The following is a 144,179-nucleotide window of genomic DNA, read 5'->3' as shown; positions in this document are numbered from 1 at the left end:
TTCTCTTCCGTCATAAAGCTCGAAAAACAGCTCCCTTTAAGACACCTCAACACGTTTTGTTTGGTTTCACAAATATTTGAAATCGGAAACGTGTCAAACTTATTGCCTAATAATATAATAAGTTAGTGTTTTTAACCATGCAAGAATATTGAATTTATTCTGCTTGATTGCATAGAGCCATGCCTTCAAAGTTTGTACGGATAATTTTCGGACACCCTGTAAGCAGAAATGCAGTTTTTGGTCATAGCCAAATAAATGTGGAAGTGCTAATAAGAACACTACACTGAGTAGCCGGCTCTGTCCCGGTGGGGACGTTAATGCCAAGAAGAAGAAGGTCATAGCCAAGATTCTGAGAAAATTGAGAGTATTTCTCAGTTATCGTTCTCTGTAACAATCATGGTCCACCATAAATTATTGTCAGAACTTTCGAAACATTGCCGATCATGAACCGATACAGATCTTCTTCTTCTGTCTGGCGTTACGTCCCAACTGGGACAATGCCTGCTTCTCAGATAAGTGTTCTTATGAGCACTTCCACATACATTAACTGAGAGCTTTCTTTGCCGATTGACCATTTTTGCATGTGTATATCGTGTGGCAGGTATGAAGATACTCTATGCCCTGGGAATCGAGAAAATTTCCATTACGAAAAGATCCTCGACCAGCGGGATTCGAACCCACAACCCTAAGCATGGTCATGCTGAATAGCTGCGCGTTTACCGCTACGGCTATCTGGGCCCCTATACACCGATACAGATGCGATGTTTTTTTGTACTTGATTTAATTGTGCTTCGAAATCAATAGGGTAACGACTGTTTATTTCGTTCTTAAACGCTAACAGTTGGCGCCAACTTCAAAAAGTACAGGCAACAACCTTTCGAACATTCAGTTTCTTCCCTTGGCCGCCGTGCGACCACACTGTTGTTTGTATCCCTCTCACTGATCGTGCTACGCTGGATTCTCAAGTTTCTCAAACTTTCATCTTCCGTGGTGCTTTCTTTGCTTCAGGAATTCGTGTTTACTACCACTGAAAAAGAGCCATCTATTGCCTTTTCAGTTTTGAATATCGCCCTCTTGAGAACGAATTCTCCATTGCCTTAGTTATAGCACTAGCCACTGCCGACTGACATGGCAAATATTCAGCGTGCTGATTCATTTAAGTGAGATAGTTATAATGGAACTTGGAATCATCTGGAATGGCAAAAAATGCTGTTTCCATATTATTAAAAAAAACTCTTTCAAGTCAAACAATTTTTTTACTGGTTTTGAGTATTTGGCCCACCCCATGGTTTAAACTCGAGTTTTGGGTGTATTTTGTTTGTCGTGTCGCTTCTGAAGTCAGAGGGGCACAACCTCAATGTTAAAACGAAAATGTTGTCGACTAAGGGAACGTCAAACATGATCAAAGGTGTCAAAGTTCATCTTTAGATCCATTTTTTTTAATTATAGTTCAAATATGATATAGCCGTTATTTGAAGGGGAATAAATGCTTAATAACATGCTGTTTTGTGTTATCAAATAAAAACAAGCTTTCATTCAAAATTTTAGGACTCTTTTGAGGGGATTAGAAGCAATGCGGTGTAAGAGACAAACAATGTTGTTGTTTTTTCCAATTGTAGTATGAATTTAAGCATTTTTTTAAAGCTTGAAAACAGAAACTAAGTTATATACTTAACTCAAAACCGACTAATATTTCACTTTGTGTGAATGTAAAATTTTAACCCTTAAGAGCCCTATACGAACCTTGAAATTTTGAATGGCCACGATTTGGAGTCCAGTAGCTTAATTAATTTGAAATCAATTTTGAAGTAAATGAGTTTTTGGTCTTACAATCTTTGGATGAGGCAACCCCTTGACGTTTCCCCCTTTTTCTAGGTAACGGAAAATGCGTGGATACGAGGGGTCCAAAATTAACCTCAAACTGATCTTTGAACATCCAAATGAACTAGAAGGTTGTTGTTTTCGGTAAAGATATTCAGCAGATCAAGGGCTGTCCTGCGGTGAAAAAAATTGATTGATAATTCATCCGATAGGTGGCGCTAGTGACAAATTTTATTCAATGATCCGTATCTCAAAATCATTGTCACTTGGAAGATTAGTTTTTTCGACGAAGCTGTTCAGCAGATCGAAGCCTATCTTGCGGTAAAGAACCTGATTGAGAATTTTCCCACTAGGGGTCAGTGATATTTTTCAGCTAGAAGATTAGTATCTTCGGCAAAGCTGTTCAGCAGATTAAGGGCTATCTGGTGGTTAACAGATTGATTGGAGAATTCATATTCTTGATTGTGCTATTAGAAATAAATCTTCAATATTCTCAAGCTCAAGATCATTAGAAAAGGATCCCGGGAGTTTAGTGTCTTCGGCCAAGTCGATTAAAAGAAAAAGGGCAATCTTGTGATGGAAAATCTCATTAGAAATACATCCACTATATGGTGCTAGCAACAAATTTTCTTCAATCTATTGTAACTCAAGATCTTTATCAGCTAATCAAGGGCTATCTGACTATGAAAGTCTGATTGAAAATTCAACTGCTAGGTAACGATAGAAACAAGTTTTATTCAATCTCGATATACAGGAAAAAATAAGTTTCATGTCTAATGGTGGAATCTTTCTAAGGAATATTTAATCCGATAGATTGCGCTACAGTCAACTCTCCATAAATTCAAATTAATAATTATTATATTGATTTTTAAAACCATATTAAAAATTGGTCTAACCTTCTAGCTGATGAGGATATTGAGATAGAGAAGACAAGATTTATTTTTACTAATGTCACTTAATGAATGGAATGAATTAGTTGATAAGATAAGAATAATTGAAGAAAATTTATTACTAGCACAAACTACCGGATAAACTATCATTCAGACTCTTCATCGCCAGATAGCTATTATTCTGCTGAAGAAAACGTTAGTTTTCTAAAAAAAAGAATCTTAAGATACAGACAATTGAAAACCAAAATGCTACTATCGCCACCTTGCGGATAATTCCTCAATTAGAGTTTTTAGCTCCAGATAGCTCTCAGTCTGCTGAACATCTTTGCCGAAGACACTAACCTCCCAGGATTTTTGAGGTAGAGAAGATTGAAGATTTCTTTTTACTAGCGCCACATTGCAGATAAATTTTCAATCAATTCTTCACCACCTGATAGCTCTTGATCTGCTGAATAGCTTTGTCGAAAAAAAAACAACCTTCTGACTGATAAGGAGATACAGATGTTTGAATAAAATTTCTCACTAACGCCAGCCACCTATCGAATGAAATTATATTTTTAATTGCCAGACAGCCCTTACTCTGTTGAATAACTTTGCCAAAGACAACCATTACTAGCTCATTTGGATGTTGAAATATCCGCAATTTTTGATTGTATTATTGTTCACCTTTTAGTTATTTTTAAGTGTTAGCTGTTATTTGTAGCTTTATGTTAAGAACTTGTGGGGTTTTTATGCATATTTTTACACGGTAACTACTTATTTTATATCTGCTTTTCCCCACCACACATCATGGAGACATATTTGTCAGATGAAGATTGTCATATAAAATAAATAAATGAATAAATAAATAAATGATATTCCGTGCAATAGAAAGAAATATTTATGGTTATAACCACTTTTTTATTAATTACATATACAAACATATTATTAAATCTTCATATTCGGTGCAATAGACAGGAAAAAAGTATGTTTTGATGTAATAAAGCACTTTAAAGTCACAACAAGTCACTTTTTAATCACTTGCAATTAGTCAATAATTAATAATGGGTTTTATAAACTCAAGAGATTTTTCCTTTCATTCTCCTAAAATAAGAAATATATATTTCGCATGAGTCAAAATCTCAAGTTGATTAAAATGAACAGATGTGCATTCAATTTTATTATAAAATTGTTAAAAATAAACAAAATAAAATATATTCAAAATAAATATAACACAATATTATATATTTTAATTTCAATAAAATTATAACATAATAAGATATGCATATCAAATTCTGATTAAATTTTATTATATTTTTGTTATGTACTTCTAGTCGGGTACGCATAAAATTTGTATTTTTAGGAAACCCTAGAGAAACAATTTTAAAGTTCTTAGATTCAAGCGTTTTCAATTATGTACGAAAAATGAACTTCTATCTCCCATAATCCTATTTTGTATCAATATTTCCAATATTTGATAATATATTTCAGAATATGTTTTGGCTCAATGGCACCCCCTCGATCCAATGTCAAACAAGTTGTCCACGTGATTATTAATCTATTGGAAACAATATGTTCAAGATCTATAAAAACCATCAGTAGGAAAAATATCGAATAGAAAAAACAACTTTTTGGTTTACATTAAACATTAGAGATTTTGATGTAGCTTTTAATAATATATCGCAAAAATTTCAATAAAAGATTGAAAATTCAATTTAAAACTCATAAGATAAAACTTAATAATTTGAAAAATAGAACTTAAAAGCTGATACATCAAAATCCTAAACTCATACTCTGCATTGGATTTTTTTTTATATTTCATACCTTACGAAGACGTTGTTCGATTTTTTTTCTTCGTTTGCTTTCAAATTTTCCATTGTTTTAAATTTGAAATGCTCATCTTTGTTTTTGAGTTTTTAAAATTTGTCTAAGCTAGTTTTCTACTTTCCAGTGCCACTTTAGAATTCAACTTGATTTATTCAACATACTTGTTAAATTTTAAATTTCCAGTGGCTTTTTGCATCTTGTGATTGCTAATTTGTTTGAAACATTTGTTAATTTTCATATATTTAATGGCAAGTTTTATGAAGTGTTTCTAATTCAAATGCTTAATAATTGGGCTTCCTTTGTTATCGATTACGGCAATTTGCCTTCCAATATTTATACACCATGTTTTCCCAAGCTCTCAAGTAACTCTTCTACTTTTAGAATCTGGTTGGTCATTTTGGCTCCCCAAAGCTTAAACGATTTCCATTATGGCAAATAGCATTCTACAAAGTTTGAAGTGATTCGGAAGAAATTTGACTGTGCAGACGTCATTTGAAGTTTATTTGGAGATTACTATGGTAAACGCCAACATTTAGTGTTCAGTTCTCTATCTCTTCGATAAGATATTTTAGAAAAATTCTATACTATTTCTATTCTTAGTGCTTGCACAGCCAATAATGAAAAGCTACCGGAACATCTTCTGTTATTTTCTTGTCAGTGTTAATATTTGCTGCATGTCGATGATATGATACACTTATCAAAATGACCAGGCCCACTATGCAGACTTGGGTTTAAAGATAATTCGAAAAATCGCGGTGATCATATTATTCAGGGACGAATAACATATTGAACGAGAATTTTACTGCACTCTGTGTTTGTGTTCGTTTTCCGTTTTTGGGGATAGGACACGGGTATTTCTTCCTCATGTCCTGGCTGTAAGGCCTAGGCTTAAGTGCCATTGCTTGCTCTCTAAAACGAGAAGAAACCTCACTTTGACCTCAGACCTGGGATGGATAGTCAACAGGTTTTCAGTTCATATCGGTCATATTTTTTCATAGACGGGTTCGTATCAATTTCGTCTGACGAAAACATAATAACACATATGAGCTCGTGGAAACAAAAGATAAAACTTCGACCACATTTTCATTAGATGTGAGGATAAATTGTTATTCATCATCATAAAGCTAGTTTAGAAGAACTCCTCCCTCATCCTGGTTAGGAAATCACTTCATACTTCAGATAGCTTGGATTCGTGTTGCAGTTTGTTGCTCTGCTATGGTATTTCTTTGCCGTATGAGCCTTTAGTTATAAGATTTCATTTTGTTTTGTAACGTTATACGAAAAGATAAAGAGGTTTTGTGCCTCTTTGAAAAAGATTTCGAAAGGAAATCGCTCAAAGGGGTTTTTCCCTCCTCCAAAATTTTTGTTAAAATAAATAAATAAATAAATAAATAAATAAATAAATAAATAAATAAATAAATAAATCATAAAGCTACTTTGCATTCAGCATGTTTCATCAACTGCTCGGCAGGCAACAGTGGTGCTCTTGGCGGGAAGAATAGATCAAAGTAATCCAGCCTACTATGGTCTACAGCAGTGTTTCCCAAACTTTTTTGACTTTCGCTTTCTTGAGGTCATTATGTTTAAGAATAGGTGTTGACTTATTAGCTTAGCTTAGCTTAGCTTAGACTGACTACACATATCAATGGTTGCTATTCCGTGATTGACCGAAGTCAGTGAAAATGCACAAAGAATCAACTAGAAGTTCGGCTGGGATTGGCCATAATCTTCTTCAGTGTGCATAATTCAGTGCCTCTATTTATACAGGGTCAATAACGGTGCCGGCCACGTCCTTGCAGTCAGGTGGGATTGGGGGAAGGAATGTAAGTGTGTAACCTTTGCTATTTGGAGACCGTGTTTGCCTCTGCATCTCCACAAAGGTTACTGGGAAGGATGTTTGTCAATGGGGAGGATCTTTGGGTCAAAGGATTCACTTTGATAAGTGATTAGACCATGATAAATAGTTTTTGTCAAATATAAATATGCTTTTATGAAAATATAATATTTTCATTTGATATGAACAATTTCTATGTAAAGGAAAATTATGCCGACACTTGAGGTGACGAACCATTCAAAGTTTGTGGAACAAATATCTAAATGTAACATTCCTACAGCTGTCAGGACGAAAGCATGTGTTATTATATTTTACTTATTTGAAAAGAAACAAAAACTCGATTGGCTGGAACATCATAGAACACTCTTATTCTTATGCCGACACTTACAGTGGCGAACCATCCAAAGTTTGTTGAATAAAGTGAACCTTTCGCAAGTCTACACTTGTAGTGTCGAACCATTCAAAGTTTTTTTATAATTACAAAAAATAAAGATAAAAAGAAAGGGGTGTTTTGAAAACAAAAAAAAATGTTAAACATGAATAATTCATGAATTAGAGTTTATGTCGACACTCACAGTGACGAACCATTTATAGTTTGTTAAAAAATCATATTTACTTCCTACCGTTGTATCGATTAAATGTGCAGTCATACATATTTTATAGATTAGAAATAGTAGCATGAAACGAGCTCACCAATTGATCCGTCATCCTTGACTGAGCAGAAACAATCCACATTCAGCTTAACTCGTTTGCTCGGCTATATAAAAGCACTCAGAGAAAATAGGCGCACGACCCGAGAGGGAAAACAACTGACGACTGCTCGGGCTTTCTTGACGCACTGCCAAGGAGCAATCGTCAAGGTCGAAGATCAAACAGAACTAACCGATCGCGGAACTTTTTCACTTCACTCGACCGACGCGCGACATGTTTGATCCTGCCCTCGTCACTCGCTCCCGCAGGAGCAAGCGTCAAGGTCGAAAGATCAAAAAGAACTCTTTAAGAATAGGTGTTGACTTATTTAATATTTAATCTTCATCTATGTAATTAGATGACTTTTCAATTGATTAAATGAATCATATGCACAACTTACCAAGGTGAATCCAGATTGTGTAGCTTCTAAATCCATCCCACTAACAAAAACTCCTTGTCACCATGAAGGTGCAGAGGTATACTCGGTCTTTAGTAACAATGGATGTCACACTAACAATCCTCCCCTTCTCCGATGACCTAAGGACGTGGTCGGCGACGTTATTGACTTCGAAATGTTTGGAATTCTCGAAATTGTACACTGATGGCGGTAAACTACTTTCAAGCTCCGTCTGTTGGCTCTTTGTGTTGATTGTTCTGGTCAATCACGGAGTAGCAACTACGACTTGTATGGTCGTCTATGCACATGCACATATTGAGAAATAAAAAGGCTATAGCGATTTGAATATTTTTTACGGTAAAAAATTGAAAGCTACTGGTAAAGGAGTTAATGGTGGATTAGGGCGGTTAAAATTATAACAATAGTTTGTATATGCTATTTCCCCTATCTACTTTGAAATCGTAATGATAAAAGTAGAGTTCTATGAAGATTTTAACATTTTCTATTAAGATTCACATGTCTAAAGACCGCAAGAGAATTTATATTTGAATGGGAACTATTATGAAGAAATTTTGAAAAATGTTACAATTTCAATAGACGTTCACACTCATTTTACGAAAGATTATGAACTAATAAAGTTATGAATTTAGAAAAGAGTAATTCAATCCGGCAGATGGTTGACTCAATTTGTTTTATTTCCATGCGCGACTATACTTTTGTATATATTCGCAAAAACAAAACAAATAAAGTAAGAACAAAAGGATTTGTTCCAAATCCATAATTGTCCTAATGATCAGATAAAAAAGAAAATGTAGATGATTTTTTTAATTTCAACGACCCTAATACAGTCACTTCACCCTTATTCGCTAATCCGTATCTCGATATAGAGTTAGAGATTCGTAGTAAAAGTTGGTTTTCATGGCATTCACAAAATGCTTCATGTTCCGCAGTTTTGATTACAGCTTAAAATTTGCTTTAAAGTTATTTTTGCTACTACAGGGACTATTTTTGTCTGCAGTAAGTGCTGTTAGCTGGGGCCCAGATAGCCGTAGCGATAAACGCGTAGCTATTCAGCAAGACCAAGCTGAGGGTCGTGGGTTCGAATCCCACCGGTCGAGGATCTTTTCGGGTTGGAAATTTGCTCGACTTCCCAGGGCATAGAGTATCTTCGTACCTGCCACACGATATACACATGCAAAAATGGTCATTGGCATAGTAAGCTCTCAGTTAATAACTGTGGAAGTGCTCATTAGAGCACTAAGCTGAGAAGCAGGCTCTGTTCCAGTGGGGACGTAACGCCAGAAAGAAGAGAAGATGAAGCGCTGTTAGCTAATTTATTTATTTTATTCAAAGAACCTCTCTCAGACACATGATGCTGGTTTCCCTTAACAGTCGAATGATCACCTTATTATGCTTCGATATCTATTCGAGAGAAACCTGTTTTACTACGTCATCAGCTACATCAACAGACATGCCTCCACAATTTATATCACGTGCTATCGTCTTCCCATCTCCTCAGCAACATCTTTTTCCTCTTCAGTTTTGGCACGTGCCATAAGCCAAACCCACTTTTTACCTATAGGGGGAGAGTACCAATTTCCATCCTGTCTTGTCGTTTGTTAATTGTCATGCAATATGAAAAAAAGCTGTGTGAATGCATCAAACTAGTTAAAAGGGCGAAATTTGTTTTCTTACCCTATAATCGCGATATTTATGGAAATCGCAATTCTTACGTCAGTTTTTAAATCAATGGAAGTGACGCATCTTAATCATAGTATCTATATCAAGTGGAAATAGTTAACCAATTCTTTTATTATTATTATCACTGAGATGAGTCAGCATATGGCTGAGAATCTCTTAAATAAGGATAATAATAAAAATAATGATTATATAATTAACTAAGCTTTGCTAGACGAGCTGCGTGCATCAATTCTCCTCTCCTATACCACGTACGCAACCATTAGTCAAATGAGGAACATTTACGTGATACAACATACCGAGAGTGTACACGTCTTGGCTATTCTTGTCCTGCTACCAGTGGGACTGGAAATCCCCTCAGCGGGAAGAAGGAGAGTTCGATGACTGGACTTGAATGCCTACAGTGAGGAATAACCGCACTTTGCAGGCTGGGTCTTTACTCCCAGCAAGACAATCGGCAAAAGGGCTTTGCCATGTCCATCGGTAGTTGCTTTAAAATCGATAGTGTGATAAAATTGACTGCCATGTCCTGCTCTGCGATTGCTACCAGAACGATGAACTCCTACCGTAAAAAACTACGAGTAAATCGGAGAAGCATCTGAAAATTGAAAATTTTTCAGTTCCGGTTTTCGTACATTGAACGCCGTTGCTGGAAAGGAAAAGTTTTCTGGTTGGATAACCATTATGGTGACAGTGTTGTGTAATAGCACTAGCGAAGTTCCCTTTATTTCTGAATCAGGAATAACTTCTTCTAATTTTACCTCGACGGTAAAAGTTCCACCATACTGTTAATTCTGTACTCTAATGCACCGACCCGACCTAGTTTTAGGGTTTAATGCACATAATTCACAGGGCTGGTAGCAGGTTTCTTGTGAGGTCCATCAAGTCCCTTCTACAACCAAAATATTAGAACATTTGTGGAAAATTTGGTTAACGGAATATAACATTTCATTTGTCATTGCAGTTCATTTTGTTTACAGACGAATTGAATTCACGTGCTTATGTAAAAACAAAGCGTGTTTCAATGAACTCAACCCAACTTAACCTAAATATATGATGCATTTATCGTGGCATTGAAAATTGGAACGATTTTTGTCAAAAAATATGTATCATTTTATTCGAAATTTGTTTCAATTTTTCAACATTAGATATTCTATGTAAAAACTCGATTCTACCCCATTACCCCGATTCCCATTACCCCGAATGCCATTAACCCGAACGCCATTACCCCGAATTCCAAAACCCCGAACGACCCATCACCCCGAATGACATTACCCCGAATTTCAAAATTATGTGGAAATGTCATCAATATCATCATGTCAAGATAATTGTGAATTCGGGGAAATAGCATTCGGGGTGATGGAATTCGGGGTTATGGTACATTCGGGGTAATGGAATTCGGGGTGATGGGATTCAGGGAAATGGCATTCGGGGTAATGGGGTAGAATCAAAAACTCTTATAAATATCATTAAAATGTCTGTTTGGATTCTTTGGGACATCCTTACCAAAATTTCATATTTGTAATATGATTTATTTTTTTCTCTTTTGGTTCCTGTATGTTTTCATTTTAACCTCTTTCCGATTCCCATTTGGTCTCTTTTTTTCAGGCATAGAGACCTCATGCCAAGTTCCTATTTTCATGACACTCAGTCGCTACCAGCCCTGATTTTTCAACATCTAATCACACCGGTTTCACCACCACGCTGGTGACAGGTGAAGATTAGTGGCTCAACTCCAGCTATCTGGCAAAGATGGTGGTGACAACTTAATTGGATGGCTGCTCATCGTTTGGCACGAATCCTACCACAGTCCTGCCTATTCAGCGTTGACCGTTCACACCATCGCCGGTGAGGTGAGCTAAGTTCAACGTGTCTAAAACGGTCGACAAGAAGATTACAACCATGTTCTTTGGAAAAAACCAACACCCCAACGACGACGACGATCTCATCAGCAGCTTAGGTTAAGGGTTTCTGCTTTCCAACGACCCACAATGATGGTGGAGATTATCTGTAATATGATAAGGAATGTTGTCTTTCACTCGCTCGAGTTCACGATCTGAGAGGAGTTCTGTGTTAAAGGGATACCATTTTCATTTTACATCGAGTGGTGCTTGTTAGCGCTGGTAACACGAATGTAAAATGGGATGGTTGCCTGTGGCTTCGAGTACCTACAATAAAGTCGACACAGTTGAACATTTCTTGAGTTAGGAGTTTGTTTCAAAATATGTTCCGCGTAGTACCTGCAACATCCAACTGCTCTTAAATGGACTGCGTCGTTTCACATTCCGATTGGACAGAATTACGATATAATAAGTAACATTCAACGAATAATAAAAATTCTAAGTATAGCTTTCCATTTTAATCGTTATATAACGATAACGTTATAATATGAAATTATATAATTTAGCCATATGAAAACTAGAGAAACCGCTAGCATAAGGCCATCACGCTATGTCTAAATCAGGTGATTATAAAAATCGAATGTACATCGGATACTAGAGATTAGTATTAGGTGTGCGTTTTTATAATCAGAAGGTTTTAAAATATTCTATCGATGAAATATTGATTTTTTCCACTAAGCTATTTTTTATACCAAAATCTATAGAAATCTAGTTTTGTGACCGAAATCTGCTCATACCTACTAAATGTATGGAAAAAAATCACAGATAGAATATGTTAAAACCTTCTGAACATGAAAACGAACACCTAATACTAATCTCTAGCGAGAAAAAATCCGATGTACATTCGATTTTTATAATCTCCTGGTTCAGACAAAGCGTGTCATATGGAAACTATATAAAAAAAACTCACTCGAATGTGAACACACATTATTTCTGCTATCGGATGTTTTTAAAATTACCTAACAATAAATCAGTACTTCTCAGTGTTAAAATGAAAATAGAACTTTTCAGAGGTACAAAAACAGTATCTATCAGTACTATTTTTTCTACTTATGTTCCCTTTTTGTTCCTTGCAAAACATCGCTCATGAAATAATTCGCAAAGAAATTCCAAAGGCAGTAGTTTATTTGATGAGTGCTCTTGTGGCGATCCCGCCTGATAACCCGGTTTATCCGAGCATCATCACCATCAGCATCACCGTTCGGGTAACTCACTCTCAATCCACACGCCCGATCCCGAAACCACACACAGTAACTACAATCGATCTCCGAATGTGTATCCACAGCATCTTCTCACACCTAACACCACAATTGGGAAACCAGATAATGTAGCTTCCCAAGATAGTTTGATAATTATAACATTAATTATAACATTTATCAAAGAAGGTATTATAGCAGTGGCGTAGCTAGGGTTTTTGGGGCCCAGTGCGGAGTTCGATTAAGGGGCCCTCAAAATTTTAGTGACCGCCGTCTAGAGAAAAGCTTTTGAAGAATTATGACTGAAGTTATGGAACTTATGTTGATATGTTGTTGTACTACCGTTCTACCCATGTTTGTAAAAAAATGCATAAGGTTTACTAAGAACATTGGACAAGTAGGCGTAGAAGGGCAGTGTAGTACTTTAATGTCCAAAATATCAAGTAATATAGGGTGTCCCAGAAAGGATGGGCACGACTTTACCTTACTGCCATTCCGAAACTAGTGCAGATAAAAATCTAATTTTCACACATATTATTCTCGTTATAAAAAATTGTGCTAGGCCATAATGTACGTACAATAAAAATTTGGAAAAAAATATATATTAATTATTGCTGATACGATAAATGATCAGCCTATAGCCTATATTATTGGAAACCATAAACTTAAGTATATCAAATTTGGATAGAAACTAAAAATCCGATTCCAGCTGTGGTCGATTTATAAAAGGATCAAACCAAGTCCATGTGTATTCACGTAAAAATCTAAAATGTGTGTTACTTATCCAAAAGTATAGATATTTAGTATAAGTAAATATAAAATGAATTGTTTTTATTTATATTGAAAATACCTGAAAATACATGATTTCGTGAATTTGTCTTATGTGGAGAGCAATATTAGCAATTTTTCAGAATTCAATCATTTTTCCAAGTGTTTTCTAGCAAAGTCGAATGAAATTTTAAACAACTTCGATACAATATAATTGAACTCACCACATCGAAAGATTTCGATAAAAATATTTATTAATGGTTAAGTTCCAACAAAACTCAAAAGTAGGGTCTGTGTTGGCTAGATAAGAATAGATTTTCCAATGTAAAAAAAATAATCTTAAAGGTTATTTCATCAAACCAAATTTTCACAAACATCATTTGAAATACCCCAAAGGGAAAACACAAAAATATAAAAAAACATTTGTTTGGAAAAATATTGAGATATTCGTTATCAAAGTCCTGCCCATACTTTCTGGGACACCCTATAAGCCTACAGTTCTTCTTTTCTTAATTCTTGTTCAGAAATACAATAGTTTACTAAAAATTATTGTGATGACTTCCAGTGAATTGCCATGGAAGTAGAAATATTAGCTGGCGAAGTAACTCTAGAAAGCAATTATACATAGGGTAGATGTACCAATAGTGGAGGTACTAAGCACGATTGAACTTCATTTAAACGCCCAAATTCAAGATGCGCAATTAATGTACATGTTAATGTTTTAACGCGAAGTAAAGACCATTGGCATAATGAGAAAAATGATTTCATCGCAGTAATCCACGGCATGTCAGTAAAAAATAATACCTCCACTATTGATACACTGTTCCTTTAGTTGAGGTAAATTTTTAATTTGTGTTCCTATAGTTGCGGTATCCGTTGTTTTCTTATGGAATCCTCCACTATAGGAACACTTTACCGCAACTATTGGTACAAGTGAGAAAAGTTTCTGAAGTTTTAGTGGTATTTCATCATTTTTAAAGCAATTTGAATGATGTTTTCAACTATTCCGTGTGTCAACAAGCCAATACGTCGATTGGCAGTGTTGGTTCTGTGGTTAATGGAATAAAATCAGTGAAAACGGCACTACCGCAACTATAGGAACACCCACAACTAAGGGAACACTTACCCTATTCTGCTTTATTTGGGTATTCGAGGAAAATTTGGACATTTTATAGGTTTTGTGTTTTTCAGTCGGGATTGGTTTTGAATTTTTTGATGAAAGAAATGTATTAAAAATTAATGAATTTTCCCAAAGTTTGTTTCAAATAAGTTACAAAATGCACTCCCAAGATTTCTTTCAGGAGTTCATTTTATAGTTTCAAAGAACCTAAAATCTTGCTAAAGATTCCGTTTTATATACCTTCAAAAAATTAATGTAGATTTTTTTTAAATAACCATAAAAGTTTCCTCAGAGATGTCATCATGAATTCATCAGAAATGTATCCAATAATACTACCAACATTTTCTTAACACTTCCACCAAGATTCCCGTACAAAACTTTTTTTTTAAGATTTCAACTAGTATTTTCTCCAGGGATTTTATAGAACTTCCTTCAAAATTATCGTTCAGATTTCATCCAGGGAATTCCTTCAGGAATATCTCTTTAGAGATTGTTCATAAGATTCCTTGAGGAATTTCCCAAAGATGTTTTCGAATAGTTTTGCCAGTCATTTATCCATGAGTATCTCCAGAAAAAATACCAAGGATTTTTTTCAGAAGTAATTGGTGAAATTTTTCTAAAATCCGGGAGATATTTCAGAAGGAAATCCCAAAACATCTGATGAAACTTGATTAACTTTGAAAGTTGCTGAGCTCCCACAAAGTTCTCGGAAAGAACTCCTGGGCTCTGATGAAGTCTTGAAGGATTTCGTAAATTAATTGTGTAGATTATTAGAATTACTAGAAATTTAGCTGTTGTTTTAGCAGGTGTGGAATCTCAGTTGAACTTTTGAAGAAACCATGAAGATTTTACTTTCAGCAAGACCAAGCTGAGGGTCGTGGGTTCGAATCCCACCGGTCGAGGATCTTTTCAGGTTGGAAATTTTCTCGACTTCCCTGGGCATAGAGTATCTTCGTATCTGCCACACGATATACACATGCAAAAATGGTCATTGGCATTGTAAGCTCTCAGTTAATAACTGTGGAAGTGCTCATAAGAACACTAAGCTGAGAAGCAGGCTCTGTCCCAGCAGGGACGTAACGCCAGAAAGAAGAAGATGAAGATTTTACTTGAAAAAATACACGAGCAATTGTTTGGAAGAGCTGCAGGAGTAATTATGCATGAAATGTTGGAGAAATCTTTAGAGCAGGCCTGCCCAACTTTTTTGACCCTTTTTTGACTTAAATGGTTGACGCGTTTGCAATAATAGTCCGATCGGGAATATTTGTATCTCAAATGAAAGCTTGGTATTATATCTGATCGATCCATGTATAAAAATTTAAAGTTGTATTAAAATCTTTGCTAGCGATGCGGACAAGGGAAAAAATCAATCCGGCCGTACCAATTTTTTGACCTAACTGTAACGAAGAGTTTAATACAAATTTGAATTTTTATACATGGATCGAACAGATATAATACTAAGCTTTTTATTTGAGATACAAATATTTCCGATCGGACTATTATTGCGAACACGTCAACCATTCATGTCAAAAAAGAGCCAAAAAGGTTGGGCAGGCCTGCTTTAAAGAGATTTCTGAAGGAGCATCATGAGGAATCCCAGGTCAAATTTGAAGAGAAATTCCTGGAAGAGTGTTAACCATATTTTTCTCGGACAATCCCTTGAGTAGTTTTAAAAGCAATTGCTAGGGTAAATGTGGATGAATCCTTGAATCTATGTAAAAATCATGAAAGGATAACTAGAGCAACTGGCATGGAATTTCTTGCAGCTCTTCCTGATTAAATCCCCAAATGAATTTCGTTAAGAACAGTACAATGATTTTGTTTTCCTAAAAGAAGTAGGAAACTTTGGAAGATCTTCTAAAGTCACAACTGGGGAAATCAAAATACAGTCGACTCTCCACATCTCGATGTTCTACATCTCGATTTCTCTCACTATGTCGTTGATTTCTTCGGTGCCTTCATTCTCCATACCATTTGCCTCTCCAGTCTCCATATCTCGATATAAGCATAAGCATAAGCATAGATGTCCGTACAATTCTTAGATGCTACTCGTTGCACAAAGAACAAACAGATGCAGCTTGGGAAAAGCTTTCCATCTTCAATGTACACTTTTGAGAACCCCAAAAAATATAAAGTCAATTATGGCACCGGCCACGTCCCGAGAAAAGGAAGGATTATGAGTTTGACATCCATTGTTACTACGCGCGGTTTACTACGATCTCCTCATTTGCCTCTCCATATCTCAATATGTTCGTGTTCATTATTCGTTCCCAATATTTTTGTCTGTATGTCGATTAGAGCAATATTGATTAACAACGGATATCCCAACAATCTAGTATTCATTAAAAATATGTTCTTTGTCTCGATCTCGATTCCTCCCTATCTCGATGATCCCATCGATATCGAGATGTGGAGAGTCGAATGCTGTCAAAAAACGTTACTCATTAAAGAACTCAAAAAAAAAAAAACAAAATTCGAACTCATGGATTTCCTGGACAAAATTACGAAGAAATTCCTCTAACAATTTTTTGAAACAACGTTGGAAGATTTTTTAGGAGGCTTGGTGGAATCAATAGATAAATTTCTTAAGAAGATCCCAAAAAAATACCTGAAGAGATCTTTGTAGAAATCACTGAAAGTTTTTCAGAAGATTTACAAAATTGCACCGAGTTATCGAGAATTAATCTAATCACTATTACCATTGATGATTGCCAATCAAGGTCACCCTCAAACTGATTTTTTATCTGCTTGTTAACGTGTTAGTTTTCTAGAAATCAAATTCATAATATTTAATGAAATTGTTACCACGATTTGGGGGCCCCTATGAACTTGGGGCCCGGTGCGGACCGCACCCACCGCACCCCCCTAGCTACGCTACTGTATTATAGTGAGGAAAAATGTCATTGTTTTTCATTGAAATTTTGTGGTTTTCATCAAATTCTACGTACATATCAGGAATCCCGGGTTTCCCGGGATGTCAAAACAAATATCCCGGGAAACGAAAAATCCCGGAATTGGTCAAATCCCGGGATGGACACTCTAATCCGTGACTATAGGCCGGGGAAGTGGTTCACCTAGAGTGAATTTATAGCAGAGAAAAAGTAGATTTTGTATGAAAATTTATAGGAAAATTAATGACAAGTTCATCAACTTCTCCTGGCCTATAAATTCTTGACCCGTCTCATAAAAAACGTGTGGAAATAGCAATTGCGACTATGCGTTATATTTCTAGGTTAATTTGGTTGATTAATTTGGTTTAACCACTATTAATGCGTTTGATTTCAAAGTCAATTTGGTTAATTTAATTGAAAGCGTTTTTCTTCTCTAATACACAGGTGAAATCAACTCACCCCAATTATTTTAGAATACGAAATAATTCGACTGAGTTTACTTTCATACGCATCCATTAACAGTTTTGCGTACATCGGCATTCAAAGAGTGTTGACTGATTGCACAAACAATCTTCTTCAATTCTCATTCTCTTTTCAAGTCAACATCGTTCACATTCCTATCAAATTCTTACAAATGACGCAAATTGGAGATACCCAAAAATGATTCCTTCGAGCTGCGAGTATTCCGATCATGTGACTCATCCACAAACGATCGCTGCTTTGCAACGCCTTTTACCCGCCAGGCTCAGCCACTCGCAGAGATTCCTCTTGATCCACAAGCCAAAACCTGCTCCATGGCATTGGTCAATGTTGCACATGTTAATTGTCACTAGGGCGATCAAAAAACAAAAAAAAATATAATCTCCAATATCTTGCTTACCATTCTTCATTGGCGTAAATACGGGGGGGCTAGAGGGGTCTAAGCCCTCTCTACAAAAGTTCAAGCCCCCCTAGAAAATTATAACTCTCATGCTCAGTTCGCATCTTGCTTAAGGGATTTTTTTGCTCGAATAGGTCAAGCCCCCCGTAGGTTTGAGTTCATGTTACGCTAATGCCATTCTTCAGATAGAAATAGTATTATGTGAAATTTTCAGCATGTTCGTTGGTGATTTGAAGGTGGTCCAAAGCCGATGTAAGTTTAAATGGAATCTTGAAACAAATTAATTATCTCATTACGAACACTCATTCTTTAAACCTTAATAAAGGAAGTTGCTGAAGAGTGCAGTTTAATCTGAGGGATAGGAAACGAGATGTTTATGAATTTGTTTGCTATTTCATAGCTCCATAGCTCCATATGCATAGCGTTCCAAACTTTTGCAAACATCTCAAACAAAATTAGCTTAACAGGATTTGTTTTTTCAGCAACTTACTTGACTACGGTTTAAAGAATGAGTTTTCACTAGGATCATGGCCGGATTTACAAATGTGGGGGCCCCGGGACCAGAGTTTTGTGGAGGCCTGTTTTATATAGTATGTATTCATGGTAATTTCTCTTATAGCTTCTTTGTTTCATATTTAGGATAAGGTTCTAAAATAGATGAAATGAAGATATAGTAATCAGACTACGTCGAGCACTTAAGTACCACATTCAGTCCCTTGGTACTACAGCCAAGTTTTACAGATCGTAGTACAATTTTCGCAGCATTCTAGGTTTTTCTCTATTGCCTCATGTACCCTAAAGTTTAGGGCAACTGCAAGGGACCTGAAGGTCATTATTTTGGCTTTGGGATATAATTACCAGAAGTTACATTTGAACTGCTTTAAGCGCAAGTTGAGATCAATGTGTGACGAAGCCTACTTTTGAGAAAAACGTTTTTGGTGTATTCCAGCAATATTTTCCTCCATACAAATTGTATGATACCAAAAAAAACAAGCAATCTTCTACAAATTAAGGTATTTTTGTTAGACGGAACACCGTAAAAACGGTTGGAAAGCTTCAACGCAGTACAATTGAATTAATTACTTTTTATTGAAGGGATTTTCTGTCGTAGGCAGGTTCGTCCCAGTCAGGTTAAATACAGTACAATATTCCTGTGTACTTAACTCAAAATCGACCAAAATGTCACTTTCACTTACTTTGGGCCCCTCAATTGTAAATTCATGTAACTTATTGAAAATGTATCGAAGTAACATCATCCTAACACTACACTGAAATCTTAAATTTTTAAATTTTAAATTTTAAAAAATCTTGCGATGTGTTTCAAAAAGTTGGCACCGTTTCATCGGTTTCGAATAGTTCTTAAATGGTCAATAATTATTATTTTAGTCATATTTTGTGGAGGCCCGAGGGCCGACTCTATTTGTGTAGTAAGGAAAATAAAAGAGATATGATAGATTGGACTTTCGAACATTTTTGAACTTTGAATCACCCTAGTGGTCACTTTCTGTTGAATGGTGTGCAGTTCAGAGACAAGAATCATTTATAATATTCGAAGAAGCGTTCCAAACATTACTTTTATTTCTTACATCTAGGTGTTCTGTGTCAGAAAATTCTATAATCCTTATTTGATAAAACTAAATTAAGCTTTTATAACAACATATTACAATCCATTTGCCGAAGTAGTTTATAATTTTTACAAATGAGTTGATTTCACCTGTTTATAAGAGAAAAAAACGCTTTCAATTAACTTAACATAACTTCCAATTAACCTAACGTAACTTACTCAAATATTGAACACATTTAACGCGGCAATATAATGTTGATTTTTTTTTTACAATTTTCTACGACACAGCAATGTTCACAATGCTTTTATACAATTAATTGTAACAACCATGATATGACTTATAAACCGCTACACGATAAAAAAAATTGTCTTTACAATATTTCGAAATTATATGCTTATCCTGTGATTCATTAGAAGTCATATCCCGGTGAGCAAGCCGTTTTAAATTAAACATTGTATAAATGAAGAATCATTTTAAATATTGCTTTGCCATGGAAGAATTTCAAACCATCATCTCTCGCCGTTTTCGTCTTGCAATTAGATTGTGGAATTATTGAGAAGAACCGAAGTAGATTAATATGGTAGGATTACCACTTCTACCTGGAATATTTTTTACTGTGAAATCCGTAAAATGATTGTATAGCCCTTATAGACAATGTTTTTCTTATATTATTGTAGGGCACACGAAACGATGGAAAACCACCTGGTAAATAAATCTTTTAGACAGTATGTCTACTCAACAGGATGCAAAAATTGAATCTTATTTGATATCAATAATAAATTTAGCTTGTATCGCTTTCACGTTTCCACTCCGTATAATTAAATATTATCACCGATTTTGTGTGTACGATTTTTCAACCCAAAATAGATAGTGACTGTCTGAACAGCTAACGAAGGGGTTAGTTGGTTAGTCAAACAACGTCAAAAAAAGCGCGATGTGAGGATGGGATAGAAGTTTGATGATTCAATTTGCATGTCATAAAAAGTTAATGAAACGGAGGTGCTGGATGACACGAGCCATAGTAGAGTGTACATAACTAGATTATGCGAGATTTCGATGGTAGAGATAAGTTTCCGTTCGTGTTAGTGTGAAATAATCTACTGTTAGGTGGCGTTTCTGAAAGTATGGGCAAAAAAACTGATATTTTTTTTTTTTGAAGTTTTTGTTTCCATTTGTTTAAACAGCACCAATTACGGTGAAAATCAGCGATACCGTAATCCGGGGTAACATTGATAATTTTTCTGAATGTTTCTTCAATATTTCGTTTCAAAATGCAAATGTTGCAGGTTTTATATTTTTAAAACAAGTACTGCCACCCATAGCTCGAGACTATATACTGTATTTTGTTTATTGAAAGATTTAAGCATGTTAAAAAAATGTTTTGGGCGATTTTTTGATTTAGTTGATATGGGGTAACATTGATCACCTATATAAACAACGTTCGGTAATACTGAAAATGTCGTTACTTACTTAAATCATGGCCCCTGAAGCCGAATATGAAAACCAAACGCCTACAAGTCATTTACTTTTTGAGTTATTTTAAAATTAAAAACACCTCGAACCACGGAATACGCCTAAAGGTAGGCAATTTCCTAAGGTAATTTTACATTCCTAACAGTAATTCAGTAATGTTGCCTAATTGAGCATACTTATAAGAGTTTTGACAACGGAATCGTTTTCGGCGATATCATTTTTAGTAAAAACCACATTTTGCTTGCATATATCGTTTGTAGAACTTATGTGAGACATGAATCTTCGGTAGTGTCATCCTTAACAATTAAAATCATTATTTCGAAAAGTTGACAAATTCACGCATAAGGTAAACGCAATTTTCACAAAAATATTAACTTTTATTAGCTTATGAATATAAGAAAGAGAAGCACCATTCATGATTTGAAAATGTTTCATCAATAAATGATAATACGAACTTTTCATGAGGTGAGTCATTCCGATCAATGTTACCCCGCTGATCAATGATACCCCGGATTACGGTAGGTAGAAAACAAATACCGTTAATCCGGGTAACTTTGATGGTTTTTGGAAAAAAAAAAGTCAAAATATATCTGCATCCCGTCAAGAAAGTTTTTAATTTGTATTTTTAAAACAAGAACTGGTATTTCAGCTATCGATTGCACTTGAAAGATTGCTTAACGATTCATATTAATTCATGTAATTGTTCTTCATATAATCGAAAGTCTATTTTCGGTTTTGGGGTAACTTAGATAATGGGTTTGTAAACACATGGAAATCGACAGCCAAATTACTGTATTGCAGTTGAAACTTGGTTGGAGAATGTTAATAGGGAACGTGGATTAGATTTTGTTAATAAAATAACAGAATTTATAGAAAAAATCTCCTACAAAAGTGTTACAAATTCAACATGCATGACAAACACCATTATAAGTCTGTATGAATTGGTATAGAATAATGTTTGTTAAAAGATGTCGGTTGATATTCACGTTTAGTCATTGAATTCAACATATTTCAAACGTTTTTGGAATATAAACAAGCATATTTCGAACAAAAGCGAATTAGTTACTTAGAACAAAAAGGGCATTGCATACCTCTAGGCGTTCAACGTTATATAAAAATTTAAGACCACGATGACAAAATGGCTGCAGTTTGTACAAATACATCGCTAAGAGTTTTGAGACCGTATACATGTTCTACTATAACTAGGCTATCAGGGATAAGTGACGAATCAAAAATGCATAAATCTCATCAATTTTTAATATTCGAATATAAAGCTTCATATGTTATAGCTTCCTACACAAATAGTCCTGAGTTGAAGTATTATACTCATACTCTTTACGTCTGCTTTCGTTTTGCTTAATTTATTAACAGATATTATGTTATTTCGTTTAGTGCGTTTTGAGTCGCCTACTGTCAAAGTTACCCGCATTAACAAAGTTACCCCGTTTTACGGTAGCAAAATTGTTATAGTAAAGGACCGAATTTGTTGAAATTTTCATGATGATCTAGACTTAAGTTTGAACTTTGTAAACGATCCTCACTAGCCCTTACCTCACGCTTCCACGGGTCAAACGATGACAAAGACCTCAGTTAAGGCCGCACGGGACGTCATCATAATCACCCTATCCATTTCAAGAAGCAAATCCCAAGAACCACTCCATATATCGATGCGAAAATGTATCACTATGATTCTATATATGTAGTGCACAACCCGATAAATTTTCAGCTTCATCGGATCACTAAAACTCGAGATTTGCTTCCACAAAGTTTTGATGATTATTGTTAGAGTGAGACGAAAGATAGGGAAAATAACACGGTCTCCCGTGTCCCCTTAAGGGTTGCTTACTTAGCTGGTAGTACAGCATGGGCACTGTTGTTCTTATGACATCAGCTAGAGTGAGCCTGTTCACCAGGAGGTGCGGCTCAATCAGCATCTGTTCTGGTATCCAGAAGCTGAGTATACAATTTTGAATCACGTCAATTAAACCTGACAACGAAATAATGACTATGAATGGAAACTCGGTACCTAGAATGTCAGGACGTTAAATGAACCCGGACGAGCGAGTCTTTTGGCTCGTGAACTGCAGAAGGGTAGAGTGGCATGGCCGCCTTTAAAAAGGTGCGGTGGCCTAGATCTGGAGAACATTCCGGGCTGTTGATCCCATCGCCAAAACTACCTTCAAATATAACATCTACCAGAGAGGCAGCGATAAGGCAGAAAGTGGAGTCACCGACGAACGACAAACCCGATGACGTGAAGGACGCGTTCTATGAAGGCATTGCCTATGGAGTGTGCCCAAAACACGACGTGAAAATCGTCAGATTATAGGTGCAAACGTGCAGGTCAGAATGGAGTAAGGGTAAGGGAAGCCTTCACTCCGTTACCAATGACAACGGCCTACGACTAGTGACTTTCGCTCCTGCCAGGGGGATGGCTATCTGGTGGATGGCCGACATTTCTAAGATGTAATCGATGTTAGGTGTCAAGTCCAAACCTCAAAGATCCAGCCGTGAAGGGTTCCAGTTTCGTCCAGATGAATTCCCCCCATCCGGACCACTAGGAGGGTCGTTCCAGAAACCGTTTCGCCAACATGCTCAGCTGTATTCTAACGTGGTGTCCCACCGTGACTATCAAACCGTCCACCCCAGTTCCGCCAACATCATAATCCCCGGTATAACAGTAATCAGTCCACAAAAAACGATCTTTTTTCCCCAGAAGAAATCGTCGACGTCGTGTCTGATGTTTTCTCAAGGTTAAGTACTTGTACGACCAATCAACTACAGATCAAAGTGATTTTTGAAATCCCAGTAATTTAATAATTCGATTGACGTTGTTCTCATCTGCGAATTTTTTCTAAAATCAGCTATCAAACTTGTTCATTCTTATTACAAAATTTACCGTTTAGACAGATCTGGCCGTCGTAAAGATTTCTGTAAGATATTCAAAAGCACACCAAAATTCGAAACAGCTTCTAACGAGGAGATCTAAACGCCCGACACCGTCTGTGAAACTGAATTCGTGCTAACACTGGAGGCAATTTGCTTTTCAATGAGCTGCAATCTGGTACTTTTATTGTACAACATCCTCCATTATATACGTAGATAATTCCCACTGATCCAAACCATCGATGCTCTACTTTTGATTTAGTGCATACAAATGGTATGCATTCAATATTAAACATACGAACTGTTCAAGATCTAACATCTGACCATTTACCAGTGCTATTTGAAATTGATTCCGCTACGGCAAACTTAGCCCATCCTGGATCCATTCCAGACTATTCCCGTGCCAACTGGATAGGATTTAAATCCTTCCTCAATGATAATATTGATCTGCAACAACTTAATTTGAGTACAATTCACGAAATCTATCAAATTGACAATCATTTTGAATATTTTACCACTATTATGCACCAAGCTCATGAAAGATTTATTCCGCTAATTGTTCTAGACAGATACAAGCCTATTTTACCTGATGATATTCTTCGTTTGATAAGATTAAGAAATAGTCGCCGGAGACAATGGCAATGAAATCGGAGAGATCCATACCTTGAATCCGAATCTATGACAAAAGGTCGAAAGACAAAAGGTCGAAAGGACAAAAGGTCGAAGAACAAAAAAGAAGGGACAAAAGGTCGAAAATATTTTTTCAAAGAAGGAAAAATTTTCCACCATGCAAATCGTTTCCGACCTTTTGTCCTTTCGACCTTTTGTCTTTCGACCTTTTGTCCATAAACCGTTAATTTGCTGAGCTTGAATTACGATCGATATAATCACAACAAAATGTGGAAATTTGGTAAACTTTTCGAAAACAAACATAATTTCATACCAGCACTTACAAAAGACGGTAAATTATTGATTACTACTAGAAAAATGTGAAGAAATTGAAAATAACTTTGCCATAGTACATCTCACTACCTTTCATGATCGAAGTCCCATCGAATTCGAAGTTAATTCATCAGATGATAATTTTCTTGCAAATCACGAACAAGTTGATCTGGATACTCGGAGGCTAGTCAGACCGAAGCAAGTATTAAACTTTCTAAAAAAGATGAAAAACAACAAATCTCCTGGCTTTGATTAAATAAATAATCGATAACTACCGAAAATCTAAACATTAGGGGAACCTGGTCCAATTTGGACCCTGTTCTAATTCGGACCATCAAGCATTTCTCAATACTGGCGCTACTGTAAAGATCGTGGGTACCGTTTTTCTGCTCACCGTTTGGCTTAGACACAATAAATTTGACACCTTTCAGTTATTACGTTTGCTTTATATATTAGTTTATTGTTTTGAAGTGCTCAGGTGTACTGTCGGTTGGCGTTATTTCCAAGTTTCTATAAGCGACAATAATTCTCCAATCTCTCTGTGTTATTTTATAATCGAATCACCCTAGCCTAAGCTTTCATCTGGCCATATGGTTTTGATATGTCTATGCACCGTTTGTGCTCAACGAGTTTGAAAATCTCAAAATGTGTGTTGGTCCAATCCGGACCTTTTGATATGGTTCAATACGGACCTCTTGATTTTCAACGTGTACTCAGTCTATTCTAAGAGCTCCACCCCGTGAAAATCTTCCTGACTCGATCGAAAATCACAGAAGTTGTAATATTGATTAATAGTGCCTTTGTTTCTGTTGCGGTCAAGAAAATGACTTCGCAAAAAATCTAAGAAATGAGGTAGATTAGCAAAAACTAAAGGAATCAATAAATCAGCTACTTGAACAGCATGTCCATCAATACCACAGCCAAGCTTTATCCAAAATATATTGGCAATACGCTATAAAAAATTTTTACGAGTACTATATAAGAACAATACAGTCAACTATCCCTTGTCCGAATTACTGTGTTTATGTTCACAAGCTCGAAGGAAAGCGCAGTCCCTTCAATATAGTGTACTTTAATCCATAAATATAAGAAGGTACTTCTCAAACTTGAATTTCCGAGACTTCGAGTCTGTTTGTTGTCTGTTTCAGTTTCCCATACAAGTTCACCTTTTCAACCCGATATTTCATAGCAAAGTTATAATGTGTGGAAAATTTTACAATATTCAACTTCAAAATTACTTTTTTGAATGTATTTTGTCAAAATAAATATAAAAAGCTCTAAAATTTGAAAATATTTGTACTTCATCTCGATAGCTCCCATACACGATAGTCTGTTCAAAATTGAGTAAGGAAGAGTTGACTGTACCCAATTTTGAACAAGTTTCTGATGTATTGTTTAATGATATTCATATTTCACTTGAGCGTGTTCTCACTCGATTTAGTTTGAAATTTCTCACACATTGAGTTTATTTTTTATGCTTGCGCTTGCAGAAAAAGTTCAATAAGCTTTAATACCAAACAAATCTGAGTTATATTGTGTTACTAACATTGCAAATAAAGATGAAATATAGGGTGGGCCGAATTAGAACATGGGGGGTCCAAATTGGAACAGGGTTGGTCCAATTCGGACCTTTTGAAGAAGTTGGTTCAAACATGTCTAGCCATGTCCTGGTAGGAGCTATCACAAAACTCTCTGAGAGAAAAATGTGCGCGCTGAATTGCGCTTTCACGAAAACATAAAACTTTTCATGCTTTTAATCGTGCTGAAAAGATATGGCCTAAAAACTGTTACTAGGTCCGAATTGGACCATGTTCCCCTACATATAATGCCTAGCCCCAGAGCACATTGTTTTTTAGGTATAGGAATAGCACACTACACTAGTCAGCAACTGCGCTGGCTGAGGTTTCTATTGTGTGGGCTTCCAATGGGTCGCGACGTTCTCAAACGATCGGTTACGGAACATGAGTCCGTTGCTCGATAAATACTTGTTTTTAATTATGAATCGTGGTTTACGGCCAACCAGCCGAGTGGAAGTATAACAACTACCGAAAAGCTAAACATTACATATACAAGTTGTTAAACTTCCACTCAGCTGGTTGGCCGTAAACCACGATTCATAATTAAAAACAAGTAAATAATCGATGTTTGAAAAGATTACCGAGAAAAGCTATCTTTTTATTAATAGAAAATCAAAACTAAATATTTGAAATAAGATTTTGCTGTACAAAACTGTATTTAGATCAACTCTAGCCTACGCTTCGCTAGTATGGTCTGAGTGTGCCATGTCTCATAGGAAAAAGCTACAAGTTTTTCAAAACAAATGTTTAGAAATGGTTCATAATTTACCTCCTTGGTTTAGCATTAGCGAATTACATGAAATTAGTCATATAGAAACCCTAGATCAGTACTGCAATAGAATTAGATCAAACAACTATCTGGAATGTGAAGGTTTTTTCGCCAAAAATTGCCATTTTTAACACCTACCCACCCCCTCGTACTTTTTTTGTATGGAAATTCTACATATTGTGAATGGGCTGTTACATTTTGAGGACAACCACCCACAAACTTTTTTGCTCCCTTCAGCGTTACGAAATTTTTGAATGGGCTTTAATAAAATAAGCCTTGTATTGACTGAAAGGAATTCGAATCCATAACCCTCAATATGGTGTTGCTTAGCAGATGCGTCATCACCGGTATTTGGACTTGTTGGTGGTGTTCATATTTCAATTTTGTTTTTGAACAAATATGTTTCTTTCTTATGAATATAGGTTGTGTCATAGCATCACGTTGTTACAGTGATCATTCGCGTCATAGCTGCAAACATTTCACCAGAAATTTTCCCTTCTTTTTTTAATAGGCTGTTCTTTCACGATTTTGTTGGATGAGCTAGTCACTAATATTTCCATATAAAACAGCTTTTTATAAAGGAATATATCTTGAAGACATTCACTGAAGTGATTCCTGCTATAATTCTAATTGGAAATTTTCCCTTTCTTTTATCTCCTTGTATTAAAGCAGACAGGTCTCTTATGGATGTACTCACCACTTTTCTGTGATCATCATTTCTTCAGTGGTTATCTCACAGAAATTCAAATTAATGATCCCACAAATCAACAAAAGTTCTTACTGTAGCGTCAATCAGAGGCCGCCGATTTTTCTAACATGTACAAGTGTACAAGTGCGATAGCGGAAGGGTCGTCTATTAGGTTGGTTTTTAGGCGGGTTCCATAGAACAACACTTGCAGCGACTATCTCTCTCAGGGTGAACTTCCATTACCATCGTTTACGAAACAAAATCTTTAAGAAGATCTTAATCTCAATGCCCGACACCTATAAAAATGAGTAAAGAAAGTGGCTACCATCCTAATTTTGTGCATATTATAGCTATCCTTCTCATGATAAATTCACCTTTTTTTCGAAATAGGTCGTTCTTCAGAGCATTGCAATGTGGCTGTGTTAATCTTGCCAAAATTAGAGGACACTTAGTGTGTAAAAATTATTTGCTGAACAACTAGCTGCTTTTTTATCTTCTAATATTTGAAAAATACTTTTTTGACCCAAACTCGTGAAATACTTAAAAGGAATCGTACAATTATCTCCCCACTCTCTAACTAGAATATGTCTCAAAATGTTATCCATTCGGGGTAATGGCGTTCGGGGTAGTGACCCATTCGGGGTAGTGGCGTTCGGGGTAATGACCCATTCAGGGTAAGGGCTTTCGGGGTAATGGCGTTTGGGGTAATGGCATTCGGGGTAGTGGCGTTCGGGGTAGTGTCATAGAATCGAAAAATCAATATGATATAACATCATCACTATTTTGTAAAGATACTTAAAAAAACGATCTAGAAAGTTGCTAACGAACTCATTATTTGTAGAATAAGGAATTTATTGTATACAGTGAAACCTCCATGAGTCGATATTCAAGGGACCATCGACTCATGGAAATATCGAGTCATGGAACAGCAATCCTTTGGAAAGCTTCTAGGGACCATCATAGTAACCATGAAATTTTGTTTTTAGTATGGTTCCATGAGTCGATATCGACTCATGGAGGTATCACTGTAATACTCTTTTATGGTGAATAAACTGATTGATTAATTGATATACACTAAACTAACAGAATAAACACAAGACAAACTGCATGTTTGTTCGAAAAAGTTGGTATTTGTACTTATATCAATGCGTTTTCTGCTAATAAATTAAATATGTTTGAACCAGAGTTGCACAATATCGGTCATATCAGCTGATGGCTGATGGACTAAAACTATCAATATCAGTTGCGAACTATCAATATCACTTGGATCTGACAACCAACAGCTGTGATGCGACATCGCACTCTAGATCACAATCACAGCAGAATGAGTGATCACGTGGTAATTTCCCACGCTATTAATGTTTTTCAGTGACCAACACACAGTTTCAATCCGTCTGCAGCACTATCAAGAATATCGTACTGATAAATTGTTAATTTATATGCTTAATTTTAGGCTGAACTTGGGCCATCAGTGATATCCATAGTCTATCGGCATCAATGCACTGGTGATGGAGTAGAGAGCATGACGTTGATGTGATATGGAATGATCCGAATTGTATCGCAGTCGGCCTGTACAAATCAGCAAATTTCGCGCGTTGATAGTGACAGCAAGCAACTCTGGTTTGAACAAAAAAATGCTTAAGGTACACTGGGGCAAGTTGACACGGGTAGGGCAAGATGAAATGCGAAGTTTTGAATTTGATGCATATCGCATTTATCAGGTTTTTCTTCCCTTAAAGATTTTCCTATCTCTTAATTTGTTGATACTGCAGCCAAATTTCAACAGTATAAAATTTCGATATGATACCCCGCCATATCATCTTATTCCAGCCGTTTCAACTTGCCCCGGTGTACCTTATCGCATATCCAGCGAGTGTATTATTGAATAAATAATACATATAAATGAGAAAAGAACATTTAAGTCAGCATTATACAGTTGACTCTCCATAACTCGATTTTCTATAACTCGATACGTGAGAAGTTAATTTCTCTCCATAACTTGATATCTATTTTAAAATTATTCTTATTTGGGGAAACTTGGTCTAATTCTTGTTTGGAGGAGAATAAATACTAGCAAGTTGTAAACAAGTTTAAATACAAAAAAAAATGTTTTCAGCTTAAATAACGTGATATTTCGACCATTTCAAAATAAGTTTCATATAATACCGTAAAATCGGGTGTGATTGATCAGACGGGTGAAATTGATCATCGTAACACACGATTTTATTTATTGGTAAATTAGCACAAATATCAATGTAAGCTGCAGTAAATGAACGTTGTATGTCGTAACTATTGTCGAATTGTGTGTTGTGAAGTTTTTTGCGTTAAAGAATGTTTATTACTATAAAAATAATGTAAAATTTCAAAATCATTCACGGTGAAGTATTGACAAACACCTATGAACTTCTATTTCTAAGCAAGGATTTAAACATGGTATAAACCTGAAGTTTGTGAGGATGCTTGAGATATATCACTAAACCAGATTTCATCACCAAAACTCGTACCAAATAGCTCATATGGTTGAAATAATTGAATTTCTTTTAAATGTCATTGAATTCCTTAAGAAATTGCATACATTTAGGCGTTTTCCGCGTAATTCTTAAAATTTAACTATTCGTTATTTATTTAAACATTGCATTGTTAAGAATTTGACAAGCATATTCGGATTCAGGGAGCTCAAATCTATCATGTAGAGTTGTTTTGAAATCTAACAATAATGTCATTGACAATTTCACCCCGAAATGAGATCCCCTGAATTTTTTATTTTAGAGATATTTGTTAACACTAAAATAATATTTGTTAGAAAATTTCGGTCCATGAGTCGATGAGTCTCAACTTTGTACTTGTTTTCCTGCATTTAGTTGTTTGGCTTTGTTAATATTATAGAAAACAGACTAGAAAAAACGTAAAAAATGATCAATTTCTCCCGAAATTACGGTAGTTTGTTAGATACTATCAACAAAATAATATTCCTTTCTTACAGAAGTGATGTATTAGAATACAGTTGATCCCTTGAATATCGAGTTATGGAAGTCGACTGTAGTTCAATATGTGTAGTGCCTTCCTTAGCCTAGTGGTAAAATCTACGGCTACCAAGCAAAGACATGCTGAAGGTGTTTGGGTTCGATTCCCGGTCGGTGTACAAATTTTTCGTAATGGAAATTTTCTTGACTTCCCTGGGCCATATCCAAGAAACATTGGTGGCTGAATAACAGCTTATTCAGTTAAAATGTTGCTTATATAGCCTCTTTTCAGCTTCAACTAAACTGATATTCAGATACCAATGTTACCAGGGTGGAGTATCATCGTACCTGCCACACGATACACGAAAGGGAAAAATTTCAAATTTGGCAAAGAATGCTCTCAGTTAATAACTGTGGAAATACTCATTAGAAGCTGAGAAGAAGGCTTTGTTCCAGTGGGGACAATATGTCCAAAAGAAGAATAGAAGAAGAAAATGGATAGTGCCGCAGTGATCGATTATTTATACACTTGATTATTGATTTCTGTTTTATAATTTATATCTTTCTTTCCCCAAATCAATGTCTAAATGTCTGAATTTAGCATTTTCATATTATGCTGTGTTTATTGAATACACTGTGATAGTTACTCTGCATTTTATTTTAACTGAAGAATGAACCAAAATATATGAAATTTCATCAAATTAATTTTTAAACACAAGCATGTCGGTATATCATTGGGTATCCAAAAAATCCACGCTTTACAGCTTGATTCCAAACTTGGCTGCCTCATCGCGATACTTCTCGGCGAAGGTGTTGTTGGGATCGTACTTTGTACGCAGAGCCTTCCACTCTTCGGGACGTTGTTCAATCAAAAACTTGGCCACCTTTGCTGTAATCTGGCGCTGTTTGTCGGTACATTTGGCACAAGCGGTTTGGATGGCATCTGGCAGATACTTCTTCAGCTCGTTTCCTTCCGGAGTGCAAGGTCCGGCATCCATCAGGCAGTTGAAGTAATTCTTGAAGTGACGATCCGAGTTGAGGATTTCATCCACGTCGATGTTGTCGTACTTGGTGGGATAACCGTCCTGGGCGACGACCATCACAACCAGAGCGAACAGGATGACGATCTTCATGATTAGGCTTAGGTATGGTTCTGCAGGATGTACCGAACTGAACTGTGCTGACTATTGGGATGCATCCCGTATTTATATGCGATTGCTTCTCGATAAAAAGTGCAATTCCAAAAACTAATCATCGATAGTTTATCTAATATGCGATGAGATGACGCATATGCAGTTCGATCGAATGATACGATTCGTTCTTAGCGTAGCAGAAATCGGAATGATGCATTGCATTTTTGGTACAAAAAGTGTGTTGCACGTGTGCAGATCATTATGGCTCTAATAATTTGTTTCAGTGAAACCTCTTTTGTCGTATATGTTTGACGTTAGATCACTCATTAGGTCAAAATATTGAGAGGTTTCCTTTATAATTTCTTATCTGTCACGTTTATTGTGGGAAAATTAAAGATTGATCTGGTAGCAAAATGTTGTAATTTTAACAGTGCGTGGAAAACAAAGGTGCTTAAGAAAAGGTATGAACTATGTAAATTCTTGTAAGGAATTATTGACTGCAGAGATACAATAAAGGAGTACCAAACACGTCAGCCGCAAAAATCGGACCTCTGAATTTTTGTTCTGAATGCATTTGTTACTGTAAAAAAGCAGTTCTTTTCTTAGGAGGGGCGTATTATACATGTTTACCTATAGGACATTTACATTGAGGACCTCCCTCAGCCCTCAGTAGTTAGAGTTCACGGCTACAGAGCAAAGTCATGCTGAAGGTGTCTGGGTTCGATTCCCGGTCGGTCCAGGATGTTTTCGTAATTTCCTGGGCATAGAGTATCATCGTACCTTTGCCACAGGATATACGAATGCGAAAATGGCAAGCTTGGCAAATAAAGCTCTCAGTTAAAGTTAACTGTGGAAGTGCTCATAAGAACACTGAACTGAGAAGCAGGCTCTGTCCCAGTTGGGACGTTATGTCAAGAAGAAGAAGAAGAATATAGTAATTATTATAAGAACGATGGGCTCCAGTTGCTCCATGACGTTGCATAGGTTATCGGCAGACAGTCAATTCAATCAATATTTTATTTTTCCAAGTTAAATTGTCTCGTTTAAGAAGAACAGTGTTCATATATGCATTTGCTACTTCATTTAAACTAATTCGATTCGCAAAACGAAATCATTTGAAACCAGCAAACATCACATAGCACATTCAATTGAAAAGACAGACCATGCATCATCCAGAATGTAGAATCACCGAAAAGAATAGAATTGCAAGTGCAAGTAATTTTCGCCAAAAATAAAATGCACATTAATTGCAATTACCAATCATTTTCGGATAGACTGCTGTATCTCATGATGCCGGCATACTCTGAAAGATGCACGGTCTAATCATTCTTAGTTGAATGACTTTAAAAATCTCTTGAAATCTGCACCATATGATTGAATATAAATTTGGATCGTTTCGGCATGATCGGTACAGTCCAGCTTACTTCACTCAGTAGATTGCCAACACCCTCATCTTGCCAACCATGAAGATCATTATCCTGTTTGCTCTGTTTGTGATGGCCATCGCTCAGGATGGCTATCCCACCAAGTACGACAACATCGATGTGGATGAAATCCTCAACTCGGACCGTCTCTTCAAGAACTACTTCAACTGCCTGATGGAAGCCGGACCATGCACTCCGGAAGGAAACGAGTTGAAGAAGTATCTGCCGGATGCCATTTCGACCGGATGCAACAAATGTAACGAGAAGCAACGTGAAGTCACGGCCAAGGTGGCCAAGTTCCTGATCGAGCAGCGTCCTAATGAGTGGACTGCACTGCGAGGCAAGTACGATCCTGATAACACTTTCGCTGAGAAGTATCGCGATGAGGCTGCCAAGTTCGGAATCAAATTGTAAATAGAACATGATGGCAGTGACAGTATATTATGATGATGAACAAAGGATGCGTTAGTTATATAATAAAGGATCAGTACAGCACAACTTATTTATTTTCGTTTAAATATCCGAAAGTTCATTATTTTTTTAAATTTTCATTGGACAAGGACTAGAGACTATGCCTTATGTAGCTAAGCACAATCGAATAACAAGGAATTTTATTTAATTGCATTTAACCTTCAACCCTTTGTCTGTGTTTGGGGTCAATTTGACCCCAGAGCATTTTGACAGGGTTGAAACTTTTTCGTTAGTGAACCGATTTGGGAATTTTTTTATACGTTGGTAAGTTTCCGAGAGTTTTTTAGTTGCGCAAAGATTTTTTTTTTTCAATTATCTTGAAAAATAGTTTCTAGAATAATTTTCATGAAAAAAGTAAGTTGCCTGTACCTTGAGGTCATATTGACCCCAAATTCAAACCGCTGTAATTTTAAGAAATACAAATGGACTTTCGATTTTCGGTAGTTTTAGAAAGCGAATTTAAATAAGTTTTACTAAAAAATATAAGAAACTTTAGAAAGGGGCTGGTTCATCGCGGGGAGGGGGTTTTGTGAAAAAAGCTCCAAAAACAACGAATTATTGGAACTTTGAAGGCTTATATCTCAGAAGGAGTTCTATATAAAACTATACTTTCTTTGGCGAAAATTTGCATCAAGGAAAAACCACATATAACAAAACGGTTACTCTTCAATTTCACCGGATGATGGCGCTAGCTTAGAAAATGTTACTATATGGAGCTCATATATTTGTAATGACGTTTTATATCTCAAGATACTGAGCATTTGGAAGAATGCATTTTCCAACAAAGTTGCTCTTTGAATCAAGGGCTATAAGCTGCATGTCTACCTAACTGTTAAAACTGCCAGCTGGTAAGCATATATTTCAATCTTTTAAATCTCAAATATGAATTATGTTAGAAGACTAGTTTCTCTGGCGATGTTGTTCATTTGTTCGATTGCTACAAAACGCCTTTTCAGTTGATTTCATATTTTGCCAGTGAGCATTGAAATAAAATCAAGAAGTCGTATATTTCAAGACGAAGATCAAATAGCTGGTTGTGTTTTCAGTAAAGTTTCTAGCCAAGAGCAATGAGTAGCATACCTGATTAGAATGGAATAGCGTCACTAGTTGGCATTTATGAGCATTAAATATATAAAATCCATATGCCTCAAGAATTACTCGAGCATGAAGATTGGTGCTTTTTTTCATTTGTACGTTCGTTCGCCATTATCGAATTAAATCGAGTTCATCTGTGGTTTCTCCATAACCTGGCAAATACCAAAGGTTTCTAAAACTGTAAACACAAAATTCAATAGTTCCCAACTGATAAGCAATGAACATTTTTGTCGACAATGCCTACAACTAAGGTATTAGCATCATACCAGTTGCCAAAAATCGAACTAATCAGACATGTATCGCAAAGGCTTCCTATCAAATAACTTTACCGAAAACATCAACCTTCTCACAGATCCGTATCGGTTGATATGAAGGCTTAACTGTCCCATATTAAAAAAGTAGGCATTGATAAAAAAGCGCTCAGAGATTGAAAATTATTTTCTCATACAAATATTCACAATTTGCTAGTACATTTCTGCAAGCCATATTTATTTAGCATCACTGCACAGATAATTCATTTTGCTTCTAGTTATCAGCAATAAAATAAACTTGAACATAATTCACGTTACCCAGTTACTGTTTGGATTGTATGTTCATATAGGGACTGTTATGCCATTATTTTTTTCAATTTGAGACTGCACCAACTTCATATTAGGAGGAGACGGGGTAAGACCGCCCCGGAAGTGATCGGCAGTGGTCAACGACGAAGACGAAACGACTGGTTCGATGAAGAGTGCCAGAGAGTGACAGACATGAAGAATGTCGCCAGAAGCCGTATGCTTATGGCCGGTACCCGACAGAACAGAGAGCGGTACAGGGCAGCGTGAGCCGAAGAAAAGCTAAACCACCGCAGAAATAAAAGGCAGCACGAAGCTGAAGCTCAAGAAAGCATGAACCGGAATGATATGTGGAGATTCTATGCAACGGTCAATGGTGCGCGGCACAATACCGTACCAGTGTCCGCCATGTGCAATGATCGAGAAGGGAATTTGCTGACCGATAAAACGGCGGTGGCTGCCGGGTGGAAGGAGCACTTTTAGCAATTGTTGAACGGTGAAAATGGAAATGTAGCGAGGAACAGGATGAACATAAATGATGACGATCAAGCTGTGGACCTACCGACTATAAGGGAGGTTAAAAAGGCTATCAGCGAGATAAAAAACTGTAAGGGTGCTGGTAAGGATGAAATCCCGGTCGAGCTTTTCAAGTACGGAAGTGAGCAGCTTTACCAGTCGAACCACCGAGTACTTCTAAAGGTATGGGAGGACGAAGAATTGCCCATCGGCTGGTTGGATGGCCACATCCGCCCTATCTACAAGAAAGGGCACAGACTGGAGTGTGCCAATTCACGAGGACCAGATGTTTGGCTTGCGAATGATCCTAGACAAATTCCGGGAGTATAACTTGCAGACTCACTATCTGTTTATTGATTTCAAGGCGGAGTATGACTTGAAATGACCTTTGGCAGATAATGTCTGAACATGGTTTTCCGGTGAAACTAATTAGGCTGATACGTGCTACGCTGGATGGCTCGAAATCAAATGTTCGGATCGCAGACGAGGTGTCACCCTCGTTCGTGACGTTAGACGGATTGAAGCAGGGAGACGCACTTTCGAATTTACTGTTCAACATTGCACTCGAGGGTGCTATTAGGAGATCTGGCGTGCAGAGAAATGGCACTATTATCTTAAGGTCGTACATGCTCCTTGGCTTTGCGGACGATATAGACCTAATTGGAATCGAGCGCAGGTCAGTGGAAGAGGCCTTCGTGCCTCTGTAAAGGGAGACAGCGAGGATAGGCCTGACCATTAATTCTACCAAAACGAAGTACATGATTGCAGGCAGAGATAGTGTCAGGCATGGTGGTGTAGGTGCTAAGGTAGTGTTTAATGGGGATGTGTTTGAAGTTGTTGAAGAATTTGTTTGCCTTGGAACACTTTGCGGCTGCAAATAGGGCCGGACTACGTAACCAGCTTAGGTCCCGCAGCTTGCAAACGGAAACAAAATTCACCCTGGATAAAACATCGATTCTTCCGGTGGCTCTCTACGGACACTTAGTGCGAATGACGGAGGAAAGAATGGAGAAAATAGAGAGTGAGAGAGAGAGAGAGAGAGAAATAGAGAGAGAGGGAGAGAGAGAGAGTAAAATTTTGTATACACCACCGCAATAACGTTGCGCGCTGTGATGCACCAACCCTACCCCCAATGGTAAATAAGCGAGGAAAACGAGTTTTATCTTCGCTCTCACTCTTCGGGACTCTCGCTTGCTGGTGTTATTTATCAAGCTTGTTACAATTTTCGAAACAGCTTAAGGTTAAAAGTCTCATCAATAAAGATCGAAAAAAAAAACCTGAATCAGCCTTTAAACTCTTTGCAGGAGATATTTTTATAACAAGTTTCGCTTTTTAAGTGATCTTAACAATTTATTCTTCTTAAAAATATTACTGGACTTTAAAAACTAAATATAAACTTGAATTTGAAACATTTTATCAACGTTTCGGACAAAATAAAATAGTGGTGTTCAATTTTGCTAAGACTAAAATGAATATCTCAAAATCGATGTATTCAGAAAATTCAAAATTGATTTTTTTTTAATTTGTCTAGAAGAAGTAAGGGACTATGTGAATTATACTTCACAATTGATGACAATTGTACATAGTAATTTGGTTTGGTTGCTATCCTATTGATTTTATTTATGTCAAGTGAAAATTCAAGTTTATATTTGAAAAACTGTCAAATGCACTGTTGTGATTGTGAGGAGTTTGTGTTGCGTTTTACGAAAGAAATGGCCTATATTCAGTAAAGGATGCTTGATCTCGAGTTAAATTCTATCGGTGTAACAATTTGGTACATCTCTTCAATCCTCACAGCTTGATTCCAAACTTGGCAGCTTCATCTTTGTATTTCTCAGCGAAGGTGTTATCAGGATCGTACTTGCCTCGCAGGGCATTCCACTCATTTGGACGCTGTTCGATCAGGAACTTGGCCACCTTGGCCGTGACTTCACGTTGCTTCTCGTTACATTTGGTGCATCCGGTAGAAATGGCATCCGGCAGGTATTTCTTCAGCTCGTTTCCTTCCGGAGTGCATGGCCCGGCTTCCATCAGGCAGTTGAAGTAATTCTTGAAGAGACGATCCGAGTTGAGGATTTCATCCACATCGATATTGTCGTACTTGGTCGGATAGCTGTCCTGGGCGATGGCCATCGCAACCAGAGCGCATAGGATGACGATCTTCATGGTTGTTGATTTGGATGTCGATCTGCTGGGAGCACCAAATTGAATTGTGATTCTTGCTGGGAGGCATCCCATTTTTATACGTTATTTGATCTCAAATGCATGAATGCGTTCAAATCAGATGAGTAAGCATATATGCAGTTCTCCCAATTGTTCTCCGACTAACATTATAGGGGTGCTGATATGATGATACTAATAAATTTCTATTGAGTCATTAGTCTAATTGACAAACAACTTTGCTAAAGTTATCATAAATAAACTATTTTTAATCAATATAAACCTTCATATGTAACATTTTAAGATATCAGAATATTAATGTTATGAATATACCCAATATTTTTTATAACTCACCTAAAACATCTAACTCAATTTATACATCGGGTAACTTCGCCTCTGAAAAAAAAAGAAAATTTAACACGTTAAAATCATATTTGAATCCATAATTTTTTGTTGCTACTTTGTGTTATTATTTACATATTTTTTATTACCGACGATCTCAGCCCGTGGCTGATTCATTCCGAATTATACCATATGAATTATTAACGTTTTTGTGTTTATTTTTCGAAATGTTTGAAAAACATTTGAAACTCTTTCGTTTGCGTTCAAGAAATTAACAAATGCTATAATGTGGGTTTTTCCGAATCTAACCCAAAATTGCACGCAAAGAAAATTAGTTCTCGAAATCTAAATATGAATAAGTTTGTTTTTACAAATTAAATGCTTAAAATGATCTTGCTTCCATAGCCGAGTGGTTAGAGTCCGCGGCTACAAATCAAAGCCATGCTGAAGGTGTCTGGGTTCGATTCCTAGTCGGTCCAGGATCTTTTCGTAACGGGAAATTGCTTGACTTCCCGGGGCATAGAGCATAATTGCCACACTGTCACACGATATACGAATGCGAAAATGGTAACTTTGGCATAGAAAGCTCTCAGTTAATAACTGCGGAAGTGCTCATAAGAACGCTAAGCTGAGAAGCAGGCTCTGTCCCAGTGAGGACGTTAAGCCAAGAAAAAGAAGATCTTGCAAAAAATGATACTTTTTTTTCCAAATATCGTTTTAGTAAACAGGTTTTGAAAATATTCCACAATGTTTCTCAATAAAAATAAAACATTCTTGAAGGAATTTAGTAATTTACTTCAAACAAATTCGATATTAAACAAGGGCAAAAAGGTTCCATCGCAGCATAACAAAATAAAACTTCAATTGACAAATTGATTTTGCTTGCAGGTCATAACAGAACTTGGATCGCTGCATTTGATAATGCGGTAAATTTGATTAGCATGAATCAACTATTTTTGGAGCAATGATTTGCATGGTTACAGCATTGCATGTATATGTATATTCCACATCGATCTACGGCATGATATAAATATTGAATGCATTCGAAAAATCTGCACATTCCAACTTGCGTCGTCCACAAGAGTTACTAAATTTTCAAATCATACAAAATGAAGATCGTGATCCTTTTTGCTCTTGTTGCCTTGGCCGTCGCCCAGGACAGCTATCCCACCAAGTACGACAACATCGATGTGGATGAAATCCTCAACTCGGACCGTCTCTTCAAGAATTACTTCAACTGCCTGATGGAAGCCGGGCCATGCACTCCGGAAGGAAACGAGCTGAAGAAGTATCTGCCGGATGCCATTTCGACCGGATGCAACAAATGTAACGAGAAGCAACGTGAGGTGACGGCCAAGGTGGCCAAGTTCTTGATCGAGCAGCGCCCCAATGAGTGGAATGCCTTGCGTGGCAAGTACGATCCGGATAACACCTTTGCCGAGAAGTATCGCGATGAGGCGGCCAAGTTTGGGATCAAGCTGTGAGGATTGAATTATCATGTCGTCTGGGGAAACTAAATAATGTTGAGCTAGTATAAAGCACATATTTCAACAAATTGTTCAGTTCCACTTAATAAATGTTTCCTTTCCCTTAAACAATGTTGTCGAGCTATTAATTTTTTGTTGACATATACTGATTTGATGCCCCATTATGCTACAAGTACAGTCGAAATCGCCGTTGAGATTTGTTCACATTTCGGGTTTTTGTAGTTTCATAAATAAAAAAAGCATTGGACGTAAGCCACGAGGAAAGGCTAATTTGTTAAACGGGATAGAGGAGAAATTTATAATTATTGTATTTCATAACCTTTACATAATGGAGTAGCTGTTTGATTCCCGCTCTAGTCCGTTTTTTCTGAACAACTTTTTGAGTGCCTCATTTTGTTGAGTTCGTTGCATACTCTCCGTTTTCTAGGGTGGTGTTTCAATAATAAAAATGCCCACTAATGCTTAAAGTGTTGCAGAACCCGAGCAGAAGAAAATAACTACTGGATACCAAATTGAGGTATTCCATACCAGACAATTTCCAATACTTACAACCTGAATGAGGTATGAATGAGCCCTGCATAAGAGGTAAAATACCTCAAATAATACCTTATGCATATTCTACAAATACCAAGCTGATAACTAGATCAGGTATTGTAATACCTAAATAATACTTGATGGATTTTCATATAAAAGTGAAAGTTTTCAATACCTCCAGCAGTCCTCAATAGCTATCGAATACCAAAATGGAGTATTTTAACATGTTTTTCAAATACCATTATAATACCAAAATGAGGTATTAACAACTGAATAATACCTAATTATGGTATGATACCAAAATTTGGTATGCATAAGTTATTGGGGAGTTATTTGTTCCTCCTCGGGAAGACACGACAAATGTTCAAAATCTTAGTAAAAAGTTATGACCAAAAATGATTTCAAACAAGTTTTTTACATACATTTAAAAAATCATATTTCTCTAACAAATTTCTCAAGTTTCTTCATGTTTTCAACAAAGTTATAATATATGTCAAAATGCGTGTTTTTGTTGAACATCGCAACTTTGTATCTCTTTCAGGCTTATTTGGTTGAAAGTAAAAACGCATGCAAAGACTCTTAAAGACAAAAGTTTTTGTCGCCTGCCGAATAGGTAAATATTGAACTTTCATGGTTTTTGAGGGGTTGTTTGCGTCATTTTGCGCAGAAGGTGGGTATTGGGGCCTAAACTGCCCCTTGAGAAAAGAGAAATTTATGAATAACTGTGCTGTTTTAAGAGATAGCGAGATGATATGAAACACAGATTTATTCATGATAAAAAACTTTGTAGTATTTTTTAGCTTAATGTTAAAAATCTTAGAAAAAAGTTATGATTAAAATATAATTTTTATGGGTCATTCAAGTACAACGGCATATATCTTAAAAAGTGTAAGAGATAGAAAAATCGTGTCGTCGACAAAGTTGTTTCTAATTGCCATTTCTACAACTTTGCCGAAGACACCATGTGTCTATCTAAATGTAATGAAAAAGTAGTTTTTCTATCTCACTGCTAGGTAGATTGATCACAAAACGTTTTATATCAAAAGATATGCTTTAATATATCTAGCAACTTCTTCGAACAAACTGTATGGCTAAAATCAACGGCTTTGGCGCTATTGTTTGAAATTGACAAAGTAATACTCAGTGCAGTGACTTTTGGTGAAGTATGTATTTTGAATGTATGTTTTAAATCTTACTATATCATGTGAAACATTTTTAAACCATAACATTCACTTGAATTACCTGATAGAAATCGGAATTTGCAGTATGCGATTCTGGAAAATTAACCCAAATCATAAGTAGATTTCTATACTGTGACATGAAAACACATTTAATCGACAAAAGATGGCTATCGGAAGAAAATTTGGTCTTTTCCAATACAGGTGACCATTTTGGGTCCAGTTTCAGAACCTCTTGTTCGGTCCTAATGTTTAGTAAAGGTAAAGCAGCTGACCATTTTCCGGAATTACGGCTAAGTTTCAAAGTTCCTTGTTTTAATTTCAAAGCAAATTGAAACTTATTACCGTGATGCATCAATACCCGGACGCTTAAGTAGACACAAATCTTCAAATTCGAATATGAGTCTGTTGTTTTAGAAAAGCTCTAATGTAATACTGTTTGAAACATTATTTCAAATAAGATCTTCACGAAAGTCACGATTTTAACATGAAAATCATTCAAATATTGGAGCATGTCTTGTCTTAAAAAATTGGGGTGGGTAATGTCTATTACATTACCGCGGGGTTGACGTAGAACTACGATGATTAATAATTTGATTTGTCATGTGTATGAATTTGTAAGTGTACTAGTTTTGTGTTGTTGTTGTTGTTGATCGGATGAAGTTTTCAGAAGATAACTCTTTTTGGACTCATTTTGGTAGTCCTGAAAAGAACCATTTGTCGTTCTGTGGTTTCGAGAACCAGTGTATGGTGTTCCAGGAATAATGCCAGATGATTGAATTTGTTTGTTTGGTCGTGGCTTCGTTGTGTTGCTTGGTTGGGTGATCGGTTTCTGGCTCCAGCTGTAGTTCGCCAAACTCCTCCAGTAGATTAGATGTTTGATGGCTCGGGTGCTTCGATCGTGATAATCGATTGAAACGGTCCAGTGCTTTGGTCTGTAGCAATATCCATTGCATCAGCATTTAGGCTCTGTACATTGATACTCATCAATATGCAGGTTGGGCCACTATGATCCAGTATTTCACGTCTCAAAGCGTCACTAATCGATGATTGCCTAAGCGCTGCAGCTCATTCCTCAAGTCAACCCTTGGAATTGCTGCGTGATGGAACTGGGAAGAATTGGTAGAGTTTGTCAAAAATAGTCCTTGCAGTGAAGTAACCCGCGACAAACCAACATATACCAATTGCTGATCCAGACTTTTGTCATAGTCATCCAGACTTTTGTTGCTTTCAATTCTCCGCTTCGATCGCATCTCAGCAGGCAACAGATCGTCTTGCTCTGACCGGGCGTGCTTCTCAGGCACAGACATCGATAGCGAGGGACCTCCCCGTTTGTCTTGCTTCGCTCAAATCAAACTGTCGAGCGAGCGAGAGAAGATGCCGTCCGAAGCCAAAGTCATCACCGCTGCCGCCGCCAAGAAGAAGAAGAGGAAGCAGTCCACAGGAGATTTTGCGGTCGAACTGTGAACATGGTCGGGCAAGTCATTCTCGCTTTGTGGTTCACCGCTTGTTTGCGTTCACCCAGCCATCGTCATCGCCGCCATCATCAGATTTTGACTTAAGCCCGGTGATCCACTACCTGTTACTGTTGTGCGCCATCCACGTCACGAAACTTTCGGTTCGTCGTTTAAGCAAATAACTTGCTCAAATTTATACATTTGAGTTGAGGATTCCCCGTTTGACCATGGCAATCAACTGATAACATCCCGCAGTGTTATTTATCTGTAAGAGCATCAAAGCTAACAAAGCCATCGGCCCTTTTCAAGGCCATCAAATTAGTGGAAAAGAGTTAAAAGAGAAATATATCCGACTTTATACATGACTGCTTATATTCCTAAATCAATTTCACAGCTTCATACAAAATTTCATTTGTCATAAATAATTTATGACTCAACAATTTGTGACTGTATTCGCGGGCGCTGCTGCAGTGCCGTCGGGGTGAGTGCTCAACATTTCACAACAATTGTAAAATAGAGTGGCATTTCCAACAGCGTCTTTGATGTTCCATATTTTGTGGGAACACTTTGATTAGCAAAATTATCACATGTAACAAAATTGCGACATATTAAGAATGCTTTTGAAAAGACATTCTCATTGAACAATTATAATAATTCTGGCACCCATGGATCAGAAATTTACCGTCATAATAAAGAAAACTATTGATTATCATTATCTCGTATTGAATATTTAGTTAATGTCAACCCTTCCAGCAATTCATGTTCGACCAATTTCTCACGCATTAGCATTCTCCGCAATTTTCAAGTAATTCTAAGCCCAACACATTATTGGCACATACCCATTTCCCAGATTGGTTGATCAGCGAAGAGCACAAAAGGGAGGAGCATCATCTGCTATTCTGAGGTTATAAAACATGCTTCCTTCGTCGGATTCAGTTTCATTCTAATTCCGCTTTCGAGCTGGTAAGAGCTCCTCTGAACTTGCTCAGCGAGAAGTACCTCGCTGCTAGTTTATTGGATGATATTCACTGATTTATCTATAATGATCTAAATATCGCGGTATACTACAATTTGGTTCACATAATTTACCCCACATAATTACATGAATTTGAGAATTTACCACTGCAGCGCCGTCGGACCGTAATAACATCATGCTACTCAGCATTGTATGGTATTTCTAACAGCATCGTTGATTTATCATATAATGGGGGAACACTTCCTAAATTCTCGAGTATTAAATTGGAAAATGTATTAAAATTGCGACAGATTTTAAATACTGTTCAATAAACTGTTTCCTGACCAATTGTAATAAGCAACTATTGATCTGAAATTTTTCTACATGTTAGTCTATTGCGTTAATCTGAAAAATAGGCTATATGAAATTGATGTCTTGGCAAGGGATGTACAAGATGAGCATTATGTATTAATTTTCCAATTTCCGTACTCGAGAATTTTGGAAGCGGGGGCCGTGATGCTCGGGATGGATTGTCCTCCATGACTGGTCCTGGCTGGAAATATACGTGGGGAGAAACTCGACCCTTTGCTGCAGGAATTTCATTAATAACTCTTTGGTAAAGCAGAAATTTCTGATAAAAGTGAACTTTTTCAAAACAACTCTTATTGATTGGAATATTTACCAACAACTCTTTGTTAAGTAAAATCATCCTTAATAACTCTTTGCTCCATCGCCAAACCTAACCATTTCATTGAATTCATCAAGTACAAGAATATGAATGGTAAGGAGAGGCAGATGGTGTATATTTTGCTGGCGTTACTTTCCAACAGGTCGCCGGTTGGCGCTGACTACTAATCCGTCCACTGAATGATTTTCAGTTGTTGCTTTCGCTCTCTGGTTCCGTTCGCTACTCGCACACTGCTGTGGCTTTCACGCACTCTTCTTTGCTGCTCCGCTGCTTGATCCGTTCGTTATGCCGATCGATTTGTGAATGAGCTGGGAGCAGAACAACCAGTGGTTTTATTTGCTCGAGCTCCGTTCACCGATGGCGAGTGGTGGGGTTCTCGCTTGGTTGTTTCGTCACTCCGTTCGCTACTCGCACGCGATTGGTTATTGCTTTCGCGCTATTTTCGTTGATGGTGTGATTCTTCGCTGAGAAATAAAAACTGAAACTCTTTTGATTTTTCATGCAAAATGACCAACTTTGATAAACTATATCTCAGTTATTTATGGACAGATTTGAATGAAATTAGACAGAATATCAGACATAACTTAAATTTTAACATATGTTTTTGAGTGATTTTTCCAATCACACGTTGAAAAGCAGTAACGGTTTGACTTAAGTGATTTTTTGACGATTTTTTATGATTGACATAACTAAACAGCTTCATGGTATCTTCAGAAAAGTTGTAGATTTTGACGAGATGAATAAGTTTGCTGAAGACAGTTTTTGTGTAAGGCTATCAGATTTTAAGATAAAAAGTTTTGAATTTTTCGTCGAAAATTACAGTTTAGTCAAACCGTTATTACTTATAAACTTGTGATTGGAAAAATTTTCAAAAATATATGTTAAAATTCGAGTTACATCTGATGTTCTGTGAATGTTTCATTCGAAAATATTTCCATAAATAACTGAGATCTAACTTACCAAAGTTGGTCATTTTGTATGGAAAATCGAAAAAGTTGCAAATGCATGCGAATAAGTTGGGGCCTTCCTTAGCCGAGTGGTTAGAGTCCGCGGCTACAAAGCAAAGCCATGCTGAAGGTGTCTGGGTTCGATTCCCGGTCGGTCCAGGATCTTTTCGTAATGGAAATTTTCTTGACTTCCCTGGGCATAGAGTATAATCGTACCTGCCACACGATATACGAATGCAAAAATGGAAACTTTGGCAACAAAAGCTCTCAGTTAATAACTGTGGAAGTGTCATAAGAACACTAAGCTGAGAAGCAGGCTCTGTCCCAGTGAGGACGTTAATGCCAAGAAGAAGAAGAATAAGAAGATGTGAATAAGTTCTCTGTTTATTCGACAAACAAGCTTAATATTGGGTACACAACAGCAACAGAGTAGCGTACACAGGGATTTAGTTGAAATCTGGAAACGTAGCTCAATCTTGAAATCTTGAGCGATTTCACAAACCAGATTCTGGATTAACAGCTCAGCAGGCTCCTAGCAGCGAGGTACTTCTCGCTAAGCAAGTTCGGAGGAGCTCTTACCAGCTCGAAAGCGGAAATGGAATGAAACTGAATCCAACGAAGGCAGCATGTTTTATAACATTGGAATAGCAGATGATGCTCCTCCCTTTTGTGCTCTTCGCTTTCTGATCGACCAATCTGGGAAATGGGTATGTGCCAATAATGTGTTTTGCTTGGAATTACTTGAAAATTGCGGAGAATACTAATACGTGAGAAATTGGTCGAACATGAATTGTTGGAATTATTGGCATTCCCTAAATATTCAATACGAGCTATTGATAATTAATAGTTTTCTTTATTATGAAAATTCCTGATCCATGGGTGCCAAAATTATTACAATTGTTCAATGAGAATGTCTTTTCAAAAGCATTCTAAATATGTCGCAATTTTGTCACATGGGATAATTTTCCTAATCAAAGTGTTCCCATAAAATATGGAACATAAAAGGCGCTGTTGGAAAAGCCACTCTATTTTGCAATCGTTTTGAAATGTTGAGCACTCACCCGACGGCACTGCAGCAGCGTCCGCGAGTACAATCCCAAATGGTTGATTTATGATTCACGACAAATGAAATTTTGTATGAGGCCGTGAAATTGATTTAGGAATACTAGAAGTTATAAATAAAGTCGGAAATATTTCTCTTTTAACTCTTTTCCACAAATTTGATGGCTCTGAAAAGAACCGATGGCTTTGTTAGCTTCGATGTTGTTACGGATAAATAACACTGCTCGGACCAGCAAAACTCAGGGGGCTTCTGGTATTTGCTCCTAACGGGATTGCTTCTTGACCACCAATGATGATTTCATCACGAGTCGAAATTTTGAAGCGCGGGTCAACAGCTCCTCGGCCGATGAAATTTGCGGCGGCGATGACGATGGCTGGGTGAAAGCAAACAAGCGGTGAACCACAAAGCGAGAAAGACTCGCCCGACCGTGTTCACAGTTCGACCGCAATTTCTCCTGTGGACTGCTTCTCTTCTTCTTCTAGGCGGCGGCAGCGGTGATGGCTTTAGCTTCGGACGGCATCTTCTCTCGCTCGCTCGACAGTTTGATTTGAGCGAAGCAAGACAAACGGGGGCGTCCTTCACTATCGATGTCTGTGCCTGAGAAGCACGCCCGGTCAGAACAAGCCGATCTGTCGCCTGCTGAGATGCGAGCCAATCGGAGAGTGAAAAGCAAATGACGTCAAATTTTCTCTAGTCACCCCTATTTATAGATTTGCTTGAAATCAACGTTCTCTTTTAAAACAGTTATTAAACTATTTGGACAGGTATGTGGGATTCAGTAAGTAAACGACATGAAGCTTTGATGTCTTGGCTTTCGATTGAGATGCTAATAAAGAAATTTCGTTAAGCCAGCGAAAAGTTATAAACGTTTAAAATATTTCATGCCAACGTAACGCTCTTGGTTTTGAAATTCCAATTTCACTCCTGTATAGAGAAGAGAGACGTACTTCTACGTCAAAACCCGGACACCTGATGCAAACGATGTCTTTAAATCCGGACACTTTTGAATCGAAATCCGGACATCTGTTTGTAGCATGTAAAATTCGTTTAATTTAAATGAAAATCATATCAACACACAATAAGATATAAATATTATATAAGCTTGATGTTCGCTTTTGCCCTATAATGTCAAAAAGAATAGCTGCAGAACTGCAGTCAACGCGGCTCGAGCTGTTATTATTAAAGTTATACACTATTTGTTTCACAATCAATTGGATTTTGATTACTTGCTACGCTTTCTATAATCATTTCTAAAGTTTTCTCTTATTTTTTCTTGCTTGAAAGTCACTTAGGTACACCGATTAAACGTGGCTCTTTTTAGACGATATCCGGATCTTGAAACACTGGCTCGTAATCCTGGACAGTTTCTTCACACACCAATAAATGTTTATTTTCAGATTATTCAACAACAGTGCTCTCACCAAACTTTTAAAATAATTTTCTCAAACACTTATGATTGAAACTTGCTTTAAAAATACACTTCACGAACTTTTACTCCAATCAAACGATGTTCGCGCGTTCATCTATAGTCAAACTTGAGTTTGAGTTGGGCCGCGACAAAAAAAAAACGTCCGACTCGAACACATTATTTGTATTTATTATTATTAATTATTTGACGATGGTTAGTAGACTAAAATTAAATGTAAAATGATTAGCATGGGTAATATTTAAAGGAGGGAATAAAACCAAACATATTGTCACTTAATTCTAACATTAATTTACTAATATAATCAGAGTGTCCGGATATTGGTATCGTCCGGGTTTTGATGCAGTACGGTATATGTACCACACCAAATCAAATATTGTACTCCGTTTGGCATAATGATTGATTCAGAATGAATATCGGAATTTTTTGAAGCTTCCAACGAGATCAACACCAACGATCCCAAAGCAAAAAAAATGGTAAGTACTCAAGCGTGGTGTACTTTCAGAGATTTGCCAAGCCATGGATGTCAAAAATAGTTGTGACATTAGAAAGCATAACTAATGTCGTTTTCGTTTTTAGGAACTGGGTCGGTGATCAACACATAAACAAACAAACGTCAAGCAAATTGTAGTCCGGTCGAACCTGAATCGGGTTGGGGTTGAAACTGTTATTCAGAACGGGTTGCGCCAGTTCCAACCTAGGTTCAAAAACGAATTCGACATAAATAAAACTCGTGACGGGTCTGGTGGAAGATCGTTTCGGAATAATAATTTTCTCTACATCCCAGAACACAGATTATCTTTGAGCTTATTGTGATATACATATTTGAAAATAGTAAATTGACAAAGAAAGTTCGCAGTTTATAAGGTACCGTGGGGGAAGTGTAGCAGTGGGGTAAGTGGATCATTCGTCCGTAATAAGAATAAATACTTTAATATTCCGAATGTTTTCACACCTTTGCTTCATTTTAGGTTATATTCTCACGTACACACTGATACTACTACAAAACTGATACTACACGTGCACTAACACAAACAAACTTTTTGACTGCAAAAATCAATTCGTTTTAAAGTTGTTTTCTGTCGATAAAAAATCCATTGTATCTCTACCTAAAATCGAATTCTATTAGTTTTTTCAAAACATGGTGAACATTTCAGTTCTAATTGTAAGAATTACAATGAAAAAAATGTATTTTTTGTAAATAAATACAGATATATTGGTCATGGTACACTTACCCGCACTTTTTAATGGGATGGGGTAAGTGGATCAACTATTGTTATCAAATATTGACAGACTACTTACGCGGATTTGAATAAGCTTTAGTGTCATCAAGTGTTGTTTTCCTTTTACATTTTTCATTCCTAGCTTGAATTTGTCAAATTGACAGTCTTTCTAGCACAAAAAAATGAAAATTGAAAAATTCAAACAAAATTTTTCTTGGTTTTTCTAAACTGAAATGCAAAAGAGCAAAATATACAAATTCTCCACCTGCAAGCATATTATCGTACGTTTTTTTGACCATATCGATTGTTCTAGACAAACATTTCCATAAATAGAATAAAAAGATTTCAGTATGTTAAACAAAAGTAAATGTAATTAATATTTTTAAACTAAGAGTGTCTTTCGAAAACATCGTTAGGAATAATCCTCAATTCTTTTGTATAACTCAGGTGTATAAAATGGATGAATTTTCTCCAAAATATTCTAGTTACAATTTTTGTTTTTGTTCGAATAAGTGTAAACTAATGTACAAATATTTTTCATAATATTTTGATAAAATAAAGATTTTTTTATTTTAAAGCTAACAAAATATATAACATAGCACGTATAATAAGAATGACAGTAATATCATTCCTACTATACATGATAACATCACATTTGTTTTGAGAATAGAGTTTTTTGTTATAGGTGATCCACTTACCCCACCATGGTGGGGCAAGTGGATCATTTGGCGTAAAATTTCAAGTCCTTCATGCTCAATAGATAACAATCAGAAAAATTAAAATAATTAACGATTTGAAGTATAATAGTCCCTCATTTGTCATGCACAGAAAAAAGTTTGAATTACATTATTAACGTTAGCTGTACATAACAATGAAGTTGACTATTGATTTTCTGTATCCACTTACCCCACGGTACCTTAATGAAGGGAACGCTCATAAAACAATAAGCGGATCAAGCTCCGTCTCAGTTTGGACGTAACACTTGATGAAAATTACTTGGTGAAAGAAATGTTTACTTCTATTTGTAAGCTTTAATCCAAAGATCTATTGTTGCAGCATAATGCAAAATCAATCTTTATACGAGAGCAGATAATTTTTCGTTTAAAATGTTTAGGGCTTTAACACCAAAAATATCTACTCACAGCATAACTCGAATGAACAACACATTTGGTCGGCGTTAAGTCAGAGTGGACCAAGTGATATTTTGAATGTTTTGAGAAAAATGGGTTTAAAGTCTAACAGTTTTAACATTTTACCTGGTAAAAATTTTGGTTCAATATTCCTACACAACTTTATGTTACTTTCAAACAATATTATGTGAAGTGACAATCATGAAAACATAAGCCAACACTCGAAGAATCGAAGAATCGATTTTTTGATAGACCATGTACACTTGGTCCACTCTGACTGAACAAAAGATCACCGTTCATTAATTTGGTTCGCTCTGACTGAACAATTTCTAAGAAAATAGCAATCATTTAATGCTTTCATGGTCAAACTGGATGCATATCTCTAATATAAACAGATTATCAACATCCTTCGAAATCAGTATCGTAAATTCTTCAATAATCCATACATTCAATTCCAAGAAAATGAAGACCAGAAATATTCAGATATGCGTTCAGTCAGAGTGGACCAAGTGAAATTCTTGAGTACAGGGCAAAATATACTGGTCTAATAAGCGGGTTCTAGGACTTTGATATAGACACCATAGAACTATCAAAAAATTCTATCGGACCCTGAAATCGATTCGAAAAAATGCAATAATCAATCAGTTTATCGCTTTTCGACACTTGGTTCACTCTGTCTGCACAGAAACTGTTGGAATTTTTGACCATCCATCCATATATGGTAAATGGTCAAAAATCAAAATCAAATGAATCGAATTAAGTAATATAAATGAATTTCTATTGATGGATGAGAAGATGAATCATTTGTTATGAAAAAAATCTAGAAACTCATTTGAAGTGTCTTTCATTTCCTCGTATTCATTAGCGTGTTGATCATTTTCGCTGTTATGATAATAAGCACTTGGTTCACTCTGACTGAATACTTTTATGGATTTTTATTGTTTATCTAAAGTAAATTTATTACATATCTCTCGCTCTTTGCAACATTCATCAAATTTGATCAAAGTGATACGAAGGTAAGGTGGTTTTCCATCTAAAGAAAGAATAATCCAATTATCCCAAGTTTTGAACTTGCTCCACTCTGACTTAAAGCCGACCATTTAAAAAAAATATATTCGTGACAAAATTTTTAAACGGTTCAATAACAGTTTTAATTTTTGAAGTGTAAATCAAATCACCGTCGATTATCGAAAAAAGGGAAATTTGCGATTGAAATAATATTTATTCAAGCATGTCTCGAAAGGAGATCATGTGTTTGTAAAACAAAATAATTTATGTTGAAATATTAGCAGGTTCTAAAGTAATGATCAATCTAACAGCACAGCTCGCAAAATTGAAAAAAAAACAATAAAATATAAAAATGTTCAGCATTTAGCATAAGTGAATATCATCTTAAAACTGTATAAATATAAAGAACATGATATGATTAAAACAATAGAAGATTGGACACCAAAAATAATTGCGGCAACGAAATGACATCAAAGATTGCGTTCAGAATAATCGGAGTAACTGAAGTAATCGATTTCTCTTTTCGCAGATAACTTGAGCAATTAATGTTATCGATTGCCGCCCTTATACCAGTTGAAAACAAAAATATATCTTGAAAAATACAACTCCAAAGAGCAGCCTACGTATAAGAGAAGGTAAAATTTATTTAAATTTTAAACCAACATTTTTATACCTATAATTATGTTTTATTATTATGTTTACATCATATTTAGAAAAACATTCAATGTTTGAAAAAAATATTCCAATAGCGCAATTCAAAAGAAGAATCAATATTTGAAAGAAAGGTGATTTCTGGCTATAGCTTTCCCAATATGCATTAGTTTGTTCAAGAGCGTATAATAATGTGTCATGGTTTTTATATATTTACTCCAAAATAAGCCTGATGTCATGAGAGTGATTTAAAAGAAATGTAAAAAAGAATGCATCTAAAGAAATCCTTGATTTCAGACTTATTATGCGAATATTATGCCAAACGACTTTATGCCAAACGTGTTTCTGCCAAATTACCTACCACCTAAAACAATATTGCCTCGGCAAAATGAAACATAGGGAAAGTGTACCAGTTATGGCCATAGTGGTTCCCTATTTGACCATATGCGAAATTTGGATAACTTTTACATTTTCAATCTTTTTGAATGTTTAACATCAAGATTTATCATTTATTTTACTGCTTAAGGTGGAGGTAAATCGAAGCTAAACCCCAAAAATTCAAGAGCACAAATCTGGAGAACCAAACATACGTTTATGCTTAACTTAATCGATTGGTCACTTGCTGGTGGTGACCAATCGATTAAGTTTTCAGCTCAAACGGATGTTCGTTTCTCCAGATTTGTGCTCCTGAAAATTTGATGTTTGGCTTCGATTCATATTCACCTTGAACAAAAAAGATTTTTCAAAATGTTAATTAATTCAAGATATCTCATATGGAGAAATAGGGAACCACTATGGTCATAACTGGTACACCTACCCTAGCTATTGTATCAGAGTTCTCATTTGATTCCACTCACAATTCTCACAAAAATTCTTTCATAATTTTTATAATATTTTTTTCATCTTTTTTACAAGAATTCTTTCATAATTCTCATCTGACTACTCTCAGGAGCCTAATCAATATCGTATTGGTATTCTCACCAGAATGCTCCACAAATTTTCCTCAGGATTAGTCGGTCATGATACTTAACAGCCCTGCACAGGATTCTCATCAGACTCCTCCCAGAATTATCATGAGACACCTCTTAGAATTTTCAATACAATCCGCTCAGCATTCTCATCAGCATGTCTCGAATTCCGTCAGCATTCTCATCAGACTCCTCTAATAATTCTTGTCAGTCTCCTCTTTGTATTCTCATCAGGATTCCGTTAACATTTTTACAATATATTTCCAGAAACATCATTCGAATATTCCAGGAATCTTATCAGAATTCTTTCAGTATTCTCATCAGATCCGTCTATGGCTATCCTGAGAGGATTCTGATAAGAAAACTTAGAGAATTTCAATCAAAATCTTTAGAGGATCACATGACTTTCTAGAATTGAAGAATCGCGTGCGTAAGCATGAATCAAGCTTGCTTTTCAGATTATATTATATTATATATGTCATAATATTCACAAAAAAATAGAAATTTTAATGGTATTGGAAAATGTTACCATCAAGAGCAACATTTAAATAGAGTGCATCGAGAAAGTCCGAGAAGTCGTCAGTGTTTTCCCTCTCGGGTGACGCGTTCTTTTCTGCCGGGCAGTACGTCGAGAAAGCCCGAGAAATCGTCATTATTTTTCCCTCTCGGGTGACGCATTCTTTTCTGCCGGGCAGTGCGTCGAGAAAGTCCGAACAGTGCATCGAGAACGTCCGAGAAGTCGTCAGTTTTTTTCCCTCTCGGGTGACGCGTTCTTTTCTGCCGGGCAGTGCGTCGATAAAGTCCGAACAGTGCATCGAGAACGCCCGAGAAGTCGTCAGATTTTTCCCTCTCGGGTGACGCGTTCTTTTCTGCCGGGCAGTGCATCGAGAAAGTCCGAGAAGTCGTCAGTGTTTTCCCTCTCGGGTGACGCGTTCTTTTCTGCCGGGCAGTGCGTCGAGAAAGCCCGAGAAATCGTCAGATTTTTCCCTCTCGGGTGACGCGTTCTTTTCTGCCGGGCAGTGCGTCGAGAAAGTCCGAACAGTGCATCGAGAACGTTCGAGAAGTCGTCAGTTTTTTTTCCCTCTCGGGTGACGCGTTCTTTTCTGCCGGGCAGTGCGTCGAGAAAGTCCGAACAGTGCATCGAGAACGCCCGAGAAGTCGTCAGATTTTTCCCTCTCGGGTGACGCGTTCTTTTCTGCCGGGCAGTGCATCGAGAAAGTCCGAGAAGTCGTCAGTGTTTTCCCTCTCGGGTGACGCGTTCTTTTCTGCCGGGCAGTGCGTCGAGAAAGCCCGAGAAATCGTCATTATTTTTCCCTCTCGGGTGACGCGTTCTTTTCTGCCGGGCAGTGCGTCGAGAAAGTCCGAACAGTGCATCGAGAAAGTCCGAGAAGTCGTCAGTTTTTTTTCCTCTCCGGTGACGCGTTCTTTTCTGAGTGCTTTTATATGGCCGAGCACACGAGTGAAGATGAAAGTGGATTGTGGCTGCTCAATCAAGGATGAAGGATCAATCGGTGAGCTCGTTTCATGCTTTTTTTTCAAGTCTATAAAATATGTATGACCGCACATTTAATCGTTACATAAATATGATTTTTCTACAAACTATGAATGGTTCGTCACTGTAAGTGTCGGCATAAACTCTAATTCATAACTTTATTGTTTTATATTTTTTATATAAAATCACTTACCTTTATTTTTATACATAAAAAAATGCTTTGAATGGTTTGGTCTGTGCTAGAAGTGTAGACTTGCAAAACGTTCATTTTATTCAAAAAACTTTGAATGGTTCGCCCCTGTAAGTGTCGGCATAAGAATATTATGTGATGGTCTAGCCAATCGATATTTTTTTTTTTCAAATTGGGTAAAATATCCTGTAGGAATGTTGCTTTTAGCTATTTGTTCAACAAACTTTGAATGGTTCGTCACTTCAAGTAACGGCATTATTTTCTCATACTTGAAAATTTTTCATGTCAATCGAAAATTTTATATTTCTAAGTATGTTTATATCTCACAAATAATCGTTTATCATGGTCTAATCGCTTATCAAAGTGAATCCTGTGACCCAACGATCCTCCCCATTAACAAACATCCCTCCCAGTAACCTTTGCGGAGATGCAGAGGCAAACACGGTCTCCAAATAGCAAAGGTTACACACTAACATTCCTTCCCCCAATCCCACCTGACTGCAAGGACGTGGCCGGCGCCGTTATTGACCCTGTATAAATAGAGGCACTGAATTATGCACACTGAAGAAGATTATGGCCAATCCCAGCCGAACTTCTAGTTGATTCTTTGTGCATTTTCACTGACTTCGGTCAATCACGGAATAGCAACCATTGATATGTGTAGTCAGTCTAAGCTAAGCTAAGCTAAGCTAAGCCATCAAGAGCAACATTTAAATATTTAGTAAAAATAAAGCTATTTGATGCTATTTGAATCCACTTAGAACTGTTCAAAGAATTCTTCTATAATTCTCATATAATTTTTTCCAAAATTTTATAAGAATTCTTCCAATTTTCTAATCAAACTACTCTCCTAAACCTTATCAAAATTCAATTCGCATTCTAAACAAAATATCCTCATGATTCTCACCAGAATTTTCCACGAATTCTCTTCAGGATTTTCGTCGGGAGCCTCTCAGGGTTTTTATCAAATTTTCTCAGGATTCTTCTCCCAGATACTTCTCCCAGAGGTCTTAAGAAACACGTCTTTGAATTTTCAAAAGAATCCGTTCAGCATGCTCTCAGGATACTCATCAGATTCCTCTGAGGATTCTTGTCCTCCTAGGATTCTTATCAGTCTTCCGTTAGCATTTTTATAAGATACTAGTGGGCCCGGCAAACTTCGTCTTGCCATCAAGTAGGCTGTTGAAAACCGCTATAGACCGTCCCATATAAAATGACAGCTCCGTTCACGCTCTTTTTTTCAACTTTCCCGGTGTATATTCAGGGATTTTTATACACACAAACACGTCGGAACACTTGACGAATAAAACGGAAAAATAATCATTCAAATCGGGTGACCCGTTCGGAAGCCATTTCGTGACAAACAAACATCCCTCCATTTTTATTTATATAGATTTCCAGAATTATTATCCGAATATTCCAGGAATCTCATCAGAATTTTTTCAGTATTCTCATCAGATCCCTCTATGGCTATCCTGAGAGGATTCTGATAAGAAAACTTAAAGAATTACAATCAAAATCTTTAGAGGATTCCGATGAGAATTATGAGTATCCTGAAAAACTCTGATGGAAAGCCTAAGAGGGTTATAAGGGAAATTATGGTGAGAGGATTCAAAACAGGATCCTGTGAAGATTGTGATATGAATGCTGAGATAATTCTGATGAGTATTTCGATAAGACTAATGACTGTTTCGAGAGAATTTTGATGAGAAACCTGTGAGGATTCTTATGAGAATCTTCTTCTTTTTAGAATTGCGCCCTCATAGCGACAGAGCCTGCTCTGATTCTAACTTTAACCAGAATCCTCTCAAGATTCTGGATTTTGGCTAGAATTCTGATGAGAATCCTGTATGAATTTTGTTAAGAATCATAGAAAGAGTTTCGTGAAAATCATTGAAGGATTTTGATGAAAATTCTGAAAAGTTTTTCATGAGAGCCCTGGACAAAACCATTTCTATTTTATGAATGGATTGATTGGGTTAATAGATATGTGGAAAAAGTGCAACAAAGTCGTCCAAAGTCTTGGATCGCTTAAAAAAACACTTTCCATGTTTGTTGGGTCACTTTTGTGAGATTTCTTTCATAACATTCCCAAGCTTCGGAAATTTTATAAGTCATCCATTATTGAAAGAAGTCGATACACCCATAAACTTCATTTAATTATTATCCTGTTCAAGATCGTCAAGGATGCACGAAATCTGCCATAGGGTAAAAGCAATAACTTTCGGCCTCATACTAGTTTTGAACCCATGCATATAAGGGACGATTCAAATATGACGTCCATCGTTTTTCGGGATTTCTAGACCCCCCTTCCCCCTCTGTCACGCTTTTTCTAATACCTAATACATGCACTGTCACACTTTCATAGACCCCCCCCCCCTCTCCCCCAAATGATGGACGTCATTTTTGGATGATCCCTAACTCTTTCGGCTCGAAAATTAGTGCTTACCTAAACTCTTAATCCTACTAATCACAACAACGTCGTCACTCATTCCCACAATTTCGAGTTGAGCCAGCCTCGGGCTGCAAATATTGTTAATAAAGATAATAATAATAAAAGTAATAATCCCACAAGTTCGGAATGATCGAAAATACACGACAGCTTGCAAGCTCCTCCTGTTGGCAACCAAAATGAACTTTTCGATCAAACTGTGTCAGTCAGCTGATTTGCAATTGAAATTTCTCGAATGCTATCGACCTCGTGACTGTCAGTAAACCTGGCAAACGACATCGACCACGCGCTTAAATTGTTGACCAACAGACGCCCAGATTGTGAATGAATTTTGCTACAACACATAGAGCGGTCAAAATTGCGTAGAATGTTTTGTGCCCTACTATTCCGCAAAGTAAATACAAGGGCCTTCTTCAGCCTAGCGATAAAGTCTGAGTAACAATGTTCAAAGTATCTTGATTCAATTTCCGGTCGGTCCAGATTCTTTATGTGATGGAAAATATTTTGACTTTCCTGGGCATAGCGTATCATCGTTCCTGCCAGACGATATTCGAATGCGTAAATAGTAAATTTGGTTATAGATCTCCCAAATAATAACTGTGGGAGTGTTCTTAGCACACTTAGCTGAAAAGCAGTCTCTGTTACAATAGGGACGTAATACCAAGAACAAGAAATACACAAAATATACGCGAATTGGAACCCGAACCATATCTCCCCGCGCATAGACGTCGTATTGTCTGGCCTGTAAACTAATGCTTGTGATATTGACCAGCTTCGTGCACACCTGCTGAACCACTCGATCGCCGCTTTATGGCTCGCGCGTTCATCCGGTTCAGCTTCAAAGCTCATTAGCATTCTTGCTGCCACCAAACGAACGCTAACTTGGTTTGAAATCGAGTTTTTGGAAGATTTGATTTAGTGCTCATTTGACGGTGTTGGAGGCAAAGGTTTCTAAGTCAAAAAACCTACGCTTGTGGAAAATGTCTTTAAATTTTTAAGAAAAGAGACAAGCGAATTTCCAATGAAATATGTGTTTCCTGTTGTACAAAAAATCACCTTAAAATACTGTTGGAAAACCTAAAAACAGTGAAAATTTTCAGTACATTAGTATCAAAATCGATTGAAATGCCACATACACCCCTTTGCATTTGCGTCTCTCATTTATTAACTGAGCAGCTGACGGTGAACTTAACAACTCATTGTTACACAGAACGATTTGTTTGGGCAATTTCGAGTTGGATTAGTATCGTCTTAATCGCTTTGATTTTGTCGGATCTCGAGAAGAGGGAAGGAAGAGTTTCGATTCATTCCATCATTTGCATTAATATCGGGGTGAAAATGTTGCTCTTTCGCAAAAAGTCATAATTCGTGATAGTTTATGGGGAGTCGCTTTTTCGGGGGCAGTTAGACATCTATGGAAACCATTTCAGTGGGTGGTCTTCGTGGATGTGGGATTACTATGGATATGGTAATATCTTCATCTTCTGACGTTACGTCCCAACAGGAACGGATTCTGCTTCGCAGCTCAATTTGTCTTAGAACACTTTCACTGTTATTATCTGAGAGTTTCCTTTGCATTTGTTTTCAAAAGTTGATCTAGATTTCGCATTCACATGCGTCGGAAAGTGAATCAGTTTTCTATTATACACAAACTTCTTTTTGCGTAGCTTTTTCATGTAAATTCCATTTACTTAATACCGTTTTCGTGATAGGGTAGCTGAGCCAGTGGTAATGTATGTCCAATAATAGTGGTGGTAGTATAGTTTTAAGTGTATCATAGGCAAATTTTTATGTTGGCGTGTATTTTCCTAGTATGGCCTTTATCAAAATAAAATGGTTATTTAGAAAAATCTAAGTATTTGGTAAGAAAACATCAGATCTAAGGTTCTAAGTTGTCTTCTTCAACTCACAAACTCTTCGGGGTTCATGTATTCAGGTTTATAGAGGTAGCCAGTGCTCATCTGGAGCTTTATCATTGCAATTTATATTCACGTAAGATCAAATAACTACAGTTGTGTTCAGAATAATAGTAGTGAAAGCCGATTTTCATACAAAATGCTCAACTTTGGCATGCTGTAACTTTGTTTCCATATGAGCAATCGGCATGAAATTTTGGCAATGAACTACAAATATGCTCAATTTCATTATCACAAAATTTGAAAATTTTCACACTACCGGCTAAAAAGTTAAGCACCAGGTGAAATCGCTCAAAATAATAGTAGTTTTAATAATTTAAACATCTGCTGTATTTTGAGTTTTTGAATTTTTCTTTACTCATCGTTTCAACCATTTCCACCCAAGCTTTAAATGTATAAACAATACATTTTTTTACAAAATTGTTGCTGAACAAAAAATTACAAAAGAAAAAACTACTATTATTTTGAGCGATTTCACCTGGTGCTTAACTTTTTAGCCGGTAGTGTGAAAATTTTCAAATTTTGTGATAATGAAATTGAGCATATTTGTAGTTCACTGCCAAAATTTCATGCCGATTGTTCATATGGAAACAAAGTTACAGCATGCCAAAGTTGAGCATTTTGTATGAAAAACGGCTTTCACTACTATTATTCTGAACACAACTGTATGATCTATTGTGTTTTTATCTTATTTAAATTTTTATCTTTACGCATAACCACTGACGCGTATGAATGAGGTTTACCCCAAAATAGGATCAATTTATTTTTACTAATTAATTGTTTTGCAGTATGCGACCACCTGATTTCCGTGAAGAAATGTCTCCAGAATTACTAGAAAAAGCCCAAAGATTCTTCAAATGCACCCATTTCCGGATGATTCATCCAAGGAAACCATCAGTATTCCACTATCAAATTCCCATTGAATCTTTGTATTTATATTCATTCATAAATTCTTCTACTTGTCTTTGTCCTTCCTATCGAGATTTATTAAGATTTTCCTTATAGGACAAGGAACATTCCTAGGGATTCCGTCACAAACAGGTATTTTCAACAAAACGAAAAAAAAAACTAATGCAAGCACTCATCAAATAAATCACCTTCATGAATATCTCAAGATGTTCTACAAAAATATAATTGAAGTTGTTTACTGATTATTAAATTTTGGGAGAATATCCCGGAACAACTTTCATGACAAATTATTAATTTTTATATTTATTTTTGAATATGTGACTTGCTTGGCTGAACGTAGTAAATTCCTTGAGAATGTAGATGGTACGGGTAGTTTTGAGATGAAATGTGGGGTGATCGATTCTGGTTTGCTCTTGTAATGCTTTAAAAAAATGTGAATGGGACTAACAGAGTTTCGCATTTCTACAGGGGTTCCTCCAGGTATTCCATAACGAGACCCTCTACGTATTCCTCCAAGAATTTGTTTAGGGATTCCTACAGAAGTAACCTTAGGGATTCCTCCTGAGGTTTCTCGTGGGATTCAAGGAATTCCTCCAGGGAATCAGGAAGTAATTTTTGCAGGGATTTGTAATGGAATTCTTCCAGGGATTCCTTCATGCATTCCTTCAGATTTCCTCCAGCAATTCATCCGGAAATTTCCTCAAGAATTCGTCCAAAAGTCCCTTCGAGAATTCCTCCAGGAGTAAGTTCATTCAGTATTTCTTCTAGGAGGACCTTCACAAATTCCTCCAGTAGTTCCTTCAGGAGTTTCATCAGAAATTAGACCTGGAATTCCTTCAAGAATTGCTCCAGGAGTTCCTTGAGAAATTCATCCAGGATTTCTTTCAGGAATTCTTCCAAAATTTCTTTCAGAAATTCCTCAAGGAGTTCCTTCAGAAATTCCTACATGAAATCTTCGCAATTTTTCCAGGAGCTCCTTTAGGAATTGTTCTAGGAGTTCCTCTAGAAAATCCTGCAGGAGTTCCTCGAGAAAATCATTCCGGATTTGATCCAGGATATCCTTTGAGAGTTGCTTCTGGAATTCCTTCAAGAATTGTTCCAGAAGTTCCTTTCAGAATTTTTCCAGATATTCCATCAGGAATTCCTTGATAAAAATATTCATAAATTTTACAAGTTCCCTCAAAAATCCTTCCGGAATTCCTCTAGAAGTTACTTCAGGAATTCCTACAATAGTTCCTTCAGGAATTCCTTCAGAAATTCCTTCAGGTATTCATCCAGAAGTTCGTTCAAAAATTCCACTATGAGTTTCTTCAGGAAATCCTCAATGAATTCTTACAGGAATTTCTCCAGGAGTTCTTTAAGGAGTTGTTTCAGGAATTGCTCCAGATAATCCTTCAGGAACTTCTGTAAAACTTTCTTCAGAAATTCCTTCAGGAGATCTTTCAGGAATTCCTCCAGGAGTTACATCGGGATTTCATCCAACAATTCTTTCAGGAGTTTCCTCAGGAGTTCAGTAGAATTCCTCTAGAAGTTTCTTCAGGGATTACACCAGCAATTTCTCCAGGTATTACTCCAAATATTTCTCCAGGTGTTCCTTCAGGAATTTATCAATGAGTGGCTTCAAAAATTCTTTCAGGAGTCCCTTCACCAATTCTTCCAGGCGTTGCAACAGGAGTTTTTCAGGAATTCCTCAAGAAGTTTCTTCAGAAATTCCTCTAGGAGTTTCTTCAGAAATTGTTCCAGAAAATCCTTCAGGAATTCCTTCATCAGTATATAAGGAATTCCTCAAAGAAAGCCTTCAGGAATTCCTTCACGAAATCTTTCAGAATCTCCTCCAGGAGTTCCTTCAGATATGGCTCCAGGAGTTCCATAAAGAAATGCTTCAGGAGTTCCTTCGGAAATTCCTCCAAGAGTTTCTTCTGGAATTCCTTCAGGAGTATCTTCAGGAATTCATCCACGAGTTCCGTCATGAATTCCTTTAAGGGTTACTTCAGAAATTGATCCATGAGATCCTTCAAGAATTCCTCCAGGAGTATCTTCAGGAATTCCTCCAGGAATTTCTCCAGGAGTTCCTTCAGCAATTTCACCCGAAATTCCTTCAGAAATTCTCTAATGAGTATATTCAGGAATTCCTCCAAGAGTTCGTTCAGAAATTCCTACAGGAGAATCTTCAAGAATTCCTCCAGAGCTTCCTTTGAAAATTTCTCTAGGAATTCCACCAGTAGTTCTTTCAATAATTCTTCCGTCAGGAATTCCTCCAGAAATTCTTTCAGGATTTTCTGTAGGAGTACCTACAGCGGAGCTATCGTGGTCAGTGGCATTCAATTGACATTTTTATTTTCGACATTCGTTTGATCGCTCGTGTTGTGGATGTTTAAGGGAAGCGCTCCCGAATATCAGTGAAAACGTGTCGACTACCGTGATTGCTTACAACACTGTTTAAAGGTATACATACTTGACGGTTCATCAGATCTACGACTGACCTTTCAGAACATTGGCGTCTCAATTTTCATCCTTTGGCTTTTGTGCAGTCTCAATTTTCATCCGGAATGTGCCCAAATTTTGGGAGAACACTCAGAATTTGATCTTGAATCAAATGAGCGATTTGGAGGAAAAACGATTTTTCGAATCACTCTAATGGATACAGACATTTTTTATAAACCTACGAGAGATCACTGGTTACGTTTATAGATCTGAAGACTTGTACTTAAAGAAAGATGTGAGTAATCTTTAATAGTCGTTGATTCCAAAACATGGTGCAGTCAAACTTTATTAGCCTGTATGGATCTTATCCTAGATTAAAATATTCTGAAGGGTTATTCGTTATGCTCGTAGATCTGATGACCTATACTCTAAGTAGTTCTTGGGTAGCCCTAAATAGTCGTTAAACTCAAATTCTGGTGATCTTGTTCCTAATCCTCCGAAAGTTCACTAATTTACGCGATTGTACGACATTTCCCAGAACGCCATTCCTTAGAATAGGACATTCCCCCAGAAAACCATTTCCCAGAATGGAACATTCCCCAGAGAAAAAAATAAGAGATTTTTGGGCTGTTAAAATTCAGGTAAATTGTAAATGGTATATTTTGAAAACAGTATAAAATTCGGGGAGAACCAAATACTAGTTTTCATAGACGGGGCCTTCCTTAGTCGAGTGGTTAGAGTCCACGGATACAAAGCAAAGCCATGCTGAAAGCGTTTGGGTTCGATCCCCGGTCGGTCCAGGATCTTTTAGAAATGGAGATTTCTTTGACTTTCCTGGGCATAGAGTATAATCGTACCTGCCACACGATTTACGAACGCAAAAATGGCAAGATTGGCAAAGAAAGCTCTCAGTCAATAACTGTGGAAAGTGCTCATAAGAACACTAAGCTGAGAAGCAGGCTCTCTCCCAGTGAAGGACGTTAATGCAAAAAAAAGGTGAAAATAATATTATTTTTTTTTAACGGCAACCGGAAGTCCGGTTTGTTTCAGTTTTTTTTATTTATTGATTGGAGAATCTCTAAATCAATAATTCAAGATATTCATCAAATACTGCGCCATCTATAGGCGAGCAATTAGAGCCGTTTGGACGATTTTCTTCTTACAAAATTCAAGCTTCTTTAGCCTCTTCTTAGAGTTGATGGATTCTGCTAAAATTTCCCAAGTAGTTTTTTGTAGTCTGAATAATATGGGGTGGCCACACATACTAAGATCTTCTGTAGCTATTAAGTCTTGCTATGAAAGACAATTATCAAAGACAAGGGAAATTTTGTATTGGAATTATGCTTCATTATTCTACATAATTACGAAAAAAATAAACCTAGGAAGAACAGCCAATGTTCAAAAGAAGGGAGAATATGCTATGAAAGTAATAAACATATTTGTGGATATAAAGCATATTGCACTAATACACATCACTCTTTGAAAATGCAATTAGGCGGCATCCACAAATTACGTAACGCTCTAGGGGGAGGGGGGGAGTAGGCTCAAGCGTTACGGCTCATACAAAAATTTAAAACTTTTCATACAAAAAACGTTACGGAGGGGTGGAGGGGGTCAAAAATTCCCAATTTTAGCGTTACGTAATAAATGGACGCCGCCTTAGAAGGAACAGCCAATTTCAAAAGAAGGAAGAATAACTATGAAAACAAACAAAAAACTTACACAACAGCTAATGATGAACAGTTGTGCTACTTTTCCCCAAATGCCGCTTCTCCGATCGCTAGTTCCTCGAATACCCCGTTTCTCCAAAAAAGCTCAGTCCCCGAAATGATTTTAGCTCTCAGAATTGTCTTAACTTTTTGCGTTTCAAGCTGGTGAACGAAGTTTCACCGTCCTAGGAATTTTTGGCAAGATGAGTTAAGTCGATGACTCGAGACTCAAAAGCAGGAGTTCGATTGCTTATCATTCTTTCTTCACCCTATTCCTAAAGACTATTCTTACACCTGTATGAACTGCATCACTTTTCGAAAGAAACGGCCAGAACCACGTAGTCATTTATTTTGTATATTTAAGATCACTTCCTTTTCCGTTCGTGATCTTCTGTCCATACAAACGGTTTGAAATTTATATGGGTCGAAGTCTTTGGCCAAACCTTTCCCCACATAGATGACCAAGTGGTTTATAGACGGCCCCTAAGATGGCTTGCCTGACACAAAAGGAAGCAAACACTCGCCTTTCAAAAAGTTTTTGGACTGAATTCCGATTTGTTTTCGCTTGAGATCCACAATAATAATTTTGACGAAATAATATTTGGGGGAGTTGACGTCGGTGTCCGGGATGCTAAGCTTCTGGTTATTCGAATTAATTCGGTGGATACTTTTTTACCGACAAAAAAAAATAAGACCAAACTTTTTGTTTCCACTCTTTAAATATCTAAAAAAAATCCTGGGGAATGTTCTATTCTGGGAAATGGTTTATGGATGGTCCCTTAGCCTTTCCAGGGGTTTTAAGAGCTTATGAAGAGACGAATTCCGCTCAGAATGAGTCAAAAAATAAAATAAAAATCTTTGATTTGGATTCTCTCTAAAAGTAGCTATTTTCAAATTATCTAAAGTTTAATCCCAGTCAACATTTTGGTTGGTATATTTTTTGCTATACATCATTATATATGAATCAAATCACTCGTATAAAATGCATGAAAACGCTATATACACACCAAAGTGGAGGCCATATACGCACTTCCCACGGCTTTTTCAGACTTTCCATGGTCAGCAATACGATGACACAAAATTTCGATAAAAATAAAAAAAAAAGTTTCCAGCGAGACTCGAACACCAGACCTTTGGAACCCTAACCCAGTACCATACCACTACACCACAGAACGCTTCATGAATGAGGAGTGATTATTTGCCAATATGAAAGGAAGTTTGCTCTACAACACACACGCTTTGTTGTTCTTTGAAGCCCACCGCCAGAAGATACCAACCTCGGGTGGCAAATTTCGCTAAGATATTGCGATTTCATTTGATGCTAGTCTGCATTGATATATGATCTGTAAGTTTATGCAACTTGATGCAATTCTAGATTATACTATTTACGACATGGTTTGTTGTCAACAAAGTTTGTCGACAATGAATCGTAGTGGAGAATTATATATAATTTGTGTTAGCATTTATTCGTTTTGATTTGACATATTGTGCGATTCTGATTTTTGACGTATGAATATGAGATTTTTGGCGCACATTCTTATACGATACGTGGTTCACTGGGTATTAATTAAATAATCAAGTTTGCGATTTTCGTTAGTTTTTTGCGATTCTCTCATCAAAAATATAAGTCAGTGGAAAGAAATATGGCATTTACTCCCGAAAACGTATTGTACTTGATGAAAAATCGCGTATAACTAATAAAAAAGGCCCATTTTATTATTTAAATAATACTTTTTGTTCATGAACTTGATATAATTTGAAAATGGCTACTTCTAGAGAGGTTATCCATATAATCATTATGGTTTAGAATAATTTCAAGATTCTTAAAGTATCATCAAAACGTATTTATTTTGACAAAAAAAAAAAACAAAATTTAGGAAATCAATCATGAGTTCTTCTTTGAAAAAGTGTTTTATTAAAAATTTCTCCAACATGAAATTTTGGCCCAAACATCTGGTTACTGTAAAGCTTATATGGTGATTTAAAATAGGGTTTTTGAGTAATTTTGTGTTTAAGTTTTCCATGAAAAACATAAAAAATTCAGTATATATGTTTTTTATAGTAGTCCAAACGGTTCACTACAACTTCTTCATAGAACATTTTTCTCTAAAACCAACAATTTCATTGGATTTTAAATTAAGTGCTAGAATTTTAAAATTTACATTGCATGCAAAAAATTATAGGCCATTTTCAAAAGCTAATCAACTTTTCTATAGAATTCATTTTTTTCAAGAAAAATATTAATTTTACCATAGCAAAAAAATGTCCAAAATGAACTGCAAATCGAAGATGGTCGAGTTATGTGACCAAGGGGCTGGACAGCTTTGCACAGAGCAACTCTTGGACATTGGGCAAGTTTAAGTTACTCGCATTTTGCTCAAGATTATGTACGGTTACTTGGATCTCAAAGCCAATCGACATCAATTGTACGCGGTAGTCAACATTTATGTCAAATAGTTTCTTCGACAAAAAGCAAAGTTCGGTGAAGGTATGAATTCCCAGCCTCATCTTTCAACACGTTAATAGATCTGGTTCTTAAGGGCGTCGCACACTGGGGCAGAATCGAAAAAACGCGGAAACAACCTGTAGTTATTCGGAATGAAGAGATAGACGTTTGATGTCTTCTGCGAAAATGATCCTTTCAATGAGGCCGATGTTTTGAGATTAAGTCATATTTTTTAGTGTTATTCGCATAAATGACTCAAATGCCATTTCGGTAAAATGGCAGTTTAGGTGTATGGTTTCTTCGGCAAAGTTGATCGTTATTTCACGCTGAAAATAATTGCTGAAGACGTCCAATTTCCAAGGCCTACTATTTTTGAAATAAAGGCTTTTTTTCAAAAAAATGTGCTCAAAACCGAAATTTTTGAGTTTTGTTTGTAATTTTTCAATTAAAATACCATATAGCAGTTATGATTATCACATCTGATTATCACGTCTGGTGAAAATTTTATGGTAAAAATAGTATTTTGTTTGATTTGTTTAGTAAAATATTAAAAAACAGGGATATTGCGTATAGGCCATTCTTGCGATCGGGCAAGTTCGGGCAGGTGTTTTTATCGCCATCCACTTACGAAAGGTCAGAGCATTCATGTCTAATTTTTTCAAGGATATGATATTTAATATATTTTTTCTATGCGATCTGGAAGTATACTAAGTTTATAAAAGGTTAAAAATTATTTTATATGACAATGTAAAAGTTTTCCAATAAAAACAAGAGTTCAACATAATCATGAGAGTTCTTGTGGTTTACTGGCAGCCAAATGAATTAGCTATTCGCTTTTCACATTGCTTATATATTTGATATTCGCAAAAAGGCCCTAAGCGTCAAACTTATTATATCACACCATTTCGGTCGATATAAAATTTAAATATATGAGTCATATTAGAGTCAATTGTTATTTCAAGCTGAAAATAATTGATGAAGATGTCAAATTGCCAAAACCTACTGTTTTTATTGATAAATTTTGCTAAAAACTGTTATATACATACGTTTTGTATTTTTTTTTCAGTTCAAATACCATTTATCGCCTCTGATTATGTCATTCATTGGCATAAGGTAGAGCTGGTAAGAATTTGATGGTAAAACAAAAATTTTGTTTGAATGCTGCGAGAATAGCCTTTAGGCAATATCCCTGTTATTTTTTATTAGGTATTTTTTATATTTTTTTGGTTTTAACAATGAAATTTTTACCAGCTCTGCCTTATACCAATAAATGACACAATCAGAGGCGATAAATGGTATTTAAACTGAAAAAAAAATACAAAACTTATGTAAATAACAGTTTTAAGCACAATTTATTAATAAGAATAGTAGGCTTAGACAATTTGACATCTTCAGCAATTGATTTCAGCTTGAAATAACGAAGAAATCATATATCTAAATTTCAAATCGACCGAAATGGTGTGATATAATGAGTCTGGCGCTTAGGACCTTTTTGCGAATAGCAAATATACAAGCAATGTGAAAAGCAAATAGCTAAGTCATTTAGCTACCAGTGAACCGCAAGAATGCGCATTATTATGTTGAACTTTTGTTTTTATTGGAAAACTTTTACATTGTCATATAAAATAATTTTTAACCTTTTATAAACTTAGTATACTTCCGCATGGCATAGAAAAAATATATTAAATATCATATCCTTGAAAAAATTAGACATGAATGCTCTGACCTTTCGTAAGTGGATGGCGATAAAAACACCTGCCCGAACTTGCCCGATCGCAAGAATGTCCTATACGCAATATCCCTGTTTTTGGAATATTTTACTAAAAAAATCAAACAAAATATTATTTTTACCATCAAATTTTCAGCAGACCTTCTTTATGTTAATTATTGAGATAATCATAGCTGCTATATGGTATTTTAATTGAAAAACTTACAAGCAAAACTCAAAAATTCGGTTTTGAGCACATATTTTAAAAAAATGTCTTTATTTCAAAAATAGTAGGCCTTGGAAATTTGACGTCTTCAGCAATTATTTTCAGCATAAAATAACGATCAACTTTGCCGAAGAAACCAAACACCTAAACTGCCATTTGACCGAAATGGCATTTGAGTCATTTATGCGAATGACACTAAAAAATATCACTTCATCTCAAAACGTCGGCCTCATTGGAAGGATCATTTTCGCAGAAGACATCAAACGTCTATCTCTTCATTCCGAAGAACTACAGGTTGTTTCCCCGTTTTTTCGATTCTGCCCCAGTGTGCGTCGTTCATGTCCCGTACGAGAAACGAGGCATGAAATTGTTCAAGGTGTTTAGGATAAGCGTTTTCCAAAATTCCTGGTCGATATGTGGAAGGTCGTTCATAATTAAACAAGGGCTACAGTTTTTGAATGCAAAAACTTACCGTTCTCTCCGTTTGGAAATAATGTATTACCGTTAAGTTACCAGTCACCGTGCGGCCTCCATTCACCGTGCACATATACAAATTCTTACAGAATATTCATACAAATTTTACAAATTATTCTTTTGTCAGCGAAATATGATAAAACTGAAGAAATAAGGTAGTTCTTGTCACAAAACATTTTAAAAACCAGGTTTATGTAGTCAAAATCATGTGAATTCTGTTTAATAATGGGATATTTTAATTCTCTTAGTAGAAACGCCAAAAATTCACATTTTTCATTTTAACGTTCGAGTATCAAATTTTTCATAATTTCAACAAGTTTTCGCTGTAGATACTTTTAATAAGATATATTTCATCGTATGAACCATGAGATTTTATGCTAATAAGATTTTGCAATGCAAGAAATGCACGGTGAATGGACCCTTTTCAATATTTATGGTTCCTATTACCGTGCATTAGTATAAAAGGCTTGAAAAAAATGGGTAATATTGGATTTGTTGTTATGTCGTGATTTAACTACTTAATATTAAGTTTTTGAGAAAATATGAAATGTTTTGTCCAGTCAAACCTCCTATAACGATTTTGATGAAAAAATAATGATTCAGCCATTTTTTCAACTTTCTATGGCTTTTACTGTAAAATAAGATTTGAATACCCTTAAAATGAGTGCCCGCACTACTAGCAACATATTTGCCCACCAACAACGTTTTTTTTTTCGAGATACAAAATTAAATCATGACCAAATCTATACGCACGGTAAATGGTGCACCAGTGTGCACGGTGAATGATGACATAGAACGGTACGAGGCGACCTTAATATGATATTTGTGAACATAATTTTTGAGTAATTTTTTGTTATGCATCTCCGATTTTAGATTTTTCCCTGAATTATGGTATAATTGCACGCTTCGTAGTGGTATTCTAGTTGACTTCTAATGATTTGGAAAAAATATCTGATTTTTTGAAGTGCAGATTTTTTTTAAATGCACGGTGAATGGTAGCTTGACGGTACCTACTTCACACAAAAACCTTCTATGACGAAAAAAAATACCCCTAATAAATAAATTATATATTCAAAGAATGTTAATAAATACCCTTAATAAAATGATAAATTGTGGACAAATTGTATTTAAAAGTCAAATGGGAGTTTACCTCTCGAGGAGATCACATTATGCAGCGGAATGTAATTTTCAGTTCTTTTCATACACTCCCGTGCAAAAGTTTGGGTTCACCCCCTCAAAAACATACAATAGTGTTCTGTCCAAATCTCTGTGATTACACGTCCATTTGAACCTCTTTAAGCCGCATTCGAAAGGCAAAAAGTTAGTCTTACTTCGTATGTATTTTTCCAAAAACATTTTTTAAATTTAGTATACTAAATTTTTACTTAAAGTTGTTACATTTTCCAAAAAACACACTGAAAAATCATATCTAATTCACTCAGCATTGGATCGACCAAAATTTTAAATCAAAGTGTCATTAGAATCGTAATCTTATATTATTTGAAGAGACCCCACGAAATTTTTGCGGAAAAATCAGAAAAGTATTCAAAATCAATGAAACAGTCAGTCAAGTCATCGTGCAAAAGTTTGGGTTCACCCCTCAGTATGATGCAAATCGTGCAATAGTTTGGGTTCACCTGAGTCGCACGCACATCATTTTTGTCAATATCTCTGCCATTTTTCAACCAATTTTAACAGTTTAAAGCTTTTTTGAGCGCAAACAGTGACGCGTACATGATTGGTTTGAGATTTCACAGATTTAAGTAGGTTTGTTTCCTTTGTTCATGAGCACTTCTCAGAGATGAAATTGTTTTTAACACACTAATGACAGGTTATTACACGGGTTGATATGCGTGGTTGAAATCAAGCAACGAGAGTTGCTCAGAGTTAGGGGAACATGGTCCAAGACGCACTGATGGGGTAAAATGGCTCACCTCATTGAATCATTCCTAGAGCGTTTCCATTTGTATTTTTGCCAAACGATGTAAACATATGTTTACCCAAGAGTTGCCGCTACAGCCCATGAACATAAACTCATAAATTTTTCCCTGAAATCCCGGTGAAATTCAACATTTTTTACTTTTTTGCCTAAATATTAAGGTTTTTCGATGATTTTATTAACATACCACAGAGCAAACTCATGGAGTAACATGGTTGCTTTTTCCTAGTTCTCCATACTAAATGGCATTTTACCCCACCCATTCGGTCGTTTTGAACCACCCCCATTTTTCAACCAACTTTTCTACACGATTTTAGACTATTAAAAACCTCAAATTTGGAAAAAAAAATCAATGTGGAAGCTAGCAAATATTGTAAAGTTACTGTTATGACTTAGAATGGTGTTGAAATGTAGATCTAATTAAAAGAAAACGACACAAATCCTTAAAGTGGCATTTTGGACCATTTTGCCCTACTCTGTATCTCGCTCAAGAGCTTGCTCAAATACAAAAGCTCTCCCGCCCCTAGTCTGTGACTGATCGATTTGACTTGGAATTCGTCAAGAGTAATGAACTTTCAGATCTACAAGCTTACTCGAACATTATTTGAAGCATTGTGAGCTTTGCTCATACTCATATAGGATCGGGGACACTAAATCTATTTTCGATTTAAACAGATTCTATAAATAATCAAAAAATTTCATACCCGTTACCCTTTTGAAAACCTCTGATAATCGCAGTCAAAAATTTCTTGGCAGCATTTGGGAACAGCTAGCAACCTTTTGAATTACCATGGGAACATTTAGAATACTGATCTTTAAAAAAAAAGACACCGACACGTTAATACTTCCAGTGGACGATTTGCCCTTTGAAGGAAGCACCACACTAGACAACGGACTAGCATGCAACGCCCAGTGGCACAATCGAAATACATTTTTGGTGAAAAGTTTTCCGGACTGAAGTGGGAATCGAACCCACACCTCGATGACTCGATGCGACTAAATGCTTGGTAACACTAACCGCACGAAGCCCACAATCTTACACAGAACGATTTGATGAGTGTGGACTTCCTTTGATTTCTAACCAAATGAATGCATTTAGAAACATGGAAAACAAAATTAGAAGTGCACAGCACTGCATTGGTTTTTTACACATATTAAAATCCATTAATTTAATATGCAATTGCTTTATTCATAATCATTCAAACATGGACTTTGTAGATTAAGATCGATGATATTTCAAATGAGTTTACAATTTGATTCCGAACTTGGCCGCCTCATCGCGATACTTCTCGGCAAAAGTGTTGTCCGGATCGTATTTGCTTCGCAAGGCATTCCACTCATTTGGACGCTGCTCGATCAGGAACTTGGCCACCTTAGCCGTGACCTCACGTTGCTTCTCGTTACATTTGGTGCATCCGGTTGAAATGGCATCTGGTAGATATTTCTTCAGCTCGTTTCCTTCTGGGGTGCATGGTCTAGCTTCCATCAGACAGTTGAAATAGTTTTTGAAGAGACGATCCGAGTTGAGGATTTCGTCCACATCGATGTTGTCGTACTTGGTTGGGTAGCTGTCCTGGGCGATGGCCATCGCAACCAGAGCGAACATGATTACAAACTTCATGATCAGGCTTCCGAATTCTCACTCACTCTCACGATAATGGATTTATCCCTCACAGCAATTTTCAGCGATTAGCTGCCTTGCGATTTTATCCATCCACAAAACAAAGCGAAAATAGATAATTGCACATATCCGCAGCTGTGAAAAGATTGTTTTCTCTTTCTCCGATCCATGGAGAACTTTTCCTGTATGCATCGCCACAAGCAGCAGTTGCTTTTATGCACCAAATTAACCACTCCTTTCGTCAAGTTGGTGTGGTAGTATGGTTAGCGTGCACGCATCGCGGTTGTTTTTAGCAATGTTCTAGGTTCGAATCCCGTCGCCGGCACTAGTTTTTGTTTATCCACATAGTGATAATTCTCGGGAGCAGTTGGTGAGCGAAAATCCGATGGAGTGAAAAATATATTATCCCCGGAGTGGAGTGATTTTCGGTTATCCACCATCGTAGCTCCAGGGAAAATTAGCGTGAGCGATAAAAGATGTTCACGTGAGAAAGCGAAAAAAGCATTCTCCTTACGTGCGAAAAATCGTAGATTTAGCATCATTGATACGAAAATTCAGAACCCTGTTCATGATTGATGAACTAGTAGTGAATATCTCTCCTACAAATACCAAATTTGACTGTGCCGAATAATTGAAACAGCACAGTATTTATATGCGATCCAGAAACCATTTTTTCAAGAGTATAAATTATCCTAATCATCTCCTCTTTAGAGCCCTGGTAGACTCAATGACTGGAATTATTTCTTTGGATAACCCAATTTGTGATTAGTGCACCTCAGTACTGTTGCATTTGATTTATTGATTTGAGTGTTTGTTCATAACATATTTATTGCTATTTCATACAAAATTGTATCTTTAACTTTGACTTTGAGGCAATAAATTAACATTCTTTCATCGAGTTTATGAAAGATTCATTTAACTATTATCACTTCATATTTATGGAGACTCCTTACCAATTGTTTTTTAAAGATCATTCTTATTGCAATTAAAATGCATTACAAGGATTGATCGATGCATCGAAACAGAAGAAGCATATGTTTACTCCCAATTCGTTGGAATGATGCACTTCGTATGACTCGGTTTAAATTCGGGTTGCTTCTTCTCATTTGGTGCACTGAATTCGTTACCTTCGGAAGAACAGCAGCTTCCAACGCACCAACCATGAAGATCATCATCCTGTTTGCTCTGTTCGCGATGGCCGTTGCTCAGGATAGCTATCCCACCAAGTACGACAACATCGATGTGGACGAAATCCTCAACTCGGATCGTCTCTTCAAAAACTATTTCAACTGCCTGATGGAAGCTGGACCATGCACCCCAGAAGGAAACGAGCTGAAGAAATATCTGCCGGATGCCATTTCTACCGGATGTACCAAATGTAACGAGAAGCAGCGTGAGGTGACGGCCAAGGTGGCCAAGTTTCTGATCGAACAGCGTCCCACTGAGTGGAATGCTTTGCGTGGCAAGTACGATCCAGATAATACTTTTGCTGAGAAATACAAAGATGAAGCTGCCAAGTTTGGAATCAAATTGTAAACTCGATTGCGTGATCATGACTATTTGAACCAACAAACTTTTTTTTGAGTGTTTATGAATAAAGGAACTGCATTTCAAATGATTGGTTTTTAGTTTCCATAAGCTGTCCTTTTTTGCCCCACAACAAAAAAGCGAAATTTTAAGAGTCAAACTATAATTACTGTTGGAAAACTTACCTTTGCAAAGAAAAATCACCGGTGATTACCGATATACCTTTCCAAACAAATTGGTCGCATGTGTTTGCATGCAAAGTTAAGAGCGAAAACATAGTGTAGCGAACCAACACCTGTTTTAAAAGTCAATGATCGAAAACCTTTTGGCTAGGCAATGACATTTAACACATTAAGTAAGGCCAATAGCAACAACATTGCGCATTCTCCCAGATAATGAGGGCTTCATAACATTTTAACAAGTATCCGATTGCTTTTTGGTCTTTACGATTAAACATAACTTCAGAGCTTTGAAATCTTGAACAGCGTTTTTCCTTTCAAAACGTTAACATCTCAAAACTTTAACCATGTTTTCTTAATTTTCTCATAGACTGGACATTCTAAAACCCTTGTAAATATATATAATAATAGAGTGTCCATCCCTGGACATCCCTTGATAAAAAATCTCGGGTTTTGTCAAATTACATGATATTATAATTTATTTTTTCCTGTGTATAGGTTGGATTTGGTGAGTTTGTTCTAAAAAATGTACTTATTTTCAATAACCCTTTTTAACATTTTTTTTTTCAAAAGTGAGGTTAATTTGTTTTCTGGTTTCAGAGAGCAAGCAACGGCGCTCAAACCAAAGCTCTTTAGCTAGGACATATGGTGGAATTACCTGTGTTCCCAACAATTCAATTCCGGCCATATCATACGCTTATAGTGAATCCAAGACCATTCCCTTCCTTATTACACTGCGGAACAGGTTTTTGTCTCAAGCACCAAAATACCGTTATTTACTTAATAGAGGGTTAGTGAATCCGTTTCCGTTTTCAAAACTACATTGGCAATAGATATTGGCTGTTGAAAATGCAAAATTCGACTGTTTCAGCCAACTTGCATGCAAGTTTGCCGGCTTGTATGGCAATTTATTTGCTTAATTTGCCAAAAAATGTAAACTTCGTGTGTATAACAATATTGATTAGCAAAGTTCATGATACTTTCAATACTCATAATTAAGTTTTTGATGGTTAAGAAAAGTATTGTATTTCGACATATAGGAGAAACTATATAATTTTACATGGAGAATGCAAGAATATTCAGAAAAAAAAACAATTTAATCTAAATTGTATAGTGCAATTTCAACCAACCCCCCTCATATCATCATTAGCCTTTCCTTTCCTCTTAACGGAGAAAATGGACGTGGCCAATTGTCATGTCTTTTCAACTCTAACTTCCGATTGAACAGGTATTTCAACCAAAATGATTGTATTCCACCCATGAATTGTTGCACAGTACCATTGTCTATCGTATCTGCCATTTTTTCAAGAATATTTCCAGATCAGACAAAGTTTCCATTATTTTGGTTTATTTATTAGGTTTACGATTGATAACTGCCCAAAATTTGTAGATCGGATGAAAATAAAAACAATTTAGTGATCTGATACTTTTCTTTCTTTCTGACTAAAATCGACATAATTATGCTACCTTACCATGTTATATCATTGTATGACATTACGACTGTAATGGTAGCAGGCTAACTTCACGGAACCTTTGTTCGATTGAATAAGGGGGACATTCTTTTCTAAAGGCACTTTTCATTGCAAACTTGTAGATTTTGTTGCTCCTAACTAACTTGCCAAATCATCAACATGTGAGTGATTTTTCCTGCAAAAACCTATTTGAACTTTTCAGGAAAATCCACTCTACGTTTCACATGGCAAATTCATGAACTCGGAATTTAAAAATGTAGTAGATTTTGCTATCATTTCTCCCGACAATGTTGTTTTTTTCAACGCAAGTGTGCAAAATTCTCTTGCGTTCTATAACTTTTGCAAATATGTATGAATCTTCATAAAATTTTTATCACTGAATGTAGAATTCTCCCCAGACAACCAAAATGTACGTATGATGAAATCCCTTTTTGCATAATACGATGCTTATATGTACAATGTTTCCATATAAGATGTCTTCAAAAGGCCTTATGGGTACAAAAATGGAGATGATATACGAATATATTTTATATGATGAAAGTTTTCATGTAAAGATTTTATTGCGAACTATTCTGTAATCCTATGCGACTTAGTTTATGATAACAAAGTTGATTGGACAGCTGCTACGGATTGTTTCTCGCAATGACTACTAGAGGTATTTAAAAAAAGCGGCCAAATCATATGTGGAACAGACTTTGGGTGATTGAATAGGAGTAGAAACTAAGTCAACTCTCCATTATTCAATATTGGAAGGACCATCGTGTTTGGGAGGTAACGAATTACAGAACACAAAACCAGTGTAACTGCGTTCCAATGGACCATCGAGTTAGCCATGAAAACCAACTTTTGACGGATTTCACGCCAACTCGACACGCAATTGGCAGCACCCCTTCAGAATTCAATGAAACTTTCTGGATGTCAAAAGTATGTAAAACTAAGATACTTTGCATATTTTGTTTTTTTTTTCAAAATCGATCTAGACTAACATTTGGAAAGGGTCAAAGTTTTTTTTATTTCTTTTTATAAACCCGTATAACTCGAAAACGGTAAGACCTACAAAAAAGTGTTGTATGGGGGACTGTCGTGAAATTCCCTGAAGTTTTAATTGATAATTGATGTAAAGCCAAATAAGTAAGTAAGTAGTGGTGGTGACCAATCGATCAAGTTTTCAGCTTGAGCCGCTGTACTGTCTAGATTTGTGCTCTTGACGGTTTGAGTTTTGGCTTCATTTCATCTTCACCAGAAAAAACGTTTTTGTTTTTGCGTCGTTTTTGCACGCGTGCTGAGTACAATCGAGTTCAGGTTTTTATGTTGCCGGGGTGTTATTTTTTGCTTTAGTGAAATGAGCATGCTGATTAAAGTAGCTTTCAGCTGCTCAATCAAAGATGAATGATCCATTTGGTGAGCTTGTTTCATGCTTTATTTTATATGTACAATATAATTTTAACCCTATTTTTAACATGACATCAGTGGACATGATATTCAAATGAATTGATTTAACAAAATATGAACTGTTCGTCACTGTAAGTGTCGACATGGACTCTTGCTCATAAACATTCAGAACCCTATACCCTATACCTTTGAATGGTTTGATGCTAAGAGTGTCGACTTATTGTATGTCCACGTTGTCTTTAGAGTACTGATAGTTGGGTGATTTTTTAAACTGATAAATCGCATCACTTACCGAGGGTAATCCTGATCATGCCGCCATAACCCTCGCCACTAATAAATCTCCTTCCCATGACAACCATGAAGATGCCGAGGTGATCTCGGTCCCCACTAACATTGGATGTCATTCTAACATTCCATCCCTTCCCCGATGACCGTAAGGACGTGGACAGCGCCGTTATTGACTTTCTAATGTTTGGAGTTCTTGGAAGCGTACTTTGAAGATGGAAAGCTATTCCCAAGCTACATCTCTTGATTCTTTGTGCAACTTTGGTTATTCTGGCCAATCACGGAGTAGCAACTACGAATCATACGATCATCAGTGGTTATGCTTATGCTTAATAAAAAAATATCTCATTCTTTTCTTTATCGTTCTTTCTAGATCACCACCCTTTCCTGCCTCCTGTTCAATATTGCGCTAGAAGGTGTTATGAAACGGGCGGGCTTCAACATGCGGGGCACGATCTTCAATGAATCCAGCCAGTTCATCTGCTTTGCTGACAACGTAGACATTGTCGGAAGAACGTTCCAGGTGGTTTCTGAACAGTATACCAGGCTGAAACGTGAAGCAGATCGGGTTGGATTGAAGGTAAATTCGTCGAAGATGAAATATCTGCTGGCTGGAGGCGCGATAAAGCTCGCATTTGCAGACGCGTGGTGATCGATGGAGATGAGTTCGAGGTGGTGGACGAATTTGTTTACTTTGGATCGGATTGGTAAAGTCGGCAACTGTAGCATAGAAATTTGAAGACGTATCATTGCCGGAAGTCGTGCTTTACGGTCTTCACAAAAAATTGCGGTCTGGTAAACTTCACCTCTGTACTAAGTGTACCATGAACAAGACGCTGATAGGACCGGTAATCCTCTACGGGTATGAGACGTGACCAATGCTCGAAGAGGACCTGCAAGCGCTAGGAGTTTTGTCCTAAGCACAGGACGATCTTCGGCGAAGTATGCGAGAACGCCGTATGGAAGAGAAGAATGAACCACAAGCTTGCTCAACTCTTCGGTGAATCCAGTATCCAGAAAGCCGCCAAAGCTGGAAGGGTACGATTGGCGAGACACGTTGTGAGAATGCCGGACAACAATCCTACAAAAATGGTGTTCACCTCGAATCCGGCCGGCACAAGACGAAGAGGAGCGCAACGAGCTAGGTGGTTTAACCAAGTGGAGCAGGACGTTGGAAGTGTGGGACGATCGAGAAAGTGGAGGCTAGTGGCCATAGAACGAGTTTGTTGGCGTAACATTGTGGCGAAGGTCATGTTTTGTCAGTGAATCTCCTCCTGTTTATGGTTGTTCATATTTTCTTCTAGACTCACCTAGTAATGTTTTGAGCCGGATTGAGAGGCGTCTTTGTGTGGGATTCAACAACATTTTTGAAAATTTTAATTATCTACACTTTATTCCTGCTTGGATGATCATTTTAAAATATTTTAAATAGTTTACTGGATATCATTATCATCATTCACAACCGTTCAATCATAACGCAACCGTTCAATCCTCGCTTCTTTGCTCAAATATTGAGAAGTCAGTATAAATCTCCTTGGGTTATCTGAAGTCGATAACGCTTTCAAAAAGTTCCTGAAATATAAAATTTGCACAGGATAACAAAATCTTCCAACGGTGATACTGAGAAGTCTTACCACATGCTCTTCCGAACGAAAGCCAAAGTTATCGGTAAAACCGGCATCTCCGCCAAGTCACTTGTGCTAGCACCTTGATTTTCAAACACCATGCAATCCATTTCGTTCACCTCCGGTAAAGCTAGATTGTCTATCAGACACTCGTTGCTGGATGCGTACACACTGGATCTACACACCGTTCCACAGTCTTTTGGACTCTTCCAGATGATGGGTTCGAATCTTGAGCTCTCATCGCCGAAGTCATGGTTCAGATAGTAAGACACTCTTTCAATTTGTGACGGAAACTCCGGATGCCAGAATACACGTTTGCCGTTGATGGTGCTGATTGCCGTCACAGCTGCCGCACAATGAAATGGGCCCGATTCGGCAACTATCGTGAAATTTCCGCGATCTGGGAAGAAGTCTTGTAATGATCGGTTGACCTGTGCAGCATATTGTGAGATGTCATGGTCCTTGTGAATGGAAAGGCCGTTGCCTATATTGATGAAATTAAAATTAAATCCCACGATCATTGCAAAATCTGTGATTTCCCGTCCTTTCCGAATGGCATCATGTAAAGTGGTGTGGTCCAAATGGACAGAGGAAGGCTCGTAACTCCAACCGATGACGTCCATTTCTAGCTCCTTTGCAAGATTCAAGAGGTCATGCGTTTCAATTTGAGATTGATGTTCAGCGTCGGGGTCAAGTTCATATCCAAAGCAAATCAACAGTCTTCAAATAAAATTATACAGATAATTGGGTTATACAAACATAATTAAAATTTCAATCTTACTCTGCTTCCGAATAAACATGATGGATGTTCCTAAGTTCTCGTTCAGTGCTAAACGAAAGTAGTAAACGTTTTCGTTGAGCAAACTTCAATAGGTCATCACTGTCGGCTGCACTCTTCAGCAAGATCCACTCGGGGTCAACGCCCAGTTCCAGAACCTGCATCACCTCGATCTTCGATGAACAAACATAGCCACAATCCAGAAGAACTGTTGTTCCCAAAATTCGGAGATCGTTGTTGGTTCGGACAGTATAGAAGGGATGAACCGCCGAGAGATGACGTACCCATTGGTAGTGACGTTTAACCACGTTGTCTAGCTCAGTCAAATGAACTGGCGCTTCCAGAGGACCGAATGAAACCAACTCGTCTATGAGCTGTTTGGTGGTAATTGAGTCATCGATAATCTCCAAGCGGCACTTTAGAACGGTGAGCAGGTCCATTGGGTACCAGTTCGCTGCTAGCACTGCGTGGACACTAATCAGGCGTTCAGCACTTGGTTATTATTGTTGTCTGTGAATATTTTTAAAGGGTTGATACGTTTCGATAAGATAAAGGTCTTCCCAGCGGCTCTGGTTGTGAGAAGTTCCGTGATTAATGACTGCAACAATGATGGGTACTGGGGCACTCGAGAATGAAACGTTAGTTTGTATTGATATCACGAGATAAACCAGTGTAATCAGTGAAATGTGTGAAATGTGTTTAAAAACATTGAGTTTATAAGATGCGAAATGGAAACTTTCACTGAGCCATGATTGAATGATGAATGGGGGCATTCAAGCGACAAGATGAATGGATGTACACAATCTAACAAAAGATAGATAATACTATCAATCAATCATTTAGCATCTTATGGGTGTATCTACAGGGATCGATTTTTCTTCATGGACTTTATCTTCAAACCTGAGTTACGTCCATTTGATGCTGAACACGACAGTTTATATAATGTTTTGTCTGATGGTTGGGAATTCCAGGAATTGTCTGGAGAAAAAAATACATCAACAGAAGCTTTCGTCAGCATACTGCCAAATTTGAAAGCGATGCTTTGGACACGTGCTCTTGGGTCTTGCTGGTGTTACCGCCGAACTGAGACAGAGCTTACTAATTAGTTTAATGTTCTGTGAGCAATCATTCATCACGTTACGCAGTAATTGTCATTTTTGACTTGTTCTCCGTGTCACTTTACATATGAAAAAAAAATCTTGCATGAGTCGTAGCGCTAGAGCCTACCTCCTCCCTATGGTCCTGAAGCATTACGTTATTTGAGGACGGTGCTTAAGTACTACCAAAGCTGATGATCAAGACCACTCTTGCACAATATTTAATTTTTGCATTTGACAATTTTGTGCAAGCACGAAGAAACTCATTGTAATGCCATATCCTTTTCCAGCCATAGGGTGAACGGTGATCCATAGTGGAGGTAGTGTGTTTTGGCATGTTTCACATTAATAACTGAATATGTGATATTTGTCTATGATATACGATGCTGAAATGATACACACAATCGAATAATATATTATAAGTGCGAGGATTTTTGCAGGGAAATTTAAAATTCATCGTGATTTCCATACATTTGAATGATGGGAGGATTTGAAATCGACCGATTAGTTGAAATCACATATTAATTTATTACATATTTATTTATTTATTATTAGTCAACAGGTTAAATGGTCACCCCAATAACAAAATTCCTAAAACTAAAACATAAAGTGACAAAGTCAAATTTTTACTCACATACTTAAGACACGTCTAAAGTTACATTTATTTCTTTCAAGCGATACGGATTTCTTCTAGGAATTTTTCGGGGAATTTCTGAGAATTCCTTCGGAAATTTCGTCCAGAAATGCATTTGAAAAAAAAAGCCTCCGCGGAGTTTCCCAATAAATACCTTCGGAGTTTTTTTTTCAGAGAATTTATCCGAAGGTTTTGATGGGATTGGAGGTCTGATGGCTACCGCTTCTGCTTCATAAGCAGAAGGTCATGGGTTCAATCCCAGGCTCGTCCCTTTCCTCGTACTTTGTAGTTGTATATCTCTCACTTACTTCTATCTTCCGATTCTAAATCTATCACACTCAAACTATTCGTTCATAGCAAACGCTAGAACCAGACACGGACAAGAAACCGTTTCCCCAACGCTTCCATTCTTCCACGCGCATGCCTTTCCTTACGACTGATACATAGGCAGTCTGCTAACCACAAAAGCAAACCTCTCTGCCATGCCTTTCCCCCATTCCATACACTCCCGCATGAACTGGCTTAGATGCAGTGGTATATACGGTCTACGTGGGAGCCAGTCTAATGCATTATCAATTCCTCCTCCTTCCCAGCATTGGTCTGCATTCTGACGTGGCAGGCACCATTGTCGCTAAAAATAGAAGATCATCAGCACTTATACACTGAGGATGCCTGTTAGTCCCCAAGAACTCCTACGGGGATTTTCTCAAGAAATTATTCCGGGGCTTTCCTCCAGGAATTCCTCCAAAAATCGCTCCGTAGATTACTTTCAAAAATTCTAACGGGGATTTGCTCCATATGAGAATTTCCCCCAAGAATTCCTGCAAGAATTTCGTCCAGAAATTCCTCTGTGGATTTCATCCAGAAATTCATCCGTGGATTTTCGTCCAGAAATTCATTAAATAATTCTTCCGGGGATTTTCTCCAGAAATTGTTTCGGGGACTTTTTCCAGAGATTTTTTCCGGAGATTTACTTCAGGAAGTTCTTTGGGGATTTGCTCCAGGAATTCCTCCGGGGATTTCAAAGATTCCACCGGAAGCATACCCCAACATGTACTCCGCGGATTTTCTCCAGAAATTCCTCTGGGGATTCCCAATAGCAACACCTCAAAGGTTTCTTTCAGGAGTACCTCCAGAAATTTTTCCGGAGATTTCCTTTAGAAATTCTTCCGGAGATTTGTTACAGAAATTCCTCCGGGGATTTTCTCCAGAAATTCATCCGGAGATTTTTTTCAGGGGTCTCCCAAGAACTCCTCTTAAGGTATTTCATAATTCGTACTGGATTTTTGGTTCGAAATATCTCTGGAGATTCTCTACAGTTCCTAAAGTACAGTCAATGCTCCATGAATCGATATCTGAAAGGACCATCGACTCATACATTGATGCAGAACCAACTAAAAAATAATTATTTAAGGAATAACTATAATTTGGCAACAATTATAGTTCAAATTTTTATGATATACTTATGATTTCGGTGAAGAATTTCATTACTCTTTCATAAGTCAATCAATGAAAAATTGATTAATTAACAACTGCCGAATACATCACATATTCTTTGCAATTGGATTAAACGGACAAATTAATGTGAAATTTACACGGTGAGAACCGAACTCACGACTCCCGGTTCTCTAGATAGGACGCGTAGGGGTACGCCACGAAAGGACTCATGGACGTAGAAGTTAACCTGAATTCGATTTCAATAATCACGTGGTCCTCTTTCGCAATGCGCACCTCCTTCGGAAGAATTAGATGCCCATCCAAATACAACGCTTTCTATTTATATCCGATACCTAGCCTGAGATATTGAAATACCACACACTACTCATCAATGACGTGCTGGCTGAGATTTGTATAGTACGGGCTTCCAATGGATCTCGACGTTCTCAAACGACCGGTTACGGAAAATGAGTCTCGTCTGGAGCAAATTTCCGGAAAAAATTCTCGAAATTTCTGAAGCAATTCCTCGGAGGATTTTTTTGAAATGGATGAAATCCCCTAAAAAATCCTGACCGAAATCTCCGGAGGAATTGCTGTTGGAAATCCCATGAGAAATTCCTGAAGAAAATTCCAGAGGAGTTCTTGGGGGAAATCTCCGGGGTAGTTCTTGGAAAAAATCTCCCAAGAAATTTCTGCACGGCTCTCTGTCTCCAAGAATTTCTCACAAGTTTCTTTTAGAATTTCTTCAGAGTTCCCTGGAATTATCTAGAAATTCCTTCCAAAAATTCTTCCGGAGTTCTTCCATAACTTCCTCCGAAGTTCCTTCGAATTTCCTTTATGAAGTTACTCATGAATTATTTTTGATATCTTCCAGACATTCCTTCATTGTTCCTCTGGGATATCCTTCGAAGCTCCACCGGTAATTCCCTCATATTTTCTTCATGGTACCTCCAGCAATTCTTCGAGAGTTCCTCCAGTAATTTCTGCGTAGTTTCTCCAGAAAAATCTCCTGGGGTTTCTCCAGGAATTCCTCTGGAGTTTCTCTGGACAAAAAAAACTTTTTACACTTCCTCCGTGTAATACTCCCCGACTTCCTCCGGGAATCCTCCACAGTTTTTATGGAGTCCCTTCAGCAATTCCTACGAAGTTCATCTGGAGCTCCATCAGAAATTTCTTAGCAGTTCTTCCGTAAAAGTCTCCGGAGCACCACCGAGAATACCTTCGGAACTCTGCCAGTAATTCTTTCGGAGCTCTGCCGGAAATTCTTTCGAGGCTCCATCGCGAACTCTATCTAGATTCATCCGAGACTCCATGTACTCCTTCAGAGTTCTTTCGGAATTCTTCAGGGTTAATCAATTCTGCTGTTCAATGCATGTGCGGTTTGGTCTATTTTTACTGGTCTTTTTAATTTTGACAGGTTCATTTTTGGTATAAATTTGGACCAATAAAATGGACCACCGGTGAAGTTGCGATTAACCTAGTCAAAATATAAAACAGTAATCTTAGATAAAATTTGTCTCTTGACTTCTTCAAAGTTTTGTGAGTCCTATGTTACAATAAAAAATCTGCTCCAATATAGTTTTAATCATAACGCTTCCTAGAAAGAACTTGCCATCGGATGAATGTCTCCCTACAAAAAGATAATAATAACGAATATGCTCAACGTTGAAATTATCGCATAGGATTTCAGAAACGTAGTTGTATTAGAAACATTTTTAACTAATAGATACAGTGGATTCCATATCAATTCTTGACAGTCATTCGTTAGCCTAAAAAATTTGCATTGAAATTGTATTTGGAAACTTTTATTTTCTTAGGATTGTGTTGCCTCTAACGATGAAATGTGTTACAGCATTATTACTTTGCTTGGCCACAGTGGATATAGTAGGAAACAAGTCTCTCCAAATAAAAAGTATGCTGAGCTTGTGGAGAAATCTCGTCAAATCATGGCTTCCATGCAGGGTTAGAGTTGCATTAAGAAAAGGGGATTATTTCTCCCCAGTCTCTCCTGTTGTTGTTCCCACAATTGCAATGTTTGGTACTATAACTATAATTGGTTCATTTACCCTATCGATAACGAGTGCTTTCATTCTGAAAACTTTGTTACGTAACTACAAAAAGATATCACCTTCAGTACAAGCAACCAAAGTTGAATAAAATGTAAATAATAAAATTTAACCCTCCAATACTCAAATTGTTATTTTCGATTTAAGTATTATTTTTCGTTATCTTAAATCGTTCTAAACACGTTTTGGGCAATTATTTATTTTTATTCGCAAATTTTTAAATTTTGGTTTTTGATTTTTATATTTTTTATTTTTGAACATCCCTAGCTTTTTTCATTTTTTCTTGAAGCCTTTTCTAGTTGTTGATTTTTGGCAACAATAAAAATTTAAATTTTTACGGCACGTTCAAAAACATTAAATTTTTTATTTTTTTCGGAGCGTATTTTATTTTTCGTGTAACTAACGGAAAAACAGGTTTGAAATTATATGAATACCACCAGGCTCTTCTTTTGTGATAGGTTGATCGTATAAAAATATAAAAAGTACGATTTTTTATATTACACGTTCAATGAACCCCAGGCATTTGTAGGTTATATAAGAATGCAATTTTTCAAACAATTTCTAAAAATACAAAAAAGTTTCAAAACTCATAAAAAACTTTTCTAATAAGCCTGTTATGAGTCAAAGTATAAGCCAAAAATAAAAACATTTTGATTTCCGAGCTACGAAAAAATATTCAAAATTCCAAAGTGTACCCCGTCTAAAGGCAGGGTTGGGTATTAGAGGGTTAAGTCAAATACAAAATAACACTGATTGAATAAACGCGACATGCTTCGGACTGGTTCGTGAAGGCTATAATTAGTACGAGTGACAGAAAGGTTGAAAAACGAGTGCGTTCGGAGATTGCAGCGCCGTGTATTGATGTCTTTTTGAACAACTGCCGGCGAACATCCCTGCGGAAAAGTGCTGTATTTCTCACTGCACCAGAGATCAACGCTGGTAAGATGACTCTCGTACGTTTAGTACAGTAAGAAATCTTCTTTGAGGAAATCAAATCCTTGAAGAAGACCTACCTAGTTTCACCTAAATCATTGTTGAAACTACTACGCTCATTCATCAACAAGGATGGAATCAAGCAGGTAGGTGGCCGTCTACGCTTCAAGGATTACGGCACCAGACATTCAGCAGTCCTTTCGCAGTCACATGCCTTCACCCGTATGCTTATTGAGTACTACCATCTTCAATTCCACCACGAAGGACATCAAGCGACTCTCGCTGTAATGAGACAGGAGTTCTGGCCAATTCTCGGCGAAAGAGCTATCAGATCCATCTTTCGAAAATGCCATCGCTGGTTTCGCTTCAACCTCATACCAATTGAGCAGCCGATGGAACAACTACCCTCTGCTCGAGTACGCCCAGCTTGAGCCCTCATAGAATTGGCGTCGATTTCTGTGGACCCTGTTACCTTAAACCTCCTCATCAACGTGCAGTCCCGCCAAGGGTTTACATCGCAGTGTGCATCTGTTTCATCACCAAAACAATCCACCTTGAGCTCGTCATGGACCTCTTCTCAACTGGATTCATCACTACGTTGCGCAGACTTATAGGTACTCTCGGAACCTCAAGGGAGATTCATTCCGACAATGCGACCTTAGTTCAACAATAGTTCGACCTTAGTGGTATAATCAAAGTTTCCAGGAAAACAATAACAGTTGAAACAAACAAATGCCATACAGTGAACCTTCAACATATTGGCTATAATTTTACTGAACTAACTTGTGTCAAAAAATTTACCCATTTTTAGTTATAACAGTTTCAAAATTGATCGTTTTAAACGAATTTTTGCCCCACCGGTGGGGCAAGAGATCGAATCCAGTGTGGTGCAAAAGTTCGCTGGCTAAAACACAAAATATCGATACTTTTACGATAGTTTACACCAGCCGTAAACTTAAGTTTGCCGAAAAACACACACTAAATTTTCATTAAAAAATTGTCCAAAACAGTGTTAATTGTAAAACAGTAAGGACCCGATTTTGTAAGCCCCTTGATGAATTTTGGGCTGGCAAAATGGGGCACCTGACAAAATCGGGTAATTTTACTTTTGGTAATGTTAATCTATTTTTGACGTTAAAATATTGGTTAATATACCACTTTGCAAATAATATACAGTCAACTCTTCATAACTCGATATTGAATGGATCATCGAGTTATTTATTTATTTATTCAATTATACTTGAAGAGTAAGGGATCACCCTTATAAAAATACTACAATCGGCACGACATGTTTAATCCTACCCTCATCGCTAGCCCCCGCAAGGGCAGGCGTCAAGGTCGAAGGATCAAACACAACTCGATTGAAAACTTGTTTCTTTGTTGTACAAAAATAATGTTTGCACACTCGCCATATACGTCAAAATCATGGAACATGATTTAGAAAATCGTTCATTTTATAGGGTAAATACCATTGCTCACCTTGTTTTTGTAGCCTATCTTACGCAATTTTTCCTCAGCTTTCTTTTGGTGATCTCAGAATTCGAAACGAGCGGTGCGCTAATGGCGAAAAATCGATTTTTCTAACAAAATTCAAAATAACGGCCAAATTCAAAATGGCCGCCAAATTTTTTTCAACTTCAAATGAAAGCTACATCCTTTCTCTCTGCGATGCCACTAAGTTTGCTTTGTGTTCCATGGGAAATATGAGACATATCAAGTGAAGAAATACCCAAGATTTATCAAAAAACGGGCTTTTTCGCAAACGGTGCTTTTAAAATTTCATGTTCATGAAATTGATCATATTTGCAGTTCTCCGTCAAAATTCCATGCCGATTGCTCACAGTGAAACGAAGTTACAATATGTCAAAGTAATCATTTGTATGAAAATCGGCTTTCGCGACTATTATTCTGAACACAACTGTTTGAATTGATTGCTCTACAGGAACTCTTGTTGAAACCCTGAAATAAATTTTGAAATAACGTTTGGACGAATTGATATTTCGAATGGAGTTTCAGAAGTCCAGTGATTCCTTCGAGTATCTTCAAGTACCTTCTAAGGATTTTTTTTATTAATTCTTGTGGAGTTTATTCCAGGGATTATAAGATTTACAAATAAAAGAGTTCTTTTAGGGATGCTCCAAAATTTCAGAAGACATGTAAAGAGGAATCCTCGAGAAAACATTTTTGTATGTGGCCATTCCAGAACTTACTCTAGAAATAATGTATTGTGGAAATTTCGGAAGGAGCTCCTAAAGAAAATTCTGGAATTACTCATAGATGATTTCCTAAAAGCAACGCCGTAATAATAACTTGGCTGATCGGGTTGAAATTTTAAATGCATTCTCAGGGAAATTTCTTAAGTTTCGTAATGTATTTTAAGATACATAAGGTTTCGATGATTTTTTATGAGGATTATGATTAAACTCATGAATTTTAAGGGTTGCCAAAGAAATTCATAGTCTCCCGAGAATCTGTAATTTCAACGGATTTTCGTTATTCCTAAGATTTTTTTTGTAATCTCGGATAAATTTTTGAAATCCCGAGGTGATTATCAGTATAAGTATTCTGAAGATGTGAAAGGGATGCAAAGGATGCCTCCGATATTCTAAAGATGTCCACAGAACTCCTTATGGATTGCCAGAGGAATCTAAAGGAATTAACAAAACAAAACTCAAATTTTAAAGAAATTATCATAAAAATCATAGGCTCGGAATTCTTGAGATTTTTTGGAATTTCAGTAATAATTATTTAAATTTCGAACAGGTTTTTGATATTCTCAAGTTTTGAATTGATTTTAAAGTGATCCTTAACCAACAAACAAGAGATTTTTTTATTTCAAAAATATAATGCGTTGCAAGAAAAACTTTGATCCCTAGAAAACCCAGGTCCATTTATTGGAAAATTTTCTACCAAAATCATCGTAGTCACCTCTGACCTTGTGCTGTTTGAATTTATATTTTATCTTTGGTCTCTGAGCGGTTCCTGTCAATCGTATCAAATGCCTCGACAATACCAACAATACAATGCTGCATGTTACTCAACGAACAAATTGAACAAATAGTACTTGGTCATACACTCTTCCCAATCCTTCTCCAGGTTATTCCAACGCTTTCAAAAATTTGATAACATTCAAATACGGGTTGGAATCCGCATGACGAAAGGAACTCTTCTGATCGGTTTTCAGTGGCATTTGATATTCTGGATTCATAAGTCTTGTCTAAATAACAGACATTGCCAAATTTTATTATTGCAAATGAAACAATGCTCGATGCTAGAAAAAGGAGTTGAATTTGCATTTATCATTTCACGAGACGAAACTTCAGCCATCTATACGTTTTTTTTTGTTTAGAAACAGTTCGCAATTTCAATGCAATGCATGCTTACTGTGGTTTATTTGTTCTATGCGGGGATTGCTCACTGCGCGTTATTTGCGCAATGGAATCCAAATTTTTAAATTTCCCCGCAATACTCTCAAAAAGTGATAAAGACATTCTGGCGATTCCCAAGGGCTGATCAGAGTTTTCAAGGGTTTTTGGGATCATGAATTATTTTCTCTTCAAAATTTGTTAAGTGTTTCTGGGATCTCTAAAAGATTTTCAAGGAATTACCGAAAAAAAAAATCTCGGATTTCCAAAACATTGTTTGATTGCCAAATGATTCGCGGAATTCGTAAAAGATCTTTTTAATTACCAAAAGATTCCAAGTAGATTATCCATATCCATAGAAATTCAAAGTCTTTTATTCTTGCGATTCATATGTTATACACTCGAATTGTAAGAAATCCTGGATATTCCTAAGATATATTTTTTTATTCTCAAAGGGTTCTCAGTATACTTAAGAGATTCTTGGGATACTCAGATAATTCATCACATTCCAAAAGTATCTCGAGTTTTACAAAAGATTCTTGGAATTTCCAAAGAATTTGCGGGAAAATGGGAAAATTTCTAAGGATTATCGGGATTTTTAATCGATTCTAATACTTATCTGCACCCTAATAAACTCCCCTGTTCAATCTATTATGTCTTTTCTATCTATAGTTGAAAATATTGAACAGATCTCAACAGCTCCCCACAATATGGTTGCGCTTCCCACGTCCAATTAAAATGCGTAGTTTCCCTTCAATTTGAACTCGTTAAGCAAATGAAGAGTGCAACGCCATTTCATCGAAGCTCTCTAGGGAGGGCTGTAAAAGCTTCATATTCGCACCACAAACCAATAACCCCGCCTTCCAATCAGACATCCCGACCGAAGTTCACACGATGATGATGGAGCCTCAGCCATATGCCATGCTGGGCGCCTCCACATCACTATACCTACGTACTTTGGCACGTATCCACCCATACCGGCAAGGCAAACATCCTGTTGCAATCGATTTGTTCCACAAACATACAATTTGTCACAATTACAAACCACCAGCACTTCCGCCACAGCCTCTTCCCGGAGGGAAGATGATAGCAAGCGAGATCGATAATCGACAAACTTCCTGCCGCTCCCCGGCTGTTCCCGATCAGAAATGCATAACAAAATTATATCACTTTTTTTTTTTTTTAATTTATTCATTAATATTATTTCAAACATTACACTCTCATATCTAGGTGTTTTGTTTTAGGCAACACTATCATTTTAGTTTGGTAAAACTAAATTAATCTTTAATTTACATTTTGTGATAAACATAGGTGAGTTGATAGCTTATATGGAACAAAAAAACACTTTCAATTTACTTAACCTAACCTAACCTTAATGTATATCGCATTTATGGTGGATTAACAAACGTTTTTTATCAAAGTTATAAATAATTTCATTCGACATTTGTTCCACTAAGGTCTTTTTACACGGTCCCCCGTGTCGTGCCAAAAAAAAAATCCGCGCAAAAAAACCGTGCTAATTCTGGAATCTGTGTAAAAATAAACCGTGTTAATTCTGGAATTCGCGTAAAAGTACCGTGTTAATTCTGAAATCCGTGTAAATAAGAAAAAAAAGTCGTGTTAATTCCGAAATCCGTGTAAATAAGGAAAAAAAACCGTGTTAAATCCGAATCCCGTGCAAAAAAAGTACAGTGCAAATTCCAAAAGGAGTGTAAACAAAGCCATGTAAAAATAAAACGTGCAAAAAACCGTGTAATAAAGAACTTTAGTGTAATATTTAAATTGTTATTTTGAATCATCTGCAAGAGCTTTCATTCTGGTATTACAACAGTAAGTCTATAGATAGTCTACAGCATCAAACAAGGCTGGCCAGAAAATTTGTTTGCAGATCAAAAGCTTATTCTTAAGATAAAGTTTCGATATTCTCTTTTAATGCCGGAATTGTATCTCCGGCTATTATAATTTTGTTGAACACTTATGATCGGGTTGGCGTTGACAGAGTCGTCATCAACATCGTCGGTTGACCGGAATGCAACCCCTTCAACATGTGAGGCACGTGCAAGAGGCAGCGGTCGGAAGGACGACCGGCAGGATCGAGTTGAAAATTCTGTAATCCTGACACGTTTCCCTGCGTGGATGCGTATTAATTTGATTCATTGTGTCTCCTTTCGGGATGCTGCTGAATCGAAAATGAAACCACTTTTGTGAACTCAAATGGCTCTTCCGAGCCGAACTGAACTGGTTGGCAGTTCGTAAAAAAAAGAGGGCGCTGCTAGCAGAAATGGCGCCGACAGGAACAATGGACCATTTAAGCTTCATTTAGGCACGGTGTGTTTCATGGAACGATTTGAAACAAAAAAAAAATTGTTTGCTACCACTGCACAATACGTTTTTGTTTCAAGCATCAAAATACCGCTATTTGCTTAATTAAGGATTGCTGAATCCGTTGCCGTTTTCTAAAATATCATAGCACATCTAGTTTTTGAGATATTGACTGTTGAAAATGAAAAATTTGACCAATACAGTCAACTTGCATGCAAGTTTGTCAGCTTGTATGGCAATTAATTTGCTCTATTTGCCACAGAATACAAACTTCATGTATATAACAATGCTTATCAACATAATTTATAATACCTTCGATGCTCAAAAGTTATATTTTTAACGATTTAAAAAAGTATTGTATTATGACACATAAGACAAACGAAGAATTTTGTATGGAGTCTGTAAGCATGTTTAAAAATCGATTTAATCTATATTTCATCGTGCAATTTCAGACACATCATATCTGAAATGAAAGTTTAAGTCTTATTTTGCATGCTTGGTGGATTATATCGTTAAAAAAAATGATAAATCATGCTTCAAATTTCATATAAACATCAATGAAAATAGTGTTTTCTACAACTTTGGTGACGTGCTGGAATATTTCTGAGAACGGCATCAGATTCAGCAACCGCAAAGCTACTAGAGACACATAACTTGGTTCTTGAGATACGCAAAAATGTCATTTTTGTTACGCTGTGTTATTAACCACTCTCCCCATGGTAAGTAAGACCTTTTATATTGAAATTCAAAATAATTTGTAGAGCGCGTGAAAAATCTGAAACCCTCACGTAAATAATGGACGACCCCTAAGCATTACGTGGCTATGGTAAATAAAAATTCAGTTTTGCTGATAAAATACAATATGGTGGCCAAATTCAATATGGTTGCCAAATATTTTTATTTTTGCAAATAAAGTTCCTATGTTTTCTCTTTCTAAAACCATGTTATTGTGAAGGGGTTTTGGAAGAAATTTTCGAGTTATGGCAGTTAGAGTGAGGCAAAAATTGCCAAAAATCGAGGGATGCCGCCGGCAATCTTCATCGGTAGTCTTTTGCTGAACAAAAATACTCTCTTTCAGTTCAGTCCAGTTATTAAATTAGCTTTTATTGAATCAAATTAGAAATGATTATGTTGTAGTGTCATGAAGATTTTGCCAATGATTCACTGTAAGCACTTTCCTCGCATGGTAGCGTATATGTAAATGTATACGCTTTGAAAAGTGTAGTGTAGCAAGTTCAAATACTACCCAGGATGGGCATTCATCTCTACGTTAAATTCTCAAATTAATTGGGAATAGATTTGCTAACAATGTCGAAGAAATCACAACTCACATCCTTTTAGTTCCACCTCACGTTCTTGAACCTTTTAATAATATGAAACAACTTTTTCAAAACAATAATCGATATGTTCATCGCTCACGAAATCCCAAAGAAAACAAAATACTTTTCCACTCAACATGTGTTGATAAAAGATGCAAGATCGAAGCAATTCTGACATCAGTATCCTTGTCCTTACTACTTCAAACTAGAAAACTAAATAAATAAATGATTAGAAAACAAATTGTCATTCTCGGCAACTGGGAAAACCGATACTTGTCACTTTTAACAAGGTTCACAATATAACAAGAACTCATAAGTGTTTCTTTGATTACTATAACATCCTGTAAATAATAAACGGCAAATATTTTTTCTTCATACTTCCAAAATTGAAGATATCTCCTTATTCTTCCAAAACTCAATTAATAATATTCCCACATAAACCAAAAGATCTTTATTTGAAACCTTCAAGTAGACATGTTGTCACGATGAGAGGGGTTCCAATGAATTGGTCAGATGAAGTTAAGAATCTAGGGCTCATGCTAAATAAGAATTTAACTTTCAAAAATTACATTGAGGGCATTCAAGCCAAATGTTACACATATGTAAAATGTCTCTATTCCTTTATTAATAAAAAATCAAAACTTTGTCTTAAGAACAAGCTTTTGATATTCAAACAAATTTTCACACCAGCCATATTGTATGCTGTACCAATATGGACTAGCTGTTGTAATACCAGAAAGAAACCTCTGCAGAGAATTGAAAATGAAATTTTGAAAATGATTCTGAAGCTTCCTCCCTGGTATAGTACCAATGAGTTACATAGAATATCCAATGTTGAAACATTGGAACAAATATAAAGAAAATGTATTTAACAATTTCAGGCAACAATCGCTACATTTTTAGGTTAAGTTAGGTTAAGTAAATTGAAAACGTGTTTTTTCCCTTATAAGCAAGTGAAATCAACTCACCTGTAAAAAATCTGAACTGCTACAGCAATTAAAATGTAATATGTTGTTAACAAAATGTTAATGAAATCTTGAATTTGTTTTACCAAATTAGGATGATAGCGTTGTCAAATCACCTAAATATAAGAAATGAATGTAATGTTTGGAACGATACTAATAAAGAAATAAAAAAATTTTCAAGGGAACGAAAAATGTCGCTATAGAGAGCTTTTGTCACATTAAAAGTTTTCGTTACCAAGAGCTTCGACTGTACTCCAAGGCCAAGGTTCTTGTTCGTTCAAAGGCGCGATGGAATGCAGACTTCAAAATCTACAAGCTTTAACAGTTGTAACCCCGTCATATAGGGTAGTCGAGTATTGTATTGATGACCAGGATCCTCCAAGTGTATCCAGGTAGTATTGAATTATTGAAACGAACTAAAACTCTTCATAATATCAACCATTAATGTGCATTGATTGATTTAGCGGCGCACCCAGAAAGGGGATGAAGGCGAAGGCAGGACAGTAATGATGATAAAGATAATTCAGGTGATCAATCATTGCGACGCCGCACAACAACTTTTGTGGCAGTCGACAACGGAAACAAAGTGCGTAGTTGCGATCTTTGCAGAACCGTATCGTGTACCTTCCGAAAATGGCAATTGGGTAGCAGGCAAAGCAGATATGACGGCAATCCAAGTAATGGGCCTATTCCCTATCCAAGAAGTAGTCGAACGCTCATACGAGGGTTTCGTGATCGTCAAAATTAACGGAATCTTCGTGTGTAGCTGTTACGCCCCCGAGGTGGACACTGGAGCAGTACACCCAAATGTTGGATGTGCTAATCGACAAGCTGATCGGTCGAACGCCGATAATCATCGGAGGAGACTTCAATGCTTGGGCCTTGGTGTGGGGTAGCAGACGGTAGGGCACCAATCATCGACGTGGCCTTTTGAATCCCGTCGCTGATCACCAATATGAACTGGAGAGTTAGCGAAGAATACACACACAGTGACCATCAAGCGATCTACTACTGCGTTGGCCAGAGAAGTTGTGCACTATGGCAGAGGAGGAATGGAGAATGTAGGTGGAAGACGAAGCATTTCGACAAGGATCTTTTCTTCGAAGCACTTCGAGCAGTAAGCGACGCTCCAAATAAGGATGCATAAGAGCTGACAGAAGCGTTGGCGAAAGCGTGTGACGCAACTATCAGCAGCGTCCTGCATACTGGTGGAACGACAGACTCAGCACCCTCCGTACAGCCTGCTTAAGAGCCAGAAAACTACTCTGGCATACTTCTGGAGAAGGTCATTCACGGCAGGATGACGATCTACATGAAAGGCGAGAACGGATTGTCAAAAAGGCAGTTCGGATTCCGTAAAAAGAGTTCGACGGTGGATGCTACTCGGGCAGTCATCGCGTGTGCGGAGAAAGCGTCCAAGCAGAAGAGGAGAGGCAATCGATACTGCGCAGTTGTAATCATTTACGTCAAGAACGCGTTCAACAGTGCCAGTTGGGAGGCTATCACCGCAGCCCTACACAGAATGCGAGTTCCTGAACATTTGTGCACAGTTCTGCAAAGTTACTTTTAGAACCGGGTAGGGTGATGTGCTAGTATCCATCGTATTATGCATTGATCAGTGAGAACTACAATTTTCCCAGTATTTCAGTGAATAATGCTGATACAAACCGATGCCAAACAATTCTTTCTCAAATCGGCTTTAGCATTGTACAATAACATTTTGATAAATCTTGAAGTTATTTACCGAAATACAGTAGTTTTATTGCATTTTTGGTGTACAAATGTACAAACCATAACAGCTTTCACAAAATTACACTTGGATAATGAATCTATGTTGCAGATTAGTTTTAATATCCGCCGTAGTGGAACATTTAAAGTTTGATACGACGAATAGTAGTGCTTACGACGAAGTAGAACAAAACCCCACTGGTTTACGACACAAGGACGGATTTCAATTGCAGTAACGACGGGAATTCCACAGGGATCCATACTTGGTCCAACACTGTGGAATATGATGTATGACGGAGTGCTAACCTTAACACTTCCAAATTGAGTCGAGATCGTCGGGTTCGCAGATGACGCCGCTCTTGCGATAACTGGCGAGACTGCGTAGGAGGTGGAGATGCTGACGGTGGAATCGCTAGACACCATTGAATCGTGGATGACTGGATTCAAGCTGCAGTTGGCTCATCACATAACGGAGGTGATGCTGGCCAGTTCAGCAGCTCGAGATCAACGTCGAAGGACACGCAATCTCATCGAAAGCAGCTAACACTGAAGCTAGGATTATGCTCAACATAGAAAGACCAAGAAGCAGCACGAGGCGTATTCGGGCAACCGTATCATCGTCCATACTGAGGTTCGGAGCATGGGCTGCAGCGTTGGGAATCAAACGTATCCGAGAGAAGCTGGCAGGTACGTTCCGACTCATGGCTATACGGGTGGCGAGTGCCTACCGCACTATATCGTCGGAGGCAGTGTACGTTATCGCCGGAATGATCCCCATCTGCATCACTCTGGCTGAGGACATCGCATGCTACTAGTAAAGGGACACAATGAATGTGAGGAATGCCATCAGAATGGGTAAAATAGCGAGGTGGCAGCAGGAGTGGAATAACTCTAAGAAAGGAAGGTGGACTCACAGGCTGATTCCTGAGTATCGGTGTGGATGATCAGAAAACACGGAGTAGCTAACTTCTTCCTGACAAAGTTTTTGTCAGCCCATGGATGCTTCCGAAAATATCTGCACAGATTCGGACATGCCGAGTCTCTACATTGTCCAGCCTGTCCAAATATCGAGGAGACCCGAAGCATGTTAAATTCGACGGCCCTCAATTCAAGGATATACGAAGCGAGATTAGGTCAGATACCGTAAGCGTCCTAAATCCGGATAGCATCGTGCAGAACAGGGGGATAACGCAGATTATATCGTTGCTGCAAATTATATGGCGGGAAGACCAGAGAGTTCCGGGTAGCGATCAGAGTAGACTAGATCCTACGTCGGACTAGAACGAGTAGAGCGAGCGTAGTATCGGTATAAGTAATCGGTAATAAGTCGTCGGAGCGCCTGCAAACCGTAAGTCATCCTTAAACCGGAATTGCAGAACCGACCCTGGCACTTGGCCACCGCCAAGGTCTAGCTGAGCAATTCGCGAAACAGCACCGGCAAATGATCGTCGGGGCTCCTGTGAGCCGGAAGCCGGGGAAATCTTCGCCGGAGTAGGATAGATCCACCGCCGGGCACTACTCTGAGTAGTACGTAGCGTATCATCGGCTTGAGTCGTCGGAACGTCAGTGAACCGGAAGCCATCCTTCAACCGGAAACGCTGGAACGACTTCGGCGCTCCACCGGACAGTATCGAAGCATGAAGAAGCGCGTAGCCGGAGTAGGCTAGCTCCACCGTCTAGGCCGAGTAGCAGTCACAAACCAGTTTTGAGTCGTCGGGGCGCCAGTGAACCTGGAAGTCATCCTCCAACCGGAATCGCTGGACAGACCTCGGCATCCAACTGGCCAACCAGGAAAGCTCGAACAGCAGCAGCGGAAAATGAGTCGTAGAGCAACGAAGTCCAGTAGAAGTTCAACAGGGCTCTGACGCGAGGCCAGCCCATGGGAAGTATGTGTCGTCGCACAAAAAGCTGTCCAAAGCCCTGGCGAGATACACAGTATTTTTCTATCAAAACACATCAATGAAAACATTCAGATGATTCTATGTTCTGTCCGATTCCCACTGACGAGATTTCCAAGACTGAACAAACAATATCGCCAGAGATTTCATCGATCCAAATGAACATGCCTCAAAATGTGACTGATTTTATTTATTTATTTATTTATTTATTTTTGACGTCAAGCATTGGAGCTGCCTAACAATAGTCACAATGACAAGAGATGTTCGTCGCGATTCTACCCCATTACCCTGAATTCCATTACCTCGAATGCTATTTCCTCGAACGGATTATATTGGAATTCGCGGTAATTGTAAATGGTGAATGGTTCACAGCGTTGTTAAATCGTTTCCAAAAACATTAAGACAAGTCTGTGGATGTGAATCGAAAGAGGATTAAGCAGCGCATATATGTGAACAGACAAACACGAAAGTTGTATGCAGATGTTCGAGAAAATCCCAAAAGAAGCGCGGCATCGGCTTAGACTGCCGAGAAAACGTAAGTTCCCCTAGCTGAATTTAAGACTTGTTTATGTTTTATTGTTGTAAAGTTGACTAAAAAAGCCACCGTGCACGTTTTTGCGAATGGAATCAAAATGCCAACCAGGTGGTTGGTTACACTCGAGAGGTGTGGTTCCTGAATAATGATATCGAATTGATTTGCGGAAATTAATATGTGGAAATGGAACCGCAGTAGGAGGTTAACCTTACACACCATTCTGGTTGACTGACTAATTGTCAGTGTGGAAGTGATACATTGAGTGATATTGGAAGTCAATTAGTGGAATGATTGAATTAAGGTAAAAATGGAATGAAACCAAGGATCTATGAATCCAATTAGTTGAAAAATTATTGAGTACATGAAACTTCTGTTAATAATAGATTGATACACAAATCGTACTTACAAGTACCGGCTACAGTACAAAACCTTTCTCTTTGGGACTTATTCCGAGCAACTATCTTGAGAACACCAGTTCACGGATCATCAGTCACAACTAGACTGAAGATGTTCACACCCACCGACTCTAAGACTCAGCTGAGGGGGGTTTTCTATTATGCCATAGACAAGTAGCGATCGAGATTCAGCAGGTTTCATCGCATATCAACAAGCTACAAACTTATACGGAGTGTGTTACGTAAACGGTGTTAGCCGCATCTCAGCTTCAAGGCCATAAAGTGGATATTGCCATATGACAGACAAAGAGCTGTTGAGATGCCTCGACCGCCACCCTCATCAGGGCAAGTAGATATGAACTGAATCGATTCAATATACATCGCAATTTGATGATCCACCATAATTTGATCTGCTCAAGGTAGACAAGTAGCTAGAAATGTTATCTGGAATGAATAAGAACCATGCCGGTTCACGCCTATTTTAACTGAACATAAAAAGCATTCAATTCAAGTATACACAGATTTATGGACTATTAGATCCATGGGATCAATATCAATCCTAATTTACGTTCTGCTATCTTCTATACATTTTTTAACGAGTAGTGTTTGGTCCATCAATTGTGTCGATTGCTTCTGCGGGAGTGAGCGATGGGACCGGAAGAACTTTTTTTTTAAACTGACTGTCTTCCGCCATAGATACTGTGGCTCACATGAGCGTCATCCCACCAAAAGGGACTAGCAATTGAGGTTCAAGGAAATGTGAATCTCTCTATTTTATAGTGCGCAAAACAATCGTCGGAAAAATTTGCAACACCCCATCCCAAATAAAAATGCCAGCAAATATGAGTTCACTGCGATTGCTATATAAATTCTCCCAAATAATATACGATGTTTCGCGGAATTTCCTCAAATCTGCGTCGATGTCCAAACTTCGCAGTTTTGGCGGCTTCCGCGAAATTGCAAATTTTCATTGTCCTTAGTTATTACATAAAAGATTTTTTTCTGCGTCCAATGCACCCTTGCTCCATGATCGTGATCATCATTAATTCAACCCGTTGGAATCGACATGCGAAAAATGTCCAGTCTGCTGGCGACTCGTTCAGCCTTGCCTCCTCCAAAGGCACGTTCCAGTAGCCGTGCCTTCTTGCCGAACCAGTCGGCGGCGACGAAGATCAAAACTGCATCCACCGTTGCGGTTATTGGTCAAGTGGAGAGAAAAAAAAGTGGTAGCTAGCTATGAAGCAGAAAATTAGCATTAAAGTGGTGGTCGACCTTGAACGTGGAATCTACGCGCACACACTTACTTGGACATTGCTGAAGTCACCGCGCTGGCAACCGCCGCCGTCGTTAAACCGGACTCGCACCTTTGGAGAGTGCTCTTGGTATGGTGAGTGCACAAAACGAGTCTTGTTCTATCTCGGTGTTTCCACCAATGCAATGCAATACGCAGCGCGATCCGATAACGTGAGTGAAGAGGTGTGTGGATAATGAACTTTTCATAACACAATCATAGAATGGAATCAGTAAATGAGATGAATCAGACTTTTCTTCAATCTTGACAGCCTATCAGGTTTTACAGATTGTTCACAATTTGCAGTTAATTGAAAAACCCGAAACCTAAATGTACAATAGGATGCCCCAGAAAAAAAAAAACAATATTCGGAAAGTCAAAGTGCTCAACTCTAGCGTACACAAAAATAAAATAAACGATTTACTTGGATTTTCCTCAGTCTAAGTAATCATTATGAAAAAGAGAACCCAAACTATCATTCTTTGGAAAGGGCTTTCTCAAGAGTATTATGGACTAAATAAACTTTAACAAAAAAGATCCAAATAATATTGAAGCTTCAGAAAAAGCAAGACTTATGTTCGATGTCCGTCCATGCCAAAAGGGTCATGGAACAACACATTGCCGCATAGATGCTAAATGCATGATTTGTGGAGGTTCTTCTCGCTCTAAGGATGTCTATCCTGTGAAGGAAAATACTAAAAAGTTTGTATGCGCAAGTTGTGGGGGCAATTATAAGTCTAACTTTTGGGATTGTCCTTCTTGCAAATGAATCGTTGAGGCTCGTGCCAGGCAGATGAACGGCAACTTTTTCGTTGCCAAAATTTCTACAACAATGTTTATTTTTCAGTTAGCGATCATACCCATCGAACGATTATTTGTTTACTAACATTGAATTGTCTTGTAAAATGTCTCTTATTAATAGAAAATCAAAACTTTGTCTTAAGAACAAGCTTTTGATATTCAAACAAATTATCAGGCCAGCCATGTTGTATGCTGTACCAATATGGACTAGCTGTTGTAAAGCCAGGAAGAAAGCTCTGCAGAGGACGCAAAATAAAATTTTGAAAATGATCCTAACGCTCCCTCCTTGGAATAGCACTTAGTAGTTACAAAGAATGTCCAATGTTGAAACACTGAAACAAATATCGAATAAAATTATGAATAATTTCAGACAAAAAGTGTTGCAATCTTCTATTGCCATGATTTTTTTGAAAATTACTTTTCTCTGGCACACCCTTATACACAATCTCGATCTCGAACTGAACCAATATATATCAATTATCGTTTTCATACGTTATTAATCACAGTAAATGCCAATCACTTCTCAAAGCAGGTAGTGTGTTACCAGCAATCAAGAGTTATAAGGAAATTGACGGAATGGATCATGTTACACTTCGCATTTTTTTTTTCTCGGAGACAAAGAACCTCAAATCATGATGAAAAATACACACAGACCCAGATGATGATCTAGTTGAGAACTAGTTCTTGCAGTCACCAACAACGGCAATTTAACATACGCACAGCGTTTGAGGTTTCTTTGTCGAGTAAAATGAACCAGTATAATCTTGGATCATGGTCTTCTTAGGTGTCCTCCTCCGCCGTTTGGTCGGTTTACTACGAGCAGTTTGTTCTGGTTAGAGATTGTGCATTGTGCGACTGTTTTTTTTTCTCTCGCGCTACTTCCATCTTTCATATTTTAAATTAATGACTCGGACCTGCCTTTGCCTGCTGTAAAAGATTGCAACTAGTGGTAATCGCAGCTGATGTTGGATAATAAATTGTCTCGCTTTTCGGAATTAAAAGCACGTAGCTGGTATTAATCTCTTGAGGAAAAGATTTAATGGGAATTATAAAAGCGCCATGAAAACGATGGGACGCCTTGATTCGTGTTTGAAAATTCCCGAAGGATAAGCAATAGATGAGGAGCTGATTTAACATTTACAGGGTCGTTCGACAATTTCAGTTTGTAAATATTTGCACAATGATAGTTACTATTCAGTAAGACCATGCTGAGGGTCGTGGTTTCAAATCCCGATGCCCATGATCGAGATTTTGCAAGTACCTAACAGATAAGAAATAGCAAATTTATTGGGTTAATTTATTGATTTTCTTTGACATACTTCCGCAACGGATTAATTATATCAAACCAACATCCAGTCACAGGCACCAAAGCCATCGGTAAACCACAATCTCAGTAATCACCTGAACCTGATCTTTGCCCCCAATTAAGCATTCACCACCACCAGCTAGTGCGCTCTTCTGCTTACTCTAGGCAAACAAGGAAAATCTTGCTTCCGCCTATATCGGTACTCCAGCCACACAAAGTACACATGTGTCTTGCAGCATCCAACCTCAAAAGTCAGTGAATTGTTTGCCTCGCGCTAAATTAATCAAGCACCCGAAATAAACATCGCCTCGCACACCTCTCATTAAGAGCACCGCGAAAATAATTTACTCATGTCGATGAGCAAACTTAACGGTGATAGGGATAGAGAGAGGGACGGCAAAGGAGTGGGTTTCGCTAGTTGATAAATGAAGATAAAAACGTTTGCCGAGCACTTTTCACCTTCTGATTGTGAAAAATGATCAAATGTTTATCCTCCCACGCTTCGGTTTTCGTCTGTTTCGTCTGCTCAGCTCGGAAAAGTCGTGTTTACATCCTGTGGCAGATAACTTTATGCACTGTGAGCTACGATGGTGGAAGTCATCACAGTTCTGAGGGAGGATAGCTTGGAGGCGTCATACTCGAAGGAGTAGGGCAAAGTGGCTCAAAATGGATTATCGAAGTAAAATGACCCATTTAACATCTTAAGGTAAAGATAAGTCGAAGCCAAACTTCAAACTTTAAGAGTACAAATCTGGAGAACCAAACACCCGTTTGAGCTGCAAACCTAATCGAATGTTGGCTTCGATTCATCTTCACCCTAATGCAACTTGTGACATTTCAAATACTAACCTGATGCAAAACACATTGATAACTTTATATCATTCCAAGAACTATATTTTTTGCCATTCCATTTCAACAGAAAATTATTACAGAATTTGGTAGTTTTATTTAATTTATATCAAACACAGAATTCAAAATAAGCTTTGTACATTATAAAGTTATGTTAAAAATTCTCAAATATATCTATACAGCACTATCTTGCTTTAATGATCCATAATTTAACACTTTTTTCGGTTTATGCATTTTTTATAATGAAATCAATATATAAAGTAAATTAACCTCGTTTCAGTTATCAAATTTCTAAGCAAATTCTATAGGAATGTCTCAATATAGCCATTTTAGTATATACGCTTCCTTTGATATACGATATATCTGGAATCGATCTTGAAGTGGATAGAATCGTATGGGTCGAAAGCAAGTGAATTCATTTTACCTGTATATATTCTGAACTGCTACGGCAAGCGAAATGCAATATTTTGTTAATAAAATGTTAATGATAGCTTAATTAAGTTTACCGATTGAAGATGATAGTGTTGCCAAACTTATAAAATCGTGATAGCAGATACAAATGACATGTTTGAAATGACACTAATATAGGAATGAAAAAGGGACATTACGAAATAATAGGAAACAAACTTTCTTGTAGAATTTGTAGAAACATCTGAAAAAGTTTCAGACAAAATAAATCAGAGAAATCCATTGGAATATTTTCAAAATATGTTTTTGCGAACTTATCGAAAGAAAACTCTTAAGGAACTACCAGTAGTGATCAATTAAGTAAGTCCTGAATTAATTCTAAGATGAATTTCTAGGATATGGTTCTGGGGAGATCGTGTAGCCTGTACATTTTTGGAGAACTTTGCGTGAGAAAAAAAAACTTGTAAACAATTTTGAAAAACTTAAGATATTATTTTTGAAAATTTCTATAAGGAATTGTTAGAAGAATACCAGAAATACATAAAACAATTCCTTAACGAAAGGAATTTCAGGATGAGCTACAAGAAAAGTTTTTTAAGAATCCGAGAAAATTTAACTGATTAGCGTTTAATTTATTTCATATAACAACATATAATGCGAGGAGTTCATGATAATGTAGAATGACCAAAAATTAACGAAAACTACAATATTAATGTAAACTATGGTTATTGCGACGGATATTTCTCCGCAAAACCAGAATATACTGGCACCTCTACCACCCCGCCCTCCCTTGGCTCCCACCATAAACAAATCCTTGCTACGCCAATGCGAACAAAGTCGTTATAAGTGATTTTTGTTTCTTTTTGTTTTCAGACATCAACCAAATTATTTTAGCACATAATTTCCATGTCGAGTATGCTTCAAACTGGCTGTAACCTTACACACTCCTGAAGTTCAAACATCAATTTACTTCAAGATTATAGCTGGTATTGCAGGCCACTTTATGAGATTGGTGAATTTAGCACTTACATACATCGTCAAAATTCAACACCAATGTTCATATTGATACTTTGTGATTCTTTGATATTTTGTATTTTACCATATAAGAGAAACGAAAAATACTGTATGGAGCCTGCAAGCATGTCAAAAAACGATCTTTTTATTCTAAACTTTATCGTGAAATTTCAATCAAATTATACCTGAAAAGAAGATGAAAGTCCTATTTTGCATGCATGGTATCAATAACACCAGTGTTTTATACAACTTTGGCGACCAGTAGCTAAAAATTATGACGTGCTGGAACATTTCTGAGAATGGCATCAGATTCAACGACCTCAATCCTGCTGGAGAAACATAATTTGATTCTTGAGACACGCAAAAATGTAGTTTTTATTATGCCGTGTTACGATTGTATTTGTCATAAGCGGGTAACAAGACCATATAAAACTCATAATGTTGGAATCTCTGATTACACAGCGTAGGTGTCCATTATTGGAGAATCCCCCTAACATTAATGTATCTATTAACATCCTTTATATCTTCTTCTTGTTCTTCTTTCTGGCGTTACGTCCCCACTGGGACACAGCCTGCTTCTCAGCTTAGTGTTCTTATGAGCACTTCCACAGTTATGAACTGAGAGCTTTCTTTGCCGATTGACCATTTTTGCATGTGTATATCGTGTGGCAGGTACGAAGATACTCTATGCCCAAGGAAGTCGAGAAAATTTCCAACCCGAAAAGATCCTCGACCGGTGGGATTCGAACCCACGACCCTCAGCTTGGTCTTGCTGAAAAGCTGAGCGTTTACCGCTACGGCTATCTGGGCCCCAAAATCCTTTATATATTATCTATTTATCTTTTATGACGTTCCTCAACCTGTGACCTCTTTTCTTCTATTAAATCCCTTCTAGGATAGAGGTCAATAAAAATAAGAACAAATATATAATAATTAATATATGAGATCCGATATTACGTCAATAACAAAACATGCAATCATAGCATAATTTGTTCTCGGTATGTTATTCTTTAAAATTGTCAAATAAATAATCAATAGCAAAATATACTGTCATGTTGTCATATTTGTAATTTGAGCAAAACAAACTGAATAATATAAATTACCATCAGAATAACAAATTTTACAAAAATATGTTAATTTTTGATATCCATAACTTACGAAAATAAAGCATTTAAAAACATCATATCAACCTCATATCAAACTTTGCCATCATGAATGATTGAAATTCTAAATGAGCCATTACCAAGAAAAAGCAGGATGATAATTAAATATGCTACCACTAAAAAAAAATATTTTATGTTCAAAATTTGTTCTCTATGATTGTCCGACATCTCTCCGAAAACCATTTCCCCGAATGTAATTTCCTCGAATGAAGTTTTCCCGAATGAACTATTTCCCAGAAAATTATTTTCCCGAATGTACCATTTCCCCGAAAAAAAATCGTAATGTAATTGATATACTGAAAGCTTTTCATGATCCTGCTGCCAAAAAGTATTTAACATGCTCGCTGATGTAAGACTAGATGAAAATTAATCAATTTGTAATAAAATCCATGTGTTTAAAGTAACAGATGTTCAAAATAATGTGCCTCGTGCATTTGACTCAACACAACTAAGATTTTTTTTTGTGATAACCTGATGAAAAACGCGAGTACATGATAGATAGTTTCATTGGAAGCGGTATCTTTGGAGTATGGACATTTGGCCAAATGAACATTCGGCATAATTTTGCCTTTATAGAATAATAGGCTGTTCTATATATTTATACTGTTCCAATATTTAGTGGCATTTAGCTGATAATGTTTCAATGTGAATATTCCCTTCTTTTAATAAAAGGCTATTCTTTCACATTGATTCGCATCACTACGCAAAGATGCCTTATTTGGCCAATCGTTTCATGCCATATGTCCACTAGGTTATACGTAATTTCATTATACTTATTTACAGTAGCTACAGTGAGTCCATTGATCCGTAGAATCTATTATAGCTTGCACTACATAATCAAACCTTAAATCTTTCTTCTAGATATTTTTAAAAGACAACTTGTTTCTTTATTGATACATTCAATATCAGTTTTTCAGATAAAAACCTCATTAAAATCTTTTTATGTCTTGGATAGAAGCCGAGCGTATTTTTTCAGAAACATTCCTATATAGGTCATCAAGCCGAAAACGTCAAATTCAGTGAATACTAAAAATGCTAATAATTACAAATCAAATAGAAAAAATTGCCTTTTTAAAAAATCTGAATGGATCTGATTGAAGGCATTGAAAATTTTGGATCAAAATATTAGAATATTAGAAGCATTTGTTTGAAGCAATATCATTTTATTACCAGCAACAAAAAATCTGATTAAAGTTTCAGTAGCTCTGTCAATTTTTATTGATATATGTATCTATGAAGAACAGCCTTCTAAAAAAAGAAGGGCAAATTCCTGATGAAATCAGTAGCCGTTGCAAGTAGAACAATAATAACACAGAAAAGCTTCAAAGAACTGCCTGCGATGATAATAAGACGATACTAGCTATAAATTTATCAACATCTGGGATCGAATCCCACCCCCGAGATAGTCACTTACGACTAGAGTTACATATTTCTCAGAAGCACATAAATGTACTGACGACCCAGTGAACACAAACTCGTATATGATAGTGCATAAGAGTACAAAAGTGGAGGCGATATACGTACATGCGCCATAAGGCTGCATTCAAGTTGTACGTATATCGCCTCCACCTTTGTACTCTTATATACCATCATATACGATGGTGTGTTTACTGGGGAGCCTCCAACCAAACCGTCTCTAAGCTCCTCGGAATCCTAATGTGCTGCGCTAGCCGGAGGCTCACGGAAATTCTGAAAGCGTGCGCTAGGTGATGTGCTCCCGGGGAGACTCATCTCATGCGGTGCTCGGCGCTACGGCTTGCCATCGAGAGACCGAAGTGAGACACATCTCTAGAAAAATGAGGCGCACCCAGTAAATACATTGTCACCCAACACCCAGCAAATAAGACATTGTCATCTCCTATTCTTGTTGCAACAATTTTATTCCGCAACATCAGTTTATCACCACTTGAACAGAATATGATAAAGATCGATCACCACGTGCGCAACGATTTTCTGGGCTTTGCATTGCAATTTTCGAGAACTTTCGCTGTGTTGGTAATCATTGGCACACTATCGAACAGCATGCATAAAACAAATTTGGTTTTGTGTTTGAAATAACTGATTAATCGTGAGTTGAAAAGGTTGCAACAATGTTCTGCCCTGTGATTGTCATGACAATTTTGCTTCCCAATCCAATTTTGTATCCCAATCCGCAAAAGTATGGATAAACGGGTTGTGAGCGACTTGCTTTGTTGTTTGTTTTTCGTCTCCTTTGACGACAATTTGATTCACTGGGCGCACTAAAAGAGGTCTCATAATGTACCTAGTGGACTTTGGGGCAAGTGTGCCATAGGGGCAAGTGTGCCACCCCTGCTTTTTATAAAAACTACAACATACATTTTCTCTTTGAGCTTAACAATATGTTCCCTTATAGTTCACAATACAATGATAAAAATATGATGAAAATTGCTCTTTTTTTCTCGTATTTACATCGACTTGTGCAAAGATAACCAAATTTAAGGGGATGTTTATAAGATTTCGTTGTTTCTAAATAGCATGGTGAAAGGAAAATTATTAACAGATTTTTCTTACGTACTGTACATTGTCAAACTATTCAAATGTGCAAGTTATCAAGGCATTTGAACGAAGAAAGTATTTAGTTTTACATACCAAATCCAGTTTGGTTGAAATGTATACTTATTGGGGCAAGTGTGCCACCTTAGGGCGGTTCAAAATTTAAAAATGTATGAGAATCCAATCTCCCATATGTTCCTTACAATCCTTAGAGTAAAGTGGGGCAAAAGTTCGAGTGGGGTAAGAGTTTCTTTTTAAGATTTCTAGCTAAATTCAAAACAAATCTTATAAATGTCATGGTGGTTCGAATGCTTTTCAAGTAAGAGACTTTCAATCCAAATATCATAAAAATCGATTGAGATTTGGAAAAATTATGGCTATTTGTAGTTTTTCGACGTGAATATTGTAATTTTTTATCAAACTTTCGTTGCATGAAACCAATTTAAGATAAAATCTTTTTCAATATTTTATGTAAGGGCGTTTCAAGGCCTATCATAAGGTTGCTTTGATGTGTGTTTGTTTTTGCATAAATGCTTGAAAACAATTTTTGGCCCATAGTGGGGCAAAAGTTCGAATCAGCGGGACAAAAGTTCGACCCATGTATAAAATCACGGAAAAATTTGCAAATTGCCTAAAATCCACATATTATCTTCAAATTCAGTTAAATTTGTGTGATCGTGTGAAAACTGCTACCAAAATTTTACATTTCCACTTTGTTTTGCGAAAAACTGTTATTTTTGAGTATATTACAATTAACCCGATTTTGGGCATTTTTTTGATGAAAATTTAGTGTGTATTTTTCGTCAAACTTAAGTTTACGGCTGGTGTAAAGTATGTCTGTCATAAAAAGATCGATATTTTGTGTTTTCGCCAGCGAACTTTTGCCCCACACACAGAGTTCGAATCTAAACTCTTGCCCCACCGGTGGGGCAAAAGTTCGAATAAGACAATCAATTTTGAAACTGTTATAACTAAAAATGGGTAAATATTTTGACACAAGTTTGTTCAGCAAAATTATAGCCAATATGGTAAAGGTTCACTGTATGGTATTTGTTTTGTTTCAATTGCTATTGTTTTCCTGGAAACTTTGATTATACCACTATGGTCGAACTTTTGCCCCACCTTACTCTACCATAAAAATAGTGTTTTGTGAAATTTTCAGCTTTCTAGATGGTGATTTAAAGGTGGCCCAAAGACAATGTAGGTTTATATGGAAATTACTATGGAGAAATTTTAATATAAGTTCCAAACACGCTAGTACTGTAATATAAATACAAACTTATTATCCCATAGTAAAAACTCATTCTTAAAACCATAATAAAGAAATTAGCTGAAGGGGCTCAGATAGCTATTGCGGTAAACGCGCAGCTATTCAGCATGGTCGTGGGTTCGAATCCCGCTGGTCGAGGATCTTTTCGTAAAGGAAATTTTCTCGATTCCCAGGGCATAGAGTAGCGGACTTTGGGGCAAGTGTGCCATAGCGGCAAGTGTGCCACCCCTGCTTTTTATAAAAACTACAGTATATATTTTCTCTTTGAGCTTAACAATACGTTCCCTTATAGTTCACAATACAATGATCAAAATATGATGAAAATTGCTCCATTTTTCACGTATTTACATCGACTTGTGCAAAGACAACCAAATTTGAGAGGATTTTTATAAGATTTCGTTGTTTCTAAATAGCATGGTGAAAGGTAAATTATTAACAGAATTTTCTAACGTACTGTACATCGTGAAACTATTCCAATGTGTAAGTTATTGTGGCATTTGAACGAAAAATGTATTTAGTTTTACGTACGAAATCCAGTTTGGTTGAAATGTATACTTATTGGGGCAAGTGTGCCACCTATTTGGTAAATAAAAATTGTTCGAGTGAATTTTATAAAAATGTATACATCATCAACAAAATCATCATAATAAACCAAAATGAGGCACCAGTAGTAGTTTCTGAAGTATAGTAGGGGAATAACTGACATTTTTGCCCCCCAAAGTGATTTTTTCTCAAAACATTGAATAATAACATGTTTTTCGGCTTATTAAGTATCTTTTTACATATCTACATCAATATTTTACCGTTATTTAGTGCTGATCTAGTTTAATATTTTACATTTTTGTCGTTATATAAGGGTAATACATATATTGTATTGAATGGAGACAAAAATAACCATTTTAGTTATTCGAATTGAGTAATAGGGAGTTACACATGGTTTGAGCTTTGTTATAAAGCATCCTCTTATTACGTTAAAGTTGAAATTATTTTTTAAATTATCGATTAACGTCTGCTTTGTAAACAATATTAATAGGAAATAGAGAAAATTTCATTAAAAGTAAAATAACATGCGATGTTCATTCGGTGGCCGTCTTGCCCCATATGGGTGGCACACTTGCCCCATAGTGTCGAAAAATAGGTTATTTTGGATGAAATTTGAGAAGCTCCAAAACTAATACTTTTTGAAATTATTTTCTTTTTAAATGGCACAGTGGTTATGAAAAGATGTGAAACTAACATCATGAGGCTAAATTAGTGGATTTTATATGCTTTAGGGAAAGTTAGAGAACAATTTGCTTAAGGTGGCACACTTGCCCCAAATTCCGCTATCTTCGTACCTGCGGTACGATATACACATGCAAAAATGGTCAATCGGCAAAGAAAGCTCTCAGTTCATAACTGTGGAAGTGCTCATAAGAAACTAATCTGAGAAGCAGGCTTTGTCCCAGTTGGGACGTAACGCCATAAAGAAGAAGAAGAAGAAGCTGAAGAAAGAAATTCAATCCGACGAATAGCAGAAGAGATATTCATGAGTTTGTTTGCTATTATTTTGCTTAATATGGGATTAAAGCCCTGCAAACATGTACAAAAATCCCAAACAAAATAAGCTCAAAAGGGATTTGTTTCTTCAGTAACATCCTTCATTGAGGTTTGAGGAATGAGTTTTCAATATAGGATGATAAGTTTCTACTTACATTACAGTACTAGCGTGTTTGGAACATTTATCAAAATTTCTCCATAGTAATTTCCATATAAACCTACATTGTCTTTGGGCCACCTTTAAATCACCACCTAGAAAGCTGAAAATTTCACAGAACACCATTTTTACAGTAAGAATGACAAGAAGCATATGGGAGATTGGATTTTCAGACATTTTTAAATTTGAATCGCCCTAGTGCCACCTATTTGGTAAACAAAAATTGTTGGAGTGAAATTTATAAAAATGTAAACATAATCAACAAAATCATAATAATAAACCAAAACGAGGAACCAGTAGTAGTTTCTGAAATATAGTAGAAGAATGACTGACATTTTTGCCACCCAATATGATTTTTTCTCAAAATATTCAATAATAACATATTTTTCGGCTTATTATGTACCGTTTTACATATCTACATCAATAGTTTACCGTTATTTAGTGCTGATCTAGTTTATTATTATACATATTCACCGTAATATAAAGGTAATACATATAAGGTACCGTGGGGCATGTGGATACAGAAAAATTATTATTCATTGTTATGTACAGCTAACGTGAATAATGCAATTCAAACTTTTTTCTGTGGATAACAAATGAGGGACTAATATTCCTCAAATCGTCATTTATTTCGATTTTTCTGATTGTTATGTATTGAGTATGAGGGATTTGAAAATTTGCGCCAAATGATTCACTTGCCCCTCCATGGTGGGGTAAGTTGATCACCAATAACAAACATCTGTTTTCAAAACAAATGTGGTTTAATTATGTATAGTACGAATGATAATACTCTCGTTCTTGTTATTAGTGCTAGTAAGGTTACATTTTAATGGTTTGAAATTAAAAAGTATCTTTATTTAATTTAAATATATGAATATACATATTTTATACATTAGTTCACAATAATTCGAACAAAAAAATGGAGCTAGAATAATTTGAAGAAAATTCATCCATTTGTACACATAAGTTATAAAGAAGTATTGTAGGATTATTCTTAACAATGTTTTATAAAAACACTCGTAGTTTAAATATATTAGCTACATTTACTTTTGAATAACAAACTGAAATCCTTTTATTCTATTTATGAATATATTTGTATCATCTGTCTAGAACACCTTATATGGTCAAATAAGGTACGATTATATGCTTTCAATTGGAAAATTTGTATATTTTGCTCTTCTGCAACATAGCTTAGATAAACCACGAAAAGTTTCGTGTAAATTTTAAAATTATTACTCTTTTATACCAGAAAGCTTAAAAAAACATTTAGGTAGATTAATTCAAATTTGCTTTGGTCAATTTGACAAATTTAAACTAGGAATGAATAAAATTAAGGGAAAACAACATTTGCGGATACTAAAACTTATTAAAATTATCGTAAGCAGTCTGCCAATAAATAATAATAATACTTGATCCACTTACCCCACCCCATTAAAAAGTAGGGGTAAGTGTACCATGTCCAATATATCTGTATTTATTTATAAAAATCACATGTTTTTTATTGTGATTCATTCAATTAGAACTGAAAGGCTCACCACGTGTAGAAAAAACTAATAGTATTCGACTTTAGATAGAGATACAGTGGATTTTTTATTGATAGAAAACAATTTTAAAATTAATTAATTTTTACAGCTAACAAGTTTGCTTGTGTTAGTGTACGTGTAGTACCAGTTTTGCAATAGTATCAGTGTGTGCGTAAGAATATAACCTAAAACGAAGCAATGGTGCGAAAACATTCCACATATGCAAGTATTTATGCTTAATATTGACGAATGATCCACTTACCCCACTGATACACTTCCCCCAGTGTACCTTATTGTATTGAATGGAGACAAAAATAACCATTTTAGTAATTCGAATTGAGTAATAGGGTGTTACGCATGTTTGAACCTTGTTATAAAGCATCCCCTTATTACGGTAAACTTAAAATATTTTTTTTAAATTATCGATTAGCGTCTGCTTTGTAAGTAATATCAATAGGAAATAAAGAAAATTTCATTACAAGTAGAATTACATGCGATGTTCATTCGGTGGCACACTTGCCCCATAGTGTCGAAAAATGGGTTATTTTGGATGATATTTGAGAAGCTCCAAAACTAATACTTTTTGAAATTATTTTCTTTTTAAACGGCACAGTGGTTATGAAAACATGTGAAACTAACCTCATGAAACTAAATTGATGGATTTTATTAGCTTTAGGCAAAGTTAGAGAACAATTTGCTTAAGGTGGCACACTTGCCCCAAATTCCGCTACAGCAAGCAATGAGGCTCCTGCACGTAAGACTACAGCACATGCACACGAGCTAAACTTACGACGTAAAAGTTATTGTGACGGCTTCCTTTGGAAGAGAAGAAAAGCTGTTTGTCGAGACGTACTAGCCCAGGGCTAAAAATCTCGTTACTTAAGATAGAAAAGAAAGCCTATGTTTTAATAAGGGATATTTATAAAATTGCAAACAAGCCTCTTTACGTTATCAATATACCATCAGTGCACCAGTAGCCCGCTCACACTGAAAAAAATATTTACACAAAATAAAATTGAAAACAATAGCCGCTATACGGTTCAAAACGACAAATTGAATTATACTGGGGACATTTTTTTGTGCATTTACTCAAATTACCTGACTTTTTAAGGTGAAAATAAATCGAAGCCTAACTTCAAATTTTCAAGAGCAAGGATCTGGAGAACCAAACATCCGTTTAAGTTTAAAACTTAATCGATTGGTCACTAGCTGGTGTCGTATGTTAGTGACAAAAAACTAGTTTTGAGAAAATCTATTTTGAAGATTTTTCAGCAACTTGTCATTTAATACAATTTATATAATATACAATATACAATTGTTGTTTTGTCTGCTAAGTGGAAAAAAAATTTTCCTCAACTTAACTCGAAACCGATCAAAATGTCACTTACACCTCTTTGCATTCGAGCCCCTCGAGTATAGTAACATTCAATTTCCAGTCTAGGATTCCACGGGGTTTAATTTTTATTAGCTTCTGTAAATAATTTTTTTGCCAACATTTGTCCTACCCATGGGTTTCAACGTGGACGCCCTTCTGAATGTATTAATCTGTGCTGATGTTTTTGAATTTACTTCATAAAATAAGTAACGTCAATTGAATTTGCGTAAAAAAGGACTTCGTTAATTGAGGTTTTAATGAAATGGATTTCAAAATGGCGTCGGATATCGATTTTCGGTCTATTTCAAGGGTTTCCCGGGAGGGGCGGTGGGAGTGCTGAATTCTGGTAGGGGCGTAAGGAGGGTTCTAGCTGATTATTTGTTTGTTTTTCTATTCATTCCATATTTCTCTCATGTTTAACAATTCAAATTTTGTTTGAAATCTCTTAAAATTCACAATTCGTTTATGACCCTTTCCCTTCCATAATGACCCCATGTTTATTACCCGTATGAGGTTCGGCAAAAGTGTATAAGTGTCCGAGAAGGTTGTAAGGGAGTAATATTGAAGGATTTTCCTGAGGGAGCAATAATTGTATTACGATCAAAGCTCGTTATACCATTTATTTTTCAAGTGATAAAATCGCTCTATATCAACATTTTTCAATCCCCAATGTTCAATATTTTAGCTTTTCTCTATAACGACAGTCCTTTACGATGTCACTATAACATGCTTTGACTGTATATTCTCATCATTCCTTCACATACGCCTCTCATGCCGAGGACCTGGGATCGAATCCCATCCCCGAGATAGTCACTAAAAATTTCAGTGACGACTTCCTTCGGAAGGGAAGTAAAGCCGTTGGTCCCGAGATGAACTAGCCCAGGGCTAAAAATCTCGTAAATAAAGATATAAAAAAAAATCATCATTCCTTCCTTTCATTAATTTAAATTGCAACTCATATATTCTTGAATTGCTGTAAAATATGTTATGATCCCAACTCTTATTATGACCCCCTCTTTCAACCCTCAATAAGGTCCATGATTTTTTTTTTTTTTTTTTGAATATCCAGGGTGGTTTTTAGGAGGACCAGATGGATTTTCTAAGCCTTTAAAGTGATTCTATAGGTGAAGGCATGTCAGATTCCAGATGGTGGTTTGTTTGAAAAATTTTCAGATACAGGTCCAGTTCGTATTTGAAAATTCGTAATTAATCATTACTCAATACAACTAAATAGTCTTTTGTGACGACGGAATTTCATATATTGACTGGTTTGCGGCTGTTGTAATGTTACCAAAAAACGCGCATTTTTCAATATTTCACACGGCGAATGGTCCAGGAAAGAAAAAAACCGCGTTTGATGAAACACCGCAATGTTATTTCCCATAAGAATAAAGGTAAAAAAGAACAAAACTGCAGCTTTCCTTTTCCCCTGGGGACAACTTCGTGTTCTTTTGAGCAAATACGATAGCATGAAAAATGGATCATGGATCAGCCACTAATCCTGATGATCTAAATGTCTCTTGAACCTTTTCAAAGGGTACCACGGTCAAAAAAAAATATATTCATGGCCATTATTGTGGTGATTAAAAGTTCTTGTAAAAACAATCATTCGATTTTGGCAACAATACATTTTTTAACATGTAACGAAAATCAAACGGGCACTGTACATCGATTTTATCATTGTATCTCAACTAAAATATTGAGAAATTCACGATGGCAATCTAACAGTGCATTCGCAATAGATGTTGACGGCACCGCAAGGTTACGCAAAGAATTAAATAATAATCAATGTCAATGGAAAAATATATCAGTAAATATGGTGCTCTACTCTGACACGTTACAAGTGTCTGATAAAACTATACTATTTATCATTAAAATACGATTGACCTTAATTTGTCATTTTGAATCACCTTCCCCTAGAGCTCTCGAGTAGAGTCTCGAGTAGAGTCAAGACCAACCGCAAATGCATCGCGCAATGATGGCTAGAAGTGAAATTTATTAGCGAAACGTAGAAACCTGCTTTCATCTCTGCGACTGACATTGACAGGCACGCATGAGAGGACGGATAGCGAAAAACACGGAAGGCGTAGTCGGATGGTTTCACCGGTTCCTCGAAGAAGCTAAATGAAAATGTAGGTAATCCTCTTAACACCTTGGCGAAGCACACCAAGCGAGAAAAGTGTTTGATGGTTCTTCCTGGTGGTTGACTCATCTTCCATCCTTTTTAGTGCAGGTGAAATATCTCACCGGTTTCGTTCTTCTGGTGGAATTTGACAACTTTGTGCGTTGATGGGCTGTCGGTTTAGGATGGTAATCTGGTTTCGAAAATTCTACGAGCGATGCCACACTAGGGTGATTCAAGGCACAAGTTTGAAAGTAGCAATCCATATCTTCTTCATAATTTAAAGGATTAAAGGTGGCCCACAGGTGATGAAAGTGTATATGCAAGTTTGTATGAAGAAACTAATATATTACTAACACCGGTAGTTATATTTATTGAACTTCATTTTTGAAAAAATAGTTTCCACATTATGAAACATATTGTACGCTCCATATAAACATCATCGTCTTTGAGCCTTCAAATCATCACCAAAAATGCAGAAAATTTTAAAAGATTCAATTCTTATCGTAAACATTGTAAGAAAAGTATGGGACATAAGGCTTTCAAGCTTTTTTTTATTTTTGAACAGTGCTAATACCACACACATTTGACGCACTGCCCCATCGAATCAATTATCTTCCATTCACCCATTGCTGTGAAACAAACGCAATGCGTCTATTTTTACACACTTAAAACGGTTGTTATTTTGGTGGCTTCCTCGTAAGTGGCGTCATTTGTACATCAATCAACGCGGTTTTGTGAGTAAAATCGCACTCCTCAATCGTTTTTCGACGGTTGTGCTTAGTGACGTCCTTCTGTGAATGGAATAAGTCTATCGTGGGCACATTGAAAAACGTTTCATTCATAAATTCAAACATTGTGCTCTTGTTGTTGCGAGAAGCAAGGGACGAAGAAAGTTGTGAAAAATAAGTAGGTGCACAGATTTTTGCCGAGAGCATATGGTATGCATTTTATGTTCGAATTGGAGCGGAATGACCATTCAGCTACGTCAATGACGTCAATGGACTGCAAATGCAGTGTTTGTAATAAGAAATCGAATCAAATAATGGTTTTCTTAGCTAAAGTCGGTTGATTTCGATCACTTCTTTTTTCGTTTATTCACTACGCATGGTTGCAACTAGGAACAAAATTCTCAACTTCCTTCCAAAAAAGTGGGATTTAAAACTGTCACTAAACGTGGCAAGAATGAAAGAAAGAACGTTTCTCCAGAATACGCGCTTTCTTCCAAGGGTTATGTTGACAATTGCATTGAAATAAATAATCATTTAGATGCTTTGGATAAATTTCCCGAGCATCAAATCTGGACAGTCTCTAGCCCATACGTATTTGTCAACGAATCCATGATTATTAGTTGAAAAGGCATGCTCATAAGGTGAGCGATGTAGAATCCAGCAACGGCGATCCAAGAAGAGTCTGGTATTTGCCGTTAGAAGTGCTACAAACCCCTAGCAAGCCGGGAACAGTCAGAGTAGTATGGAGTGCTGCAGCAAAAACTCACGGCGTCTCTTTAAACTCAATGCTACTAAAGGGCCCGGATTTACTCACATCTACAAGTTGCCATCATTAAGCAAATGTTCCACCAGAACCTTTTTTTTATTATTTTATTTTTTTTTTTTTAATTTCTTTATTAGTATCATTCCAAACATTACATTCATTTCTTATATCTAGGTGTTCTGTGTTATTAGACAACACTATCATCCTAATTTGGTAAAACAAATTTAAGATTTAATTAACATTTTGTTAACAACATATTACATTTCATTTGCCGTAGCAGTTCAGTTATTTTTTACAGGTGAGTTGATTTCACCTGCTTATAAGAGAAAAAAAAACGTTTTTAATATACTTAACCTAACTTAACCTAAACATATAACGCATTAATCGTGGCAATAGAAGATTGTAACGATTTTTGCCTGAAATTATTTATTATTTTATTTGACATTTGTTCCAATGTTTCAACATTGCATGGAACTCATTGGTACTATACCAGGGAGGAAGCCTCAGAATCATTTTCAAAATTTTATTTTCAATTCTCTGCAGAGCTTTCTTCCTGGTATTACAACAGCTAGTCCATATTGGTACAGCATACAACATGGCTGGCCTGAAAATTTGTTTGAATATCAAAAGCTTGTTCTTAAGACAAAGTTTTGATTTTCTATTAATAAGGGGGTAGAGACATTTTACATATTTATTACATTTGGCTTGAATGCCATCAATGTGATTTTTGAAAGTTAAATTCTTATCTAGCATGAGCCCTAGATACTTAACTTCATCTGACCAATTTATTGGAACCCCTCTCATCGTGACAACATGTCTACTTGAAGGTTTCAAATAAAGAGCTTTTGGTTTATGTGGGAATATTATTAGTTGAGTTTTGGAAGCATTAGGAGAAATCTTACATTTTTGCAAGTATGAAGAAAAAATATCCAAACTTTTTTGCAATCGACTACAGATGACACGCAGGCTTCGTTCTTTGGCGGAGAGGCCTGTGTCATCCGCAAACAAAGATTTTTGACATCCCTGAGGTAACTCAGGTAAGTCAGATGTGAAAATATTGTATAATATTGGTCCCAAAATGCTGCCTTGAGGAACACCAGCTCTTACAGGAAGTCTTTCAGATCTGGAGTTTTGATAATTAACCTGAAGTGTACGATTTGAGAGATAACTTTGAATTATTCTAACAATGTATGTTGGAAAATTAAAGTTTTTTTAATTTTACAATCAAACCTTCATGCCAAACACTGTCGAATGCTTTTTCTATGTCTAGAAGAGCAAGACCAGAAGAATAGCCTTCAGATTTGTTGGAACGGATCAAATTTGTTACACGTAAAAGTTGATGAGTGGTCGAATGTCCATGGCGGAATCCGAACTGTTCATTGGCAAAAATTGAATTTTTGTTGATGTGGGCCAACATTCTGTTCAAAATAACCTTTCCAAAAAGTTTACTGATGGAGTAAAGCAAACTGATTGGACGATATCTAGAAGCTTCTGCAGGATTTTTGTCTGGTTTCAAAATTGGAACAACCTTAGCATTTTTCCATTTGTCAGGAAAATATGCTAATTGAAAACATTTGTTAAATATATCTACTAAAAATGATAAGCTACTTTCTGGAAGTTTCTTGATGAGGATGTAGAAAATTCCATCATCACCAGGAGCTTTCATGTTTTTGAATTTTTTAATAATAGTTCTCACTTCTTCCAAATCAGTCTCCCAGGCATTTTCGAAAACGTTCTCTTGATTGAGAATATTTTCGAAGTCCAGAGTAACTTCATTTTCAATTGGACTAGTAAGTCCTAAATTAAAATTGTGCGCACTTTCAAACTGCATAGCTAGTTTTTGAGCTTTTTCGCAATTAGTTAGTAATAATTTGTTTTCCTCTTTCAATGCCGGTATTGGCTTCTGATGTTTTTTCAAGATTTTAGATAATTTCCAATAGGGCTTAGAGCCAGGGTCCAATTGAGAAATTTTATTTTCAAATTTTTTGTTTCTTAATTGAGCAAAACGTTTCTTGATTTCTTTCTGCAAATCCTGCCATATAATTTTCAAAGCAGGATCGCGAGTGCGTTGAAATTGCCTTCTCCTCACGTTTTTCAGACGGATCAAGAGTTTAAGATCATCGTCTATAATCACGGATTCAAATTTTACTTCACATTTTGGAATTGCAATGCTCCGGGCTTCAACAATGGAATTTGTTAAAGTTTCAAGAGCATTGTCAATATCAAGTTAAGATTCTAAAGAAATGTTAACATCAAGATTAGAGTCAACATATGTACGTTTCATATATATTCCAGTCGGCTCGTAAATAATTGAAAGTGGAGCTGATAGGATTGAGAATCGCTTCTTGGGATATTTGAAATGTAACAGGGACATGATCAGAATCAAAATCAGCATGAGTAATCAGTTGGCTACAAAGATGACTAGAGTCGGTTAAGACCAAATCAATCGTAGATGGATTTCTAGAAGAGGAAAAACATGTGGGGCTATCAGGGTATTGAATTGAGAAATATCCTGAAGAGCACTCATCAAATAAAATTCTGCCGTTGGAATTACTTTGAGAATTATTCCATGACCGATGTTTGGCATTAAAGTCACCAATGACAAAAAAATTGACTTATTGCGAGTCAATTCACGCAAGTCAGTTTGGAGCAAATTAACTTGCTGTCCAGAGCATTGAAAAGGCAAATAGGCAGCTTTGAAAGTATATTTACCAAACTGTGTTTCAACAGAAACACCTAAAGTTGCAAAAACTTTAGTTTCAAATGATGAAAACAGTTGATGTTTTATACGCCTATGAATGATGATTGCAACTCCCCCACATGCCTCATCAAGTCTATCATTACGATAAACAAAAAAGTTAGGATCTCTTTTGAGTTTAGATCCAGGTTTCGGTAATAACTGCTATATGCACGTTATTAACCGTAAGAAAATTAAACAGCTCGTCCTCTTTACCATTCAGAGAACAAGCATTCCAATTTAAAATATTTAAATTATTATTTGGATCCATTAGAAAAACGTAATCCAATAACAATTTGATTAGTAAAGTTTACACCTACTTGGACTGCTTCAGTCATAGTGGTGGCTTTGAACATTGCATCAATCATTAGATTCAATTGTTCAGTTAGAAAATTAAAATCAGAGGCAGACATGTCATGTGATTTCCCATTAGAATTTCCGGTAGACGAAGAAGCGGAGTTACCTGTGGAGGTAGGGTTTTTTCCATTTGATTTGAAACAAGTAGAATGGGTACCCATTGATCGAACAGGGGAGGAGTTCGAATTTCCTGCTACGATATCGGCAAAGGATTTACCGTGGGTAGATACATTCGAAATTGAAAGATTCGAACGGCTACCCGACGGATTAAAATTAGTTTGTGAATGAGCATGATGTAATAGTTTTGATATCATGAACTGTGATATCTTCAAGAAACACTCAGGTTCGTGTAACAGTCCGAAACGATCTGACTTTATTTTCCTAGATCTACTTCTACGTAACTTAACTCTACACATGATTTAACTATTCTAGGGGTTGGTCTTAAGAGTCTCCACGCAGAGTTAACCAATCACGTTCAAATAGCATGAGTGGTGGTAACTCGCTAAGCATAACACAGTCGTCGTAAAAGACGAAGGTAGCCGAAAACGTAAAGGAAAGATCTAGGCCATTTGGCATTTTTGTCAACGCTGTGAAAAGTATTAATTGTTTCTTGGCCTGCATTATTATGCATGCGTAAAGGAAAACGAATGGTAAACATAAATATTGAAATTGATGTCTTTGGGTACAACCAGTACGGAAGGCACTTGATGTACGGAAGACGGTTATTACGGTCACGGTTATTTATGAGAAGGTCTGAATGTTCTGTTGTCATGCGGAATCATATGACAACATGAGTTTGAGTTTATGGATGTTATAGAAAGCTGTGTTTCTCTGCTCGTAAATTAGGAAATCTGAGATGACTGTTTTTCAGGATAAAACATGGGCAATATTCTACTACACCTTCCCCCTTTAGAAGAATGGTGAAACAAAGTGAAAGCATTCTGCAAATTGTTGTCAACAAGTAATTTTGAAAATCAGAAAAACAAATGTGACTCTTAAGACTTTCCTTACAATATTTATATTTTTGTTTTTATAATTAGCTTGAATGTTTTTATCTTTAGGCTTTTATTATTCTATTTTTGTGTATAATGTTTTGTTTGCAAGTTTGAATGTTTTCAATTACACAATTTGGGTCTTGTACTTCTTTTATTCTGAATGGACCTATGTAAAAGGGATCTAATTTTCGTCTATTTTCGTTTGTAATGTAAACATGGTCTCCAATTTTAACATCAATAGGATTTGTATTATTGTTCAATGTAATCTGTCTTGCTTCCTTTTTGTTTATTAGATTTTGATGTGCTATTTTATTCGTAACTTGGAGTTTAAATTTTAATTCATTGTAATATTCTTCCAAATTATAGATTGGTTCTAAAGTCGGTCTGTTTAATTCTAAGTCATGTGGTAATGTTGCTTTTCGTCCAAATATTAGTTCGTACGGGGTATAGTTGTGCTCGGTATGTGGAGTTGTGTTGAAAGTAAGAGCGTAAAATTTTATCCATTCATCCCAATCAGTTTTGTGGGCATTGGTGAATGATCGTAGGTAATCATTAAGGCATCTATGATTCCTCTCCAATGCACCTAATGATTCTGGATGACATGGGGTTGAAAATGTCTGTTTAACTTGCAAAAGTTGGCATATTTGATCGAGAACTTCGTTACGATACTCAGTTCCTTGATCTGTACGTAGTTCCAAAAAGTTTCCGTATATTAATATAAAGTTTTCGACGAGTGCTTTTGCGATCACATTCGCTTCTTTTGTAGGTATCGGAATCAAAATAACATACTTGGTTAAATTACATTGAATAGTAAGGATATATCTATTTCCATGATTTGTTCGTGTAAAAGGACCAACTGTGTCTGCAGAAAGCACTTCGAATGGCTTAGAAGGAGTTGTGACGACAACTTGCGCTTCTTTTGTGTGTCGATGTATTTTATTAATTTTACATTTTTCACAAGCTTTTATGAAATTTTTAATGTCAAATTTCATATTTTTCCATTTATAAATTTCTCTTAATTTCAGATATAAACGGTGTTGGCCAACATGACCTCCCGTAGGGGTCGTATGGTGACGCGTCAAGATTTCTCGAATCTCTTCCTGCTTGTGAATATACCTTGGTGGTTTGAAAATTATGATTTGGTAGCTGGAAATGGCAGTATTTGCGATTTCCTTTATTGTTTGCAGGGAAAAATATTGAAATAATATATCTTCTTCCGATAGCGCTATCTTGTCTCTTTTGTAAATTTTTAAAAGTTTGGAACTTTCTAGAAGTGCGAATTCTAGAGTTCGACTTCCATTGTTATGTGTTAAGGGTATTGTTACTGTACCTAAAATTTTCCTAAAATTATGATTATTTACCATTATATTCAATTGATTGTGGTGCACGACACAACTAATTTTCAATAATTTATTAACTTCAGACGGATTTTCAGTACGCCAAACAGTGAGGTGATCAATCCCTCTGCTGGTTTCTTCCAATCTTCTGGGAATATTGTTCTGTTTTTGCTTTTTTGTCATTGAGCGTGTGTTAACCACAAGTACTAAAGGCTTGAGGTCTTCTGATTTTGTTGGTATTCTGGAAAGAGCGTCTGCTCCAACATTTGCTCTTCCAGGGAGATATTCAATGTCGAATTCATATTCTTCTAAATCAAGCCTCATTCTCGTGAGCTTAGAAGTGGGTTTATTCATGCCAAACAAATAAACCAATGGTCTGTGGTCTGTTCTAACCTTAAACCTTCGACCATAAAGATACGGTTTAAAGTAGTCAATTGCCCAATGAATGGCAGTTAATTCTTTTTCAATTACGGGTTTTGATTTTTCTCCTTTTGTAAAACTCTTGCTGGCGAATGCAATTGGTAAATCGCCGTTCTCATGCAGTTGTGACAGAATTGCTCCACAAGCAACATCTGACGCATCTGTTGTTAAAATAAAATCTTTAGAAAAATCAGGATATTGAAGAATCCTAGGCGACAAGAGGTGATGTTTCAGTGATTGAAAGCTTCGTCTTCTTTCATCGTTCCATGAAAATGTCATACCTTTTTTCAATAAATTATTCAAAGGTTTTGCTATATGCGCAAAATTCGGAACGAATTTGCGATAATAGTTACAGAACGCTACAAATCGACGCAATTCGTCTATATTTGTTGGTTCTGGATAATCTCGAATTGTTTGAAATTTAGAGTCATCCGGTAAAATTCCAGAGTCCGTGATTTTGTGACCTAAATAAGTAACTTCGGTCCTGAAAAACTTACATTTTTGTGGGTTGAGTTTTAAATTGTAATGCCTCAATCTTTTGAAGATGTGTTCGAGATTATTCAAATGATGATCAATTGAACATCCAATGACAACTATGTCATCAATATAAACAAATGCACATTCGGGTGTCAGTCCAGCTAAAGCGATATTCATCATTCGCTGAAAGCTGTTCGGACTGATGTTTAACCCGAATGGTAATCTTTTAAATTGAAAATGTCCATCGGGGGAAGAAAATGCTGTATACTTTCTAGCTTCCTCCGCTAATGGAATTTGATGAAATCCAGCCATAAGGTCAAGGGTACTTTGTACTAAGTACTAAGTACTTTGCCCTGCCTAGCTGGTCCAAAATTGAATCTATACGTGGCAATGGAAATTTATCTGCCAGTATTTTCTTATTTAGTTGTCGAAAATCAACAACTAATCTCCATTTCTTTTTGTTATCCTCCGACTTCTTTGGTACGAGGAGAATGGGAGAATTAAAGTTAGATATCGACGGTTCAATTATGTCATCCGATATCATTTTTTGAATTTGACTTTTGATCTCATCCGCTTGAGAATGGATCTGCTTATAGTTTGGTATGTAAACTGCAGATTGATTTTGTAAAGGTATATTTTGTTCGTAAAAGTTGTTTATTGTTAAATGTTCATTTGGTAAACAATGCGTAAAGGAAAACGAATGGTAAACATAAATATTGAAATTGATGTCTTTGGGCACAACCAGTACGGAAGGCACTTGATGTACGGAAGACGGTTATTACGGTCACGGTTATTTATGAGAAGGTCTGAATGTTCTGTTGTCATGCGGAATCATATGACAACATGAGTTTGAGTTTATGGATGTTATAGAAAGCTGTGTTTCTCTGCTCGTAAATTAGGAAATCTGAGATGACTGTTTTTCAGGATAAAACATGGGAAATATTCTACTACAATGATTATGGTCTTCCTGATGGGTATGATTCATGATCAAGCGATCGTTAACTGAAAAATGAGCATTGTTCGATACTCTACCAGGCAAATTCCGGAAACGACCGTTATCGTACCGGATATTATCTTTCATCTGCCTGGCACGAGCCTCAATGACCCTTTTGCGTGAAGGACAATTCCAAAAATTGGACTTATGGTTAGCCCCGCAATTACAGCATATGAATTTGGTGGTATCTTCCTTCACTGGACAGACGTCCTTAGCGTGAGAAGAACCTCCGCAAATCATGCATTAAGCATCGATGCGACAATTTTTTGTACCATGCCCCCACTTTTGGCACCGACGGCACTGAGTGGGGTTCTGGTAATTTCCTCCAGGTTTCTGGAAATGTTCCCATGTCACACGGACATCAAACAAAAGTTTTGCTTTTTCTAAAGCTTTAATATTATTTAGTTCTTTTTTGTTAAAGTGAACTAAATAAAATTCTTGAGAAAGCCCTTTCCGAAAAATGCCAGATTGGGTTCTCTTTTTCATAATGATTACTTGGACTGGGGAAAATCCAAGTATATCATTTATTCCATTTTTGATCTCTTCAGGTGACTTATAGTCACTTGAGAGACCTTTCAAGACAACTTTGAACAAACGTTCAGTTTTGTCGTCATAAGTAAAAAAAATTGTGCTTCTTCTCTTCAAGATGTTTGAGAAGAAGTTCACGATCTTTAAGAGTTTCCGGCAAAACGCGACAGTCTCATTTCTTTGCGATTTGGAAGGAAACCTTGATTCCCCTAATGGAGTTCAAGATCTCCTGCCTAAATCCCGCAAATTCGGAACAACTGACCACGATGGGCAGCACTCCTTGCTTCCTCACTTGAATCAAAGAGCCTGGGCTAGAGGCTGCTTCGATTTGGTGTTCGGAAAATTTGTCTAGAGCATCGAACTGATTGCTCATTTCGATACAATTATTCATTTCACTCTTGGAAGAAAGTTCGCATTCCGGAGAAACGTCCTTTCTTCCATTCTTGCCACGTGTAGTGCCAGTTTTAAAACCCACTTTTTTGGAAGGAAGTAGTGAATTCAGAGATTCACCCTTCCTTTTGTTTGTTGTTGATACCATGTTTAGTTAATAAACGAGAAAGACGTGACCTTCGAGAGGTTTTTTCCCTAGACGGTGTCCAAGAAGGATTACCACCGCTAGCTTTCGCCAACGGGTCCAACGAAAAATCGAAGGCACGGGTCCAAACAAGGATCGTAAAGGGATCAATAGTAGAAAAAATAGTACTGAAAAGTACTGTTTTGGTAGCACTGAAAACTACCGTTTTTAATTTTAGCACTGAAAAGTACTGTTTTTGTAGCACTGAAAAGTACTGTTTTATTGCTTTAGGTAGTTTTTAAGAAAACTTCCAAGAGCAGAGAGAAATCGTGTACGCACAGCACGAAGGTACGATGCGCACTGATCCACCAGAACCTGATTCGGCCAGACGACCGGCAATCTCAGCGCTTCTTGTGGCGGGAGAATCCAGGAGATCCGATACAGGAATTCGCAATGGATTTTGCAACGTTCGAGTCTACATGTTCACAATGCTCATCCCAATACATCTAAAATAAAAATGCCGATGAATGGAAGAACGTGTATCCGGAAGCTGCTGCAGCTATCATGGAGAACACATACGTGGACAACTAAGCAAACAGTTCCGACACGGCTGAGGAAGTGGTTTGCATAGCCCTAGAAGTGAATGAGATCTATGTAATTGCGGGTATCGAGATTCCTAATTGGCACTCCCCCCAAGTTCTTCAACGGGTCGGGAAGCAAAATTTGCAGGTTACGAAATCCTTTATTGTGGAGAACCGAATCGGAGCTTATCCTATGGATGACATGGTAAGCGAAAAGCGATGAGTTCACGTTCGACCTAAGGTTGCGAACCAACGCGCAGCAACTGTTAGCAGAAGAGATGATGCCATCGAAATGTCAAGTCGTGCAAGTTGTAATGCAGCAATTCCATGAGTAGGTCACCGAATTCCGTGTAAATTTGCTATTTTATTCCTTATCCGAAATTAGGATACACGTGTTTTTGGATTTTTTGATTACGGTGGCCATTTCCGAAATAGACAATATATTTATTTAAAACAAATTTTACTTTTGAATCGTTTGACTGATTTTTAAATTTCTTGGGCGAAATGAGAGTTAAAAATTTTGACTTTTCAAGAAAAATAAAAAATTTCACAAAAAATGTTTTATTTACGGGAAAAAAAATCAAAAATTTCCTTTTTTTCGTGTTTTGAAGGCCTCGGGACTAAAGGGGCTATTGCTGTTCTCATTTTTCTTGAAAGTTCAGAAAATTTTACGTTTACTGTCATGTTTTCAGCGATGTATGTTTTTTTTTAGTTTTTGAGATATATATATATTTTTTTTTTTGAAAATAAAAAATCAGTCTTTTTTATGGGCAAACACTGTAGGTCTCAGCGCATTAGATTTTTTATTTTTATAAAATTATAACTTTTGAACAGCTCAACCCATTTTCAATATTTTTTTTTATGAAATGAAAGCTAAAGATTTCAGGAAATATATAAAACTTTAAACTATAATAGTTTTTTTTTTGAAAAGTTGAAATCTTAAGCTTTCGTTCCATAAAAAAAGATTGGAAATCGGTTGAGCTTTTCAAAAGTTACGATTTTTTAAAAACAAAAAAATTTAATGCGCTGGGACCAACAGTGTCAGCCGATAAAAAATGACTGATTTTTTATTTTCAAAAAAATATACCTCAAAAACTAAAAAACATATATTGCTGAATTTAATCGTGAACGTAACATTTTCAAAACATTCACGAAAAAATGAGTACAGCAATAGCCCCTTTGGCCCCGGCCTTCAAAACACGAAAAACCGGAATTTTTTTGTGAAACTCTTGTGAAATTTTATATTTTTCTTGAAAAGTCAAAATTTTCAGGTTTCGTTTCGTCCAAGAACATTGAAAATCGGTCAAGCGGTTCAAAAGTTCAAGCCGACAAGATTGTTTTTTATCTACTACTTAGCGACATTTTTTCGCTGACGAATTATTACTTTTGACATAAGTCTAAATTTCGGGACCAGTTCAAATAGAGCTCCAGTAAATCCGCCAGGAAAACTTCAAAAATGCCTCTCAAAATATCTACAAGAGACCTTTCCAGAGATTTTCCAGGAATTTTTCCTCCTGGGATTTTACCAGAAATTCTTCCTAAATAATCTCTATCGTAATCCCTACAATGATTTCTCCAGCACTTCCCCTGGCGGTTTAATCAGAGAATCCTCCAGGCAGAACTTTTATTCGCTACCAGATTTTCTAGACTGGTTCCGGAAGGGCTCCAGAAATACCGTCAGAAATTCGTTCAGGAATTTCACCAGTAGTTTCTCCTAGGATTTCTTCATCCTTGGAGCGATCTCAGGAGAAACCATTCCAGGAATTTTATCAGGGATATTTCTACAGTTTGTGCCAAAATGCCACCATGATTTCATATTTCTCTAGTGATTTCAACAATAATTCTTCAGGTAATCCTCTCGTGATTCCGCTAGGAATTATTCCTGATTTTTTTTTTTCAGAGATCGCTCCAGCAATTCTTCCGGAGATTCCATTGATAGTTCATCTAGGAATTCTGCAAAAAATATAAAATCCTATAGAGCAGCGGTTTTCAGCCTTTCTGGCTCACGGAGCACTTTTTGAAATAAAATTGATGCGTGGAGCACCTGCTCTTTATAACCAATCCGTTTGAAATCCGAATTTTTACACGTTTCAATCGACCCTATAATTCCTACGAAAATTGTGAAATATGATTTTTGTTGATCAATATTTCATAATTTTTTTTATCTATTTTAAGTTTTATTTCTAGTTAGTTGTCCCGGAAAACGTTGTATTGGCACGAAGTTGATTGTTTTTTGATGCCTAAAAATACCTTATAAATTGACTGTTTTTTTTCCTCTGGTTTATTGGCTTTTGTAGTGAGTTTCCTCAATGTTATGTTCACACGACCACGACGCCACATTATACGAATACAACAGTGAAAGAATTTCCAAAATCTGATGAAGTTCCTGACTCAATTGATGACATACATACACCATTTCATTTTTATTTATATAGATGTAAACAATCAGATTTCTTTGATTGAGCAAATTTTTTATTTCAGGCTTTAAAATAGGGTTCTAAAGCCCTGTCTCCGTTTTAGTATCAAACGCTTAAGTTTAGGCTAGAAACACACGTTTACTCAGTTTTTTAAAATATTTTTCGTTGAGTCCAAAAACCAATTTTATTCAGTTTTAAGATTGTGTCACCCCTTGGTTTAAACTCATATTTTAGAGGTTTTTCTTATCCGTGTCCCTTCTGAAACGTCAGATAAGAACACCCAGTGTTAAAAGTTGAACTCCAGTAGAAACTTGTCGGCGAAGTGAACGTCAAACATGATCAAAACGGTCAAGGATCATATATGACCCATCTTTTAAATTAAAGATTAATTATGACAGAGATGTTATTTGAGCGGGATCCAACCAACCGGGAAATCAATCAAAGCAATAGAAAGTACACGCACTGCCGTGTTATTGAATGAAAACTCCATGGATGGAACTATATTTAGGTTTTCGTTAAATATTTCAAAATTCGCGGCTTGAAGTGCGAACACCTGAACGAGTTTCTGCGAAGAAATATGTCTGTTTTAGGCTTTTACTAATAATTTTGAAAGGGTTTCTCACCGATATATTCAACATTTTGCATTTTGCTCGTAAAATATTCCAAATTTTTGTATTACGTTGTCAAAATATCGATTATTATCAAAATTGCATGTACCTAAATCTTTTTTCGACAAAGATAAGTATCCTAACATAATTTTCAAACCCTGAAAGTTTCTAAATATTATGTTGGGGAAAAAATAACAATTTTGCCTCTAAAACTGCCCAATACAAAATGTAGGGGAAAATTATACCCAAAAGAATATTTTCAGCTTCCAATTACAAACTTTTCCTTAAAAATAGCCGAGGTACATAAAAGTTCGACTTTGTTCAATATTTTGACACCAGGTGTACACAACTCATTGTTTTGTCATCACCATGACCTCGAAATCATCCTAAGATAAAACTGAACCTCCAAAACTAATCTGAAAATTCCATGGATTGGTCGCTCAAATTTTCAATGTTCCTTGTTCGATTGTTCCTTTCTCTATATTCTTACTTTTGAAAATTCTTGGTATGGCTTTGTTTGATATAATTTAAAACGTATTTTGAAGCAAAAAGTGTAGATATTTCAAAGCATTGGTACAAATTTACAAAACTGTCGCGGAGCAAATGCTAAGACTTCGAGGAGCACCAAGTGCTACGCGGAGCACGATCTGAAAACCGCTGCTATAGAGATTCCTCAAGAGTTTCTTTCAGGAAATCTCGCATGAAAATCGCTACAAGAACTATTGGGAAAATCACAACATTATTTTTCAAGGATTTGAAGTTTCTTTAGATATTCGGTATGGACCTCCAAAAATCCTCCGGAATCCTCTAAGAATTCTCCTATTTTTCTTATTCTGAATTAGTATCATTTCAAACATTACATTCATTTCTAGGCGTTCTGTGTAAGACAACACTATCATCTTAATTTGGTATAACCAAACTAAGCTTTTTTATCACGCTTTTTCACAAACTAATTTTAATTCGTTGGGTAGCCGTTCGAATATTTCAATTTCGAATGTATCTACCCAAGTAATCCTTTGCCGATATCGTAGCAGGTAATTTGAACTCCTTCCTTTCCATACTATGAGTACCCATTGATTGTTCCAAATCAAATGAAAAAAAAACCCTGCCGCCACAGGAAACTTCTACTCCGCCTCTTCGTCTACCGAAAATTCCAACGAAAAATCATTAGATAATGTACCCACTTCAAGTGATATGTGATTTTAATTTTCTAACTGAACAATTGAATCTAATGATTGATGCAATGTTCAAAGCCACCACTATGACTGAAGTAGTCCAAGTTGGTGTAAAATTGACTAATCAAATAGTTATTGGATTATGTTTTTCTAATGGATCCAATAAATAATAATTTAAATTTTTTAAATTGGAATGCTCGTTCTATGAATGGTAAAGAGGACGAGCTGTTTAATTTTCTAACAATCAATAACGTGCATATTGCCTTGGAAGATCATGTACGAGAACAGCTTTCCCGGGAAGCCCACAAGATTGATTAGAGCAACGATTAGCGGTGTGCAAAACTGCGTGAAGATCTCGGGCGAACACTCCAGTTCGTTCGAGTCTCGGCGGAGACTACGACAGGGCGACGGACTTTCGTGCCTGTTGTTCAATATTCTGCTTGAAGGTGTCATGCGGAGAGCCGGACTTAACAGTCGAGGCACGATTTTCACGAGATCCGTACAATTTGTTTGCTTCGCGGACGACATGGATATTATTGGGAGAAAATTTGAAACGGTGGCAGACCTGTTCACCCGCCTTAAACGCGCAGCAACAAGAGTCGGGCTAATGGTGAAAGCGTTGAAAACAAAGTACATGCTGGTTGGCGGAACTGAGCGAGACAGGGCCCGTCTTGGAAGCAGTGTGACGATAGACGGGGATACCTTCGAGGTGGTGGACGAGTTCTTTGCTTGCGGATCCTTGCTGATGGCTGATAACAATGCTAGTCGGGAAATATAAAGGCACATCTTCAGTGGAAGTCGTGCCTACTACGGTCTCCGGAAGAAACTGCGGTCAAGAGAGATTCACCCCCGCACCAAATGCACGATGTCGCTCATAAGACCGATAGTTCTCTATGGGCATAAGGCGTGGACTATGCTCGAGGAGGACTTTCAAGCACTTGGGGTTTTCGAACGCCTAGTGCTTAGGACGATCTTCGGCGGCGTGCAGGAAAACGGCGTGTGGCGGCGAAGGATGAAGCACGAGCTCGCTCAACTCTACGGTGAACCCAATATCCTGAAGGATACGCTGGGCAGAACATGTTGCAAGAATGCCGGACAACAACCCTGTAAAGATGGTGTTCGCTATGAATCCGGTCGGAACAAGAAGGCGTGGGCGCAGCGAGCTAGGTGGATTGACCAGGTGTTGCAAGATCTGGCGATTGTGGGCCTCAGCCGAGGATGGAGGGAGGCAGCAGTGAATCGAGTTGTATGACGTGGAATTGTTGACGCGGTTTTTTTTTTGTAATATCAATATTATACCAATAAATGCAATGTATTGCAGTTATTACTAAAAAATATTTGAAACCTGGATCCAAGCTAAAAAAAGGTCCTAACTATTTTGTTTATCGTAATAATCGACTTGATGCGGCAAGGGGGGAAGTTGCAATCATCATTCATAGGCGTATAAAACATCAACTGTTTTCGTCATTTGAAACTAAAGTTTTTGAAATTTTAGGTTTTTCTGTTGATACATGGCTTGGTAAATATTTTTTCATTGCTGCCTATTTGCCGTTTCAATGCTTTGGACAGCAAGTTGATTTGCTCCAAAATGACTTACGAAAATTGACTCGCAATAAGTTAAATTTTCTTGTCATTGGTGACTTTAATGCCAATAATGTCTTGGAATAATTATCAAAGTAATTCCAACGGCAGAATTTTATTTGATGAGTGCTCTTCAAGATATTTCTCAATTCAATACCCTGATAGCCCTAAGTGTTTTCCTCTTCTAGAAATCCTACTACGATTGATTTGGTCTTAACCGACTCTAGTCATTCTTGTAGCCAACTGATTACTCATGCTGATTTTGATTCTGATCATGTCCCTGTTACATTTCAAATATCCCATGAAGCGATTCTCAATCCTATCAGCTCCACTTTCAATTATTTTCGAGCCGACTGGAATATATATGAAACATTTATTGACTCTAATCTTGATGTTAACATTTCTTTACAAACAAAACTTGATATTGGCAATACTCTCAAAACTTTAACAAATTCCGTTGTTGAAGCCCGGAGCATTGCAATTCCAATATGTGAAGTCAAATTTGAATCTGTGATTATAGAAGATGATGATTAAACTCTTGATTCGCCTTAAAAAACGTGAGGAGAAAGCTATTTCAACTCTCTCGCGATCATGCTATGAAAATTATATGGTAGGATTTGCAGAAAGAAATCAAGGAACATTTTTCACAATTAAAGAACAAAAATTTTGAAAACAAAATTTTCCAATTGGACTCTGGCTCTAAGCCCTATTGGAAATTATCTTAAATTTTGAAAAACCTTCAGATGCCAATACCGGCATTGAAAGAGGATAACAAATTATTACTAACAAATTGCGAAAAAGCTCAAAAACTTTCTATGCAGTTTGAAAGCGCGCACAATTTCAATTTAAGACTTACTAGTCCAATTGAAAATCAAGTTATTCAGGACTTATATATAAGTTATATATTATACTTATATATATTCTCAATCAAGAGAACTTTTTCGAAAATTCCTGGGAGATTGATTTCGAAGAAGTGAGAACTATTATTAAAGAATTCAAAAAATAATGAAGCTCCTGGCGATGATGGCGTTTTCTATATTCTCATCAAGAAACTTCCAGAAAGTAGCTTATCATTCTTAGTTGATATATTTAACATTTTTTTCAATCGGCATATTTTCCTGACAAATGGAAAATGCCAAAGTAATTACAATTTTAAAACCAGACAAAAATCCGACAGAAGCTTCCAGCTATCGTCCAAGCAGTTTGCTTTCCTTGGTCAGTAATTTCATTGAAAAGCTCATTTTGAAAAGAATGATGGTCCACATCAAGGAAAATTTAATTTAAGCCGATGAACAATTTGGGTTCCGACATGGACATTCGACCACTCATTAACTTTTACGTGTAACAAATTTGATCCGTTCCAACAAATCTGAAGGCTATTCTTCTGGTCTTGCTCTTCTAGACATAAAAAAAGCATTCGACAGTGTTTGGCATGAAGGTTTGATCGTAAAATTAAAAAACTTTAATTTTCCAACATACATCGTTAGAATAATTCAAAGTTATCTATCAAATCGTACACTTCAGGTTAATTGTCAGAACTCCAGATCTGAAAGACTTCCTGTAAGAGAGCAAGTGTTCCTCTAACACACCGGAGTTACCTCAGAGATGTCAAAAATCTTTGTTTGCGGATGACTTCACCAAAGGACGAAGCCTGCGTGTCATTCGTAGAAGATTGCAAAAAAGTTTGGATATTTTTCGTCATGCCTGAAAAAATAGAAGAATTTTTCTAATTATTCCAAAACTCAACTTCCCAAGCAGCACATATTGTTACAAGTAGCTTACAGCAACGACTACTTAACATATTCAATAGTTACAATATGATAAATTTGCAACATGGAAAAATACTGCTATGTAACCGAAAAAGCGCAAAAAGTCGAACCTTATGTAACTTGTTTGTTCGTTACATAAGAAGTTTACAAGCGACTGCTTTGTAATTTGTTGATTACGCATGGGTTTTCCTGTGACAAAATAAATGAAACGGCGTTGAAGTTGTTGTTACACAGTTTTGGAACCCAACAACCATTTTAGAATTGAATGTAATACGTATGATTTTCGAACGCGTAATTATTCACTAGTACATAATAGATTTAACATGCCGATTTGAATTTGTGGTGAAATCAATCATTTTACTTGCTCAAAATTGACGGGCTCATAAAATAAATATTAATTTTATATTGAATTACACATGATACCTGGATTGTTGAGATATTATTCCATTAGAACTGACACAAAAAAAAATGGAAATTGACACTGTTACTCAAATTAGCAGTGTTTTTGATTTTAATTTAATAGTATGTAAAGATTGTGATTCCAAAATCACGTTGTTTCGTGACCCGCAGTTGGATTTTCTGGGTTGCCTATCATAAATCGCCATTTAATTTCATCTTGCTGCAAAAACACTTCCGAATAACAGTTTGAGGACAGCCAATCTAAAATGATGAAAACTATTAAAAAGCTGTTAGAGAAACTGCAAATTGTAAATTCAACAATTTTAATTAATCACCGGAAAAATATCTATGAAAACAATAACTAGTCATAAAATAGTAAAGTTCTTATATCAAAATTCACAATACGTATGAAAACTTTTGACATGTAGTGTTGACCACTGTCAGCAAGTTACTCGTTTGTTACATATTAGTTACCCAGAAATCTTATGTTATTTTGAAACTGATGTGTAACTATACTGAAACTGCCTATAAATTACACTGCTGTCAATAGGGGAAGGGGTATTGAAATGAACACCTAAAAGATATCGTATTGCTTTTAATGGGAATAAACGATGAATTTGCAATAAATCATCAAATAATGTGCAAAAATCCCCTTAGCCAATTGGCTGGAACCTTACAAAAGTATGAAAATTAAATGCTCCGTGCAAGAAAGCACATGTTTTGTGACGTGCTCAAATGGCTCAAATAGCTCGAAAGAAGGCAAATTCAAGCGTGTGCTATAATAAGGGCGCAAGTCGCATGATCAATTTCTCTTCATCGATCCTCTTCTCTGTGAATAGAGGTGACAAGATGCGGGTTTGTTAATAATTTTTCACTACAAGACGCTAGGAAGTAATGCAATCTTGCGTCCTGAGGTGAAACAACGAATTGAATTTAGAAATTGATCAATTTGTTCCAATATAAATAAATTAGCGATTTAGATGTGAAAAACATGCTTTTTTTATTATAATCGGATATACAAATATGTTCATTATCAAATAGTAGAAACAACATCCATGCATTTGAGTATTTCTAGGGTTAATAAATCAATTAAAAAAATGCGTACTTATGGGTCATCCATAAACAACGTAGTTATTTAATGGGGGAGGGGATAGATTCTGCCCAATGACCACGGTCCATACAAATTGTAAATTTTCTGTATGGACAAATGACTACTAGGGGGAAGGTGGGTCTAAAATTGGGAAAAAATAACCGCGTTGTTAATGGTAGCCCCTTGTGCATTTCTGTGCTGTCATATCAATAGGGCCTAACTAACATGAGTGATTTCTCTTCATCGATTCTGCATATATAATGCATACCTACAGGCGTTTGTTCTGATGTTATTGTTCAATTATAGATACATGCTGATGCGAAAGGTTGTAAGGTTCTAATTTGCGCGTTACTTCAGCGTGGCATTACGTTCGGTAAAATTTGAATTCAACAGCAGTTGTGGTGTTATGGAATAGGGAGGTGGAAGTTTTGCCCCCACGAGTTGATTAAAGTTTAGGTCCTTCGATAAGTTTTTCAAGGACAAATTTAACATATTTATTGCACGTAATACAAACTATGACAGTGCATAAGTGGACCCTGTGGGAGTTGGAATCCCAGAACAAATTTCAACAACGGGATTGACTGTTTAACGAGAAACTTGCGACGATCGACTCGCCACAATAATAGGGTCCTAAAGCCCTGTCCCAATTTTAGTGCCAAACGCTTAAGTTTAGGCCAAAAACACACGTTTACTCAATTTTCTAATGTTTTCAGTTGGTTTAAGCCCAAAAAACATTTTTTTTAGATTTTGTCACATCCTTTGGCTTAAACTCAAATTTTGGGTGTATTTTTTTCCGTGTCCCTTACGAAATGTCAGATAGGAACAACTCCAGTGGTCGAACTAAAACCCCTGTGGTGTTTTTGTCGACTAAGCGAACGTCAAACATGATCAAAAGTGTCAAGGTTCATTTATGGACCAAATTTTTAAATAAAAGTTTAAACATGATATAGCCATTATTTGAGCGGGAAAAATTGCTAAAGTAGTTACAGTAACATGCTTTTTCGTGTTATTAAATAAAATCAAGATTTCATTAAAAATTTTAGGACCCAATTCGTGGACGGAGGGTATTAGAACTAAGTTGGAGATGTTGATTTTGAAATTTTGAAGTAAACATCACCTCCAAACACGAGCGATTTTGCGGTGAAATGTTGACGTTTGATTACGAATTGTCTATAGGACCCAAACACTAACGTTCAAGGATCCGTCATCGTAATCATCGAAATTTCAACAGCCATTTTTCTGTTCGAAACTGAAATTTACTCGTCGAAAATGTGTTCATTGTGTTTCGGTTGGAGAATAAAATACAGTGAACACATGAATATATTCATGATTTTGAACGAAAAAACTGCTTTTGAAAATTATCGAGTTGATGACGGATCCTGCTCCCTTAAACGAATTCTCGTCATTCCGTGTCATCGGCTCAAAGATTGGCGTTCCCCAGAAAAGTAGTAAAGAGAACATTACAAATGTAACTCTATGTTCTGTGATATGTCTACTCGCAGAAATTGTCCTTCATTTATTAATTTGTTTATTAATTATAACTAGTTGTATCGCACAACATCAACAATAGAGATGTTAATTAACGCAGCGACACGAATTAAGACTAAGACAGCAAAATTTTCACATACTTCATCATTAAAATATTATGGAAATGTTCTTTTTATGTTGGTGTTAAAACACACGAACAAAACAAACATTTTTGAATTTTTATATTACAGTCCTATAAAAACATCTATGAATGATTATAATCCCTTAGAAAACAGTTCTAAAGGTTTCTGCTTCGACATAATATCATTACGATATTCAACTCATTGAAAAACCTCAACATCTCCGTTTACATCAGTTTTAATTTCTGAACGTGGTTCTGACTTCAATTTATCTCCGTATCAACAAAACACTCTTATTTACACTCTAAATCATCCGTGCATAATAAAAATTATTAAAATTTGTTGTTCATGCGTAACAAGTTTGGTGTTCATTTTACCATCCTGTTCATTTTTTCACCCCTTCCCCTATGACAAATGGTAAACAAACTTCATGCTGTTACACACATGTGACTTAGCAATCTGTATGTAACCTAGCGTGTTATTTGTTTCTTTGCAATCACAGATTCAATTTCAATGTAACTTATTCATTTTGACAGCTCTAGGTTGAGTTACATGCAAGTAAAAATGCAACACCTATGTAATGTAAACAAAGCGTAAGTTACAATGTAATAGTTCAGTAACCAAAATTGAAAATCATCAATAAGATATGGTACAAATTATCTGAAATGCAACGGCAATGTAATTTGTTTTTATTTTTCAAAAATATTGCATTTGTTACCAGTGCTACTTGGGTTATAATATTCCCACATGAACAAAAAGTGCTTTATTCGAAACCCTCACGTAGACAGGTTGTTCGATAAGATGAGTTTTAATCAATCGTCCAGAATATACTATATCTCTTTCTATTGTTCATAGTATCCATTATCCACTCCCAATTATTTGTTCACTTCAACTTCTATGATTGAATGAACCGGCCAACTTCTATAAACTTTGATTACTTTTAAATCGGGTTGCAGAAAGTGACCTAGCTTAGAATAAACACCCCAGCTTCCAACAGTTTCCAACAAGTAGGTATATTGACCGCAAAAACCACTAAAACCACAACCACTCAGACGATAGCCACTTCGTAAAGGCACAAGACAAACGGCTTCCAAAAGTACGTCACTGTTCTCACAAAAGCATCCTTTACCGCGTTTTTTCAAAAGGAGGCAGCACCGAGAAGGCAATCAGCATCGCTTTCTTATTCTTTCTGGTTTCACATCCCAACTGGGACCGATCCTGCTTCTCAGCTGTGTTGTCATCGGCTCTTCCACAGTGAGTTTTCTTTTGTCAATTGACCATTTTTGTATGTGTATATCGTGTGGCAGGAACGAATATACTCTATGCCCTGAGGAATCGAGAAAATTTCCCTTACGAAAAGATCGTCACTCGGCAACATTCGAACCCTTGAACCTTAGTTTGGTCTTCCTGAAGAGGCAGCTGTTCAGGCTTACCGCCTCGGCTATCCGGGTCCCTATAATTCTTTGTCCTATAGAAGTCTCTGTTGTGTACTGGTAGGAGCGTTCATTGCTGTTGTAAGCTTGTTCCTAAAAAAAAATCCTCAGCTTCAAGTTGCGATCCGATGCTTACCTTCCACTTCGTTGACCTTAGCGAGCGAAGCAAAACTTTTCATACCGCGTAAAGAATCTTCTTCTGGTAAGCCCGTTCAAAAGAAAGGCGGAAGGAAGGATGATAAACACAAAAAGGCAGTGTCCGTGAAAATTTAAGGGTTGTGCTTTTTTGTTCTCGGTATTCCATGAATTTAAACCGAACCATAGAGTACAATATGGGAAAATTAAGATGAACAACGGGATTATAAATTTTGCTGGGCTTCGGATCGGTTGATGACCTTCTCGTTATATTTACGCGAAGTACTTGAATCATGGGAAGACAAAAGTTATGTAATTCATTCATAAGGGAGAAAAATGTATTTTTAGACATTAGATGGAAATAAAGTGAGTCATAAAAAATTGGGTATACTCCAGTGAAAAGTATTCTGTCCATATGTCTGTGATTACACGTCTCATTGAAACTGTATATGTCACATTCTAAAGGGAATGAATTAATCTTACTCCGCTAGTATTTTGACAAAATCGTGGCAACATGTCTACTTCAAGGTTTCATATAAAGAGCTTTTGGTTTATGTGGGAATATTTTTAGTTGAGTTTTGGAAGCATTAGGAAAAATTTTCCATTTTTGCAAGCATGAAGAAAAAAAAATCCAAACTTTTTTGTAATCTTTTAAAGATAACACCCAGGCTTCGTTCTTTGGCAGAGAGACCTGTGTGAACCACAAGCAAAGATTTTTTAGCCACGGGAGAAGGCGCGCATTCCAGAGTCCTTTCTTCCATTTTTGCCACGTTTAAGGTGCAAGAAAAAATGGCTCAAAAGTCAGAACTGAAAAAGCAGTTTTCTCCTTTCAAAACAATAAATTGATAAAAATAAGAACACACAGCCTTTTTATTTGGCAAAAAAGCTGTGTGTTTTTATTTTCTTCGATTTAAAAAGAGAAAACTGCTTTTTCAGTTTTGACTTTTGCATCATTTTTACTTGGGCCTTAAAGACAGTTCTAAAACTCGCTTTTTGGAAGAGGTTGTGAATTCGTAGATCGACTATATTAAGTGAAAAAAACAAAAGAAGAAGTTCCAAGAGGTACCCAGATTTTGAACTTTGTTTCAGTTTTCCACAAAGTTGTTTCGCATGCAAAAGCTCAGTATTTTCTATACTTCTTGGACTAACTTTTCTGGGTTGTAATCCCTTTAACTACCGACTTAAAAAGCAAACATACTCGACAGCCAAAATTAAATTCATTATTGATTTTCTGAATTGATCATCATAATTACCTGTACATGAATTTGCATTCCGGATTCAATCAAATTTCCATCACGTCACACTTCGATCAATTATCATTTTTGAACATCAAATCTTCACTTTTCACTGTTCAAGATTCTGCATTCGTTGTATTTAAATTTTCTTCACCGATCACAGACTCACGATTATTCTTCCATTACTTCAAGATGCAATTTGAATTATCTTACTTACAATTTTCACTCAAGCCGTCTTGGTATTCACTTGAATTTATTACAATATAAACCACTTTAGAATCAGGGCACCTTCACTTCTAAGTATCACATCCGAACAACAAGATCAGTACCACAAATTGCATCCAATTCAACACATCTTCACCGGAATCTTCGTGTCACAAGTTTCACATTTGCTTCATCATGCCGACGACGACAACAGCAGCCACCAAAACAATCAAAAAGAAAGGGCATTGCACAAGATTTGTTTTTCAGCACGTTTCCAGCACTTGTTCGCTCGAAAATCCTTTGTTTCGCCCACTCGCTTCTTCTTCACACTTACCCTGCTAGTTCACATTCGGAACCATTTCCCGTCCACACTCTCGCATTCACATGCCGGTGAAACACAAAATCACTTGACGATCATGACCATGACAATAACGAAAATGCCCTGCCACCGTGTGTTTGTTTTTCATTTATATTCACGCTTTCTCAACTGTGTGTGGAGACAAATTGCATTTCCTTTTCCTATTTTTCCGGATGTTGTTTTTGCTGTTTGTTTGGGCCACCATACACCGTCTAACATTATTTCTGTGAAAGGAGTTGATTAAGTCACAATTTCTACGCGACTTAGATATGGACTGGTAAATTAAAACCTGTGAACAAAAGAAAAGATTAACAGTCAATACAATATTTTTCAAAAATATTATGTTAGAATAACATATGTCTTATACGTTGAGTCATGATTGCTGATCCTTTTTCTATCGAAGATAGGTATCTTGATCAATTCCCATTTTGTGAAATCCTCCATTCATTCATATAATTCATCAGGAAAGTTTCCTTTATAGACCCTGATTTTGATGAACAATACTTGCTTGCTGGTTTCTGCAAAACTGGTTCTCGGCATTTGCGCAGCTTTTTTTTCCTAGACGAGGCCCAAGGTGGGCCTAGCAAATTCTTGTTTTACAGAAGTGCAGTCGACCGCAATAATCATGAGTTCAACAAATTTCGCTGTCTGCATAGATTTGTATTTTTTTATTTGTTTGTTATTTTGTGTCATATCGTCGCACATTTGTAATCTTTAATTTTCACTACCGAAAATATTTTAGGAATTCTTACAAAAAATCACAACGAATATCTCTTGTGATTCTTTTACGAACTTTTAAGTTATTCAACCATGTGCTTTGAAGAGATTTATCTGAAAATTCCTACGGGTATTTTTTCATGAACCTGTTACTTACTTTTCCAGTGCTTTCTCCAATACCTCATCTTCTTGAAATCACTGAGTTCCTCCTGTGATTCCTAGTTAAGATTCCTGAGTTCCTGAGTTAAGATTCCTGATCTTGAAACGGACGTCTGATCGTCGTTTCATAGACATCCCTAAATTGCAAATAATTTCGCGCCTATTAGGTAGGCAACCTAGTGTACGTGCTCGAATCAGGGTCTCGTGAAAAAGTTTCATAGCCGAAATTATTCAGCCGATCAATAGGAAGAAAATTGGAAATAAAAACAATATTTTCAAGAAAGTTTTGGACCGGAATTAAAAGGAAATTTCTTGGAAATCAGTGGTCTGAAGATCTGGACAAGATCTTTACCAGTTCTTTCCAGTTCAGACCGCCTATGCTTCGTTATAAAGTTATAAAGTGAACTTATTTCAAGTGATTAAAACCTATTTAAAGTGATTGCTAGTAATATTAGATTAAAAAAATAAACAAGGAAAAGTTAATTAATTAAATTTATTTTAAAAGCTATTTACAGAAATAAGTTGAGGATTAAAACCAGTTCATTTAAAATCGTGAGTGAAGTTGTACGGAAAAATTATTGATTGTAAGCACATTGTTTGACAAAAAAAAAACAGAATAACAAATATGAAAGCTAATTATGAATTTCTGTAGGAAAAGTACGTGAGTGTGAACCTAAAAAAAGATTAAAGAAAACTAGCTGAAAAGTGAAAAGCAGTAACGTGAGGTAAATTCAGGAATAATCATTTGGTGTGTTGGGGGTCCTAATAGTGTTTATTTCACAGTCACCGCATGTGACCGCGTGGAGCATTGGGGTTGTGGATTAGCCTCGGAGCTTTGGAGAGGAGGAGAGCTGCCAAACAACCTCGCCTAGTGCACGAGCAGCTCTTGCACCTGACGCTCTCAGTATTGGTGCCTAATTCGATCGGACTAGGGCGATCCCCTGGAGGCACTCTTCGTCTCGTGGCTTCGTGCCGCTAAGGGTGTCCCCAGAGTGCGTGGTCAACGGATGGAAGGATTCGGCCTCGCGTGAACCACATCGCTACACGTGGTTCTGTACGAACGCGAGAGGTCTGACTGGGGAAGGAAAACCACAGCCAGCGAGATTCGCCCCACACTCACGTCCCGGGTTCAAAGGGTCCATGGTCAACAATAGCCCGATCGTCTCCTACTCCCACCCCACCATCGGAGAAACAGCATTGGTGTTATTCGAGCTCACCACACGCGAGAGCTACCACAAGAGTTAGCGTCGTGTTTTGCATCCAACACCACGCCGGCGTCGCACCGATCCCTGTTCAGGTGGCATTGGTCAAGCTACGCTCTCGTCAACTACCACTAGGAAGATCATCACATCAGCCGATTGTGATCCAGAAGCCCGTCGGTCACAGCACGAAGATCGACGCCGTTGCCGGCCACTAGACCGTCGGCTAGCCGGTAGACCAGACTGTAAGTACCTGGCCAAATTTATTGAGCATGAGCACCCTTACACCAATCTCTGGAGAAATGATCTCGATTTGTTTAGTAGGGTAGAAGCTAATGAGAAGTAACTCACGTACTCAAGATTTTATGAAAACTCAAAAGAGTGACGTCACTACTCAGATCAGATTAGATAGATTTAACTTATTACCACAAACGGATCCGTTCACAGATAGCGTTAGGCAAAATCTGTTTTACTCAATTAAAACCTCGGCTTAGAAATGAAAATAGTTTTTAAATAATTTCTCTATTTTTTAAAGCAATCGCCAACAAGGCAATAAAATTACTTTAAATTGGTTTTGCAATAAACGAGTATAAAATGTTGAATAAAACTTTTGGAAATACTAAGGAATAAGTAGATCTGAATTACTGAAATTTTGCAAGATATTTTACCTGCTTGGGAACGAAGTTTTCTGGAAGGTTGTTGGGAATTATATTAAGGCGGATTCATAGGAAGCGTTGGGGAAAATTTGGCTAGCAGGGCAAACCGATCTTGAGTTCTAGCAGATGACTAATGTCATCTGGCGCATAAGCTAGATCTTAGAGGCCCTTCCAGGATCCCCCTTACAATCTTATCAGAAAATTTCTCGAAGAATCTCTAATAAAATGCTTGAAAAAATCTATTAATGAATTCCGCGATAGAATGGTTTAGAAATTCTTTTGATCTTATCAGAAAATTTCTCGAAGAATCTCTAATAAAATGCTTGAAAAAATCTATTAATGAATTCCGCGATAGAATGGTTTAGAAATTCTTTTGATATAGGGAAAAGTCCTCTATGCACTTATTACATATAAATTCCAATTGTTGTAGTTAAAAATATCATCCATCCATGAACAGATAATTTGTATAATATTTTCTGGAATTACTGAGGATAACCCCAAGTAACGGCATAAAAAATTCTAGTAGTCTCACCAAAATTGACTTCAATATTACCAAGCAAGGATTAATTCAACAATTTCTTCAAATAGTTCACCAATAGTTTTTCCATGTTTTACTTTGTGATTCTTCCAATAAAAATCTCTTCAGCTTCCTTCAAAAAATGTTTCAGATAGTCTATTTGAATTTTTTCAAGGATTGCTTGAAAAATCCGCAGCATAAATTATCAAAAAAAAAAAAATAAACGATTCTTCCAGGTGGCACACTTAGGATTCTTCTTAATGTTTCACAATATTGTTATTTGCAATTATGCAGAATTTGATTAGAAAAATGCTCTTGGTGATTTCTTATCCTCGCAGAATTATCTGAACTTTTTCCACAGAAAATTTTCAAGTTCAAAAATCAATTTGATGTTGCTCTTCGCACTCCTTCGAAACTATTTCAGAAATATTTGGTCAAATTTCTTAAGAAAAATGCAAAATTACATTTCAGATATCAGCAAAAATATAAAACATACCTATAATGTTTCTGACGGAATATGTTCAACTG

General features: G+C 36.7%; 6 protein-coding genes across 7 annotated transcripts; 3 read left to right on the top strand and 3 right to left on the bottom strand.

Annotated features, from left to right (window-relative positions):
- Positions 1 to 31,347: 31,347 nt before the first annotated feature.
- Positions 31,348 to 31,926, bottom strand: LOC5566930 (ejaculatory bulb-specific protein 3). Its single transcript, XM_001651294.2, has one exon. The coding sequence runs from the start codon at positions 31,886 to 31,888 to the stop codon at positions 31,514 to 31,516; it is 375 nt and encodes a 124-aa protein (XP_001651344.1). The 5' UTR covers positions 31,889 to 31,926; the 3' UTR covers positions 31,348 to 31,513.
- Positions 31,927 to 33,098: 1,172 nt separating this feature from the next.
- Positions 33,099 to 33,743, top strand: LOC5566929 (ejaculatory bulb-specific protein 3). Its single transcript, XM_001651293.2, has one exon. It carries the CDS (start codon positions 33,352 to 33,354, stop codon positions 33,724 to 33,726), a length of 375 nt encoding a protein of 124 aa, XP_001651343.1. The 5' UTR covers positions 33,099 to 33,351; the 3' UTR covers positions 33,727 to 33,743.
- A 3,661-nt stretch (positions 33,744 to 37,404) lies between these two features.
- Positions 37,405 to 99,551, bottom strand: LOC5566925 (ejaculatory bulb-specific protein 3). Of its 2 annotated transcripts, XM_001651289.2 has the most exons (4): positions 98,638 to 98,729; positions 79,936 to 80,442; positions 79,164 to 79,874; positions 78,894 to 79,101 (listed from the first exon to the last, which is right to left on the bottom strand). In XM_001651289.2, exons 2-4 carry the CDS (start codon positions 80,370 to 80,372, stop codon positions 78,996 to 78,998), a joined length of 1,254 nt encoding a protein of 417 aa, XP_001651339.2. In that variant the 5' UTR covers positions 80,373 to 80,442; positions 98,638 to 98,729; the 3' UTR covers positions 78,894 to 78,995. The 2 variants fall into 2 exon arrangements, with proteins under 2 accessions (XP_021710634.1, XP_001651339.2); XM_021854942.1 differs by lacking the exons at positions 78,894 to 79,101; positions 79,164 to 79,874; positions 79,936 to 80,442 and adding exons at positions 37,405 to 38,139; positions 38,466 to 38,507 and having other exon boundaries at positions 98,638 to 99,551.
- On the top strand, positions 39,532 to 40,048 carry LOC110679624 (ejaculatory bulb-specific protein 3-like). Its single transcript, XM_021854944.1, has one exon. The coding sequence runs from the start codon at positions 39,563 to 39,565 to the stop codon at positions 39,935 to 39,937; it is 375 nt and encodes a 124-aa protein (XP_021710636.1). The 5' UTR covers positions 39,532 to 39,562; the 3' UTR covers positions 39,938 to 40,048.
- Positions 72,172 to 72,674, bottom strand: LOC5566927 (ejaculatory bulb-specific protein 3). The gene has a single exon (XM_001651291.2). It carries the CDS (start codon positions 72,672 to 72,674, stop codon positions 72,300 to 72,302), a length of 375 nt encoding a protein of 124 aa, XP_001651341.1. The 3' UTR covers positions 72,172 to 72,299.
- On the top strand, positions 73,812 to 74,381 carry LOC5566926 (ejaculatory bulb-specific protein 3). Its single transcript, XM_001651290.2, has one exon. It carries the CDS (start codon positions 73,836 to 73,838, stop codon positions 74,208 to 74,210), a length of 375 nt encoding a protein of 124 aa, XP_001651340.1. The 5' UTR covers positions 73,812 to 73,835; the 3' UTR covers positions 74,211 to 74,381.
- Positions 99,552 to 144,179: the final 44,628 nt, after the last annotated feature.

This window comes from Aedes aegypti, chromosome 3 (assembly GCF_002204515.2).
Source record: "Aedes aegypti strain LVP_AGWG chromosome 3, AaegL5.0 Primary Assembly, whole genome shotgun sequence".
In the NCBI taxonomy this organism is placed as follows: Eukaryota; Metazoa; Arthropoda; class Insecta; order Diptera; family Culicidae; genus Aedes; species Aedes aegypti.
The sequence above is the reverse complement of the archived record's forward strand: the minus strand, read 5'-3'. Positions and strand labels throughout refer to the sequence as shown.

Bases quoted from the DNA above. Each gene is read 5' to 3' on its own strand.
- LOC5566929 (XM_001651293.2), top strand. From the start codon at position 33,352: ATGAAGATCATTATCCTGTTTGCTCTGTTTGTGATGGCCATCGCTCAG.
- LOC5566926 (XM_001651290.2), top strand. From the start codon at position 73,836: ATGAAGATCATCATCCTGTTTGCTCTGTTCGCGATGGCCGTTGCTCAG.
- LOC5566927 (XM_001651291.2), bottom strand. From the start codon at position 72,674: ATGAAGTTTGTAATCATGTTCGCTCTGGTTGCGATGGCCATCGCCCAG.
- LOC5566930 (XM_001651294.2), bottom strand. From the start codon at position 31,888: ATGAAGATCGTCATCCTGTTCGCTCTGGTTGTGATGGTCGTCGCCCAG.
- LOC5566925 (XM_001651289.2), bottom strand. From the start codon at position 80,372: ATGGACCTGCTCACCGTTCTAAAGTGCCGCTTGGAGATTATCGATGAC. The intron at 79,875-79,935 runs GTAAGATTGAAA...TTTTATTTGAAG, and splicing joins CATGTTTATTCGGAAGCAGA to ACTGTTGATTTGCTTTGGAT. The intron at 79,102-79,163 runs GTAAGACTTCTC...TTTATATTTCAG, and splicing joins TTCGTTCGGAAGAGCATGTG to GAACTTTTTGAAAGCGTTAT.
- LOC110679624 (XM_021854944.1), top strand. From the start codon at position 39,563: ATGAAGATCGTGATCCTTTTTGCTCTTGTTGCCTTGGCCGTCGCCCAG.